The following is a 138,100-nucleotide window of genomic DNA, read 5'->3' as shown; positions in this document are numbered from 1 at the left end:
TACAACTGGTGACCAAAAAAGCACAGGAAGAGAAAAATTCATCAGTGCATTTACTGCACATCTTGGGTGCAAAAATGTCTTTTTTTTGGGGGGGGGGGGAGGGAATGGAATGAGGGAATCACGAAAGACCCCATGAGTTAGGTCTCCTGCCACGCTGTTTCGGGGACGCTCGGGGCAGCTGAGCGATGCTGTCTCCCAGCCAGCCACCTTCACGGACGGCACGATGCCGAGGCCGCGGCAGTAACCTGCCCTGGTGCCCCAGTGCCCGTCCAGCCCTTGGCAGCCTCTCTTCCCCAGCAGCCCCTTTCCCCCAGCACACACGGACGCTGCAGCGGGGCAGTGGTCCCTGAGAGTGGCTGGGAGCCAGGAGGGATGTAGAAAGGAGCTGGTAAAAATAGCACCCAGGTGCCCTCTGCCCCAGAAGCGATTTCTCATTGGGTAAACAGGAAATCTATTCTTAGGCCCATTCATGAGCCGCAGGCTGACGGCAGCTCCCTGCTCCGGGCTCGTTTTGTTCCTCACTGACACAAGGGTGACGTTGAGGCGGAAGGCTACCACGCAGAACCTTCCAGCCCTGTGGGCTTCCCCTTGCTCGCCTCTTCCCCCCCCCAGCAGCACGCTGTGCTCCCCAGCTTTTCCAGGAGTGCTGGGGTTTCCCCTTCACACGAGGTGGTGGTGGGAGGTGGGCAGTTTTGGGGTGTCTCCAGAAACCCCTGTGCCGGGTGGTACCCCGAGGGGCAACTGGTTTGGCAGAGCTCTGCCCCCGACATGGAGCTCCTCTCCCCTTCTTGATGGTATCTCTTAAGTTGGAGGAGATAAAGCCACCGCAGTTTGCCCTCTCCTGGGATGGGCCAAGCTGAGTAGGTGAAGGGAGGAGGAGGATGCTCACAGCCCGAGTAGTGACAGCTGTGGTTCCTCTTTGCTCCCCATCCCTTCCCTGAGTGTTGTCCTCGTTTGCAGTATCCAACTGCAACTCGCTTCCCTTCCTACTCTCCATGGATCCATTTAGTCCATGACACCCCTGGGCCCTGCCCGAGGCTGCTGTGCTTCTGGTAGGCTGGAGCTGCTGCAGGATCCAGGTGCAGGCAGCAATCCCTGCCTGCTGGGGACAGCCATCCCTGCCTGCTGCGGACAGCTGGCTCCCCCAGCTCCCTGCACGGGGCTCCCGCATCCCATGGCTCAGAAATGGCAACTTCTGCCCAGGCAACGTTTTTGGGGAGCTCAAGAGCATGCAGAGAGAGAAATGTGGGGCTTCAGCCTGCAGTGCTGGGCAAAATGACCAGGTGTGCTCGTTATGCTGCTGATGGAGAGGGGAATCCCCCCTCGAGTCTCCCCAGCATCGCTGTCCTGCACCAGCATGGCAGAACCACCGGCGTGAACTCAGCCTTGCCCCAGAGCATTTCCCTCTCAGGAAGCAGGTGACTGGGAGAGGTATGAGGGTGGAAGGTGCTGGTGGGCAGGACAAGGTGCAGAGAAAGTCTGGGACAGGCAGGACCACAGGCTGGCTCAGCAACGCAGGCTGGGGGTATCTGTGGTTGAGGGGTACCCCCACGCCATGAGATTGCAGCAATGTGAGGCCAGGAGCGGTGACAGGCTGGGAGAGGGACATCCTAAAGCCAGCACCAGGGCCCCCAAGCAGGGTGAGGGTGAGCCACAAGCCAGCTCTCTGCAGGGCATCAGACTGGGGCTGGTTACAGATAAGGCAATGTGGGGCCCGGATGACAATCCCATGGGGCACTCTGGAAAAGACACTCCCAAAAAAGACTCCTCAGACTGCACACGGGGGTTGCAGGTAGGATTTATCATAGCAGTCCCAAGTCCACAGATGCTTCATCCCTCCTGCACCATCCGCCAGGGCGAGGCAGGGAGGAAGGCCGAGGCATTGCTGCCCTCGGGCGGCAGCCGGCGGCACAGCACAGCGGGCTGGGGCCAGGCTGGCTGCAGGGGTGCAGGGCTCCCCCAAACCCCCTGGCTCTCCCTCCACCTCACCACTCGGGTACCTCCATGTCTCTGTCCAGTGCAGAGAGCACAGCGGGAGGGGAAGGGGGATCCAGCTTGTCCGTGTGGTGGCAAACATGCCCCTCCCTGCCCTTTTCATGACAAAAAACCCAAATGCAGAGAGGTCAAGAATCTGCCTGAAGCCAGCCGTGAGCAGGAGGTGGGCACGGCCTCATTCTGCTTCGTCACAGGAGTCCGCATCCTCACCCTCCTCCGGGTGCGTGATCCCCGCGGCAGAGCGTGCCATGGTCCTCATCCAGTGCTGCTTTAGCTCCTCGCTGTCGGCCATGAAGGTGTAGACCTGCCGGGACTGCACCAGCTGGAAGAGGTGGCGGGAGTCGCCCTGGGGCAGGTCCCTCACCTGGTAGCCCAGCAGTGGGATGGAGGTGTGGGCTCGGACGTCCTGCCAAGAGCGGAGACAGTGGTGGGAGGCAGGGGACGGGCACACTGGGCTGTCCCTTGCAGATGGAGCCAAGCCTGGCCTTACCTGGGGGGCTGCGTAGATGTACAGCACAAGGGGATCATCCTGGGGGATCACGAACCATCCCCGCGTGCCTCCCTTGCCATTCTTGTCCAGCAGCTGCAGGGAACTGCACAGCAAACTCTTGCCTGATACCTCTGCAGCTTCTTTCTGCCAAGAAAACCAACAAGCAAATCCCTAAATACCCCATGCAGGAAGCAGAAAGGTCATTTCCAGGGAAATTCCCTGCCCTCTCCACAATTCACCCCAAACTAGGGGCAGGCCAGGGGCGGTCCTGGCTGTGAGGGTCCTGCTCAGATTCTGTGGCAGAGGGAGCCCCGGATACCCTGTCCCAAGGCTCACAGAGTGCAAGGGAGGGGGTTTCACATGTCCACCTCACAATTAGCAGGTACCCCTTGACTGCTGTGGGAGCAACTCCCACTCCTCCTGCTGCCCGGAGGGCAGGCACAAAGGGGCAGAGCTCACCTCCAGGATGCCTTTGTGCTTCCCCTCCCGGTCCTCGGGCACCACGTGCCCTGTCAGGAAGACGTAACATTCCTGGCACACACGGTTCAGGCGATTCCCATCATACTGTAGCTCGGCCTTGTAGTCTGAGCAGCGAGCGCACACCACCTACAACCACCAGACAGGGACACCAGTGGGACTGGGGCAGGGCTGGGGGATCCCAGGGACAACTCCATATGGAGCTGAGGGGCAGGAGCAGCCCCACGCCGAGGGAAAGCGGTACGGGGGTAACAAGCATAAGGAGAAGTGCGCTCCTGCACCAGCAGCACCGGGGCAAGCAGGCCAGGAGGGAGGAGAGCGGGGACAGGGTGACCCACGTATCCACAAGCTCGACAGTGGTGTCTCCGGCGTGTGATGGCGTTGAAGGGCTCCTTGCAGCGCATGCACATGGTCACCAGGTTGTCCCGCACCCACTGTGGGGCTCGGCGGCCCAGCTCCTCTGTCTGGGGGTGGGAGACGGCATCGCTGGGGCTAGCTAGCCATGGTCCGGGTGGTCTCAGCCCCTCTGCTCTCACCCCATCCCCTCCTCAGCCCTTCTCCCTGTCCGTAGCCTCCCTGCCCAGCTCTGTTTAGCTAAGGAAATGGAGGCACAGCAAGGTGGGCTCTCCCTGAGCTTCTGTGCACGGGGGTTGCTGGAGGTAGGCAAGGCATGGGGAGGGCAGGAAGGTTACCTTCAATGCAGGGGTGCGGGTCTCCAGCCCATATAGTGCTGCCTTAAAGGTCTCACTCCTCTTCTCCTTCTTGTCAATGGCATCTTGGAAGGCCTAGAGGGGAAGGCAGGGCTGGAGGGGCAGTTGGGGAGGATGCCCCAACTTGGCATCCAGCTGGGATGAGTGAGATCTGCCACCTCTTCCAGCACTGAGTGGTACCTTGATCCAGGCGTCCATCTCCTCCCCAGACCTGGGTACAAAAAGGGAGATGGATAAGCCATTGTCCCTCTTCCCCGAGGGTCTGCAGGACCGTCATCCTTTCCCTTACCTGGCTTGCAGCTCCAGCGTCCGCTGCTTTCCTGAGACCAGGAAGGTGTGAGGGAACTGCGTGTCCTTCAGCTCCCGCACCTGAGAGAGACCGAAGAAAGGATGTGGAGCAGCTGAACCTGCCTTCAGCACATGGAGACCTTCCTCCATGAGCCAGGTTCTCGGGGAAGCACAAAGACAAGGTGCCTATCTCACCTTCATGCCGTCCACATCGATGCGGAGGTGGACCTGGAACTCAGCGCCCACCTGGATGACCTTGGGCACGCAGTAGAGCAGCATGTTGTTGAACTGGGCAGCAGGGAGGAGAAGGTTGGTTGGAGCCCAGCTCCTGCTGCTCAGAACTGGGGGCTTCCCTGGTATCTAGGGTCCTTCACCCCCTTGGGCTGAGCTGGTCCTTGAGAAGAATCCAGCCTAAAAAGCAACTGCTTCTGCCCCAGCCCTCTCCCACCCTGCAAAGGCAAAGCACTCTGGGAATGCGGCATCCCCCAAGGGCTGCTGTGCCCAGGGGACGAGCAGGTTCCCAGCCACGTCCTGCACTGGGGGGGCTCAAACCCCCCAGCTCTGAATTCATCCCCTCTGTGTACAGAGGACTCAGCAACACTCCAGCCGGGCTGTACCACCCCTCTCCCCATTCCTATCCTATCTGCTCCCTGCCAGGAACATCCCAGCTCCCACCAGGAACAGGTACTTCTCCGACGTGCTGCTGGTGCGGGTGGAGATTTTTTGGATCGGCCCCTCCTTGATCAGCTCGTTGGAGGGATCTATAATGTCATTTTCAAGGCCCAGCCGCTGATAGACCGCCCAGAGGTTCTGCAGCCGTTCCTGGGAGAAGCAGAGGGACCTGTTGCTGCGGGGAGCTCAGCAGCCACAACCTTGTCACCCCTGGGTCCCCTCCATCCCCACCTCTCATGCCAGTTACTGAGTACCAGGAGAGGCGGCACAGCTCTCACACCCCAGACTTATCCTTGAGAGCAGCTCTCATCCTTAAAACAGCCAATCACATCACGGCTGATGTGGCAGACATGACTTCCCCAGGCTCAGGGCAATGGGATCAGGCATCAAGAGCAGGGTCTAACCTCCTCTGCTGAACCCAGAGTGCTCCTGTTCCGCTCAGGGCAGGGCTGTGCTCCACTGGGTCACACAGCAACGAGGCTGTGAGGAAATCCGGCAAATCACTGTGCCGTGAGCCGCAAAGCACTGCCAGCTGGGTCAGGCACTCACCATCTCGGCTATAGCTGCGTTTGAGTGCTTGGCCACCATGAAAATCATCTCCAGGGCCTCTGCAACAAGAAGAGAAAGGGTGGAGATTAAACACTTGCTAGGGAGCTGTGGGAGAAAACCCCTGGGTCTCTCCCTCACAGGGGAGACGCACATGCGGTGGCTGCTGCCCTCCCCTGGACACAACCAGAATGGCCCTGAACGCTGTGCAAGCATCTGGGTCCGGCCAGACTGTGCAGTGTGGTGTGGCGGAGTCCTGGGGGACAGCCAGCCCGCTCGTTTATCACTCCATCCCAGCAGGGCTGGGAGCTGCTGTGATCCATAGGTCACTGCAGGTCTCCCTGGGGGACGCTCAGGAGAGATCATCCTTATCCCGAACCACCACCGACCTTCCCCGCTGACCTCCACAGACCCTGAAAGGGCAGATTAATCCCTGTCCCCGCTAGAGAAGGGTCAGACTGAGAGGCTTATCCAAGGGCACAGGGCAGCTGGTGAGAGAACCCAGGTATCCTAATGCCTGTGTACAACATCAGGAGCTCCCATTTCCCCTACAAATGCACCCCACCACTCCCCACAGCAGGGACAGCCAGCCGGAGCCCTTACTCTCTGCATCCTCCCGGTCTGGGGACTCAGGCGGTAGTTTTCGGATATAATCTTTGAGGAGGAGTTCGTAGCGCGGGATCCTCTGCACAGGTTCCAGCATGTGGTGCTGCAGCGTTAGGTTAGCACAGACCTTCCTCTTCTGGGGAGAGACACCATGCACAGAGAAACAGTGACCGAGGCAGCTCCCACCCTCCACTGCTTCTCGCTTGTGGAATTTTGGGGAGCATTGCCGTGGTCCCCCACCCTACCATGGCCTGTTACCTGGATGTCAGCAATGAGCTCCTGGAAGGGCGGGGATTTCTCTGACCAGACGGTGATGAGCTCCACGGCCTTGTCGAAGTTCTTTACGTATTCACCATACATCTTGAGGAATGGTGCAAGCTTCTGGATCACATCCCCGATCCGTGGGTTACAGCTCCTGTGGGAGGGAACCGCAGACCGGCAGTGTCCTCAGTCCAGTGGGGCTGACAGGCAGTGAGGGATAAAGCAAAGGGGCAGCTTGTGCACAGAGGTTTTTACCACTGTGACTTGCTACATCCCCATACAACTTCCCACTCTCCAGAATGGGAATGTCCTCAGCTTGCAGCCATCCTGGGCCATTCATGCCTGGTGACACCCCTAAACCACCTGAGATGTCACTCCCCTTTTCAGAAATACCCTGATGTGGGCTGGAGTGTTTTAAGGAAGTGCTTTCCAGCACAAAGACATCAGGAGCAAAACAGGCCGAGCTCTCCAGTCCTGGCGGGAGACCAAATTCATCACTGTGCCCCCATTCTGGCAGAGCAACCCAGGTGTCCTGCCCTCCCCTCCTGCAGCTCACCAATCCTCCATGCGCTTCTGCAGCTCTGGCAGGAAGAACTTGGCATGGAACTGGTAGATGGAGGAGATGTTGGAGAAGATCATTTTCACCACCTCCTCTGGGACTGTCTTCCCATTTTTGGCTTCCTTCATCAGCTCTGTATAGAATATCTGGAAGAAAGAAGGGGTGAATAAAAAGTGTCAGGAAGAGGCTTGAGGACCCCATTCGCTCCCTGAGATTGTTTTGCTTTGCTTGTGTGTGTGGCTTTTGCTTTACCTATTAAACTGCCTTTATCTCAACCCACAAGTTTTCTCACTTTTACTCTTCTGATTCTCTCCCGCATCCCACCAGGGGTAAATGAGCAAGCGGTTGTGTGGGACTTAGTTGCCAGCTAGGGTTAAACCACAACAGCGTGAAGCCGTGCCGTGGTCCTGCCTTGTTTGTCAGCGCAGGGTGGCTGAGCTGTGCTGGTGGGGGCCCCTCTGCTCCCCAACTCACCTGGTCGAGAAGGTGGAGGCGGTTGACATAAGCCTGCTCTGTTTCCAGCAGCTCCAGAGCTATTTTCTTTTCCTCTGGTTCCTGCATGGGGAGAAGGCGTCAGTCTTATGGGCTGCAATGCAAGCTGTCCTCACCAGCCTGAGGGGATTCAGATCTGTTCCCCAGCGTTCACAGCCCACAGCCCAGCATCAAACTGGACCTTGCTTCGTGTGAGGGCAAGGGAAGGACCTCAACAAAGCATGCGGTAAAAACAAGGGTGAAAACAAAGCTGGTTTGGGGCTGTCAGGAAGCCTGGCTCATGCCCCCATGGGTCACCCCTTTCTCTGTGCCTGTTCCTCCCAGAGCAATACAGGGCTAGCGATCCCGCAGAGTGGGGCGGGGTGGGTTAACCCCAATGGTCTGCAATTACACCAAGGCCTCTGAATGCAGTCCTGCAGAAATGTGTCTGCAGCTGGCAAAGGGCAGCGCAGCCCCAGCGACACCCTGGGACAGACCTGGTTAGGCCCACCTGCGCATCCGACCCCCACAACATAGTTATATCAGAGCGTGGATCTATCTGACTATGGGGAATTTGTGCCCAAAGCACCAGGGAAGGGGCCCCTTCTCTGTCACCCCATGCACCAGCCCTTGCAGGGCAGGGACTTGCAGAGACCTCAGCTCTGATCCAGTCCACACGACTCCCTGCCTGAGCATGGGCACCCACCTGAGCCTGAGCCGCCTCCAGAGCTTACCTTGCTGCCAGGCCGGAGGTCTGGGTCCTGCTGCCTCCTCCAGTTGTCTTCACTGATCTTGTGTCGGAAAGACTGGAGGCATTTGAAGCTGAGCCCCCGCCGACCCTGCTGCTCCTCCTCATTCTCTTGCTCTGCTTCATGCTTGGCAGCCATCTGCGAGAGGCGCTGGCTGGCAGGGGGTGCTGGAAGCTGCTGGGGTTGGTTGGTTGCAGGGATAGCCTGGCTGTGCAGAGCCTGCTGATCCCTCCAGGGAAATTTGCCAGCACTGCCATGGAGGAATCAGCACGATCAGCTCACTCGTTCCCCCAGCACAGCGCAGCCCACCCAGCTCCCAGGCCCAGGTTAAAGCCACCGTCCTTGAGCAAAGGCAGTAAGACACAGGAGCACCCCAGCGCTGACGCTGCTTTGCTACACTACAACCCTGCTGACACAACCTGACAACCCTGCTGACACAACCTGGGGGCTTAAAGTCCATACATCCTCCAGGATCCAGCCCCTCTCCTCCCAGTACCTCCCTGTCCTGCTCTAGAAAAGCACGACTCTGCTGTTTATGCCACCCCCAGCCATTGCTCGTCCACAGCCATTAATGCCTGAACCATAGCCCTGCCCTTTGTGGTGCCGGCACAGCTCTGGCTTTCTGCAAAGCCAAAGCAGGGAGCCAGCAGCCTTGGGCACGAAGCTTTAAAAGCCAAATAGCCAAGAGGAGGGTTTGTGTAAGTGGTTTTGCAGAGGTATAGTTGTGTGGTGGTTTTCTCTCTTCCCTTTTCTGGCAAACACAAGGAAAACAGGTCCAGAGCAGCCATGGGGGAGAAGCCACACAGGGCACAGGCCATGTTGTCTGTCATCAGAGAGCTGGTCCCTGTGGTAAATTGCTCTGAGCAGAAACTGCAAAGACATCCACCTATGGCCTGCAGACAGGAGTGGGATGAGGAAGAGGGGAAAACTAGGATGAAACTGGATATAAAACTGCAAAGTTGAGGATAGGAGATGACTTGAGTGGCAGACACTCATCTGAAGAGGATGATGGGTCCATCCCCACATGTCTGTGAGCTTGGGAGTGCATCCACAGCCATGCACACATCCCCTCCTGTCCGTGGGGGTTGGCATACCCCTGCATGTAACAGAGAGGCTTTATCTGTCCCTCCTGTTGATCTGTGAAAGTCCAAGCCCACTGCTGAGATCTGACAGGGAACTTCTCTCTTTCTATTTGTGCTGACTTGGGCTAAGCTGTTTTCTGTTCCAGAAAACTTATTTTTCCAGGTTCCCCAGCTTCCCCTGAAAGTTGTTAAGTTACTTTTATTTCCTCTAAATCAAACTCATGCTTCACCATAAACAACAAACACACTACAGCAGTGAAATGGAGGCAGACTAAATGCTGTAAATGGTTCCAATGCAACAACGTTACAGGTCAAACTTTGACTGTGGGACCATGGGGACAACCACACCGCTCTGGAGCCATCCAGAGGACAAAGCCCGGGGCAAAGCGTGCAGCAGAGATGCAGGCGAAGTTCCCGAAGCAGAAGGAAATCGTGCCTGCCCATCTTTAGGAAGTGCTGCGAAACTCATCTGCCCAACCACCCAGCCTCATTAAGGCTCACTGAGAGCAGCTCTCTGATACAAGGAATGGCAAGAGTTGTTATCCTGATTCAACAGATGGGGAAACTGAGGCACAGACCACCATGATGACTCGCCCCAAGCCTCAGAATTACTTCTACACCAGGGGCAAGGCAGATCCCCTCACTCCAACCCTGGCACACTCTGCCTGTGGGTCCCGCTCACGCTCCAAATGAAAGTGTTTTATATGGCTGCCCTGCTGCTCAAAAAGAACTTGTTCTCCCCCTTAACACAATGCTTTCTCTTCCCCTTGCCAGGAATCATACTGCTGCAAACAAGTGGATAGTCTGAGGCTGGTGCCTGAGGCTCAGATCCTCCCAGACACTCAAGCAGTGTCTCAAGTAAACTCAAGTTAATTCTCAGTGCAGACCCCTGCCTACATATTTGCAAACCAAACTCCTTTTTCCCCAGCAGCAGGGGAAAAAGCATTCACCAGCCAGGCTGACTACAAAGGTGCTGAGCACAGAGGGAACAGGCATACCACAACGTAACCCTCAGCCAGGCACAGAAACCTCCAGCAAAGTTAGTCCCATCCCACTGAGATTTTCAAACTTCTGCCCATGACCCGCAGCAGGAGGAAGGCACCAGGGCAGTTCCAAGTTCTAAAGAATAGCAAACCGCCTAGTAAGCTTCTCCACAGCCTCCAAACCACCTCCACAGCGCGTTTCTTCCTTCCAAGACCCACGTCCTGTTGAGCCCTAACACACTCACAGAGCCCAGGACTCTCTCTCCTTACCAGTGCTCTTCGAACACAGCCACCAGGTTCAACACGGTCCGACGATTATGGGCCTCTCCCTCCATGGCACCGGCTGGGTGCCTGTCCCGGGGGTAAGGGAGCTGCAGGGAGGATGCTGATGGCTGCAGTTCCTTTCTTCTCTCCCTGCCCTCTGCTTTGAGGTGCTCCTGGGACCCAGGATGTTGTTTGGAGAGAAGGATTTGCACAGGGTGAAGACCATCTGCTGTCCTTACAGTGGTGGGAGAGCTTGTCTCTGGGTTGGCCTCAAAAGGAAAGAGGAAGCGCGGCAGGTTGCAAATAGGAGAAACGCTGAAAAAAACACTGGGAATTTGTTCAGCTTGGGGGGACCTTGCTGTGTGCCCCACACCGGTGGCATAACTGAGCCTGCAGCAGCAGCGGGGATGGTGCAAGGACACAAGCTGGGCAAGAGGCCGGAGCTGCCGCAACGGGCCGAGTCCCACCATGCACTGGAGCCCCGGGCTGCCCCTCCTGGGCTGCACACGAGCCTGAACAGTGCCGGTGCTACGAGGGGCTGGAAGGGACCCGCTGTGGGTGAAGGATGGTGGGAGGGAGGGTGCGGGTGAGAGGCTGGCGGGCGCCGCAGGCCCCACGGAGAACCCCGTGCGTGTGTCCGACCCTCTGAGGAAAGCCCTCGGGAAAGCAGAGCACAAGGCACGGCCCCACCACACCACGTCTCCCCCTGTGCCCCGCAGCCCTGCTGCCTCCCTCCTTCTCTGTCAGAGCCCTCGGCCGACCGTCGCCTCCCGAGCCCTGCCCTGCCGCGGCCTGTCATGGCCGCCCCGTCCCCTCCCTCACACCGTGCCTCCGCCGCCCCTCCCGCCATGGTTCCGCCTGCGCCTTCCCCCAGCCCTTCACTCAATGGTTCCGCCCACCCCGCCCGGCGCGGTGACGCAGCGACGCATCGGCGGTCGGCGCATGCGCAGTGGCGGCGGCGGGGGCCATGGCGGCGGCGGCGCCGCTGCTGCCCCCGGTGGCACGGGCGCCCCCTGGCGGTGTGACGGGGCGGGCGGCGGCGGGTCCGGGGGCGGGTCCGGGTCCCGGGGGGGCCCGGGCCGAGGGCGCCGAGGGGCTGTTCGTGGTGCTGGGAGCGGGACTCGCCGCCGCCAGCCACCCGCTGCTCTACGTCAAGCTGCTCGTCCAGGTCCGGGGCCGCCGGGGGGGGACTGGAGGGGGGGGAGAGGGGGAGCACCGGGGGGGGACGGGAACCCTATGTGTAACGGGGGATCGGGAGCTCGGTGTGACGGGGGCGGAGGAGGTCCCTGTATAGTGCCCTATGGAGCCCCCCCCTTTATAACGGGACACCCCGTGCAATGGGGGGACCCCCCATGTAACGAGACCCCCGCATGTAACAGGGCTGAGGTCACCGTGTCTAACGGGGGCCCTACAGAACGGGGGGGATGAGGGCAGCTGTAAAACGGGGGAGTCCGTGTCACAGGAGGATGAGGATACCTCTGCCATGGGGACCCTCTGTGTAATGGGGAATAGGAAACTCTCTGTACTGGGGGGATGAGGACCCCGCTTTAGGGCGGGGGCATTGGGACCCCCCCTGTGCCAGGGCATGGGGACACCCTATAGAGTGGGGACCCCTCTGAAATGGGAGGGGCGAGGATACCCTCTGTGATGGGGACTCCTGTATAAGGAGGGATGGAAAACCCCTATAGAATGGGTATCCTGAGAACCCCTCTGTAAGAGGGACCCCATAAGGTGAGAGGGGTGAGGACCCCCTGCTCCCTAGGGATCCTCGTATGATGGGAAAGGGACTGCTCAAGTCATGGCACCCACGTGTATCAGAGGGTGACGGGGGGGACGTGGCCCTTCGGCAGCTCGCAGATGCCAGGATCGAGGCCACGCGGCCGGGGCCTTTGGGAACACCAGGGCAGGGACCTGCTCACGGGGTTTCTCTTGCAGGTTGGGCATGAGCCACTACCTCCAACCGTTGGAAGAAACGTGCTGGGAAGGAAAGTCCTGTACCTGCCTGGCTTCTTCACCTACGGTGAGGGAATGTCCCTCCCTGCCAGCACCAGGACCTGCCCAAAAACAGGGCTGGAACCTGCCAGGTCGACCGAGCTGCCCTCCAGCAGCACTCGCACATCCCCTTGGGATCATCCCATAGCTGCAACGAGACATAAAACAAGTTGCAAAACCGTCAGATTTACCTACCTGTTGTTGGGTCAAGGAGGGGGTGGCCCTGGCGCTGCATCCCTCTTCCCATGGCACGTTACTCTGGGTTTGCACCGTAGCGGAGGGGGTGGCAGGGGTTTAGGTGGTGTAGGTTTGTTGGTGGAGGGTTTTGCATGTGTTAGAGAGAGCAAAGTGCTTTTCTTTGCTACAGAACAGCCCTGCAGTAACTTGCCCCCCTACCCTGCTCATTTGTGTTGTAGATGGAATCCTAAAGGGACAGAAATACCAAGAAAAGGGAAGGTAATATGTTTAGAAGTAAAAAAAAAAAGTTGGGCTGATCCCAAAGTGGGACAGCAGTACCCGCGGGGTAGGGGGGACCCAGCACAGGAGCAGTACGTAAGCACTGCAAACCCATCCTGGAACGCCCAGGGCTGGAAACACTCATTGCAGAAGATGCATTTTCCAAACGGATTTACAGCACTGGGTGATGGAGATGGTGAGAGCCTTCCCGGCTTCCCTTGGGACAGCAGAGGATGGGGGGGCAGGAGCAGTCAGTACCCACAAGCACATGGTGGGTTATATTCCACCTTGTTATACCAGGGAGAAATTGGATCCGTGGGCTTTTCTGGTTATTTTGGCCGGAGACCTGAGGAAGTTTGCTGGGGAGAAGGTGGTGGGGCAGGAACTGAACCCGGGTTTGTGAGATCTGTATTTACCCTGAGTCTGACCCCCCGAGTGGAGGGAGGAGGTGGCACCGCACATGAGATTGTTTTGCTCACCTGAAAGGGCTACAAGGCAGTTTGGACTGAACCAGGGTAGGGAGGGACAACCAAAAGATGAAAAGTAGCCCAAAAGACTGGAGCTATCCTTCCAGATTAGACAGATGTGACACAGAATACTTAAGGATTCTTTGCATCCTCTGTGAAATTTATTTCGGACTGTTGTACTAAATCACTTATGGTGGGACCGCAGAGTGGCTGCTGTGCCGTGCTGAGCTCCAGCGCAGTTTCGGCTGAACGCCGGAGGTGTTTGAGATGCTCTCCACAAGTCGGCCCGTTCCTGACTGATGGCAGCCTGGTGTTTTCTTACCCAGCCAGACACATTGTGGAAGTGGATGGGAAAAGGGGCCTCTTCCGCGGCCTTACTCCTCGCCTCATCTCAAGCACTTTATCAACCATCACCAGGGGGAGCGTGAAGAAGGTAAAGGTCGGCTTCTGTCTCCATAAATCAGCTCGCTGGGTCGGCCGGTGCTACTGCAGCATCACCAGGGAGCCGGCATGTGCCTGCACCTAGCCACGACTGCACGTGGAGGAATAAAGTGCCCGTCCCTCTCCTAAGGGCTCTGAATAGTCCTTCAGGACAGGAGAACACTGCCTATATCCCTAAAACTTATTTTTTAATCAATTTTAATTTAAGTTGAACAACCACTTGCCTTTTATCTTTTGTAAGCCGTTTCGTGACCTCCTCTCTTCTCCTGTTTTACTTTCCATCCTTCCTTCTCCTATGTTTCTTCTTGCCCGTTTTTCTCCTCTTCCCATCTAGAGCACACCTGCTCATGGCTTCCTCCTGTCCCCAGACATGAGAGTTTGTGGATCAGCGTCTCCATCAGTTTTGACCGTATGTGTCTTCTCTCCCCGTTCAGGCCTTTCCACTGGAGGACATGGAGCATGTTTCTAACAAGGATGATGTGAAAACCTCCCTTAGGAAAGTGGTGGAAGAGGTGAGAAATGGATATTGCATGTTAATGAGTGATGGGGGAGATCGCATTGGGGATGTGCCTGGAGAGCAAAGGAAGCTTAAACTGTGGTTTGTGGATGAAATTACTTGGAGAGAAACTCTGGGTAGAAAGGCCGTGGCATTTAGTACCACTCTGTGGCCAGCTGTGAAATATTTTGTAGGAATAGAGGTTTACCACGAGCAACAGATTTCAAAAAAAGGGACTCAAAATGGGTTTCACGTCACTAAGGAAGAGGGGCCTGACCTGTGCAGGTGAAGCAGCACAGCATTTCATACAGGTGTGGTTTTTTTCTCCCCTTCAGACATCTCATGAGATGATGATGCAGTGTGTGTCCCGGGTTGTCTCACATCCGCTGCACGGTGAGTCCTGTCCCTCTGCCTGGCAGCCCTCTCCCACATGAGGAGCCCTGCCCTGGCTGGGGATCACCCCAAAACCCCATTTACTCGATGTACTTCTCTATGAGAAACGGCTTCGTACGAAAGCACAGAACAGATGGAGGTCTTGAGCATTTGCTTGGCAAGGCTGACACTCGGGTTCGCCTTCAGGGACTAACCCGGGCGAGCGGCGAGGTGCTCTCTTCCCATTCATCCAAGAGTTTGTCCTAGAGATCCCATTGGGGTTAGGGTCAGAAATCCTTCCCGTCACATACAGACTAGGGGAGAGCTCCGGTTTCTAATGAGTCTTGCAGTGATGAGGGTCTCCGAGAGGACCTGGAGGTGATGTGAGAGGAGGGAGGGGAGGGCAGAAGGGTCAGGTTGTGTTTTCCTTCACGTCCACTGCAACCCAAACTGGATTTGTTTCTTTGTCAGCCCTGTGTTTCTTTCCTCCTAGTGATCTCTATGCGCTGCATGGTCCAGTTCGTAGGCCGGGAAGTCAAATACAGGTGAGTGGCTGCAGTTCTGAAGGGTTTGGGCACACTGAAGCACGAGTCTGGGAGTCAGCAGTGCCAGATATTCCCAAGCAATGGGGGATACGGTAACCCAGGAGGTTTGGGAGACTGAAAAGTGAATCTGAGCCATGGTTAGAGGGTGGGTGGCTGCAGGGGAAGGCTGGGCTCTCTCCCCAGTGTGCCTCTCTTCCGCCTTGTGCCCGTGGAGATTTTGGTGGCTGCAACACACCTTGCTGATCATGCAGTCTTGTGCCTTTTTGCTTTAGGTGTTAATGGAACAGGAAGTCAGCAGGGAGGCAGAGTGGACAATACGAAGCATTGCCGCAGCCCTGCTAGTCTGCAAGATTTTTCCAAGCCTTTTTCAGTAATACCTGCCTCTCTACAGGGCAAAACTACATGTACAGCCACCTGAAAGCATGCTAGACATGATTGCAGCTAACCCACAACTGCCAGTGTGAGCTCGCAGAGGCAGGACAGGGTTCTTGGGCTGAGGATCAGCCTAATCGAAGCATATTATGTGCCGTGGTTGCAGTACAGGTATTCACTTGCACAAAGCCAAGCAGAGCTCTTCTAGCTTCAGCATTTAAACAGTTGTCCGCAAGCCGAATGTTGTCCCAGGCGTTATTGCAGACTGGCAGAGTGCAGACACAACCCTTGGGTTGAGGAGGAGGAGAACAGAGCTGCCTGCTGCATTGCTGGTGCAGTGGCTTGGGGGGGACATAATTCTGTGGCTGGTGGCTGCAGAGTGCACGTGACACAGACAGAGCAACCCCTGCACGCTTATAGCTCTTTTCCTTTCTCGGCAGCGGTGTCTTCAGCGCCATCGGCAGGATATTTAAGGAAGAAGGGATCCTGGGATTCTTTATGTACGTGAGTTGTTGTTTAAATATTTTCTCGGGTAGTCCGAAGGCACCGATGGCTCTCCTGGCCACTCTGCCAGCCTCAGAGTCGTGCTGAGCTCCCCCCATCCAAAACCTTGTCTGACCTGGGACTCTAACATCGCTTCCATGAGCGCAGATTAAATCTGTGCCTTTGACAGCACTCCAGTTTGACCATTAAGTTTGCCCCAGATCTTGTCTTCAATCAAAGCTTCAGACCCCAGAGAAAACCCTGTATTTTTTCTTACCTTTCTTTTTCCCCTTGACACTTCTTTGTCTTTCAGCGAAGGGCCATTTAAAGCATTTGTTTGTGCAACAGGCATGAAGATCAAGTGCAACAATGAAACCCCTTGTTGAAATAAAAGCCAGGGCCTGTATAAGAAGCGCATTCCTCTGAAGAGCACCCTGGGTGCTTGTAATGAGCAGGTGGTTTGTGCTGGCAGCAGGTTTGCCTGTACGGCAGGAGCGTGATGCTGCCTGGCTCAGCAGCAGCGCTGTCTGGACCAGAAGGAGCTGAAAGGTGCTTCCAGCCACTTACAAAGCGTGGCGAATTGATGGCATCACTGAAGTGGAAGTCTAGCAAACACCTTTCTGCATGAACCCTTAGTTAATGCTTCTTGCCTTTTTTTTTTTTTTTTCCACATCTCTATAAAAGCAGAACCACCTGCTGCCTCCACTCCCAGTGGGGAGATAACTCACTTTATTACATCAATAATTGTAAAGGCAGCTCTGAAATTTCAGGAGGGGTTTTCAGGCCTGATGCCTTTGGCTTTGCAATCACAAAATTTGGGCCTTCAGATGAAACACGAATGCATCAGGAAGAGGCAAGCAATCGCAGGGGGGCTCGCCCTATCCTTCCCCAAGGAGAGAAAGGGCCAGGGGTCTGCAGAGGCCCCATCAGTTGAGGGTCACTGCGTCTTCCTTTTGCAGCCCACAGCTTCTCTGCTGAGCTGCGCAGCCCCTATTCTCCTCCATTAAATACAGGTTCCTCTGGGATATTCCCTGTGCATGGGGCACGGCCAGAGCACACTGCCCAGCAGCCCTCCCTCTCATTCACCTCCTGAGGAAATAACCTGAAAGGAGCTGCCATGTTCCCTTCCTCCACATAAAATAAACACTGTTGGTAGCCTAATTAAACTTAATAGTTCACAGGAAAGGCTTTAACACGACCCAAAATGTCTCAGGAGGGCTCTGAAGTTATATGTGCTCTACAACCCCGTTAGGAAATCACGCTGCTGTGAGGGGAAACCAAACTGCATCCGTAGGACCAAACTGCTGCTTCTCTGCTCTCAGCCCTCCTAACGCAGCCCAAACACATCCGCCCCCTTCAAATCATTGTGGTGCACTTATTTCTCATGGCCTTGTAACAGTGCAGCAATAACAACGGCAACGCTTGCTCTGGATGTGTGCCTGGCTAGAGATAAAGATTTTTCAGGGGACAGACTTACCTTGCTTCCCTTTGTATTTACAGCAGCTTCCTGCCTGCCAGCAGCCCAGAAAGATGTTCCCTGGGCTCCGAAACTGCTGCACGTGGCCAGTTTGAAGATGGCTTGTCCCAGCTCCCCAGCGCTGGGGTTTCTCCTGCTGGGTCACGTCACCATACATCGTGCAGGCTTCCTCATCTGCCTGCTGCTGTTTCAGCTTTTAGTGACTTGTCATCTCCTAAAAATATTCCTAGTCCAGATCTTGGACATCTTGCCAGGCATGAGAGTTGTGGCACAAATGAATTTGGTTTTTTGAGCCCTTCTGCACCTCCCAGACCCCTGGTTTCCGGTCATCCCATAAACTCAGGCCCAGCATCTGTCATTACTTTGATGATGGAGGAGAGAGAGGGATGGGATCCTTATTGGAAATGGAACAAACAATTGGATTCTCTTATCAACAGATGGGTGAAGTTTTACTTATGTGGCTGCCCGGCCCAGGCCTTGATCAGCCCTCTGTTTCTGGACTTTATTAAGCCCCTGTTGTATCTGCAACAGCTCAGGAGTCTGATTCAGGCTCGACTTTGAGAAAGGATTTTTTACAAAGGGTGAACACTAAATGCAAAGCAGACCATCTCTTTGGGACCAGAGAGCTTTGATTTCTTTGTCCTGTCCATTGCTCTCATGTATCGCATCTTTTAAGCCAGCAGTTGTTCTATTGAAGACTTCTGCCGCGCCTACCCCCGAGACCTCGGCTGCATCTCCAGGGCTGCCGGGGCCTTGATGATACACAGCTTGTTTCCAAAAAGTATAACCCCTAACACCAAGGAAGTGAAGCAGGCTGGATCAGAACATGCAGTCCCAATTGCTGTTCTGCTGCTGCAGCAACCACAGCATGAAAGAAAATCAGTCCCCTGCTCCAAAGACAAGTGTTGTGTTTGGGAAGAAACCAATGACTGGGACTAGTGTGCTTGGAAGTGGCTCTTTTCAGCCCAGCGAAGGCTTGTGTTCAGAATCTGCTGGAGAAACAGGCAGGTTTAAAACGCCCCTGGATCCTTTTGCAGCAGAACAACTGCACAGCCAGAGCAGGAGACCCTGTGCTCGACGCCTGTGCTGGCGCGACTGATGCTGCAGGAGCTCTGACAAACTGGAGAAACCCTCTGAAACGCTTTGTTAATGTTTTAGTGCCATTAGCTGCAGAAGCTGGGGGTGCTCTGGCTCGCGTGAGCCATAAGCCAAAGCAGCACATCACCCCATGTCCTTGTGTTCTCAGGTGGCAGCAGAGATGGGGAAAACCAGGGACTGGAGTGCTGCCCCCAGTTAATCCCACTTTGCAGTAGAGCAGGTTTTGCAGGAACAACCCCCCTCATTTTAATTTTTAAAAGGAGAGAAATTCCACAAAGAGATGAACTTCTTATTCTGCATCCAGAAGAGCATCTGCAGAACAAGCTTAACGGAAACCACTTTATCTGTGTCTCACCTGGGTTTCAGAGCAGGAGCTGGGCCAAGAAGAGATTTGGACTAGAACAAGGGGACTTGGTTGAGTCATGCCCAAATGGTAGATCCCAGACTTCCTACTCCAGAGCACCTCCTGGCCAGAGCAGCTGGCAGCGCACATAGGACCTTGTTTGAAGGCCGGGAGATCTTCCCTGAAATCTCCCCTTCTCCCTTCAGTTCCTCCCAAAGTAAAGATGCATTTTGGGGGAGTGGGGTTCCTCTGCGCTGGGGGAGGGAGGGCAGGCTGGGCACCTCGGAAGGCAGCTCTGGGACCCTCCTGCACCTCACGCCCCTCTTTTTGCCATTGCAGCGGTTTAGTCCCTCACATCCTGGGGGATGTCATCTTCCTCTGGTGCTGCAACCTCTTGGCTCACTTCATCAACACCTACGCCGTGGATGATAATGTGAGTGGAAGTGCCCAATGGAGGGTTTAGGGAGCCCGTACCAAGTGCTTGCAGTTGCAAGGAGTTAATGGGGGGTTAATGGCTAATTTAATAGAGACAGTGGGCTTTGGATAAAGCCCTGTAAGAGTGCTAAAGGTGCAGTGTCTGCTCAGGGCTGTGTTTCAGCTCCAGTGTAGGGGATCAGGTTTGATAGCAAATGTCTTCCCTGATTCTCTGCTGGGATGCAGTGTGGTTACCATTGCTTTCGCCTTCTTCCCCTGCCCCACACCCATCGTCTCAAGATCCAAGTGATGTCCCATAATGACAGTGACAGCCTGGTGTCATCTGCCTCCTCCACAATCCCTTTGGTTTCTTTTTCCAGTTCAGCCAGGCATCGGTGATCCGGAGCTACACAAAATTCGTGATGGGGGTACGTAGGCAACTGCCGTGTCATTTCTCCTCTTCCTGCTGCTGCGAGGTGGGAGCTCGTGGTCTGGGGGCAAAGGCTGGTCTGTCCTTCATATCCAGACATGAGGATAACTTTGCTAACATGCAAAAGCTGGAAGCAGCTTTTTTGACATGATGAACATTAGAGAGGCTACCAGTTTTCTGTGCTTTCAGATCGCCGTGAGCATGCTGACGTACCCATTCCTTCTCGTGGGAGATCTCATGGCAGTGAACAACTGTGGGTATGTCCATCACACTGAGATCTAAGGCTTTTCCTTCCTTTCTTCCAGCCCCTTGTTGTCTGAATCCTCTGCTAACAATCACAAAGCTTTCATGCAGAACTGTAAACTATACAGCGCCTCGCAGAGTTGGCTTGTTTCCTGTCCCAGGTTGCTTATAATTTTAGATCAGAGGGCACAGACAAGAGCAGCTTAAAAGCTCAAGTGGAGAGAAATAGGGAGAGTCGTGGTGGTGTGAGCCGATCTGAACTAGACCAGAGGCAGAAGGGATCAAAGGGACCGTGCTGGCTCCGGGGAGCAGCACGAGGGAAAGCAAAGCTCTTAATGCAGCGACGGGTGCAGACAGGAGCAGGACCGAGCTCGCTTCCCCAAACCCACTGCTGCAAGAAGTCTTCTGCATTTGTGCTTGTGGGAAGGGGACTGGATCCAAGCCGCTGGTGTAGTGTTTTCTCGATATCTGCTCGCTCTTGAAGGTGTAGATACAGCGTACAGTCCTGGACTCTTAACGTATCCAGGTAACGCTCCTTGTTTGTACACTCCAGGGGTAATTAAATTATGTGATCTGTTGCATTGTAAATAACAAGCTGGTCATTTGGCCTTCAGCTTGGTGCAGACACTGTTTCTGTGTCCTCACTTACACTTACTGCTGCTCTTGTATTACCTGTCTGGATAATGTGACATCTGTACAGACCATCTCAGCTATTTCTTGTTGCCATGCAGGTTGCGTGCCGGCCTCCCTCCCTACGCTCCTGCATTTACATCCTGGATCCATTGCTGGAGGTACCTCAGTGCTCAGGTGAGGGAGCAGGGCACACACAGGGCTTTGGACTCCCCCTGCTCCTTCCTGAGGTCTCCAGTGCTGCCCAAAAAGTGCCTGACACATCTTTGGCATGGTCTGTAACCTGTTTCCATCCCTCCAGTTTTGGCACTGGTACCAGGCACAGCAGAACCTCTCTGCCTGTTACACACCCCGAGCTTGCAGCCCGCAAACTTTTAGCCAATGCATTGCACACAGCAAAGCGAGGTGGCTCTGCCCCTCTCCACCAGTCATCCCACAGGGCTGAAACCCCACTTTCTTCTCTGTAGCAACCTGGGGTGCTCAGGCCATGCAGCCCTGCAGTGGACACGAGTCATTCCCTGCTAAACCAGCTGCAATTCCCCAGCCAGGTCTCGGCACGGCTGCCCTGACCCTGGGCTCTCTCTCTCCTCCTCAGGGGCAGCTGTTCCGTGGCTCTAGCCTTCTCTTCCGCAGAGCGCCCATGCCAGCCGCCTCCTTCCCCATTGACTGATTCCTCAGCAGGGAGAGGTGATGAACTCGGACTCCTCAAGAAACCCTAAGTTTGTTTCAATATATATATTTTTTCTTTTTGATCCGAAGTCCGTGCTGTCAGAACATCTCCTCTCCAGCAAGGCCAGAAACAAGTTGGCTTCTGGAGATCTGCCTTCAGGCTCCATCTGGACTAAAGCTCCATCATCATGGCTGTTTTGACCAGGACATGTAGCAGAGAGCAGAAGGACATTGTCTTGTCTCTTTGGTCCAGGCTGTAGCTCTGGAGTCACTGGGGAAGTCCAGGAAACTGGAAAATGCCCAGGTACTAAACTAGCCAGCCCCGAGATGCAAGGACAAAAGACTGCTTCGTTCTGTCCAAGCTGAGAAGCAGCAAGAGATCCAAGGTCGCCTTGCTGGGAAGGCTACGGCAGCTGACCAGCCTCCTGCCCCATCTCTTCTGGAGAGGGGGCAAACATCTGTGTGGCAGGTAGCTCATTCTGGGCGAGAACAACCCTGCAACCCATGTTTAAGGTACCTGAACACTGGGGAGCACGCCACCTCCCACGGGTGTGAAAGGAAAATTATAGTATCAAACCAGAAAAAGGAAACAGTCCCACTACAAAGAACAGCACAGTCCCAGAGAGACGGGGATGGCTCGGCTCCAGGGCAGTGCTGGGACTCGGACACGGAGAGAGCCCTTGGGGAGGGATGCAAGCTGCATGCGGTAATTGCTTTGGGAAGGCCTTTTGCAGCAGGATATATAGGATATATCCAACAGAGCTGCTGGGTGTAAACTGGACAAGCAGCCTGTACATGTCTCTCAGGGCAGATGGGTCCTGGGTTGGACCAGCACGGCTGCACCACGTGAGTGTCTTCCCAGCCGGCAGGACCACGAGCCTCGCTGAGCTCCTGCCAAACCCCAGCATCGCCGCTTCGCTGACAGAGATGGAGCCACGCATCGCGGCGCTGGGCTGCTGCTGGGCACTGTCCTGCTACTGGCTACACACGGAAGGGTTTGCCTTGCAGCAGGGGCACTGGGATAAAGGAATAAACCTTGAGCTGGCCAAAAGGCGTGCGAGGTGTCAGGGCTCCTCATGGGTGGCAGCAGGGCAGGGTTTTATCCTCAGCTCCCCAAACAAGAAGTTTATTTTGCACCAGACTGTGCTGTCATGGCAGCCAGGCAGATTTTCCTCATTTTGGTTCCCCCACGAAGCAGTCTTTTGCACAGAGATGGTGCTGCACTCCCTGGGAAAAGGTTTTGGGGTCCTTGAGCAGGTTCCTGTGTGCTGCTACAGCAGCAGCTGGGGTCACATCCCATCCTGGCCCTCTGGGGACCCCAGCCTGCCATCTCAGAGGGGTTTTCCTCCATCAGATGGGTTTGATCCACACCTCCCCGCCGGGCCTGTGGGACAGCACCAGTACTTGCTGGGACCAGCAGTCCCCACCCAGCTCCCTTCGGTGTTGTGAAGTCAGTCCTGTCTGTCCTCCCTTCCTCCCGTACCATTTACGTTACGGTACCAGAAGTTAAATAATGCATGGCCCTGGTCCCTAACACCACAGATTAGTTCAAAGAAGATTTAACTATGCTCCAAAATACAGCTCTAAAACAACTGCTCTTGGGTGTTTCTTTTGTTAAAAAGTGTTAATTTCTTTTTTGCATAACGGGCTCTCTCACTCAGGGAAGGTTTCAGTTTAAGACAGGCATTTCCTTTGGTTACTCCTCCAAAGCCAGGGCTAAACCAGCTCTTGCAGCTCAGATTCCCTCTGATCTTCCTCAGCTCTGTAGAACATCAGCAGGTTTAGGCTGAGCAAACTGGGAGCACCTGGAGCAAGGGTAGAGGCAGCAGTGGGTTTGGCTGCTCGAAACAACATACACGAAAGGAGGTATTTGAGGTTAAAATTGACCTGAGCAGTTTTGGGAGGGATGATTGACACCCTTTGCTGCTGTCAGACCCACTCTGAGCCCATCGGGTGGGCTCAACTGCTCCATCCTCCCCTGCACAGCTTGCAGGGTCCTTACCCACCAGCCTTTTATCGCATTAGCTCATTTCTTGCCCACTCCAGCACTGGGCATCGCATCTCCCAGATCTCAGAACACCTGCTCAGGAACATAACGCCTTTACCCTCAAAATTAAGGCTGCCTTCTGCTGGTCACTTGCCTGTAAAACCTCCTACACCCTGTGCACACAGCCTGGCTGCAGCCACTGCAATGAGAAGTGCTATTTCCCTTCCTTTGAGGGATTTACCTAAATCTGCACCAGAGCAAGCATCCTGCCAGCAATTTTCTGCCCAGTTCACTGGGACCCACAAACTGCTGGAAGCACAACACTTGAATATAGTTTTTGGTCAATTTAAATGAAAACCAGGTTTCAAAGCTTTCAGTGCACTGCCTTAACCTTGAAGCAGGCACTGCCATTCATAGGATAATTAGTTATTTCCTTACCTCCTCCCATTTCTAAGCCTGGTTCTTCTTGTCTGGTGGTGGGGACAGCATCTGCACCAGGAGCAAGCAAGGAGAGAACCCAAACCTTGGCTGGGCACCCCCCTCCCTTAAATTGCTGCCCCGTTAGTGGGTGCTTGGCCCTGAAGCTGATGCTCATGTAACACAGGTGATGTGGATGGGGCCCAGCTCCCGCAGGAGAGGGGATCTGGGGTGAAACCTGTGGTCGGGAGAACAAATGAAGGGGTGTGGGAGGAGGTTTGCATCCGGTGCTGGGGCTGGAGCCAGGGATTTCTCCCACTTACAGCCCCAGCGCTCCCCTATCTGCCCGGGAAACAAACTTGGGTTTAAATATTGACTCTTTCCTGCACAAACCCGGGATGGGTGGAGATCACTGCCGGTCTGTGCCTGTGCGGTTTATCAGCTCTCAGTGGAAAACAGAGATTGCCGGGACTTTGGCCTCATCTGCTCCCAGCTGCCAGGGGGAGAAAGGAAGCAGCAGCCGCAACCGGGAGAGGGAAACTCAGGTCAAGGCTGCCCTGACTCTCTGCGGGGCCTGGACGCTTGGGTCTGGCAGGATTTGGGGAACGACGAGGTGCTGGTGAAGCCCTCGTGCCCAGGGAGAAGTGCAGCTGAGCTCGGACCAGTTGCACCGTCCTTCCCTTTCCCCCTGCAGAGCTGTCCTGTGAAAGACCCTTCAGTTAACACCAAACCCCCACCCAGCCGTGCTGCTCTCCCTGCTGTGGAGCTGGGAGGAAAGCAGCCGAGCAGACCTCTCTCAAAGGCTGCACGGTGCCCATCATCCCTGGTATCTGGTCAGCGGAAAGGCCAGGGGCTCCCAGTCCCCCCCCGCCAGTCCTCGTCAGCTCCGTCAGTGATGGAGGGGCCTCGTCCCACAGCCGTGCACGAGGAAGTGCCCCTGCGGCATGGCTGCCCTCGATAAGGCTGTTTGTGCTGTTCTCACGCAGCGCTGAGCTCCACGTAGGCAAATAATTATTTAAAAATATGTCTGTATATATAAAATAATAACCCTCGTGAAGGAGATCCTGCCGACGGGGAGGTGGGACCGGCTGGTGCTGGGAAATGTGCAGGGTAGGGACTTGGACTGGACCCAGGTGTGGCGGTGCAGTGACCCTGGACCTGTCCCCTGCCTTCACACAGCCCCATCCTTGCTGGGAGTGGGGTGGCCCCCCCCCGTGATGGCTTTCGCTCGGAGTGGGAGGTTGCGGAGGATTCGCCCCGCCTCGGACAAGGGAAATCCCAGCTGGAAACAAGGAGAAAAGGCCACAGGGCACAGCGGGAGAGCTCGGCGCGGTGGCCTGACCTGCCACGCTAGTGGTGGTGGCTCCATCCATCACTGGTGGCTTGTAAGCAGGGGAAGAGCTGATTTCCACGCTCCCGCTTGCCTGCTGCGGGCCCTTTGCTGGGGACAACTCCCTCCAGTCCCCCCAAACAGAGGTACTCTGTCCCCTCCGGGGCTGGTAGTGCTTTTTGGGGGAGCTGGCGATGTTTTATCCCACTCCGAGGAGACCCTGTGCCTTGGGGGGAATAGGTGATGGCACAGGCCGGCCGGGGTCAACCGAGACGCCTTTCCCAGGGCCACCGCGGCCCCTGCACGCCTCCCTCAGTGCTTGCATGGCACCGGGCCCCCCCATCCCAGGGGAGAAGCAGGAGGCCCGGGAAGCCGGGGAGGGGGGAAGACTCTCCCCAGCTTTTGATTTGGCTTCTCTCCCCCTTGCTGTGACCCAATGGCCAGGCCAGCGTGGTGAGAGGGTCATCATCGCTGCTGCAATGGCCATTGTCTGAGGCGCCATCCCTTGCTGAAAACGTGTTAATTCTCTCATCTTTAGGAATGGAGTTTCTCCCTTAAAAGCCGCCTGCGCTCTGCGGCCGGGCGGCGCGGCTCTTGTCAAGCTGCCAGAGGAGGCCGGAGCAGCGTCACATGCCGCAAAGTTTTACAAGGCAAGCGAGTCGTCTGGGGAGAGGGACGGGAGAGGGGACAGACGCACGCACGCACTCGGACACGCACGCGGAGAAACCTCCTCCAGGCTCCCTCCGGCTCTGATCCCAACGTTTATTTTTTTTTTCTCCTTTTTTTTTTTTTTTTTTTGGAAGAACAAAGACTTTGGGGTGGGTTGGCGCATTTGTTTTTCCGGGGTTGGTGTTGGGGACGGTGGGGGGGGGGAAGGAGGCTGGAGGCGGAGGGGGGAGCCAGCGGCTTGAATGCGAAAAGTCCCGAATTTCCCTCGCCGAGTTGCTGAGGCCATCTCTGCAAAACTTGGAGGAGGAAAGACGGGGGGGGAAAAAGGGGGGGGAAATAATCAAAAAATAAAATATGATGACGTCACTTGGAGCAGGGGTGCCTTCCCTGCTGCCTGTCAGATGCGCCTGAAAAGAACAGGGCAATAAAACAACAGCCGCCTCTGTCTCCCTCGTTAAACACGGCACTAATTGGATGTTAATTTCTCCTTGCTCTTCTTGCTGCTCGATTGTGAGGGCTCTGCCTGGCTCTCCCTCTCTCGCTTTCTTTCTTTCCTGTTGCAATGCTCTTGGCAGCTCCGAGGGACTCCGGACTCTTCGTTCCCCTCCCGCTCGTGGACTGGAATAATTCAGGAGCTGGGAGTATTAAAAAAGACGAGGCGCGGGGGCAAACAGTTCAGAAATGGGGCGGGCGCGATGGATTTCGAGAGCTACGCTAATCTCCCCGTTTCCCGTGCATTGTCCTGCCGACTTGGAGCTATTCTCTTCCCATTTGATTTCTCTTCCCCCCCCCTTTCCCTTCGCGTTGGGTTCGGGCTGCTGGGCAAAAGATATACGTTCCAAAAAAAAAAAAAAAGGCATTAAAAGAAAAAAAAGCAAAAAGGCAAAAAAAAAAAAAGAAAAAAGGCAAAAAAAAAAGGCCAAAAAAAAAAAGCACGGTTCAATGACGACAAACCCCCAAACCTCCTCCCAGCTCCCCCCGTCTCGCCGCGCCGCCTAACCCCTGCGTGGAAACAGGCGTTTTAGGGAGCCGGAGCAGGAAGTTGTTGTTCTCTGCCTTGCCCAGGTCATCCTTAAAGGGTATGTGTGCAAGAGCGGTGGGCACGAGGGGCGTGAGGGGCTTGGCGAGCGCCCAGCAGCGTTCGGCCGCTCCCCGCATTGCCCCCCAGGCCGACGAGGCTGGTGAAGGGTGGAGGGGTAGCGGGGGGCCAGGCGGTGTTTTGGGGGACGCGAGAGGGGCTCAAGGGACAGGATGGGTGGGGGAGCGGAGGGGAGGGAGCGGGAGGCGGAGGTGGGGGGAGAGAGCGAGAGCCGGGGAGTAAAGTCCTACCTGGGATCGGTGCCAACTTCCTGCAAAGGGTTACAGACCCGCGGCTTTGAGAGCCCACCAGAGGCGAGTGCGCTCTTGTCACGGTTCCAAGGCGAGATGAAGGCAGCGGGAACAGGTACAGCAGATGCCGAGTGGCCTCGTTTGCCCGCCGAGCGGGGCTTCGGCTCGATTTAAACCTTGCCGATGGGGAGGCTTCGGTGCTCCCGCCGGCAGGGGCCTCGCCATCCCCGCACGAGGCCAGCGGGGCCGGCGGGTGCCAAGGGTGGGGTGAGCAGGCCAGCGGCAGGGGGGGGTGGCGTGCATGGCAAGGGGGGGGCCTCTGCCACTCGTTCGCCTTCTCGTCGTTTGGATTAACATGCGGAAGATGCGCCTGTCACTTTGCTTACTGTCAGCGTCGGCTTGGGGATGGGTGACGGCTTTGTTCGGTGCAGCCGGAGGAGCCGTGCCAACTCGGACTTGGCAGGCGAAGCCGGGTGGGCAGGGAGAGGGGGACGAGGGAGCGGGAGCGGCTGCCGGGGCGGCTGTGGAGGGACGTGGCCGCAGGCCCGCGTCTGAGCGCGGCGGCTTTCTGGCGGTGTGCGCCTCCCTCTCCCTCCCTCTCTCCCGCGCTCGCCTGCGCCCAGGCTGGTGCAGACAAAATGAAAACGTGTTTTGTTTTGTTTTTTTGGCATCTCCCCAGCAGCTCTACCAACCCCGGCCACCCCCCCCCCCCAGTCCTTTCCCCAACCTGCCGCGATTCCCCTTTTACAATCGGCACAACCCAGGTGCTAGGGCAGCAAAAAAAAAATAACAGGCCAAAAATAAACCCATGGCACCCAAACCACCCCCAATCCGCCCCCCTCGGCGGCAACTGCTCCCGACCTTCCTCCATGGCGGGTGGGTTGTTGTTTGTATATATTTTTTTGGTCCTTTTTTTTTTTTTTCCTTCTCCCCCCATCGGATCCCTCTTGCATTGGGTGTGTGAGTTCCTATTCAAGGACCCGCCGCCTCCTGTTGTGCTAAAACCAGGAAGGAGGGAGCCCAGGGTTCATTTCTGCCTGGACGCTTGGGCGGCCGGCAAGAGAGCCAGCGATGGAGTGTGCGAGGAGGGATACGGGCAGGTGGGAAAAGGAGCCTGGGGGTGGGGGGGGGGTGGGAAAAACCCAGTCCACCTCCCCAGGCCTTTTGTTTAGCTTGTGTCGATGCAAAGGAAGGTCTTGGCTTTTTTTTTTTTTTCCTCCCCTTGTCCTTTTTTTCCCCCTGTGCTTGAGCCTGGCAGGGCGTTTTTGAGCCCAAAGGGGTAACTTTCCGGGGCGGGCGGTGTTGGAGGTTGATTTTTTGGGAGGTGGCGGGCTTGTCCCACGGGCGCAAGGCTCCGAGTGCAGGAATTCCTGCCAGCTCGCCTTTGTGCCAGCCTCTGTTGGCCTTGGGTGTCTCGTTCGGATGGAGCCTGGCATCCAGGCACCGCCCATTTCTTGGCGTTGAGCTGCGAGGAGAAGGAAAGGGGAGAGAGCGAGCGAGAGAAGGGAAAAAAAAAAGCTGTCTCACTCAAACTGGCCTTTCTCGGAAAAGGATCCTTCCCCGATGATTGTCCGGATAAGCGGAGCTAAATCCAGCCACCACTCAACAACAAAACCACTCTCTTCCACGGTGCGTCTCTCTTGCTGCCTTGGTACGAAATTGAACCTCACTCTTAATTTTGGGTGCTTTCTTTTTTTTTTTTTTTTGTTCGTGCGGTTGGGGTTTTTTTGCCTTTGATTTGAAATAATGTTTTGTTCCTCCAGTTGCTCAGTCGCTTTGTTGTTGCTGTAACCTGCCTTCTCCCCAAAACCCCTTCCCATTGAATCCTCTGGCCCTTGGTGCTAAAACATCTGACTTTAAAATCGGTCTCATGTAGAGAGAGATGTATAGCAGGTAGGCAGGTCCCTACATGCAGTGTTTGGAGCAGGACTGGAGGGTGATTTTTCTCCCTGCCCTCACCCCGCTGCCCAGGACGTCCCCGAGAGTCACCCGGGGCTGGGTGCACGTCGCACGTCGCATGGGTGCTTCTTTAGTTCCTCTCTGGGCACTGCCGAGGGGGGGAAAAAATATGTCGAATCATGTCGGATTTGCAATTCAACATGGCAGCCACAGCTAACGTGGTGGGAGCTCCTAGTGCCGAGCAGACCAGCGGGCACGCGTGCTCCTGGCCAGCTGTGCCAGCACAGGACGGGGGCACAGGAAGCGTGGAAGGAGAGAGAGGGAGGATGGGAGGGAGGGAGGACACCGGGGCGAGGTCAGAGGAGGAGGATAATTTTATTTCATTTTGGGGGGGGTGAATTACACCAGGAGTGATTCGGGAAGGAGGGAACTCAAGCGGTCTGGTTTTGTCAGCATTAACTGTTTAGAAGCTGGTTTGTTTTTCACGCTGGCATGGCGTGCCAAGGCGGGCGGCAGGGCCGGGGAGATGCCCAGGAGCGGGATGGGAGGCTCTGCTGGCCCCGGCGGGTGAAACTGGCCGAGGGAGTGCTTCGCTGGCGGCTGCTTTTCCTGGAGCCATGGCGGCCTTTAAGCTTTGGAGATGGACTGAGACGGGCGCTCCTGGGAGGAAGGTGCTTTCCGAAGGCATTGGGACAATTAACAGGGCTGCTCAGTGCCTCCTGCCTCGTGGAGGTTCATGCCTCTCCCCTCGCAGCCGGGCGAGATTTGGCACTGCTGTGCCGAAGTTCTCCAGGTCTGCCCGGCTGTAACTGAGCATGGGGGTTTGGCCCCAGCGCCGTGTGAATCTGCCCTCTTTCTGTCAAACTTAATTTAGGCCTGTTTGGGATCCAACAAAAGCAGCTTGTTTGCAGGGCAGGGTCCTCCTTCCCGCCACCATGCACTTCGCAGGCACTGAGAGCCATGAAGGCCGCCCCTCCTCCTTCACCAAATTTTTCCTCCTCCTTCCCCCCCCACCTGGCTTCCCCCCTCCTCCTCCCTTCTCCAGAAAAAAACTGTCTTTCAGTGAGTGACATGTGGCCCTACAGTAAAGCCTTTGAACTGACCCCCAAACACCCGAATGCTCTGGCCCCACTTTGGCTCCGTGACCCACCAGCCTGCACTGGCTGTCTCTGCCGTGCTCTGGGGACATCCCCAAAATTTTCACGCCTGTCCCTTGCCTCCCAGAGATGCTGTCCTGGGTGCTCCCTGCAGCGAGCTGTGTGGCCTCATGCACCCGGGTTTGGTGGCTGAGACACTGGAGTCCGGCTCTGAACCTTGCTGTTCAGCACAGCTGTAGGTAGGTTTTCACAATACACCGCAGCTGGTCTGGAACATGAAACTCCCACGTTGCAGGACCTGGGGGTCAGCAGTCGTTCATGGGGTCTGGCCCCCAAAATGTGTTGGGTTGCTCTCTTCATCGGAGTGTGTTTACACACAGCTTTAACGTCCAGACCCTTCATGCCAGTGAGAAGGCAGCACAAGTGTTCTGCTCATCAGTCCAGCTTTCTCCTTGCAGATTATTTATACAAACACGGGTTGGGGTGGAATCAGACCTTTCCCAATTTGTCCCCAAGCTGTATTACTTCCCTGGGAAAAGGTAGTAGAATGGATATAAAAAAACCTGCTGAAGCCAATGGCTCCAGTGGGCTCTGCAGCGGGCAGCCCAAGAGGAGAGAAAGTCTGAACTCAAGCAAGACACTTCTGACGTGTCCTAAATAAAACATCTGGCACCCCTGGAAGAGCCATCCAGCCAAGGGACGCAGCTGTTTTATTCCACGCAGCTCACAGAAAAACAGGGCTCATGGTTCCAGAACATGGCTCAGCAAAAAGGATGAATTCTTGAAATTGGGAGTTGGATCTTTCTGCTGTTTGTTGCCTTTGAATCAGGAGTTTGCTTTCAGGCTGCTGTGGTGTGAGCTCTGCTCCATCTCCAGGCAGGAGACCAGGAGCTTTTCTCCAAGGCTCGAGCCTCATTCAGCTGCTATAACCCCTCGGCAGTCAGCAGAGCCACTCTGGATTTGCACTGACATTCCTGAATGCAGGATCGGGCTTCCAGGTTTGTCGAGGGTGGCCCTGGGAAATTTCCTTTCCTTAAAAGGGCCAGGTTTGGCCAAGGCAGAGTTTGGATTGTGATTTCCTCTTTTCTTTTTCCTTTTTTTTTTTTTTTTAAACTTGGAGCAAAACTTGATTTACAGTTGCAGGGAGTGCTGTGTTCAGTGACTCCACAGGCCACCCCATGGGGACCAGCTTCCCCCATCCTGGACTATCCATGTAATCAGCTTCACCCCTCTGGTGACCACTTCTCGTGGGGAAAGAGGGGGTAACAGGCCTTTGTGGGCTCCATCCTCATCCTTTCCACTAATTGCCAGCTTGTTCCAGTGGACTTGGGGGCACAAGTTTAACAGGATCCTTGTAGAAACACATCCAAGGGAGATACTAGCAGCTTCATGCACCATGGGGAACACGCAGTATCCAGAGATGCCCAGATCTGATTCACCCTCCATACCTCCCCACAGCTGGTCCTCAGAAGAATCAATACCGTTTATTTTCCTTCCTGCAGTTTTTTTCTCTCTCTGCCACTTCTTTCATTCCCTAATTTCCCTCCACTTTTTTCTGTACTACTGGTTTGTTATTGTGGAGTTGCTTATGGCTACTGTTTATCTTTGATGTTACTTGGCTGCTGCAAAAGGTGAGGTCTGGGAGGACAAAGTGAGGCAGCCATTTTGTTATTGTAGGGTTGCTCATGGGCACTGAGCTGTGCTGTCTGGATTTGCATTTGGAAGGCCCATGAGATACGCAGGGCTAACGCAGGCTGAGTTTGGCATGCTGAGCTTGTTCATGAGATAGTCCTGACCACAGAAAATGCAAGAGAAGAAGTAGCCCAGCACAGGGCACATGCTGTATAAAGTGAGGTCTGTGGGGGCTAAGAGGTAGGTATTATATTACTGTGATGATGACAACCAAAAATCACCCTGTACATAACACCCTGTGGTTTTGGGAGGTCCATAGCCAGGCTGTGGGGGGGCAGTTTTGCAAGCACCTCTCCAGCTCATTCACAACAGCGGTGTTCTGTCCTATGGCTGCTGCCAGCGCATCAGCATCACCGTCCTGCTGGGCTCAGGGACCAAAGAGCAGCCCAAGGGAGATGGCCATGCATCCCAGGGCAGCCCCGGCCCACGCAGGAGGTTTCTCCTCATCTGCAAGACCATGACAAGCGTTGTCCTTCCTCCTCCTCCTCCCAGCTTGAGGGCTCTGTGGGCAGCCATGGTCATCTTTGACTTGGTTGACAGTTCAGTCAGGATCTTCAGGGTCGGGTTTGAACTCATAGGATGGCCCATGCTGATGTTTTAGTGCCAGGCGTGGGGATTCAGCTGCGCAGGGAGGTTCTGGGAGTAACACCAAGAATTTAGGGACATGGACAAGCAGCAGGATGGGACCAGGCTGATTTGCTTGCACCAAGTTTGACAAGAGAAGCCTGAGGGCTAGGAATGGAGACACCCTGGCAGAGGAGACAGAGTCCCAAAAAACTCAACTCAGAGCAATGGCTTGGGTTACAACATTTTTCAAGCAGACTGCACCAAAAGTCAGGGTGGGTGCCAATACCAACGTGATCAACAGCTTGAATTTCTGTGCGTCTGCTCCCAGGGTTCCTGGCTGCGGGAGAAGGATTGGGCTGAGAGTCTGGGACTGAGCAGCCCCACAGGGAGGACACCTGGGATCATCCCTCCAGCCGTGCTGCCTTAGGAGCACATCACCGCAGCTGAAGAGAGATGGGATGGATACAGAGGAACATGTATAAAGGGGTCTAGGAGGGTCTTGCTCCTTTCTCCAAGCTAGCACTGCACAAAAGCTAAGCAGGCAATGAAACCTGACCACTCAGCATGTTTCAGTCACCCAGGAATAAGAATACAGATAAGGTCTCCAGCATCACCTCCCAGTTCAGTCTGGCCAGTTGTCCTACAGCCTGCTGGGGAAATGCCTCTGGTTTTAAATCTGCAGAAACGCCTTCACTCCCTGGCTCCATCAGCTGCGTGCTCTTCAACACACACCGGACTCCACCCCAGAAGTGGCTGCACCTCAGCAGAGATGTGGAGACATGTGACACATCAAACCCCAATGCAGTCTTTGATGCACAATTTGCTCTTGTTAATCCTGAAATCTTCCTGGCTGTTCAGAGAGGCAGTGACAAAAGAAGAGTCCGGCAAGGAGCTCCCAAAGTGGGGAAACTTGAGCCGGCGGAGCCTGGCTGTGTTGGAGCTGACAGCCAGGATAGGCCCCTGACCTGGGGCTGGATCCAGCCGTGCCTCAGCACTGTGGGAGTTCCCATCTGGATCTCAGCTTTGCAGTCTGGGCCCTCCCTGCCCAGGGGATTAGCCGAGATGTGGTTCCCAGCGCGGGGGAAGGGGCTAATGAACAGAGACAGGATAACGAAGCAGGTAAGGGTTTCCTGTCCTTTAGGGCTCAGGAGGAAATCCTGCAGCTGGTGAATCTGGATACAATTAGTGTCCATTTCTCCCTGTGTAATCAACCCATCTGTTCATCCTTGAGCATCAACAGCACACGCCCCATTGCAGGCAGACGCCTCCCGGGCACTGTTTTTATCCATGTCTGCCATGGCCACTCCAGGCAGGCTGAGAACAAGGCTCGCTCTGAGCCGTGGATGCCGTGACGGCGTCTGCTCCCTCTCCCTGCGGGGCTCAGCAGCGTGGGTCAGGCCAGAGGGAGCCCTGGGAGAGCTGCAGCCAACAAACCGGCTATGATGGCTGCAAACAGCAGGACCAAGCCCAGGAAAAGCTTCTTTGGAGGGAGGGTGGGCGTCATCTTCTCCAAAGGGCTTTGAACAAAAGTTCAAAGTGATCTTTGTAACATGCTGATAAGCTCAGCTTTCCAGACATTGCCTGCTCATCTGAGCTCAACTTTACTGCAAGCAGGTAAAGGTGGATTATGTTCGGCTGCCAGGCTTGTAAAGTCTTGTTCATCACGTGGGACGTACAGGCTATACAGTCCCTGTGTGGTCACAGAAGGGACTGGGATTTCAGTCCTGCTCTGTAAGAACGCTAGTTAAAGTTGATCCTGGTGCAGGATCCTGAGGATTCGTTCCACCTTCTTTTCCTTGGCAATCTTGCCCAACTACACAAAAGGCATGTGGCAGCCCTGCGTTGGCTTGCAAATGCCAGGCCAACGCGTGGGCTTGGGCTGAAATGAAGTCAAAGGAGGAGCTGGTGTGTGGATCAATGCTTTTTCGTAATGCGGCTCAAGCTTGCATGGTCCTTTAGGGTCTTCTGAAAGGTCAAGCTTGGTACCAGAGGCAGGACACAAAAAAAAAATAAAAAATCTAAGTGTCACAATTCCCAGTCCTGTTGTTCTGTAAACTCAAACTGTGTGAATTTGCACTTAAATTAGCTCTTACTTGTGTCACGTTTGGTCGTTGGAGTGTTTTGAGGGATCCATTGTACTAAGTGCTGTCCGCATATGGAAAATAAAGACGGTCCCTACCCGGAGCAGCTTACATGCTCAGCCCAGATCTCTCCTGTGTGTAGTTTTAAAGTGATCCAGGCACCTGAGCTTCTGCCATTCGCACAGAGTGCCAAAACGTCACTACCGGCCAGAAACAATTTGAGGTATGCATCACAGATTAAACACTTCATTTGCTTTCAGGGTGTACTTGTTGCTTAACTTCTAAATGCAACCTGTCTTCAGCCCCTACTATATTGCTCTGGACTGCTCTTTGGGTCCTAAATCTTCTGATTTTTGTTTGTTTTGGAATGCAGTGATTTACCACTAAGGAATAAATGAAAAGCAAAAGAAAACAGCAGTACTTGTTTGCATAGGCCCTATATTGTTCTCTGTTCTGCTGCTACTGAAACAGAGGCGATAAATCCTACTCCCTGGACAGACAGAGGTTTTTGGGTGGTGGCCGTGTGCAAACGAGGCCAGGGAAGATAAACAAGCAGAAAAATATTGTTTTTAGAAAATGACAGTTGAGGATGGCCAATCCACTGATGGGCCAAAGCCAACACAACACCATCAATTAGCAAAGGCATATTGATATTATTTCTCCAAGGCATTTTTGCATCAACAAAGAGGGAAGAGAGATGGATCTGTGTTATGGTATCTGTGGTGAAACTTGGCTGCAATTAGGAATCTATATAGTTTCTGTGTTGGAAAAGGGGAGTTTTGTAGATAACTCTGCCTGTAGCAAATATGTCCACAGCTCCAGGAGGGCTCAGCCAAAAGGGTGATGAAAATCTGTCGGTGTCATCGTCAGAACTGCCCGAGGTGGGAACATTTGCTAATCTTGCTTATTTTTTTTTTGGGGGGGGCTGCTTTCAGCAGCAGTTCATTTCTGAAAATGCAGCTCTGAAAACTCAGCCTTTGAGACTCTAATACAATACCCGTCTCAGACTAGACTAGAAAGAGGGATGCATTTTTCAGACTGTAGGTTCTTGCCTGCCTAATTATGATTTTCAGCTTCTTAAGATTAGGCCTTTGCATTGTATAAACGTGACACAGAAGAAATAGCTGTGCCACTGCCTTGCGTTTTTTTTTTCCAGCTGGGGAGGAACCCAGCTAAACCTGCAGTTTCAGAGCTTGCAGAACTGATGTGGAAGGAGAATTTAGTTTCACATTTGGAAATCAAACTCAGCCTCAGTTCCCTGAGCAATCAAAACTGTCACAATTTCTCTTTCATCCAGCCCACACAGGATGGCCTGGGGAGAGCCTCAGTCTTAAAGGGTAACTTTTGGCAGCCTGATGAAGAGCAGGGTGTAGATGGATTGCTGTATTTATGCCTAAGTCAAACCACCTCCATCAGCTCCAGTGGTTACTTCTTTGTTGGAACCTTTCAGAACTAGGTTACAGCCTCCACTATGGGCTTTGACTTTACTGTTCAGTTGCCTCCATGGGCACATAATGTGCTTGAAGCTGCATGAAATGGCCTTTGGATGAGCTCAGGACTGGCCAAAGTCTAAAATGGTTTGGCTTGTGAGATTCATTGCAGCTGCAGCTCCCAGTCCAGTTTGGGATGGGTCCCAGCGATGTGGAAAGTGAAGCCACCTCTCACTTTAGCAAGCAGAATGCTCTCTGTCAACTTCCATCTTCTGGAAGAAATAGGAGAAACTGCCTTGAGTGTGTGCAGTACTCCTGAGCAAGGTGGGACATGGGTCACAAACAGACTGCTGGGTGTGTACCAAGAAGACTAGCAATGTTGTCAAAAACCCTAGCTTGGATTTCTCCATTTCCTTGGTCTACAGTGCCAGAGCTGTGTTTGTGAGAAGAAGAAAGTCAGCTGCATCTTCATCCATGGTGGGAGAAGGAGGCAGGGAAGAGCGTGGATGGACTCCGGCCATTTGTGCTTCGGATGTGCTGTGGCAATAGTACGAATAATGCAGATAAGTTCAACTCTTTTGCTTCTGGCTGAGGGCAAGGTGTCCCAGCCAATAAGAACTGGGAGCCCACCCTTGTTAAAGCCAGTATTAGACTTAGACCTTCATGAGATCTACTGCCTTAAGCGATTCCACTGCTCAAAGTGCATTCAGTTAATTAGTACATTCACTAATTAACCTTCTCAGCATCCCAGGTAGGGAGTATCTATCTCCCAAAGGAGGAAACAGAGGCAAAGTGACTGACTAAAACTGGATGCAGGAACTCAGCAATGCAGCTGCGTTAAGTTTCTGTCTTTCTTTCCCAAATGATTTTGTTGTTGCTGCTGCAGCCTTATGTCCATAGTTCTCCTGAGACAAAAATGGAGGAATCCAAAAGACCCAGGAGAGCGCTCAGGTCTGGTGGGGAAAGGTGCCACTGGACAAACCTGGACAAGAAAAGAATCCACCCAAATAAATCCAGAGAAGGCAGTTTGGTTCACCCACATGCTCGCAGCAACTAAAGGAAAACGCTAATGCCATTTCTCTCCATTCACAGGGAAAGTATTTCTTATCAGCAAGTGAATAAAATCCCTTTGCTTCTTACTCACATTTTCGTCCACTCTAAATTTTATGAACGAGAAGCAAAATAGCCAGTGCAGGGAGGAGGAAAGCATGAGAGAAAAGACTGATGGGGCTGTGTTTGTATGGGCTCACTGGGACGCAAATAGACCAGAAGGATAAGACCTGAAGAGACTCCAGCAAACAGCCAGAGGGGAAGCTTTGATGCTGGGGAAGTCCGCAGACTCAAACACATGATGATGAGCAGCTGATTCCAACAGCTATACAACGTGGTAGGAAAAAACAGAGCTAAAGCACAAGGGTAGAGTTCTTCGGCTTGCAAGATCCATGACAGCATCGCAGACCCTTTCTCACGAGCCCTGATCACAAATAGAAATGGGAGTCTTGTGCTCCCCACCCAGCTCTGACCTGAAGTCAGACAGCGCTCTTTGCTCTACCTCCCATCAATCCTTGGCAGCAAGTATATGTTGCTTGTTCTTACACACACACACCCCCCTCCATTCAGTGATTATTTCCCTGAGGAAGAGGGTCTCCTGGGGCTTGAGTATGGGCCCACATGCCTTACCAATCCTTTTCTTCTGGTTCCAACCAGCTTTTCACCTGGCAGTAAGCCTTTAATAACACTGGAAGCTTGAACAGCAACGTCAAGACCGTGCCTTGAATGAGAGCTCTGGTGAGGCCACAGCAGCAGCATCTGAAAGCAGAAAGCACTGACAGCAAATGGCCTGTCCTGCAGAAGGGACTCCTTTCGTGACCACCTCCTAATCTACCACCAGTTTACTAAACCCACAGCAATCCAGATTGGAAGCTACAAAAATATCCTCCTGCTCAGCGACTCCTCCCTTGTCCTTTGTGAAGCTCCAGCATTTTAATCGTATTCACGCCTCCCTATCCTAACAGAAACCATCTCAGCTCTCTCAGTAACCCAAGTCCACAAAACCTGTGCATTTGTGATCTCCTTCCCTTGCTTACGCAGTCAGACGTGTAATGTCTCCCAAGTGCACACGCCCTCTTCTTTCCTCTTAAGATCTTATTCCTATCTTCCACCCCATGCACAGCCCCCCTTTTTCCCCCCTCCCCCCCCTCCTTTGACTGAGATACATTGAATAAGCAACCAGTGCTGAGGGGCTATATGCAATTCCATAGAATCATAGAATGGTTTGGGTTGGAAGGGACCTTAAAGTTCATCTAGTTTCAACCTCCCTGCCATGGGCAGGGACACCCTCCACTAGCCCAGGTTGCCCAAAGCCCCATCCAACCTGGCCTTGAACACTTCCAGGGATGAGGCCTGTGCCTCACCACCCTCACAGGGAAGAATTTCTTCCTAACATCTAATCTAAGTCTCACCTTGTTTAGTTTAAACCCATTCCCCTTGTCCTGTCACTCCCTGGCCTTGTAACCAGTCCCTCTCCAGCTTTCCTGGAGCCCCTTTAGGGACTGGAAGGGGCTCTAAGGTCTCCCCAGAGCCTTCTCTTCTCCAGGCTGAACAACCCCAACTCTCTCAGCCTGTCTCCATAGCAGAGGTGCTCCAGCCCTTGGATCATCTTTGTGGCCTCCTCTGGACTTGCTCCAACATCTCCACGTCCTTCTTGTCCTGGGCACCCCAGAGCTGGGTGTGGCACTGCAGGGGGGGGTCTCACCAGAGCAGAGTAGAGGGGCAGAATCCCCTCCCTTGACCTGCTGGTCATACTGGTTTTGATGTGGCCCAGGACACGGTTGGCTTTCTGGGTTGCTAGTGCACATTGCCAGCTCATGTTGAGTTTTTCATCAATCAACATCCCTAAGTCCTTCTCCTCAGGGCTGCTCTCAATATGTGGGCTATTAATATCTTGAGCAATCCCAGCCCTATGCATATCCCTAATCCCCTATTGCTCCATCTCAGACCCACCAGGAAGGTGCTGCCTAACTGATCTAGGGGCCCTATTCTTGGGAAAGGCAAAATACCCCATCTTGTAAATGTATCTTGTCCAGCCCTGTTCATAATAAGCTTTCACTTAGAATAAGGATGAAAATAGAGTTCTTCACTTTGTCAGGGTTTTTCTAGAAGAGAGTATTGGTGTCAGAGCCACTGTAATAATTTCTCATTCCTAGCTTCAAACTGACCTGCTGCACGAAGGCATTTCTCAATCTATTGCTGTAGGCATGTAGAGCCCTTTGGTCTTTATTCTACCACCTGTCTTGATGTTTTTCCTAGAAAAGCATTACACAAGAAACGCGATATACTTTCAGCGCAGAGGCTAGGGTTTTCAAGTGAGCCTTGCCTTCCCAAATCCTATTAAAATAAACAGGACACAGACCTCTCAAATACCTTCAAAATTCCTAAACTACAAGGTTAAGATAAAGTGCACAAACCTACCTCTGAGGTCATACTGCTCCCCACCAAGCCCATATGAGGTTAGGGCAGGCAGGCACTTCATAGAGTTTGTTACAGGTGATGCTTATTTTCAGGGACATTTTAATAAGACTAATCAATCTCAGCAAATTACTAAGCAATAAATCCATGACAACTTTCACCTGGAAATCTTAGGGTACTTTGCAGAAAGTTGGTGAGGAATAGATGGTGAGGAATCGTCGTTATTGGAAAAAAAAATCTTAATATTTTAGGTTTCTTCACTGGATAATTCAAGATGTTGGCATTATGTTTCTGCTCTGAACTACTTTGCAGAGAAATTGCTCTCCCCACTGACTAGATAAAGCTTAGCAGGTCCAGTCTCCAGTGCTTAAATTTATCCTGCATGAATATGCCACAAAATGCCTTGTCCAATTAACAACCTTCCTTATAGGGTTTTCCTACAGGATCTGTAACAGCTTCAAAACTGTGCTAGGTTTTGGCATTCCCAGTTCCCTGTATCCTTAGGGGATAGGGCTTGTAACTGGGAACTCTTACTTGTCCTAAATCCTGGGAATAATGCTGATTTTCACCGCTTGTGTCACCTATGGAAGCAGAAAGCCCAGGGGGGTGTTTGATTTCTGTGCTCCTAAGGGTTTTCCCATGCTGGGTACTCGAATGAGATGCTTGCTCTGTTCTAACAACCTCTTGTCTGGTTTTGGTCAGGACTTGAAGGGACTTCACCTCTGTGGTGGAGGGTGGCCTTCATCTATGCAGCTTGTTGGCTTCTTCAAGTAAGGCTGCTAACTAGGAGCTCAGCTCTGTGTTCAGGGGAGAAGAGGGTCGAAGGAGTTTCACTCCACGTTTCTCCAGTCCATCAAGCTCTATGTGTTTCTGTCCTGAACGGGCAGTTGTGGTGTTGGTCCATGGAAGGGCAGAAAGACTGGTAAAAGTTACAGAGCTGGCCAGGCGCTTTGCAGGCACGAGGCACTGCTGGAGGGAGCCAGCCGGCTGCTTGTGAGCTCCGCTGCCTGCAGTGTGGCTCAGCACTGTCCTCCGCTGCTCGCACAGCCTTTCATTCCTCCTGGCATGCTTGGAGGGACGGGGACAGACCTGCACCCTGGGTTATGGGCAGGTAGCAGGCAGCTGCCTGCATTCTCCCGGATGTGCTTGAGAGCAGGGGGGTGCTGTTGCAGGCCAGCCCAGACCCTGCACAGGCCTCGGCCATGTGGCTCTGTTTCTGAAGCAGGCTTATTCCAACAGGAACAAGTGAGGAAACCTCGGCTTGCTCCTCCCCAGGTCTCCTCGCTGCAGGTGCCATTAGGATCTGGGTTGTAGAGGCCACACTGCTGCCGAGTTGCCGGCCGCAAGACCTTCTTGCCTGCTCGGGGTTCCTCTCCCCCTCCCTGCGGGTGTTATTTACGCCGTTTCCTGCCCGGGGAAGTTCAGGAGTTTGACGTTACTGGGTTGGTTTCCGCTCTCCTGCCTGGCTCCCGCCGGGAGCTCTTGCAGAGCCTGAGCCCTGCGGTGCTGGCAGTGGCCAGGCAGGAGCCCGTGCCAGCGGGCAGGACGGAGGTGCCAGCCAGGCCCAGGGAAGGAACTGTAACCCCTGTCAGGCCAGACAACTTGAGCTCAAGTGGCCTGGGAGAGCTGGAAAAGCCGACCCCACGTCCATCTTTCCGCATCGGTCCTGCTGTGGGGCTAGACGGGGCTGCTCGGCCCCAGTGGGAGGAAGGGAGGACATGCCCGGGCATCGCTGCAAAGCTTTTGGGCTCCTGCCGAATCGACGCCCTCCCTTCTCCCTCCCTTCTCCCCCCCATCCTTCCAGCGTGCTCCCGCCTGGCCTGCGTCTCCCCTCCCTTCCCTTCTCCCTCCCATCCCGCAGCAAACAAAATGGCTGCTGCATGGCCATTTTGTTTTCCGTCTGGAAGGGGGAAAGCCAGGACGCTGGGACTTGGCTCTTTTTTGGAGGCTGCGGCCATGTTCGAGCCCAACTCTCCCGTCTCTACGTGGCACCGGCTGAAGCAGAGAGAGAGAGAGAGAGAGGAGAAAAAAAAAAAAAAAAAAAGGACCTTTTGGAACGAGACCAAAGTCAGAGGCAGAGAGTGGGTAGTTTTGGCGTATGTTGAGCACTGAAAATGCCTGGAATTGCCAAACTGAGCTTTTGTATTAGCAGCGTAAGGCTACTCGGTGCATGCAGAGTCGCGGGGCTGCACGGTATAGCCGGACAGAAAGGTTTGTTCGCTATATTCAATAAAACAGCCCTCCTTTCTTCTTTATTTATAAAGTACCAGAGAGCACTGTTGTCTAATTTGTTTTTGGACGGGTGGATGGTTTTACACATCAGCTTGGTATGATTAGAGCCGGTCATTGCCGGACGGTAGCATTTTAACCTGTTGTGTGTCCTCTTGTTTTTGGTGGCTATAAGATCTGACCTTTCCACTGATCTAGCAGTGCCTGGATTTAGCTGATGTGATCTGGAGGATTTATTTTTGGGGATTTTTGTTTTGTTTATTGCCTTCTTGCCTTGAAAGTTTTCATCTCCGGACTACAAAAATCTTAATTTAAATATTAAAAGAAATAGCTGTTCTTGGCTTTTTAAGCCCTTGCTTTTCTTACAAGGACAGAGCTGTACTGCGATAACAAGCTGTTTACTGCACCGGCATGTGTATCCTGCACACATTAAGGTGTGATACACAACAGAGACGCCATCAACAGTAACACGCCTTGAAAGTTTAAGGGAACTTGGTGGCGTTACCATATGATTTTGCGCAGAAGCATGGCAAAAATACCACAACATGCACCAAATAAAAGTGAATTTTTTTTTTTTTTTTTAAAGCAATTCTGCATTTCCTTCAGTAGCCTGGATGTCTTGGAGTTAGTAGTCACGTCTCTTCGTACACGGACGATCGGAGGAACAGATCTCTGTCCAGTGGCTTGCGGGGGGGGGGGGGGCGGAATCAGGCTTTGATAAGGCATCGGTGTTGGGGTGATCATCCTACCTTTCCTTGAGGGGCTACCTGGACATCTGGAGAGAAGCAGACAATTTCAGAGAGGAGCTGGGAAGGAGAGCAGAAAGAGGTGAAATCGCTTTTCTTGCACAGAAAGGTATTTGCCTCCATATCTGCTTGGTTTGTTTACAAATGGACGATGTAGAGAATTACACGGGTGACAGTGGTCCCGGAGCCAGGGCTGCATGCGTGGGCACTGGGCGGGTGGTTTGCATTGCAAATTAAATGTTTTGGTCCAAATCTATGGCAGAGTTGGACGTTACCTGCGCACCTTTCGTGAGCAGCTTTTGAACCGAACATCAAAAATAGTGTTAATGGAAGAGTTTTATAGAGTACTACAGGAAAGGATCTTCTTTCTTTAGATTTTTGAGTTAGCCTATAGAATTGAGTATGGAGTAGGTAAAAATAAACAAAAAAGATATTTTTTCCTCTTATAGCTCTTGATTTTTAATATTTTGGAGAAATTACTCTATGAAATATCAATAGTGCCTGTTTTATGACAAAAATTCTGGGATTTTTTTTTTCCTTCAGCAGAGTGTAAATGATATGCTAATTTACAAGGAAAATACACGAACATTTAGAGAAACCGTTACCGTTGTGGCCATCTTTAATAACGGATTTATGAAGGGTTAATAAAAGATAAGTTGTGTAACAAGCAGGTTCCAGATGCATGTATTACAGATAACAATACCAGATTAATTAATCATGATCCAGATGTTTCTAAACATCTGATAGACCTTGAAACAACCCCTAACAGAAGAGTAGCTATTTATTAAGATACCTGCTAATTGTTTAATAATAAACAAATGCCACGACAACATTGATATGAAATACTACCTATGTCATTACAAGAGCATGGAGGAAAAGCATTGCTGAGACATGGGGGCTGATGCAGGAATGAACTTTAAATATTTTTACTTCCATTTCCCTTTCCATATTCACAGCACCTTTGATTAACTCTTTCAAAGCATGATATTTTAATATCGACTCCAGGATCGGGTGTCTGGGAAGATGGTTGGCCTTGCTTTTCTTAGAGGTTTGCCTGGCCTGTGAGAAGTTAAAAGCAACTCATCCTTGTGGCTACTTTAAGAAATGTAAATTTTTTATTGCTTTCCAGTGACACAGGGTGCATTCAATATTTTTTTGGGGGGGCTGCCTGCTGCTTTTTCTGTGAGCGGGTTCCTCACTGCTGGTCGGTAGTCGCGCAGCTCTGAACGGTGCTGTGTGTGGATGCATGTCCCAGCAATGTTGGGGATCTATTGAAACCCTTCCCCACCTCTTTCTGTTTTCACTTATTTGGGGTTTGTTTGGTTTTTGGTCTGTTTGCTTTTTATTTTTCCACTCCAGCAATGCGGTGAGGCAAGGGCATGAAGTCACTACCGGCTTCCCTACACGCAAAGCTAAGGAAACAAAATGGCTGACAGTCAGCCATTTTGTGCCAAGGCAGCCAGCTGGCTGCACGCAGGCTTCACATTGGTCGGGGCTGGTTTTGCCCCAGTCCAGCCCATGCTCCAGGAGGCTGAAAAACCTCTCAGAGACGCGGGGCCCTGATTTCCCGCTGAGAAACCCTGCCCATCCCCAGCACATTTTGGCACCGACGCATGGGACTGTGGCTATACAAAGGCTGAAAGCAGTGTCTGCTTTTAAAGGAGCGACTTTGTTGTTTTATGGTTTCCTTCTCCCCCCCTCCTCCATTTCATTCAGTGCTCCTTAATAAACCAGATCAGCTCCTCAAAGCTTCAGAGCCTTTCTAGCTACTTTCCAAGGCGAGCTCCGTGCCTTCCCCTTTTAAAGACAGAGAGTTGGCCATGCTTGGGCATCTTCGGTCTGCAGATGCTTCGAAATTTGTGGGGGCACCAGCTTGGGTTGTCTGCCAGGGCTCTGATCGGCTGGTTGGCCATCACAAGCGGCCCTGAGCCCTGCTAACTGAAGAACACCTTTCCCTCCCCAAAAAAATGAGTCTGAAAGCTGGGCTGGAAATGCCTTTTTTTTTTTTTCTGGCCAGCCTGAAGGATCTTGCTGTGAAGAAAGATATTAATCCTTTACCTGCTAATTTCTCTCACCCCTCCAAGCACCTCCAGACAGCAGGACTGTGCTGGGCACAGGGACCTTTCTGCAGTCTCTCACAGAGACTGACTGAGCTTTTTCACAAAAAAAAATCAAATTTGGCTAGTTTTGAAGGAGTCATATTAAGCTGGGAAGGGAAAATTGCTGTGCCACTACCTTCAGGTCTGCACAGAAAATGGTGTTTTTCAAAGAGGTCCAGTTCTTAGCAGTCAGGTATCCAAAAATCTTCAAAAGCTGGGCTTAAATAACTTAGAAGGCAGTGAGAGGCTTTGGGGCATCGGCTTCTGACTCCTACAGACCCTGTTGGGTATTTTATCCAGAATTTGCATTGCTACATCACATTCAGGCACTTGTAAATCTAATGCTTCAGCAGCAAAAGCAGGGCAGAGCTGGAACACAGCTCACTTTGGCAACTGCTGGGGAATTTTTGCTGAGAATCTCGGTAGATACAGAGTTTGCACAAATCTTATGGCTGCATGGATATATGACTAATTCATAATGCCTCTTTGTAAAACCCCAGTGGGGTTTTACCATTGAGCTATTATCCAGTATGTGTGTGATCTTCTCTCTCCCAGGATCTATGATTCTCCTGCAGATATTAAACCAGAACATCACTTTTTCCCCACTGAAAGACAGTTGGGACAGGTAGATATCAACCTGTCCTAACCTCATTAGGCTGGCCTAGGCAAACCATTGCCCAGGCAGTGGGACCAAGCACTGGAGCAGGACTTCCCAAGGTTGGTTCCAGTGTCAGCTTTACCATGGACTTGCTGTGTGATCTTTGGCAAATTTGCTCCCCTCTCTGCTTCTTTTTCTTTCCCCATCTTTTGTCTTGATGGTTTAGACCATCCAGGCTTGCTGTTGTTGCAATTTGTATAACACCTAGCACAAATAAATGTGACAGTGACACTAAGAGTCATAGCAAGCCTTACTGGGTATAGTATTTCTAAATCCTCCTGTTTGACTCCTTTCTTCACAGATCCTGGCAAGATCAGGAATGCAGAGTCAGCAGCTGGGTATTCCCAAAACCTATACTCATTAAGACAATTATTATAATTAAATCTCCTGTTTTCAGGATTACTTGTAGAAGTCAGAAGGGATTTTATTTTTCTTCTCTCCATGTATAATTAGATCTATGTGAACTAGGAGTTATTTAATGTAATTTCCCACCCACAGTTTCAGATTGGCCCATACAGTGGTATCAAGAGTGACCTTTTAAATGCCTGCCCTATACATCTGGCTTATATGCTTAAAATAATATAAGCCACCAGATTGAGAATCAGGAAAAAAAATATTCCTCTGGGTCAGTTGCCAAGAGTCTCTTTGGAGAAGATGAGTATCCTCTGCTATGTGCATCAGTTGATGTGATCATCTGGGCCACCCACCCAGATGATCCAAAAATCTTCAAAAGCTGGGCTTAAATAACTTAGAAGGCAGTGAGAGGCTTTGTGGTATAGGCTTCTGACTCCACAGACCATGTTGGCTATTTTATCCAGAATTTTGCATCATCCTCTACCATTGCAGCAACCACTGGCTTTCTTGCCACCGTGATCCCTTCTGGTTGATGCATGGGGAAGCTGAAACACTTGAGTCTAAACTAATACTTCTGTCCTTGAGGAGCCCTGTGACAGACTGGATGGACCTTTGAGCCTGATTGTAACCTCACTGAAGCTCTGGCTGGTGTTGCGTGTGCTAAGGAGGGATGTGCAACCTCTGTGCATCACTTTCTGTGCCAACAAAACAGGAATAATAATATTTCCCATCAGAAGGCTGTTTGGGACACAAGCTACTTGGCACTGTGGATGGGCTGGGTACTTAAATGCTATAGGAATCAGTCCTGCACATTGATTTTTTGACATTGTTTATAGCCTGTCACAGTAGGAGAGGCCTGGCCAGATGGCCTGGCACAGCAGGACATCCCTTGTGAAGGCAGAGTTTGTCAAAGGGAATTAAGAGAATTATCTGGACTGTGTTGAAGGCCAGTGAGAAGGACTTCTGGACAGCTCTGCAAAGGAACAGGGCCACGTTCCAAACCTTGCTGCAAAGATATCCTGGTACCTCAGGCCATCCTAAACTCTCACCTCAAGGATCCCAGCTACAATAGTTCACCAAACCTTTGGGAATCTCACTTATTTCAGCTGTTGCCTGTTAACTGTGGAAGCACAAAGCATTAGGCAGCCTTGGTCCCTTTGGGGACTTCTGCCTCTCCCACCACAACACCCAGCAGACATCTAGGGAGGCTGGGGACATCTCCTGCTGGGCTCCCACAGGATATCCTCCTTTGGGTCTCTGCTGTGCTGCGCTTCACGTGCTTCTGGGGGCTCCCTTTTCCTTACGGCTTGCTTTAGTCTTCAAGGGGAATTCTTTCTCATTGCGAAAGAACCTCACACATTTCTTCTAAACTACCAACTTAATACCTTGCATCTGTATTTGGGTGTACAGAGAATGAAAAAAGTCTCAGAAGGTGAGCCAAGGGCTTGGGGGGAAGCCAGTCTGTCTCAGATCCATGCTAATACTGCCTGGCTGTGCTCTAGCCTTAAATGGACACCAAGCCTGCATGTTGCACTCATTTGTTTAGGAAATGAGATCTGCCTTGATGTACTCGATACCATTACATTTGCAGCCTAAAAGCTTCCTTGTACTCAGTCATTTCTAATCTGCTCAATTCCCTGGAGCGCATAGCAGCTAAATTGATGGATTCTCTTATCTGGTCTGGCAGGTTTGTTCTAGATACGCTGTGTGTTCAAGAGGTGAGGTCAGCCTGGCTGTATGTTACTTGGCATTATTGCAGTTTCAGGAGAGCTGCGCTATCTGCATGTATGGCCCTGGGTTCAAGGGGGGTGGCTGCTGCTTCCGTAAGCCCTTGGGTGCATAACGTTTGCAGCCAGTGTGAATGCCAAGGATAAAGTATAGTCCAAGTGTACTGAAGGAGGTTTAAAGAAGGAAAGGGAGCTCCAGGATAAGGATGGGTATGAGACTCCTTTTCCCTAATGTCACAAAGTCTGATGAATTTTCATCCATTTCTCTCCACAGGAGCCGCAGGGCGGCCAATGCCTGGATAAGGATCATCCCATCGCCTTAGACTGACGTGGTCCCAAGCTGTCCTTGAGGCTGAGGTAGTAGATTGAATAGTTGTGGAGCCCGATCCTCCCTTTGAGCTAACTATACAATCTACTGTCTTTCCTAAGGAGACAGTCAGGTCTTCAGTTCTTATCATCTACTTCTACACCAAGCACAGAGGCAGGTGGTGGAAGTAACGCAAAGCCAGTGATACAGCTGTGAATTAGGCGAGACCTCTGTACTGCTCTGTGGAGGTGAGGTAGTAGGTTGTATAGTTTGGTGGGAGGGATTTTATCCCATTTCAGGTGATAACTATACAGTCTATTGCCTTCCTTAAAGAGCAGCAAAACCGCTGGAGGACTGGCTCAGCCGCAGAGCTCCTTCCTGTGGCATGACTTCTTTCTGTCGAGGATCCCAAAACACAGCATGGCATTGTTGAACAACTCAGTGGGTCTTCTCTTATAGCGTCCAGGATTGCATTCTTCCAAGGATTGCTCTGTGCTTCAGTCGTATGAGCACGGAGCCACCTACATACAGAAAATATATCTCAGTTTAACGGGTGCTACAGAAACAATGAAATTAATTAATGCATCAGCTCCTGGTGCTCAGTTCTATTCTTTTTTTTTGCAGGAGATAGGCTCAAGTTGTAAAGGGTTTCTGCTGTTCTTTTCTGGTCTGTGCTCAAGTCTGGAGGGGAGTGGATACTTTGGTACAAAGAGGATAGATCTGAGCTTGCAATTGAAGTTTGTTGCTCCTGATTCTGAAGTTTGGGTTAAAAACTAGATCCAAGAGCAAGCTTAGCCTGTGGACTGAAAGTCCTGGGAGCTGATCAAATTTGGCTGGTTGGCCCCTGCTCAGGAAGTGCATTCCATCTTGGACAAGTTCCCAGCTCTCCACAGCATAGAGTTAGAGGGTGGTTCTTTTGGATTTGATAATCCATATCAACCGAAGTCACTTATATGCAAACCCTGGTGAGGAGATTAGGGCTCCTGTGTATTTATATAGAATAAGCCAACAATTCAGCCTAACACCCTGTCTTAGAGGGAAGACAGGTAAGGAAGAGATGTGAGCCAAAGGGAGCAAGTCCTAATCCTTCCGGGTTCTCCCAGGCAGGCAGCACTCTCATCTGACAACAGACACAGGAGAAGACAGCATGCTTCAGAGCTCTGGCACCTGACGAGGGACGGCAAATTGTTATTTCTTCTCTTTCTTAGGAGCAGAGGGGTCTATCCCTCTGCCATATTCCAAAGTAGGATCAAGACCATGAGTGGAGCTGTAACAGGATCAGGGTTGCATCAGTTCTTTAAGGCTGATGGACATCTCAGGCCATTATCAATGCCATCTCACTGTCAAGGAAACGCATGAGATCCGAGACACGGGGGAGTGAGGGCAAGCAGAGGACACCTTCTCAGATGAAGTGGGAGGAAAAGAGCTGCAAAAAGAAATTGGAACCCTCAAATTTCACCCTGAGTAAAGGGACAGTGAGACCCAGACCTGGCTGCCTGGGCCACAAGACTCCCCAAAATGAAGCAGTTTTTTTAAGGCTCCTCTGCTTCTTGGGATGGGGCATAGCTACAGTGAGGCTGGGCAACAGCTGGTGGGCGGGGATGCCACAGTGTCTAGTGGCGAAGGAATGCAGTCCCTCTCTCCATAAATTTGGCTCTTCAGCAGTCTTGGCGACTTGCTGTGCAAAACTACAGCTTGGTCCTCTTAGATGCATTATTATCCTCTAGCTGCTTGCTGAGGGGCAGAGCTCCTACCTGCAAATGGCTTGGAAGGTACCAAAATAACACCACAGGCATGGGAACAGAGCGGTGTATCCTCTTCGTATTTAAGAGGTATTCCCTAGAAAAGAACTAATCCTGCATGTCCCAACTGAATTCGGTTCAGTCCCCCTCCATTGCATTGATGTTAATGCAGAGAATCTCAGGCAGCAAAACTGTGTGAGCTGGAAGCCATGAATAAAATATTATTGGAGATATTCTCTTGTGAAAATAAACTTGTTTTGACGTTTTTAAAACAGTGTCTTTTTACTGTCTTGAAGTGAGCTTGGCTGGTGAATTGGGACCTCTAGAAGGGTGGCTGGCGTTCCTGTGTGTCACTGACCAAATTCTCCGTGTGACCAAAATCCTGAGCACAAAAGCAAAGCCACAGCCAGGACACGGTGAGGATGTGGGGCAGGTTGGGTTGGCCGAGCAGCTGAGACCACCCATTTGGATTGTCAATGGGTGCTTTCCTGGGCCAACCTAGAGCCCCTCTGCCCAGGAGGAGGGTTAACAGGCGGTCCAAGCTGATAGCCATGGATATTTGGGACACCCAGCTAACTCACTGGCCAGGATCCCACAGCACGCAATGCCATCACTGGCCACAATGGCAAGGAGCGGCAGGCAACTTCTTTTAGCACAAAGCAGCCAGGAAACAAGATCAAAAAAGATGGGTCCCCACCGGCACCCCTGGGACTGCAGGACAAGAGCGCTTTCAGCCCAAATACTCAAAGGGAATATGGGACAGCTGGCCAGACCTACCAGCACCACAGCCCCACTTACAAACCCCCCGGGATGGTGTACACGCCCCAACCCTTCCAACTCACCGTGTTCTGGGGAGCTTCAGAAGCCACAGACAAGCAACCTCCTCTCACTCAACTTTCAGCAGGCACATCCATCTCTCTGCTGGGAAACAGGCCCGGGGTGGGGGAGAACCAAGCAGGTAGGGCTGATGTAGTAGCCAGGCCTTATAAACACCACAAATCCCCTGATTTTAACCCAGCTGACCACAGGTGATGGTTAAATACCTTCTCCTCTTTCTCCCACCACATGTGGTCATGGGGTTGCGAGGATCCAGCAGCATCTTTGTCAGGGTCTTGGCTCCTTTTCTCCCCAGGAGTCACCCACTGGGTCACGCTGGTGTCAGAGCATCCTTCATGGCAACCCCAGAAATGGAGTGGAAGTGCTGCAAAAGTCTCCCTCGAATGTTTTGTGTCCTCCCCTGCGTGTGTTTCCCGTTCAGGCCAGGGTCCGTGCTCCATTGCTGTTTACCCTGCCACTGCCACGTGGTCACCTTCCCTCCTTCCCTAACCCTCCCTAATTTAAAATTAAACCAAACCGCCCCAAATGCCCGTGCTGGCAGGGCTTGGCCCCACTGTCCTGGGGTGCAGGGGGAAGAGGAATCTGTGATGAGGAACCCTATAAATAAGTTCTTGCACAACTGCATGACTCCAGAAGTCAAAAACCTTAAGGAAAACAAAACTCAACACTTTTTGCAAGGATCACTAGCCCCACAATCATGATAAAATATTTAAATCCTAGAATTATTTTGATGGGCTTCTGCTAATGCTGTTTATCAGCAGCACTGGTGCTCCCAGCTCCATAATGGCTCCCAGCAGGGTGGGGGATCCAGCATTGCAAAAAAATCGGGTGTTGACCAAATGTCCTGATTTTGCTGGGACAAGAAATGCTTTTCTGCTCATTTTATTGTTTATAGGGAATTAACACTACGTTCTCCGTCACCCAGATGGAAAAACAGTCACGGTCTTGAAATGCTCTCCCAGCTCCATCCCTACCTGAGCCCTCACCCCTTACACAGGCGAACAGCAGCCGCTCCGACTGTATTTCCATCACCTATCCCTAACCCAAGCCTGGATTTTTTTATTTTCCCCGAAAGCAGCTTGGCAGCAGGAGCTCAGCCTGCAACGAGAGCGTGCAGCAACCATAGCACCTGGCCAGGAGGTTATTTTTAATCTGATTCTTAACTACATCTGATGCTTGTGATTAAATAAAGCACTAAAATCTCTGTAGGGTTCTGCGTAGCGAGTTCAGAGTTGCCCAGTTCTCTGCAGTGTCTCTCCCACTGCCATCTGCCGGTCACCGTTTTTAGCAGGGATAGCCGTGACCATGACCTAAAAAAACCCCACAGGCAGCTGGTTTCCTGTAAAAGAGCTGGAGCTGCTGGGCTTCTGCAACAGGATTTCAGGGAGAAGGGAAACGGGGAGTCGCAGGGCAGCCTCGCCAGGCAAAGCAGGAGTGGAAGGATGGGGAAAAGCAAAAAGCAAAGGTCTGATCTGAGGATCGCTCCCGTGCTGCAAGTTTATGCCTTGCAAAGCCCTTTCCCCATGTGCTGCTCATGGCTGGGTGATGTTCTGCAGTGAAAATGCTGCAGAAACATGGGATCTGGGGACGCATGCTTGCATTTCACTTCTTTCTTAGCTGCAAAGATGAAAAACTGTGTGTTTGGGGGTGGGAAGGGGTTGGCTACTGGGCCTCTTGAAACAGGGAACCAGAAGCGCTCCAGCCCCAGTTTTAATCTCTTTTTTTTTTTGCTCCGAGCACTCTTCCTCTTACTTTCATTGCCCAAAAATTCCTGGCGGGGACACATTTTTGCTTTGCACTCAGCTGGGCGCTCAGGGAATATTCCCTACGTCATCCTCAATCTCCTCCTGCTGCTGCTTTTACACAGGCTTAAGAGCATTAAGTTCCAACCTTGCAGAAACCCGCACCCGGATGCTTTTGGAAAGCAAAGAAACCCTTTAGCACCCCCAGGAGCCACGTTGTCTTTTAGCAATTCCACCTAAGCACACAATCAAGAGTGTTTTATGGATATAACAAGCAGGGCCCCAGCCTCCAGATCCCCCAGTGAGACACTGCATGGCCGACAACAGACTTTCACAACAGGGTTTATTCAGTGCATGCTCTGGGGATGCACAGGACACAGCATCATGGGGAAGGACGCAAATATTGGCCTTTAGGTCATTCTCCACATCATCTGTCTAAGAAACCAAAGGATGCAACAGCCAGAGAAGGGACTGTATCTCCTAGTCCCTTCCACTGGTCTGCAAAGCTTGTCACGTATTTAATGCACCTTACTGGGAATCCTCAGGCGAAGGGAGCAGAGACACGGGGGAATACAACACACAGTGTCCCAGACAACGAAAGTGGTCCTCCAACAAGTCCTGGAACCACCAGTAACCTCATTCACTTGGCTCTCTTGAGCTTAAATTGCACCAGCACATGTGATGATTTGTTTCTCCTGGACCAGGTTCCATCACACACAAAATCTATGTCAACTGGGATCTGTAGCTAAATTCAAATACACTTAAGTTATGCAAAGGAAGCCATGCAGAAGAAAGCTGTATGAAGGAGCCGGTAGCTCCTCTTTAGCGCTGAAGGTTTTTCTTCTGCGCATGCACACAGGTGCAGGCACATGCGTAACATAAAGTCATGGCAATGGACTAACTGTGGAACGGGTACATATGGTAGAGAGCAGAAGAGAGAAAGGAAGCAAGAGTTGCAGAGGTGCGAGGCGGAAAAAGGAGTACATCAGGGTAGTACTGGCCATAGCTATACCAGAACCAGGAAGGAAATAGAAATTCTGTCCTGGGGGAAGGGGGGTGGAGGGGAAGCCACCTGTGTTTGGACAGGAAGGGAAGAGATGAAACTTCTCCAAAACTGAGACAAATGCATCAGGAGGGGAAAAGAGCGTTTTTGTTGGAAACTCATCCTGACCAACACCAAACCCAGCCACCACATCTCATCTACAGACAAACACCAAAACCAACCACCATGTCTCATTGCCACTTGGGTTTCCAAATCATTCTGCTTTCCCTGGGGACATGGTGCAGCAGGGCCTGCCAGCCACACAGGCAGGTGGGATAGCTCATCACTTCCAGTTTGGAAACGGACCAGAAGCCCAGGCTGGCTGGGAAGAAAGGAGAAGTGTCCAAGATCACCAGCCTTATGTCAGACACTGTCCTGCCCTTGGGTCTCCTCAGGAAGGGGACCAAGTTCCCATGGGACTGCCAGCTGCCCTTGGCTCGTCAGGGCTGGAGCAGATAAGAAGAGAATGTGTCAACCTGAATTGTCCATGGTGTCTCCCAAGCCTACCAGGGTTGTGGAACAACCAATGCTGAAGAAAGCCTTGGTGACTGGTGCAGGGACAGCTGAGAAAGACCATTCAAAGAAGAAGGCCCACCAGGATGACACTGGGTAGGAAGAAGAGTGAAAGCCCCAAGCAGGTACTGGGGGCTCCAGCCGTGGGCTGATCCATGCTTGTCTGGTCTGAGTTTGTCTCCAGTTCTTCAGTGTCCAGGGCACCTGCTGGCAGAAGAGAAGAAAACTTGGAGTTAGAAGGGAAGATCTGGACAAAAGAGAAACTCCCAGTCATGCAGGTCCATCAGTGACGTGCACCGAGACACCACAAGGTGCGAGGCAGCAGTGCACCAATCCAGTGAGGGCATGACACAGCTGGTGGGTTAGTGGGGAGCAGGCTGTAAACAAAACCATGCTTCATGAACGAGACATCCAACCAGCCCCGTTCAGTGTTAGAGGAAAGAGTGAGGAAAAGGGTTGGTGCCACATACGAGAGAAGGATCTAAAGGACCAGTCCAATACTGGTTCCTCCCAAGCGCGCTCCATGCTGCTTGGGGATCACTGAACATCTGCGTGTCCATGCCAGGACAGACTCCACAATTACCTTACCTGAGAGGGAGGTCTGGAAAGCAGGGCTCTGCCCTTTTTTTTCTTTGGAAGCTGATGTTAAGCGCAAGAAGGTGGGCTCTTCAGGGCTGAAGACCACTGACTTTGAGGGGGTTATGAGCTCAGCTTTATTGAAACCTAACTTGACCTCTGGAACAATTTGCCTGGGCGATGGAGGTGGACTGGAAAAGGCTGATTTCTCTTTCCCATCCTCTTTGACACCTTTATTTGTTTCTAGAATTGATTTGGGGCTGAAGGCTGTGCCCATGCTTTCTAATAAGGCTGGATCCTCTGTAGTTAAGGGGCTAATAGGGTCTCCAGTGTCTACCTCTACTTCTGGAGATACGTTATAATCCAGGTCTAACGTGGGCTCAAAGGAAAGAGTTAGCCCAGTTGCCTCAGTATGATTGGCTCTTTCTGTTTCAGTGGGTTCTGGCTTTGTGGTTGTGGCAGTTTTTGGTTGTATCTTTGCTGTTGTGGTAGGTGCTGGTGCTGTAGTGGTGAGTTTTGGCTTTGCTGATGTTGTAGTGGCAGGTGTTGGCTTGGCTGTAGTGGTGGTGGATGTTGGTGTGATGGGTGTTGGCTTAGCCACAGCTGTGGTAGGTTTTGGTGTGGTGGGTGCTGGCTTGGCTGTTGTGATGGTTATGGTGGGTTTTGGCTTGGCTGTAATAGTGGTTGTGGTGGGTTTTGGTGTTGTAGGTGTTGGCTTGGCTGTAATAGTGGTTGTGGTGGGTTTTGGTGTGGTGGGTGTTGGCTTGGCTGTAATAGTGGTTGTGGTGGGTTTTGGTGTGGTAGGTGTTGGCTTGGCTGTAATAGTGGTTGTGGTGGGTTTTGGTGTTGTGGGTGTTGGCTTGGCTGTAATAGTGGTTGTGGTGGGTTTTGGTGTGGTAGGTGTTGGCTTGGCTGTAATAGTGGTTGTGGTGGGTTTTGGTGTTGTAGGTGTTGGCTTGGCTGTAATAGTGGTTGTGGTGGGTTTTGGTGTGGTGGGTGCTGGCTTGGCTGTAATAGTGGTTGTGGTGGGTTTTGGCTTGGCTGTAATAGTGATTGTGGTGGGTTTTGGTGTGGTAGGTGTTGGCTTGGCTGTAATAGTGGTTGTGGTGGGTGTTGGTGTGGTGGGTGTTGGCTTGGCTGTAATAGTGGTTGTGGTGGGTTTTGGCATGGTGGTTGTTAGCATAGTGGGCTTTGGCTTGGCTGTAGTGGTGGTGGGTACTGGCATGGTGGATTTTGGCTTGGCCATGACTGTGGTGGCTGTTGGTGTTGTGGGTTTTGGCTTGGCTGGGGTTGTTGTTGGGAGTGTGGTGGCAGGTTTTGGCTTGGCTGTCGTTGTGATAGGTGCCAGTATTGTGGGTTTTGGCTTGGCTGTGGTTGGGAGTATGGTTGTGGGTGATGGCTTGGCTGTGGTTGTGAGCGTGGTTGTGGGTGGTGGCTTGGCTGTGGTTGGGAGTGTGGTTGTGGGTGATGGCTTGAGTGTGGTTGGGAGCGTGGTTGTGAGTTTTGGCTTGGCTGCTGTTGTGGTTGGGAGCATGGTTGTGGGTGGTGGCTTGGCTGTAGTTGTGGTTGGGAGCGTGGTAGTGGGTGGTGGCTTGGCTGCAGTTGTGGTTGGGAGCGTGGTAGTGGGTGGTGGCTTGGCTGTGGTGGGTATTGGTGTTGTGGGTTCTGGTTTGGCTGTGGTTGTGGGTTTTGGCGTGGCTGTGGTTGTGGGTGATGGGCTTGCCTTTGTTGTCACAGAGGCTGGAGTGGTCTCTTCTACAGTGGGTTCTGGTAAGAGACGAAAAGTGCCATGGGTTAGGGCTGGCGTCAGCTGACCTCAACAGATCCCCTGCACTAAGCAGGGCCAGCAGAGATCAGCCATGGGGAAAGGCAGCAGCTGACCCCTTTCAGGTCCCTCTGGGCCATCCCCCACTCTGGGCTTCCCAGCCTGGAGACATCTCAGCTGCCTCAGACAACCTTCTGCCCCTCAAGGGACATCCTCATGGGGCAACAACTGCTGGCTGAGGAGGTACGGGGTCTTTGTCTGATCCTCCTCATCTTGAGGCATCTGACCTATCTTAGGGGCTGCCATTGCACCTGATGTCTCATGGTCCAGCCCATCCAGGGCTTCCTGATAGCTCCAGGAGGGTTCAGAGCTTGGACCCCAACCCAGGGGTCTGAGTCCCAGTAGCCTGTCAAGGGACACATGCTGCTTCACTTCACTTACCACACAAGGAGTTGACACAGGCTCTGCCCTCGGGACACTGTGAGCATGAGGGTCCTTCCTTGTACGGCTTTCGGCCTTTCATATTACCCCTGGAAGCAGAAGACACCAAGAAAGAGAAGGTGTGAGGAGAAGGGGAAACACCCATTCCAAAGAGGAGATCTGATTCAACTGGAATATCCCAGCCAAGGCAAAACTCAGGATTTATTGAAAAACCAGGTCTTGGTCTCCTGCCACAGACTATCAGTGCCATTTACCCAACAGCCTGATCCCCTGGCTGTTAAAACCTAGTGAGACAGCACCACAGACCAGATCCTTCACCACCCCTTAGAAAAGAGCAGTTGATGGGCATTTGGACAGGTGATTTTGTCTCCCTTCTGCTCAAGACCCCCAAGAAGGTCTGCAGCAACCGGCCATTCTTGTTGGTCTCATCCTCCAAGCAAGTGGTCCCCAAGGCTAGGCCCAGGGCGTTGCGAATGAGTACCCACCTCTCCTCCCATGTCCAACCCTTCTTGCTGGTGCAAACAGGCTTCTCCACCTCAGGCAACCGCTGCTGCCGGCGGCGAAGAACAAGGCACAGAGCAGGGAGCTGCCGCTTGTACCCTCAGCTACTGCAGCATCAGCCTTGGGCAGCTCTTGGGCAGGGGGGGAGCTCCCCCCTCAGGTCTGCACCAGGAGCTGAACCAGACCTCAGCAGTCGCAATCATGGGCAGGGATCGCCAGGCACCCCTTCCTTCCTTTGTGACCAACCCAAGATAACAAAGGCCTTTCTTGGACTCACTTTGCTTTTATTTCTGAACAAGGCCAAATCCTGCTCTGCTATAGAGACTGAAGGAAGGACATTTCCAGCACAGTCAAGATGCACCAAGCCATGCAAGGTACGGGACTTACGGTGGGTAATAGTTGCAAACAAGCAGGTACATGCCCTCTGTTTCGATTCCGTCAATCTTCTCACAAAACTTTGCCCCGCAGCCGATCCGATGCGTGCTTGCCCAGACCACCTAAGGCAAAGACCGGGGCGAAGGTGAAGTGAGTGGGTGAAGGCAGATGCCCTGCTGGCAACTCATCCCCTGGCCTTGAAGGCTGCTCCGTCACCAAACCAATGTCCCCCTAATCTCAGCGTGTGCCCCAGATCCCACATCTCCACATTGCTTTGGCATTCAGGATCCTGCCCCCTGCCCCTGTCTGGACCAAGTGCCACAGCTGTCCTACCATATAGCAGAGCATCATCATCTCTGCTTTGTTCTTGGAACCCTCCAGACATCCATCCTCGTATTTACCACTACCATCTCTGCTCCTCCTTGCTCCCACCCAAGCTGTGAAGAAACACTCAGACCTCCTATCTCTGCCTAAGACAAGCTGGCACCCAGCTCTGCTGAGTAGCTGAAAAAGGGCTGCAGAGCTTGTTTAAAAAAAAAGGTCTTCTCCAAAAGGCTGGTCATGGCTGGCACCATGTCCAGGCTCCCCTGTAGCATTGTGATTCCTACCTGGTTCCCCATCCCTTTGCAAAATCTGGGAGGAGCTGGGACTCTGGTACATCTCCTTTCCCGACAACCCCATCCTTCCACCCCAGCAGCCTGGTACCTGGGTGTAGTGACCACACATCTGTCCAGGGACACACGTGGAGGTCGTCAGGTTATAGTACTTCTCCTCCCCGTTCCAGTCTTCCACAGCAAATTCCAGGTCCAGGGTTGGGGCCATAGCAAAGAGGTTTTCCCCCCGTCGTCCCCTCTCCTTGTTGTGGTCCCAGATGCACTTCTCTGCATAGGCTTGAGCAAAGGCCTCCAGCTCCGTGTCCCAGCTCTGGAAGGAGCTCGGTGTCAGCATACAGAGGGGGACACTGGGCTCTCCAACATACACAAGGACATGTACCAAGGACCACTGGGCTCTCTGGCCGCAATTTCCCCATTCATGAGTAAAATTCAAATCCCTACCCAACATAGTCCTCAGTCCCAGCACAAACCAAACCTTAGCCTATAGGTCAAACAGGGGAAGGTCAGTGTGTCAGCACAACTCTCACAACCTTGCTGGAGCATCTCTATCATCATCATGGAGCATCCTCAACTCAGCACAGTTGAGAAACCATGAAGTTGGATGGAAGAAGGGAGGAAACTCACCTCGGGTCACACAGGAGGGACCCTGGGGACATCCCTCTTTGACCAGGGTGGGGATGGGAGGGAAGCAGAACACATCTCCCCTGGCAGCTGCACAGAGCCCGGGAGCACACGCTCCTGGGAAACATCATCTGTTTGCCCGGATCTGAGACACGGCCAGCCGGCTGCCTGCCAAGAGCCCCCTCAGAGCGGCAGCGGCCCTGCCGCCAGCTGAGCCCACCGGCCCACGGTCCCCCACCGGCCACATCGATATGCAGCAGGAGGAGGAGAGGCTTTCTCGCAGGGAGGCATATGATGAACCCTACGCCACAGCTGTTTGGATCGTCCTTGCACCATTTGATGGAGACAGCAGCTTTGCTTCTCCAGCGGGCTGGAAGGCAGCCCAGCAAACGTCGGGTCCTAAGGGGAGACCTTCCTGGCCGCAGCCAGATCCAGGGCTGGATCCAAAGGGGGATGGAACACGGCCCCGATGCAGGGCATGCCACCCACCAGGGTGTTGAGGGGATGTGGATGGGCCCCTGAGCAGCAGCATTGAGGGACCAGGGGGAAGGAAACACCGAAATATGTGGATGGGGGCACAGAAAGTTGGTTGACCTCCCACCGTGGCCCCAAGCCAGGCTGAGAGCAATGGCTGGAAACTCAGTTTGGGGAGCGCACGCCCCTCTCCCTCTGGCACAGAGCTGGGCTCCATAAACAGGAGACTCATTAAAAATGAAGAGCAGCTTTAGGCTGTGCATCCCCCCATCACCTAACCATTTCCACAGCAACCAGATCCGTGTCCCAAACAGAAGCGCAGGGTGACCTCAGCCGGGCATGGTGCCACGGCAGCAGGTGAACTCGGAGGCGAAGACAGCCCGAGCAAATGTCCTGGGAGGGAGGCAAGGACAGCGCTTTCATGGAAAACCTCGACCAAGAAATTGTCAGGGCTGCTGTAAGCGAAACATTTGTTGTGCTTCAAAAAAAAAAGCCTTTGGCTCTGGACTGCAAATCAGTCCGGTATGTTTAAGCAGAAACAAAGCAACGCTGTGGATGGGAGCATCTCAAAGCACTCTATCTGCAATCAAAGTGTCAGTTGGGAGCAGCAGTCACTGGTTCAGAATTGCCGCTGACTTAAGGACTCTGAAAGATTGTTTCCCTCAGACTTTGGCTCCAAAGCCCTTATTCTCTGAGTTTTCTGTGCCTTGCTTTGATGGGTGCCTGCAGGATCATGGTGCTTAGGGTTCTGGCTCTGTCGCCTTTGAGTCTGAAGTCACTGGCCAGACCTTCTATACCTGAACATAGCTTTTTTGCTTCATTTGCTTGGTAAGCCCCCATTTACCAGCCCTTAAAGGTTTAATTCAGCCTGGGCAACTGTTGGGCCAGGCAGAGAGGTCTCCTCCAAGCACACTGTGACCTAAAGAGCAAAGCACTCCAACTATCTGTGATAAAAAGTTGTCCTCCTCCTCCACATGTATTGCAAACAGTGAGAAAAATCACGTGTGGTGCAAGATAAAACACGATAGACAAATTTTAATGAAATCAAGGGTCCAAATAAGACAAAAAGCAGCACCGGTTCAAGAGCTTGTTTTTGCTGCCACTGCAGCCACACGTGCTGGTGGGCACCTGACTCAGTTTCCCCAAGAAAAATGGGGGATCCCTCACCTCCAAGATGGCCACACTTGGTGGGGATTAGGAGCATGATGGAATGCCCAAATAACTGGTGGTCACATTTGAAGGTGACATTCCTTCCTATAGGTAAAACCCCATTCACCTGTGAAGGCAAATAAACTGCACTAGGCAATACCCCCCACAGCAGGATCCCCCCTCCAGCCCAGGGCACTTGCTCATGGCCAACGTCCCCCTGCCTTTCCTCCCCATCCCACGGAGCTCCAGCGGGCACACATGTGAGTGAGAGCTGCATCACTCTCTCGCAGAGCATCAGGGGACTCATCACACTTAGGAACTTCCACAAATAAAGACTTTGCTATAGGTGAAAGCAAACTCATCTCTTTAGAGGCAATTCAGGGAACCCCTCCGTTGATAGCTGGTTGTAACGCCACAGAAGAATTTCTCTGCCTCCCCTAAAGAAAACCCTGATCCCTCCTAGCATTAAGATCAAGGCTTGCACTGCACAAACACCCTCTGACATTCATTCCCCTGCAATAAAAGCCACTTACCATCTTCAGCATATCCATAGCAGGAGGAGAGACCTGGGAGCGGTATTTGTTATGCCCATCCAAGATTATCTTCTTTTCTTCATCACTCAGGGACCAGCTCAGCTCCAGTGCTGTGAGCAACAGGAAAACAGGAGGAAGACCTGAACTCAGCATCGTGCAGCTAACTTCTGCTCTTAGCAGCCCACGGCTCTGGCAGTCAGATTTAAAGCACCTCCCAAAAGCAAGGAACACCCAACAGCTTGAAAATTGGGGAGGAAATGTATTTCTTTATTAGAGCGGAGTTTTGGAGCCACGCGGTACACACCCATCTCACATATCGGCCTTGATGGAGAAGCAGCAGTACGGCTGGTGCCAATGAGCGCGCAGGGTCCGCTCCCCGAGACAGACCCTGTGACTGATTCATAATCCCTGGATTGACATTTTCATCCAAGCCTCTGCTGCTTCAAACCTCAGACATCCCCTTAGCCCTCAGCTCCGGGTCCTCTCTTCTACCTCCTGTCCCTTTCCTCCTAAACCATAATAATAACAACAAGCCCTAAGGAACTGGCAAAGCCCTGGTTTACACCAGGGTCCTCCCCTGTCCCTGGAATGCAGCTGCGTTTAGAAACAAAGGCAACAAGATGCAACTGCTGAGAACAGCGTGCAGCGTACCAACTCCCCACCGGGAGCCAGAGCCCACCTCATCCAGCCCCATGTCTGTGCACCGGCCGTGTTGGGGGGGAAGCAGTAGGCAGCTGGGGAGCGGCCCCCCCCGGGGGGGGGGGTGTAATTCCCCTTCCCTGTGTCATCAGGAGAAGGGTGAGCAGGAGATGAAGAACAGGATGTCGAGCTGAAATTGCCACCAAAAGGGGAGTTGAGGGTCTATAGCTGCCTTCAGGGCTATTGACTCTGCAGGGAGCAGCTGTGCTCCCTCCCCAGGCAGACACCTGGAGGCCTCACCATCAGGTGTCCCGAATCACCCGGCCACAGAGACAGTCTGGCAGAGCCCCTCCAGCCCGCCTGCAGCCTCTTCCTCCCCATCTGCGATTGTGCAACCGCCCCAGCTCTGCTCCAGGAGCTGCCTTTGGGGATCACGGGCTGTTAGAAAGGATCAGCGGGTGGGCAGCTCTGGCTAGCAGAGCCAAGTTAATCACATGCTGTCAGCTCTGCCTCCCCCTCTCCCCTCCCCAGGCAATGCTTTGCCATTTTTCCTTTTGCTTTGGACCACCCCGATCACCTCTCTTGCCACAGTAGGTCTCCTACTGCCTCCCAAACCTTGTACTTCTGCATATTACCTTCTTCATTAGGCCCAGGGTGTACCATCCTCTCAACAGTCTAACATCTCAAGAGGGTGTCTTCAACTCATCCGGTCAAACCAGAGGTTCCCACTTATTGCTAAGGTGAACTGCAGGCCTGGAGTCTCAGTCCAGGCAAACCTTGCCTCCATCATGAGATGCCTCAAAAGCTCTGCTGCTGCATCCCTGGAAAAACAACTAGAAAGGATCAACACTACCTCCAACTCCTGTCAGCCAGCTTGCCGCGGCCTGGCTTATGAGGAGCAAGGCAGTGCTGAGAAGACCCCAACACACATACTGGTCTCTGCAAACACGGTGTGGAGATGAAGGGCTAAGCTCCACACAGCCCCGGGCACTACTACATCCTGACAGCCTCACAAGAGGTAGAGCAGCAGCAAGCATTAAGGAAAATGGGACACACAGTGCTTGTGAAGAAGAGAAAACAGTCCTGGACGAGTCACAACCAGGGCACATGGCTCATAGGGAAACACGAGTAACAGCCGACGCATTCGGCAAGGTCAGGCACGGCTGCTGGCAAAGGGGGTGCAGAGTTTCCCAACTCCCCAACAGCTCTTTCTGGAGATCACCAGTGCAGGGTCCAAGCCCCACCCTGGAGCTGACAAGCTCGTGTCCAGCCAACATTAGGTAAGCGCATGAGGAATGCGACTTTCCTTCTGCTTGCTCAAGGAACAGCCCGTCTGCTGCAGCATCAGGGAGCCGGCAGCCTCAGCACAGGGACCGGAGCCACACGCCGACACCTGATGGGGTGTGAAGCCTTTGGCTCCAGGAAGGCACAACTCCGTGCTGCAGAAGTGACAAAGCCTGGTTTTTCTACTGACTCATGGCTTGAGGATCTTCAGCCATGGCTTCTCTGGTGCCTAACGAGGCTAACGCATTGTCTGGGTAGCAGCAGGATCTTTCTCTCCTCTACTCGCCTGTTTTTATCAGCTCTGGAAGGAGTTTATCGTCTTCTACCCCTCAAGGTCTGGCTGAAAGAAGCTGAATGGTGAAGGAAGGATGGAGATTGTTATTGGGAAGAAAGGAGGAACAGGCAGAGCTGTTGCATCAACTTTGTTTAGGGAACCAGGCTGAATCTGACAAAACATTTTCCAAAGTGTGTTGACTTTGCACTTAAAATGACACCTTCCACTGAGAAAGAGTGCGATAAAAAGGCTTAAATAACCCCTCAATGGCTGATGCGCAACATGAAAAGAAAATAAATCAGGAAAGGTGAAAAGGTGCATTAACACTTGTATTTAATTGCAAAACGTAAAAACTTTTTTATTCTTCTTACATACAAATCTCATTTATTTACACACTTTACAGGCTTTTTCCAAGTATTTACAAAGTTTGCAATATATTAAATTATGACCATCCATAAAATTCTGCATTAAGTGCATATTTACATTCTTTTTTTAATCCACCACTGAATTTATAGTGTTCAGCATTGAAACAGTCTTTATGCATATATAGCTTTACCTCCCAGCACCCCTGAGCCTTTACAACATGCCTCCCCTCCCCACGGACAAAGAGATAATGCTAAAAATAAATCACCTGTCATTTGTCTGAATCTCCAAAGCAAAGGGGAAGTCCAGCACTCCCTTGTTTAACTCAGCAGGACAGTAAATCTATCCTTTACAAGGAGGAGGTTCCTGAAGAGGAGAATATATAGTTCTACATAGAAAATTTACAAAGCAGAGAAAGTTTGGTTTGCAGGAAGGAAAAGCTCTTTGCACACCCACCGAAACGGCGCTCAGTTCTCTTGGGGAGCACAGGGCTAAACGGGGACCGCTGAGCCTGGGCAGATCCTGCAAACCTCACTTCCCCGGAGCAGCGTTCCTGATGTGGACACAGGGGTTTAAAGGCAGGAAGATCACCTTCCCAAGATGCTGGCGTTCATGTCTCTAATAACGAGATGCTCTCCTGCTCGTTGCCTCCTCTTGCTCCGGGTGTTCCCACGCTGCGTGCGGGACCTGCTGCTAGGAAGCCAGAGAGCCCAGCCACGAGAGAAGGGAGGTGCTTTGATCCAGCCCAGTAAAACCAGCTTCTCTGCCAGACCGTTACAGCAAGAGTACTAGCCGGAGAAGCTAAAGGCCCAAAGACTCCCTGGGAAATCTGACCCTAGAAAGCTTGCCAGGGTGTTGCAAAGGGAGTTTGAGGCTAGGATCTGTAGAGCCGCCTCAGGGGAATTTGTGTGCGCAATGCCAGTGGGGAGGGGAGGAAAAAACCCCACAAACCAACCTCAAACAAAAAAGAAGAAAGGAAAAAAACCCCCAATCAATAGAAACTGGCAGCTTGGCTCCCATAGGGGATGCTGATTTCCCAGTACTGAAGTAATTAATAATATTCCTTTCTCCTCTTTTCAGTTACCCTGAGTTCAGGGCTGACCGAGAACAATGGTCAATGACCCCTGCTTTTGGAAACCAGCTTTAAACCACAACCCTCCTGTCCTCTGGGACATCAAGTGAGCAGAAGTCCATCTCTCAGCTCACAGGCAAAGAGGTCTGAAGCACACATGTAGATTTTAAAACCCGGGACACATGCATTGACCCCTCTGAGCCAGGCAGGGTGGGGAGTGGGGGATTGTCCAGACCAGCACATGCGCTTGGATACGCACAAGTGCCAAAGTGAAGGCAGAGGTGAGGGAGACCCCGATGGGACACACGCCCTCTGCGACTCAGCCAATGCCGGCTGTTGCCACAATGCCTCAATAGGGGAGGAAATAGCCACATCCCCCTAGTTCAGCCTCAGCAGATCTCTAGGAGCCACCAGGCTCTCCAGGGGTGTCACAGCCAAAAGATGACCAAGGCTCACTTGCAACCATTCAGCCAGGGGTTCCTTTTGGCCATCCTAGTTTTGCCACTTCGGCCTCACCTCTGAGTTTTCCATCCCAGCTCCTTGCCAGTGTTGTGATGCGGCAGGCATTAGCACTACTCCTCTGGCAGCTGAAGACAGGAGCTGCTCTAGAAGCCGTGCTACAGACCGGGGCTCTGCACTCAACAGCGGCTAGGGCCAAAAATCGGCTCTTTATCAGCAGAATTGCCCTCCTGTTTTAGTTTAGCAGCTAATTCCTTACAGCTTTTGGAAAAGGAAGAGAAAATATACTAGAAGTTTAAAAACAAATGATGTAAACTCCAATGGGAGCAAGGTTGGGACATATGCAATGTATCGCCTAGACACAGATCTGGAAACCTATGCAGAGACCATAAAGTGCACTTGGAAAGCTGATCTGCAAACAGTCCAGATTCACCATCTTCTGTCCAACCAGCTGCAACTCTTTGAGGAGGGGAGAAGCATATGAGAGTACTTCTGCTACATAGGCACAAACCTGCCCTAGAGCCCCCCATTCCCCCCAGTATAAACAGCAACTGTAAATACATCCATTTTCTCTGCTTCTTCCCACAGGAGCCAGACGGCCACAATGGCTTAAGCGCGACTCTCAAAACACAGGCATTTCACAGACTCTTGAGAATTGTCTCCATAGCTCTTTTACAAGTTACATTCAAGGACACTTAGAAGGAACAGCATCACCAAGCCACCTGCAATCTCAGCAATCATGGGCCCAGCAGGTTCTCTCCCCGTGCATCTCTAACCAAATGCTTTACAGAAATGGATCAGGTACAAAACCAGTAAGAGGTGAAGTAACCTTGTCAGCCTTTGAATTTGACTTGAGAAGCTGTCAAAGTGTAAATAGCAACAGTCACTAACGAGGCCCTAATTCTGCCATCACCAAACTCCTGAATTTCCATGAGCTAAGACCCAGGCTTTAAGAGGAGGGAGAGGGGTGATATGTGTGTGTCTTGGCATGTACAAGATTGCATGCAGCGTCACAAGTGTAAAACACACCCCAAGCACTAACGATACTAACAGAAGTCTTATTAATCCAACTCCCTTTAATATTTTGCTACAAATTAAGATAGTCCTTTTCTGTCCCGAGAGTCAGGCTCTCCCCCTTTGGTTCTACTAGATCTGGTGCATGTCGGTCCAGCATCAAAGGCCATGTACACAGACTGGCATGGGTGCTGGGGTTGGTCTTACTCGTTTACAGGAGAAAAACAAGGGTTATGCATAGAAATGTTCGTAGCGTCAAGGCCTCAGACTAAATTCTTTGGAGCAGGAACTGTTCTCTGCCTTATCCTTGTACAGGAGGCCAGACGTGGTCATCCCACTTGGCAGCTTTTGTCAGACCCCAATAAGATTAGTACGATGTTTGCTCCCATTCTCCTGGTCTCGCTCAAAAATAAAGGCTGGATAGGCATTTTTCCAATCTGTCCTTTTACGCGTACCTAAAATATTTACAGAGGAAAAGGTTCTCGCTCTTGAGAACAGAGTTAACTTGCTTTCAAACAAAACCCCTCCCAATTCCATATTAACAAGTGTGAGAGTATGTCCTGAACCACAGCCCTGGCCTATGAGTTCAGCCTAACACATCTGTAAATGATCTTCAACGGCAGGATCAGACCCAAAGGATCAGACTTGGAAGGGATCGCAGCATCCGCAGCCTGCAAACACTGAAACCGAGCCTCTCTCAGGGCATTGGATAAAGCAGTGCTCAAGCAACAGGAAGCATGTGAAGGCAGCTTGGAAAGGACTCAGGAAAAACCAATGTTCATTTTGAAGACAGGGTTCCTGGTCTGGAAAGAGTCAATGCAAAAAAAAAAAAAGTGGCAGAGATGCTTTCAGGTGCTTCCATAGGTACCCTGGGCCACGAACGCAGGCAGCACCTCTCAAAACGAGGAGTACGTGAAAATGGTCATGCAGCCCCGGTGTGTCAGAGCCACAATCAGAAGATGAAAGTTGTACAGAGCTGCTCTGCACCCAGCCCCATCTCCATCCAGAACTACTGCACTCTCGGCACCATCACCTCTACAACTTGCATCGGTATTTTTGTAGGAAAAGAGGTGGAGGGAAAAAACCAAAAGCAGAGTTACTATTTGACTCAACCTGCTGAGAGAGAACCGCAAAAGAGTGATCACAAGACAAAGAAGAGGCCTGAACTTATTCTTTAGGTACAAGAATAATGCAGTGGGCGAGGGTCTCTGCCCCAGGCTGCCAGTCTCATCCCAGCCCTGGAGCATGGAGCTGAGATTGGCTTTGCAGGGCACACTACTGAGGCACACAGCTATCTGTGAGGGAAAGATGGGGTGGAGCTGGGACACATCACCAATTCATTCCCTTTATAGAGCCGGTCTGACAAGACAGGCTCAAAGCCTCCTCCTCAGGAGGAATGTACACAGAACATCACACACCCCCTCCACTCCCAAACCCCCCAGGAAGTTTCAGAATTTGCAAAGGACACAAGGTGAATCTCACCCTGAGGAATCCCTCTGTTTCTCCCGGAAAAAATCCTCTGCTGCAAACCCAGGGCTTACCTGAGGGGAAAGGGAAGGTCATAAATAGCTTGAGCTTCTCCCAAAATACATCTGAGGAAAGGCAAAGAATTACCTCAAGGGTCAGGAAAACAGTCATTTTTAAACACTGTAAACATGCAGGGTGGCAAAGCTGCCCACCCCAGTTGCCCCAGCTCTATCGCTTTCAAGACGTTGCCTTGGCTTCAAAGCTGAAAGTCTTCTTGTCCTGGAAACAGCTCTGTTTTCCCACCCCACTGTCCTTAGCTAGCAGCTCCATCACAAACAACCGCCGGCTCTGTCCCTTTGGCCATGAAGCTCATCGTCCAGTAATCTGCGCTGGCATAACCTTTGGAAGATGCAATGAAGAGGCCATATTAGATGAATCCATGCTTAGTGACTGCTCACATTTCCCGTGAAGCGATGGGGGTATGCAGAAGCTCTTTGGAAAGACACTGCCCTCAATAACACACTGGGTTTGTAATACCCGGCAGAGCACTGTGTCTTGTGTAGTCCTTGCTACCCAGTTTTAACACTGAGCATCTCATGGTATCCTGTTGTTTGTGTTCCAGGCCACAAACTCCCAATCCAGAACAATCACTCCTCTGCACTGCCCCAGGCACACACCAGTTTGGAGATGGTAATGGCACACACCACCTTCTCAGGGGTCAGACAGAAAAGCAGACTCCTGACTCCAAGGGACCTCCCAGACCCTGCATGCTACAGCACTGGTACTCACCCAAATCTCCAGCTTCCAGCTCCACCTTGAACATCTCACAGTGTCCTCTGCACTTATCCAGAGGTACAACAGTCAGGGTGAGCTGTCCACTTCCAACAGCAAAGAGGCTGTGCAAACTGTAGCTCTAGGATGAGAGGACAGTATTTCAAAAGCTTGCTAGCTTTTCTTGGGGCTGTCTGATCAAACAAGGCGCAAGTCACTGCCCTGCAGCAAGGTGAGACAGCGCAAGATACTAGTAGATCATAACTGAGTTCAGCTGCATGCAAGGGTCCTCCTCCCTCTTCTGTCCAAGGCAATGTAGGCCCTCCGCACCCACAAGGCCCGCAAGAAAACAAAGGAGGAAATCAGGCTAGAAGCCTGAAGCGTCACTATCTCCAGTGAAACATCTCCACGGCACGTATCTCAGAACGGGAGACTGACTGCCAGGAACAGCTCCTAAACTGCAACTCTTAAATGAGTTCTGCCCAGCCGTGCACGAAGACACTATCCCCTCACCCAGCTACAGAGCAAGGCCAGGACATAAACGTGAGCTGGGACACCGCACAGGCATCTCTAGCTGCAGAGGGATACAGGCGCAGTGTACCACCTGCACAAAACCAGACACAACTTCTGGGCGCTACGGCAACTTCGAGATGCCACATTACACAGGGATGGACAGAACTGATACAGCACTAAACGATTCTGTCAGGATTGTATCAGCTAAAAGCATCCTGCAAACCTCCAGAAGGCTTGGAGCTTCTGGAGGACAACTAGAACAGGTTGCCCAAAGAGGTTGTGGAGGCCCCATCCCTGGAAGTGTTTAAAGCCAGGTTGGATGGGGCTTTGGGCAACCTGAGCTAGTGAGGGTGTCCCTGCCCATGGCACATGGTTGGAACTAGATGATCTTTAAGGTCCCTTCCAACCCAACCCATTCTATGAACTCACAGACAGGGAGGTAATATCACTGGGATTAATTTCTCACCTTATTCCCCAAATCTGGATGGCGGATGAGGAAGCAGCTCTCCAAGGACACTGTCTTGGGGAAGGACAGCAAAGAGGAAGTAGGGAAAAATTCCTGTAGAATCCGAGTTTTATTCACAGATTTGTTCCTAAACAAAATGACCCATATTAAAGAAATATCACACAATGATAATGCTTGTATTTAAAAGGCTACTTCCAGATCAAAACTCTTCACAAATACTCATGCTTGATAAACCACCTGCTGATAGACTAGCCCCAGGAGCAAAATTCGACCTCTCAGCTTCTAAACCTGTGCTGCCTCATATCTTCCTCTTAGTACCTGCAGCTGAACCATGTAAACATGGAATAACCAGATCATCATCGATGCCTAAACTTTATTTCCCTCCCCTCTTCCCTTAAAAGGATCTGAGTCATTGATCTGATCCATTAATTGTAAAAGATGGAGAGAGGTGGCATTGTACACAACCATAACTGAAACCACAAGGCCAGGGAACGTAACTGGAAAAGGCAGGGTGGGGCTCGTTATTTTTACATCTCTGTCTAGTGGTTTGATATGATTAATACTTCTAATCATCCGTCTACCAGTGCTGTGGTTGAGAATTGTGGCAAGAAGATCCCATCTAAGCATTAGCCAAGGCAGAGACTCCACCAAGCCCTTCTCCAAGTCTGCTTGGACACTGCTCCTTTGCTTGTACAAATGCGTCAGGGAGCCTGCTCCACACCAGGTGGCACCTTCCCACCTTACTTCTTGCTCTTCTCCACGTGAAAAGGCACAGCTAACATACTGGGTAGCTCTGCAACCTTAAGAGAGCTCCGAATTGTTCAAATGTCTTGTAGTCACACTAAAGGCTTTAGCACAGTGAGCAGAGGGTAGGCTGTTTCTTCTGCATGAGACCAGCCAAACTGCAAGATCCCTTATCTTTCTGTTACTTCCCAGCAAAGTCACAGCACCTCTTCTCAGTCAGCACTAATGGTGCAGGATTTCCATTGAGCAGCAGTGATTAGAAATGTAAACCAGCTGTCTCAGGTGATCAGACCACAGTCCAGATGATTAACATACAGCCTGAAGAACAGGACAGAGCAGTCACTGGGATATTTTTGTCTTGTAAGGGCAGCAATATGTGAAGCCCCAGCCACAACACTCCATTTTTAGGGCAGAATTCTTCTCCTTTGATTAAATTAGTGCCAGCAGGCAGACAGAAGACTCTAGCCCACTCCTGTTCCCCTTCCCTCCAGTTTAAGTGCAACTTGCAAGCTCCTGGTAGTTCACATAGGCAAAAGCCTGGGCAGCCCTGCAGAAAGACATATACATCTATCACATGTTCTGTCTTTGACTCACCAGGGCAAGAAAAACGGGCAGCTCCACAGTTCAGCTGAATTTTCTTCTATTATAACCTCTGCCAGTTCTGGATCCTGGGACTGAAAATGCTTCAGTTCTTCATAGGAGAGATGCTGCCCTGTCTTAACCGACACAAAACAAAAGATAAAAGCTGTGCACCTGGGGTTGTTCTCCTCTCCTATCTCCATCCTGCCACAGAACATTTAAGAATGACAGTCAACTATATTGTTAAGTTTCCAACCACAATGATAATTAGTCAGAGGAACAACTTGCTAAGGATGCAGTGAGCTCCTCGCCCCCCAACATCTTTAAACTGGGGCTAAATGTGGTCTTAGATATATGTTCTACCTCAATCAGCACTTTGAGGTTGAAAATACCAGGCAGGGGTCTTTGGCTGGTGCTATTCAAGAGTTTGGACTAATCATCCAGCCTTACAAATCCATGCATTACCTTGATTAGAAAAGGCTGAGACCTTGGGAGCTTTTCTGATAGTTCTCTGAAGTCTGTCACTATCTGAAGGCTGTTCACAGCAGAACAGACTGTGCAGTTTGCGGGAAGCGTAGAAGTGTTCTGTCTGCAACCTGCTGCCCACCAGTCCTGGCATTCTTGGGAGGAAACAAGAGGAATATGTTTAATAAGACCAAAAATGAAATGGAAAGGAGACAGACTTGATGATAAACTCACTATCCCTAACATGAAACACTGAGATTTCTTATAGCTTCCAATGGCTGTAAGTTATTAAAAAAAAAAAAAAACAACCAAGCTTCACCAGGGCAGGGCACTCAGAACGTTTCCAGCACAAGCTGAAGATTTTGGAGATATGGCTCAGGGTTGTGAGAAATGGGAGAGCTTTATGGAAATTCCACTTCTCTGTATATACAAGGCAGACAGACTAACTCACCCTTTCATTATTAATAGAAGGACGGAAACCACCATATATAGTGCAATTAAATTGAAACAAGTCCACAAGCAAAAGAGCAACCCTGACACATTATCAAGGAGACACCCAGAAGACAAAAAAAAAAAAAAAAGAAATAGCCAGGTCAAAGAGAGTAACTTTAACATGGTTACCACTGGTGCCATGAACCCTGATAAGACATTCCTGAAGTCACTGCCCTCCCCTTTACCTCTGCATCAACTAGGAAAGACTTTGTCCGAGGCAAAGTTTGCCTGGTCTCTGATGTGCAGAAGCAGCTGGGGAATGTGGGATTTCACAAAGATGTGCTGCTGCTGTTTTCATTCATCCCATGCATTGATTGAAGATGAAATGGGGAGAAAAGTCTCAGCATGAGGAACCCCTGGACCACAGCTATATCTGTTTCAAATCCTAGAAATCATTGTTTCACCATAATCGGCTGAACTGGCCTACAATGAACACTGCAAACGTTTACATCTTTCAAAATTCAAATTTTATGGGAAACCATTAATTGATGCTTATATCCCACCTTCCTCGTCCAACTTAACAGCCCTCCCAGCACAAAAAAGTAAGTAAACATTATCAGAAGAGACCTGTTGCAGCACTGAATGAACAGAGTAAGAGCCGATAATGCTGAACACATCACGTATTTCTGTGCTAAAGGATCTGCAGGAGCAGCTGCCACACTAAAAGGACGCGGCTCTTAATTTCGCAGCAGCGACAGTAAACCCACTCGAACGCCTGATCTGTCAGGGTGGGTTAAGAAAAACCCAAGGCTCAGGACACACCTCATGCAAAACGTCCAGAGATCTGTCCTCACGACAGGCCCACCCGTCCCGTCTGGTGCCAGCACATGTCAAAACAGCTTGAGTCTGCTGGACATTGCTGCAGGCCACCCACTCAGGATGGGAAAGGGGAAAAGGAAGAGACAGTGAAACCTGTCTGAAAAACAAAGCTGGGAAACAAGGACGCATGGCAGCTTTTCAGGAGGAAAAAGAAAAACCCACAGGCAGCCTGCCTGTTACTGCCATCGTGGTTTCCAGCCACACTCATGCTCCTGTACACAGGTCATAATTGATGACCAGGACTTAATAGGAAAGCTCTTGTTTTATTTTCCCCTCTGACATCTGCAACAGACAACAAGGAATGTTATAGAGGATTTTGGTTCATTGGGACATAACAACAAGAAGCAGATTGGAATTAATTTTGCTTTTTTTCCCCCCTCTCTAAATATCTCCAGTCAACTCCCCAATGCTACATTTCCCACCCTACTGCTGGGATATGAACTGGAAGGGACCAGGACAGAATTCCTAGCCTTTCTGGAAGACATGTCTACACTGCTTTCAGGGAAAAGGGTAAAAAGGCAAAACAAAGTGTAAAATCCTTATTGCAAGAAGTCTCACTCCCATGAGAAACTGCTCCAACGTACTTTCCCTCCCTGCTCACAAGAGAAAAAAGAAAATCTTTGTTCCACTGCCTGTAGAAAGCTTCAATTTTACAACAACAAAAAAACTCAACTCACAAAAAACAGCTGGTCAGTGACAGGAAACAAAAGGCTGAAAGATCTCACCAGAGGAAGGGCAGTTGCCATGAAGAGAACGACAAAACTTAGCTCATGGTCTCTCATCATACAGGGAATAGCAATACTATAATTTCTTTCTGGGCAAAACTTAGAAACCTTATCCCACAGCATTAAGCACAGTTGTCCCAAAATTTTCTCTCTGGGCTCAGGGCAGCACCCCACATAACAGGATGCTAATCAGCTTGACAGTATAGAGCTTGATTCCTCTTTTGAGTTAGGCTGGGATATTTGCATTCTCAATTGCTTGATTCAGGAGGTTATTTCTTTTCCCGATGAATAACCCAAGCAGAGCACGGTTGAGACGCATTTCAAATGCCACAAGTGGGGTTGTGGGATTTTTTTTTTTTTGTAATTAATCTTTTAGATTTATTGTTGAGGGTGTTAGTCTGTGCACCAGCATGCGTGTGACTGGCATGACAAGTACGGGCAGCGAGAAGCGCCTGCCCTTCGCAGGGAGGGAGGGAGAAGAGACTGTACGCAGAGGAGAGGGCATGCAACTGCACACTGGGGACCGAAGCAGGATTTTTACCAAGGATGCTTATTCTTTCTTTTTCGATTACCCTCCCTGCATTCCTTTTACATTATCACCCTGCCCAGACACCCTGGGGGATTATTTTGGTTTAAGTCAAGCACACTGTCTGTGCTCACGCACAGTCTGCTTGCAGACTGAAAAGAAAGATGCACTCTTCATCCCAGTGCAGCCATCACGTGCAACCGTCACACGATGGTCCCATCCACTTGCATTCAAATGTTAAAGGGCTGGGCGTGTGCAATTATCCCTGTGGAGTTTGAGTGCAGGAAAGCAGCTGTAGTATTGACACGTACAACTATCCATTACGCGACAGAAGCGCACGCCAGTCCCAACTAACCTTCATGCTTGCGCTTTCTCACCCATCTTTGAGGGCCAGCCTTTCGTTTGTTAAGCAGAACTGCAGCTCCCCATCGGTCATACCCACCTAATACTTGCTTTTTTTGCTTTATTAGCTCTCCAGAACAAGAGCTGTCTTCTCCTCTGTGTCAGGATAGCTCCTAACAGAGCCAGGGCTGGGGACTTCCAGCTGCTAACAGCAAAGAGGACGAGATAGCAACTCTTTCCTTAAAATGCATCTATGATTAATGCTAGAAGGAGTTTATGACTGTACTTTCCACTATGCAGAAAAATAATTTTCAATTTACAATCAATTTAAAATGAGTACCCCGCCCTTCTTGGCCATTTTCACAGAGAATCTCCCAAGTTTTTTGGCTGTCCCCAGAACTAGAGAGGGGTGTGTGCGCACAACCCCAGAGATGCTGGGTGTGGACAATCAGATTGGAAGCTGAGAGGTTACTGAGAAGACCTGGCACTGCTTCTATCCGTTCCAGTGAAGCAATAAAACTTAAGGCAACTTGCCCACATCAATCTGAGAGCAGGACCTCAGCAACAGCCCTGGTCTCTTTAGGCACCATACAGAGGGCGAAATACCAGTCTGCCACCACAGCAGATTCAAAGGGAAGCCCTGTAGCAGGGGGACCTTTTGCTCCAAGACACACACAGAGCCAAGGGCTGCTCCTGACCCTAAATACATGTTGAAAACGTAAAACCTCCTGCACGTAGAACTGCAGGTGCTGAGGCAGCTTGCTGGCTCCCCACCAAGCTGGTTTGCTCCCCGGCACTCAGGATATAAAGATGAAGAAGTTTCCAGCAGGCAAGTGACAGCTACATCTGCACAGGAAAGAAAGTCTGGTCCAGAGGAAGGGAGACTCCCCAGGACTTCACAGTTCCCCCAGGTTCTTCTGTCCTTACCTTTTTGCTACCATCACCCATAACTAGAAGCAAGGTCCCCAGAGAGCTGTCTAATGCACTGAGCAGCTCCACAATCTGCAAAGGTTGGTTCCAAATCCCCAATTCCTCTTTCTGAGGCTGAAGCTATTCCCCAGTCTCACCACATACCTCACTAGGGACCAGCAACTGGTGCTAGGAGTAGTCAAGCAACTTCAGCAAGCCTAGGATGAACTCAGGGCTCTCAAGAAAGACCAGGCCGTGGGCTGAATATTCACAAGATATTTCTCTGTCCTTTCTTGTAGGTCCATTGTACAAGCCTGGCTGTTCCATTAACACCCACAACACTTTTGGACTGTCCCTCACAGGATTCACCATATCATCAAGAACTACAAAAATACTTGTAATCAGGATAGGGGAATAGGTAAACCTCAGGGGTCTCAAAAAGCAGAGCAGCTCTACATTGGCCAGTTCAAATGTAAGCTCAGGATGGGGGTGAACTCAGCCGGGCCTGATCCAGTGACTCATTTACGGCATTGCACTGACAGCCACAACCCTGTTCCTACGTCCTAGATCCAACGAGAACATGCTGATCTCTGCTTCTACAATCCCCCCACAGCTGCACATTTCTAAAAGTTGGGGAATTTTTCAAGGTGGATCTGAAGAGACCCTTCAAATAAAGGGATTAAGAACTCAGCCTACCCTCTGCTGCCTGCAACCATACCTTCCCCTTGGCCAAAGGGCCCCTTTACAGATGTGCATCTGACTGCCCATAGAATACCCACCTCCTCCATTAATTGTCATAGCAAAAGCCCAACTACCAGCTGATTCCTATGGCTGACACAGGGCAGAGCTTGTCAAGAGACATTCAGTCCCACCTGTAAGATTCCCAGTGATGAAGGGCCACCGAGATTCTCAGTGCTCTGACATCCAATTACTATCGCCACACAAGGGCTGCAGCTCTCTCTCCAGTTGGAAGTATCTAGCTTCCAGATGCTGGAATTTACAGTGCTGTTTTCCATTATTTTAAGGACAGGGATTTGCAAGGTCTAGCCATTAACCTTAAAGTGAAGTTGCAGCTCATAACCTACTATTATTGCTTTGACAGCCAAAGAATAAACAGGCCAGGTTGTTCTTGCTCCTAAGATACGACTAGTCACTTGCCACATTAGGACCACTGCAGACTTACAGATACTATACTCCTCAAATAGTTTGTGACAGCTATGTCACTGCAGCAGGATATACTCTATGCTTATCACCACATCCCCTTTCCCAGACTTTCTATAAAGATAAATCGGCATTTTAAAAACTCAAAGCAATTTGGACATCAATTCATGATCAAACTCTATGACGTGGGTAAATCTCATCATTCTTACATTACAGATATAGAAATTAAGAGCTCTGTAATTACTGTGTGACACAGTTCAGAGGAGACACTGACAGCACTTGGACCAAAAGCAATGTTTCCCAAGCTCCACCTTGCTGAAATTTATCACTAGGCTAAAAATTAATTTGATCATTTAAAATGTCACATCAAAGTCAGGCTAAACTGATGAGTTCTTGAGTAAGTCAGACAGGAATCATAAGGAGTACTTATTAATTACAGTGTGGAAGTCCTGATTAAGGAATGCATCACAGTGGGGTTTTAAATATATACAACAGTGTCCCTGTTCAGCACAAGATCCTCACCTCTTCCTCATACTGAACTTTTTTGTAGCTCTGAGTATACTGAATGTATTTATGCCAGGAGAAGAAAGTACCTCCCAGTTTGGTTCATAGCATTTTTAGGAACAGCTAGCAGCAAAATAACAGCTACAAACAAACTATCAAGAAACCCTTATTTTTGTTCTGGGTAAAAAGTCGACAGCTTGAAGAACTGCTCATTCATTTCACTAATGGGTAACGGCTGGTGAAACAACCGAAGCATGATTAGTCAATCTCTACCAAAGCACAAAAATGATTTTGATCCAACGAGACATTGTGAAATCAAGTCTGCTCAGCCTAGCCGAAGAGGAACTCACAGTCCACTGGGGCAAAAGAGCATTATTTCCAGGAGAAATCTGCACCTACCAATCTAGAAAACTGAAGGCAGGGACCAAGCTGTCAGGAAAACCTCCAAAATCCACTGCAGCCTGCACCTCTGGTTATGCACTCTAAAAGACAGCTTGTGCTGCTCTGGCAGCATCTGCACGAGCAATCCAGCTTGGAGGAACAGCATGCTTTTGAAGCAAATCCCTCCCAGGTGCTGCCACTTGCCCGACGGTGGCTTGAGCCTGTAAAAGGTTCGACACGTCTGTGTCACTAGTGCAAACAAGGCTCTGCTAGGCCGCTAAATGCCTCTACAACAGGCTGTGCATAGCACAATCACTCTTTCCAGGGAGGCAAATCCAAAGTGAGAATTCACTTGCTCTGCAAATCAGGAAACAAAAAATTCTGGAGGCATCAAAATACAGAAGCAAAAGGAAGAGTTTTTCATGTTCTGGATTACCACAATGAGTTAGGAGTTAGTTTACTGTCAGCAAATCCAAATAAACAGTCCACTGGCTGAACGGAGGCCAAAGTAAAGCAGTATATGAAAACAGCTTGGCACCACCCTGCACTGTGGAGTCAGCCTTTCCCCCCCCCACCCTTTGAATGGGCCAACACACGTCTGTTGGTCACTCTCAGGTTAGAATATAAAAGGGTTGTTTACGCACACACACAAAAAAGATCAGATAAACTGTCAGCTGTATGGGGATGGAAGGGAGCCCTGCACAGTGCTGCAACCCACATCAGGCTCACACACACCTCAAAATCCTTCAGCCCCCAGAGAAGGTGTATGAGAATATGCATAAACACAAAAGCAAACCAGCTTGACTTTGCTCAGGGAAAAAAAAATAAGTAAGATCCCTTGTGAGCAAGAGAAGACCACGCTGAAGGCAGCACGAAGTTAGAAACCAGACCCTGCTTTACCTCCCAAGCAGCCTTGTTGCACAACCTTTTCATTCAGAGCAGGACCATGTTCCTTGGGCTCATGTATCACTGAGCCCAGCAGGTCAGATGCAGCAAGGGCTGCAAAACCCACGGGGAAAGGCTAGCTGAATACCTGGGTGCTTAGCCCACATTAAGCTTGGGAAGCATAAAGTCCACCCTTGTGTAAGAAAGGTGAGCTGGATGCTCCCCTTTTCTGCAGAGCTGTGCCAAGGATAAACACACTTCAGGGCTACAGTAAGAGGGGATGAGATGACTGTGAGAAGCAGAGAGAAACGTGGCTGCAGCTGGCCCATCGCAGGCTGCCCGCAAAGGGTTAAGATCAGAAAGAAGCCAGGGCCTGGCCAGGCACCAAGGCAAGCCTCCAGCTAAATTGAAGGTGGCCAGCCCAGAGGCAGAGGCTGCTGTCCTCTCCCAGTAACCCAGCCCGCTGTGACCCATCCCCACAAATAGCTCTTGGAGGCACCCAGCAGGCCCCTGGATGTGACAGGGACAGGCCATTTTCAAGGTGTTGCTTAAAGGCAGCTCCTCCAGCAGGGTTCCTCTCTCTAAAGGATTATTTAACACAGTCTTCTCTGAGCTGGGGGTAACTTAAACAGGATCCCTTTTCCAACACTGAGCTACATGTGGTCTTCCGTCTGATTTTAAAGGTGCTGAGCAGCTACTGATCCACTTGATTTTGAACTGCGTAGGATATACGCGGTCAGAACCAGATCTCATTATTAGAGGCAAAGTTGGATCTTCCTTGAGGTCATTACAATCCCCTGTTATCAGCACAATGTGCAAATTGTCACGTTGTTGGACGAGAGCCTGTTTGCCACTGACCGACCCGCTCTGCTGAGCTTTTGAGCTGCAAGGACTGAACTTACCACGGGCAGACACACAAGTTAATATAAGAGCAACTTAACGCTCTGTTCATCACATTGTTGCTCTGTGTGGCTGGCAGGGAACAGTTATCAAGGAGCTGACATCAAAATTTACATTTAGATATTAACAAAGCTATAAGGATGTCACACAGTTGTGAAGGGAGAACCACTGAAGAACAGAGTGACCACCATTGTGGGTTTAAAACTTAGAAAATCCCTTTTCATTTAGCTCCAATTACTACAGACTTTGAGAGTTCATTATATTACTTCCTAATGCTTGCAGGGGAGAGAGGGAAGTACTCGTACCCCTACTGTGCCCAGAGAACTGAAACACAGAGGGAATGGCTTATCCATCCCAGCCTATGTCAGAGAAGAGATGAGTTAACCCACATGCCCACCCAAAATCCACTGTGTTCCTTATAGCAAGTAGAGCCCAGAGGTCTGCAAACCCACCGCCTCCCTGGGGTGTACGTGAAACATTGATCTACCCAGCCAGCAGCCGCACGCTGTGGCAATGAGAGTCGTTTCCCCCAGCCCGGAGCAGGCAGCATGACCCCGCATTGGGATTTTCACAAGCTCTGCGTAAACATGAGCTCAGGAAAAGCAAATGCGAACCACATTTCCGCAGAACTTTTCCCCAACTGAAGGGACCTTGGTTCCTAGCCCTCGGAAAACAGCTGAAAAAGAGGCGTGGATGCCAAACCCAAGGGTCTAAGAGTCAGCTTTGAAGAAACAAAGGGTGGGAACATTAGCTTTAATATGGAAATTGATCCGGGGGAGAAAGCAGGCAAGCAACAGAGCAGAGACAGGCAAAAAGGAAATTTACTTTGGACCTAATCCTACAAACTTAACGCAAGAGACCCCTCTGTGGACATGCTCCTCACCTCGGCCACTCAAAGGTCCACCCACAGCCACCAACAGACAGGCAGCCCTTTGTCATCCACAGCACGGCTTGTGGGGTGGAAGGGATGTGGATGAAGGTAGGTCACCCTGTGCTAGAGGGAGAAGGGAGCAGTTTCCTCCCAAAGCCTCACCACCACTCCAACCTGGGGCTCTAGCTCTCAGGGGAAACCCAGCATCTGAGCTCCCCTTGTTCTGCCACACAAACCTGGCTGGTCAGCCCACATCTACCAGGGGACTGTGCTCCAACCTGCAATCCCGGAGACAGGAAAGCTGCCCCAAGCCCACGACTCCCTGAGCAGGCTCAGGAGGGACAGCACGGCCGCAGACCGCAGCCCCACGCAGGCACGCTGCCCCTGCCTGCCCAGACGCTTCAGGCCTGGAGGAAGCGAAACGGACAACCCACGCGCCCACGCACGTCACAGCCGGGCTTTGTCCGCACCACACTGGGCCGCGTGGCTGGGGGAAGTCTGCCAGCACTGCTGGTGGGCCAAGGCAGCCTCCAAACTGCTAACAGGTGGCTTCCAACAACACCAGCCTGAGCTGGATTTGAACTGGTGCCTGAGCACAGAAAGCTCCAAGTTTCATCCTCAGCCCCCTCAAAATTTTCATCTATCAGGATCTACATAGAGGGGGAAAAAAAAAAAAAAAAAAAAGAGGAGTCTATACATCGAGTCCCTTCATTAGCGGTTTTCTCTGCTGCTCAGGCTCTTTACACAGTGCCTTCTCCTTTTCAAGCGTGCACCAGAGAACGTGAGACCTGCTTGCAAGACCTCCTGGCCTTATACTCACATCAACAAACAGGACGGCAAGATGTAGCTGTACCCCTTCCCTTCAGCAGGCCACAAGACCAAAATTAAGGGCAAAACATTACATCATGCACAAGGCAGGGCTGAAAGAGAGCTCGGGAGACCACTCAGCCCCACGCCATGAAACTCCCTCTTCCAGATCCCTGCCAGATGGCTTTACCATGGTCCATTCAGCAGCAAGCCATGAAGTTGACACCAGTGTCACTAGGACAGCCCCGATGGCCGCGGCTGCCCGTCGGGAAGCCAGGACACAAGGGATTCCCGCAGGAACTCAGCCAACGTTTAGGCTAGGTGCTGCACTCTCCCATTCAGATAGCTGGGGTCTAGTCTGGTTCCTTTTGCTGAGGCAGTATCCAAGTTAGCCTGGCCATCCCTAGCGAATCTGTTAATTGGGACATGTAGTTTCCACCACAACCTAATACTGTTGGAAAGAGGGGGAACTGCCTCAATCCCCTCTGGACCTCCCCTTCTTTCCCCAGAGCTGGCTTGCTGCCCACCCTATTGCTCATCACTTCAGAAGATTTCCAGGACTCATGGAGGCATGGGGGATTTTATATGCATTTAAACAACCACCTCACATCCTCCTCCTCCATCCATCCTTCCCTTTTCCCCTGCTCTTTTGGATGTTTCCCCAATCTCCTCCCCATTCAGCTGGTTTTCCCATCAGTATCCCAGACTTGCTCCTGCTCTTATTTATCTTCACAGCAAGATGCTCATGCTTTCAGGCCCTAGTCCTATAAACCTTCTGCTGTGCCAAGGAACCTCCCTGGGCTCTCCCCATCCAAAGGCGCCCTGCAGCATCTGAAGGAAGAACCTGTCAACTTTCTGAACAAAATTTCACTGAACAAATACAAGCATTGAAGTTCCTGTTGGTTTCCTTCTCCATACAGAAGCAGGGGGTTGTTCACTGGTGTCCACGCTGAAAGGCAGGCTACTAATGCCAAGTGGTTATCAGAGCCATCTCCTCGCCTTTGTTTTTTCCTCCCTGCGAGAGATCCCAGTGTTTAAGGAAGGAGACAACAATGGGGGATACCCCGTCCCACCCATACCAACCTGAATCAACAGAAATCCCACGTGTCAGCGGAAGACAGGGAGACACACAGAGAAAATGCAGAATGGCGCTGGCATTTCAGGGAGTCCTTTTTAGCTATGGCAGGAAGGTCAGAGCCAGGACAGACAACTCCAACACAATGAGCTGCTGAAGCTAAATATAAACCCGTTGAGGGCATGGATACAGGAGTTTGTTTTTACAGTGAGCCGACAGATGATCAACATTGTGCCACATCCCTGCTCAAAATAATTCACAGCTTTATCATTACTGACAGTCTTTGTTTTTTATCAAAGAGGCAGAGCCCATGCTTACACCCATTTGCCAGTCTAAGTCAGTGGAAACGATTAACTGGGAATGAGAAATACTCAAACTTTTCCATTTCTATTATGCCAGTCTAGGAAAAACCATTACATTCCTCTCCCGGGATGGGGTCACCTCATTAGGGAGCCACTTATCTAGCTTCCTCACTCACACACACACACACACACATTACCCTTAATGTTACATTAACTGCTATAAACATGGTAGCTCTTAAGTACACAGTCCTTTCCCAATACGCCACTTGTCAAAAACTACTTTTCCTTAAACCTGGGTCACATGTTGAGGTTTCTACACTTTGCTCACAGATATCAAGATTTGGTTGACAAACTGTTTTTGCCTGCTTACTCAGAAAAAATAAAAAAGGTGATGTTTACCCAGCATAGTTATCTCAGTATGATTCTCAGAACTGCAGAGATTTTGAGAGGAAGGGGAACTCTTGTGGAAGAAAAAACCTGAGGTGTTAAAAGCAAGGAAAAGAGAACGTGCAAGAACAAAATTATGTAATTACAGATAAAATATGCTTCAGCCCCAATGAATGGAAGGGAAAGTGCCCTAGCTAAAATTCAGGATGCTGTTTTTAAGTACAGTGGTAGGAAAAGAGACAACCATGGTGCCATGCCAATAACACATTTGTTATTTGGTGCCCAGGGAGACACTCAAATGATTCACATGGCTGGTATTTAACTTGCTATTTCTTGCTAGGCTTATGTTACAGCAGAGAAATAATTTCCTTACTCTCGAGCATGTACTTCTTGGCAATAGGCAGAGAGAGCAGCCGGATGTGACTGATGAGGGAGCCCCAGGCATGGGCTCGAGAGAGCGGAGCTTCAGGCGGCAGCGGGCTGTATGGCTGGAACACGAAGTAAACAGTCAGCAAGACCAACCCCAGCGTGAGCAGGCCCTGCGAGAGAAAACAGGCACATAATTAATTATACTGCAGTGAGCTGACGCATCTTCAGACCAGGACACACCTTCTGGCTGGTATCAAAGGGCTGTGGCTGTGCGCTCTAAGATGAACACTCAAATTTTTGCTGTGGCTCCTTATTCAACTGCAATGCTATTTATTATACAGAGTTGTAACTCAGTTTTACTGTTAGGGCTGTCCAAGGATGAAATTTAGCAGCCTTCAAACCCAAGCCACACAACTCTGTTCATGTATTTTAGCACTGCAAATAATCCAGCACCAGAGCAGCGAGGGTTATCTACAGATAGTTCCGATTCCTCCCACCTAATCAAATAAAAGCTTGCACTTCTGCCATACCTCTTACCCAAGGTTTTCAAGGCTTTTTGCAAACATCCATCAAGCCTTGAAACACTTTGGCAGAGTTGGCACCAGCTCCCTCCTCCATACCAGAATCCCAAATAAGCCTTAAAGAGATGACATGACGCATTTCTTCCCCTGCCCAAAGTCAAAGTGAATCAACAGCAAAAACAAGAACAGAAGCTGAAAGTTCAAATTTCTAGTTTCCTGTTCTCCTGCCACATTTTACAGCTTTTTATAGGACATGAGGAAGACAGCTTGATTTTTTTTCTAAATAGAAGCCATTGTGATGATTTTATAAAGATGACACTAAAATACAACTGAATATTACGCCAGTGGGAAGTTTTTCATCCTTGTAGCAAACACCTCGAACCTACCTAACAATAGCATCCTTTGCAAAACTTTTTACAGTGCCTTTTAGTTAAGGGTCTCAAAATATTTTTCTAGCATCAAGCGTCATGGCAACAGGTTTATTTTATAGATTAGAAGGAGAATAAAGACAGGTAGACGCTCGTGACAGGGTCAGAAACAGAACCTGGATCTCTTCATTATTCAACTCTGAACTTTAAGGACCTCCTTCCTTCCTCACTTTTCCACTGAGGGTGCTGACACTGGGAATCTTTGCCTGAAGAATCAGTCCAAGTCTCATTCTTTAATAATTTAAGGAGAGAAAGGTGTTGACATGTTAAACTTTCAACACACATGAGCAATTTCAAATCTCAGTCAGCTGTCTTCTGTTTTGAAACCAGCTCATGGGACAAAGGAAGGAAGCTATGCTTCACAGCTTTTTAAATAAAGAAACTCAGAAAAATTCATCAAGAAAATACAATGGGAAATAAAAGGCTCAGGTGCAAAAGGAGAACCCTGACCCTCAAACGGTCCGTGCATGCACAAGACACCTTACCTTGTAGAGAACCACTAAGATAGGGTACCGGGGAGGTCCCCTTTGGGGTTCATTTCTTTCCAAGAGCTGCTTGATGAATTTCTCAATGGCTTTTTCAGACATCCCACACTGGTGGCCAGTCTGCCTCACTAGATCAATCGTCTCCGATAGCTTGTCATAAATGCTGAGCTCATTGGCCGAAAGCTCCATGGCCTCCAATGAAAAATCCCTGCGGAGAGATTCAGTACGTTAACAGAAAACACACTCCCCCCCGTACAGCTCAACACCAGCATATGCAGAGAGATCACAGGAACATCACAACGTCTAGGCGAGAAGGAAGGCTTCTCCGGAGCAAACCTGTTTGCAGCCAAAGGCAAAACATTTAGCTGCAGTCCTAATAGTCTCTGCTGATTCAGTATCTCCCCAGGGACTAAAAGGAGCCGTGAAATCTCCTGACAAGAGAAGAACCGGCCGAGATTCACAGCTTATGTAAATGAACAAAGCTTCCCAGAAATCAATGAAACTCCACTTATTCATGCAGTCCAAATGAATCCATCCCATAAAGCAATTGCTTACCAAGTACAAGAGCCAGCAATACAAAGCTGATCATCACACACAGTAGCCAAGCTAAGCTCTCCTGCACTATAATTTTAGTCACTTATTTTAACGTGGATTTGTTTTTGTTAAATCCCCTGTCAGCAATAAGAACATGACAGAGAAATAAGCAATATGTGTGGGGCAAAGTTCAACAGTTTACAATTTGTTTAAATTTTCGCAACCTAATGTCCAGGCCAACTGATTATTGAGTAACAGTAATGTGATAGCAGCATGCTCTGCAGGCAACAAAAGCTCCTACGTTCCTCTGAAAGTTTGCCTGCAGGTCACTGGTATGCAGAAATGCCACAGAACTAAATACCGCAGCAAAAATTGCATTGTGAACTTGAGACAGAGACAAAATGGCATTTGACAGCAAATTATTTCCCACCGTGAAATTTCAACAGGGAAGCTTGTAAGAACACACCTATGAGCGACCAACATTAAGATGCCCAAAAAAAAGAGAAATGCATTCCTCTACCACTCCCCCTGCCTGCCACAAAGGCAGAGCCTTGCGATACCGAGAGCAGCAGATGGGCTGAAGAAAAGATGCAAAGAAATTGCTGGACAAGCTAATAGCTGCCAACGTGAGCATCCCATTGTTAAAGAGACATTTAGCCTCAGAAAAACACTGCTGGGGAAAAGAGAGCACGTGTGAGGTCTTGCTTTGCTTGTTTCTGAGCTGGAAAAACTCTAACCTGGATCAAACTGGGACAAGTGAAACTCTTTCCGGAGAGAGACAGTTTAGTGATGCATTGCCCTGAAAGCGCAGACTGAGGACCATCATAAAAACACAAGAAGCACAATCAATACACCCAGCAGAAAATGGAAATCAGGCCTCTGTCCCCCTTTCGCTCCAAGTACCGCCTGACACCAGGAACCAGCTGGTGAATCCTCTGTGCTGCTTCACCCAGTTCACAACCTCACTCTGCAAAGTCTGTCGCTGTACTGCAAGAATTGTACAACTATTTACACAGGTCTGCTCTGCACACACCTCACAGCACAGCCTGCATTTTAAAAGCACAGATCTGTTTTGCTCACTTAAGAACAAACTGACAAGTACTGTGTAACTCATTCTGGCTGCTCCCACAGGACAAATCAGCCATAAATGTATGTATATATGTATGCATATATCAAGAAATAATATTCTCTTGTTAGGCAACCAAACTTGAAATCCGATTTGCTTTTAAAGAACTGGCAGACAGCTCTCCCCCTAAACTACAGGCTTCTACAAGAAGTCAGAACTCAAAAAATGGCATTTTTAATATCTTTTTTTCTGAAACTACACCTAGCATTGCAGAAAAAAAACCCCCACTCTTCAACAGGACTACCAGCTTCAGCAATTGCTTCTCTACCCCCAGGACTGACTCCCCATTCTGCTCCTGCACATTCATTTATGTGGTCACATGGTGAATCAGATCAGGAAAATTATCTGGCTGAAAAATAACCCCTATTTGTTTGGTCAGCAGCTGCCTAAGCTTCCAAGTGGAGCAGTTAATGTCAGATGTTATATTAACATTAGTGTCAAATATCTAGCCACAGCCTTAGAAACACCACAAGAGTAAAATGCCAAATTAAAACCTAACCCCCAGCATGCAACGAGAACATGCTGCACTACATTGCCAGGTTAATTAGCTCCTGGCCCTGTTCTACTGCCATTCCTTGCATTCCATACAAATATTTGTCCCAGATCTTACCACCTGAGCAGCCTCATGGGCTGGCAAAGCTGCCCCAAAGCATGTTTGATCAATAATGTCTCATTATGAATCATAAGCCCTCCAAGGCTGGGACATCTTCTCATCTGTAAACCACCTGGCATGCACTTGGCTTTATAAAAACAATACATTGCTTTACTAACTCTTTCATTTATGTAATACCCCAATTCATATAACAAGCAAGAGCCAGCACATCTGCAGGATATTAAATGCCTTTTTTTCCCCCCCAGCTTTCCTGATTATTCTAGTTGCCTTGATGCTGCAACTGATGCGCCAAATGGTCTGAAAGGTTATCTAGCTTCCTCTGGCTCCCGTGTGCCAAAGCTTTCACCTGTGAAGCTCTCCCACGCTGAATTCCAGCGGATTCAGCCAGCTTCCCCTGCTTGCAGGATTTGCCTGGAACCACTTAAAAAAATCCCTACAGAAATGCTCTCAAACACGGTGATTTCCTCCTTTCCAAACAGCAGAAGCATCCAACTATGATAAAATAACGAGATACATCCCAGTTCTCTCCCTTCTGCATTTGTATTCAACACCTTTGTAGACAATCCCTGCAAGTCACAGACATTAAAAACCCAACGCAGCTCCCTGACAAACTCAAGAGTAACTAACCCACTTCCTCGGCTAGGAAATAAGGCATTACGCTCCCACATTGTTTTGAGAACAGAAGTAGTCTTAAAAACCTAGTAACAATCCCTTATTTCCCTTCCTATCACCACAATACAACCAACAAAATAATAAGAACAGACTACCATACCCACTTTGCTGTCACACGCACATACTGAACGAGTCCTATCCTTTGGCCACAGCAACCCCTCAGACACAGGCCTTTTAAACCCAGGCGTTACTGCTATTTTTTTTTTTTTTTTTAAATGAACTTCACCACCTCGGGAGGAATAAACAGCTCTCTCTGCAAACATAAATAGCGATGGTTCTCGGCCTGAAGGGTTTCCACCCAGTCCTACCCGCAAACCCGATGCACGGCGGGTGTTTGGGGCCAGGCTGCAGAACGCTCAATGTTTAGAGAGAAACGCTGGCGGAGGAGTCTTTAAAAGGGAAAAGCTTGCTTGTCTTGCTGGTGAACCTGAAACAGCGATATAAATAAAAATACAGTCTCGTCTGCTTTAACACGGTTTATCTGCCTCCCTCGGCCCTGCTCGGGGGGTGGGGGGTCGGGTCTCAGCCCTGGGCTAAAAATCCTCCGGAGAGCGGCCTGCACCCCACCACCGGCCCACGGCATCGCCCTTATTTACATCTGAGGCAGAGGAGCTCCTACCAGGACTAATTTTTTTTATATATAAATCAATAAATTGAAGCAGAAAACAGCCCCCACCCCCACAGCTGGGCGCCTGGCGAGGGCCTCGCTCAGGCCCGGGCAGCCCCGCCAGGCCCGGGGAGCCCCGCCAGGCCCGTGCCCGCCGTGAGGGGCCGAGGCCCGGCCCGCCCCGGTGCTCCGGGTCCCCTCCGACCCCCGCCCCGTTCCCCCCTCAACCGCCCCCGGCCTCACCCCGGCACCGCCCGGCGGCTGCCCCGCTCCGCCGCCCGGCTCCGGGCTCCTCCCGCCCGCGATGGAGGCGGGACGCGGGGGGCCGAGGGGCCGGGCCGGGCCCTCCCGTCGCTTCCTGCTTCCGCCATGGCCCGGCCCAGCCACGGCTCGGGCGTCCCTGCACCCGGGACACTTCCCGGTGGCCCTAAGCCCTCCCCCCCGGTGGCCCTAAGACCCCCCAACACCCACCGGAGCCGCGAGTTCCCCTGAGACTCCCAGCACCCATTTGAGCCCAGAACACAGAGACACCCCCCCTAGTCCATGAATACCCCCCAGCACCCTCAGACCCCACTCCAGCAACGCTAAGACTACCACTCCCCCCCGACACCCACCTGAGCCCGTGCACACTTTGGGACACCCCCAGCACCTTCCTGACTTCCCCATTACCCACAGACACCCCCCCCAACAACTTCCTGAGCCCCCAGCACCCTCAGACCCCCACCAGCACCATAAGACCTCCCATCCAGCACCCACCTCAACCCCCAGCACCCTCAGACATCCCCCCCGCACCTGCCTGAGCCCACAGCACCCGAGACCCCCCCAGCACCTTAAGACCTCCCATCCAGCACCCACCTCAACCCCCAGCACCCTCAGACATCCCCCCTGCACCTGCCTGAGCCCACAGCACCCCTGAGACCCCCCCAGCACCTCTTAGAATCCACAGCAGCCCCAAATCCTTTGATAGCCAGATCCCACAGCATCCATGAGACGCTTCTCCACCCCCAAGCACCCCCTAAGTCCCCATCACAGCCCCAGCATTCCCCCACAGCACCCACCCATCACCCCCTCCAGCAGCCCCCCCAGACCCCATAGCCGCTGAGCTGCATTCATGCTCCCCACCAAGACCCATCCAGTGAACCCCACTTACCCCCAGCCCCATGGGGACACATGCCAGTTCCCGCAGCTCGAGTGACAAGCAGTGACCATGCATGGGGTGTTAACTCCCTAAAAAGGGTGAGAAAGCCCTAAAAAGCATGGGGAAAGCTTCCTGGAGTAAAGGGCTAGGAGATGAAGCAAGCAAAGGTCCCCAGAGCTGCTCCCGGCATGAAAAGCTCTGAGGAAAGCAGGAGCAAGGGGTTCCAGGCACAGGCTTCGGTCCTTAATTGCAATTAAATGCCTTCTCAGAGTCAGCTGTTGGTTGTAGCTGTGGTGGTGTTTTGGTGTCTCTCTGGTCCCTTTTCAGCCTTGTTTAAGTTCTCAGCCTCAACAACTTCCTGGAGCAATGAATTCTGCAGTTTAATTAAACATTGTGAGAAAAAGTACTTCCTCTTCTCAGGTTTGAATTTCCTGCCCTGTCAATCCCAGCACACGAAGCGGGGTGGTCTCTGCGTCCCGATTTTACTGTCTTTTGAGGGGAATAGGGTGAAATTCTGGAGGATGCTGCTGGGCAAGACCCGAGACCCAGTGGCTGGGGCACGGAAAGCTCTGGCCGATGATTTGTTCCCACTTGTCAGGAGCTCGTCCGGGTTCTCTGCTTTCAAGGTGGATGCATCAAAGCAAGACGGTGGTAAATGCCTGCTGACTTTGGGCTGGTATCTGAGATCTTCTGCAATCTTGGCTTGGCTGGGGCAACTCCTCTAATTCTCATGGAACGCCTTGAGGAATTACAAACAGCTCGAAGGGAAACAACTTGATTAAAAAAAAAAAAATTCCTGTGGTCCAAACAAATATGCATTTCCCTGTTGCTATTAATATCTCGGACCTTGATCTTCCTCCAAATACTCCTGCATGCGTTTAACAGCTTGCAAATGAGCCATCCCTTTGATTCTGGAGTGGGAACGTTTGCTGGAATCATGAATTATTAAAGGTGAAAGATGCTTTCAAATGCAACACGCTCATTTCCAACACGTTTTATTGCCTTCCTGGCGTTTCTCTCAACCTGACAATGAAAAATTCATTTCTAAGTTTGGAGGGGAGGTGTGGAATGGAGTAACGCTTGTTTTATCAACACCTTTGGGCACAAACTCAATCCTTTTTTTCTTCGGCATGATTTCGAGTGGAATAAGACAGACGTTTCTTTCTGTCTGCTCTTCTGGGAAGCCTTTTCTTGTGCAGATCTCTCTTCTGGGCCCTGTTCAAGCTCCCTGGTCTTTGCAGCAGCAATATTGCGGTCTGAAGGTATTGCTGCATTTGCTGCCATCTAATGGGAGAATTTAGCCTCGGCGACCTCAACTCTATTTTGCAAGCAAATCAAAAATGTTTTCCTGCACAATCTTGCTGCCACTTGGCAAAGCAGTATCTTCTGCACGTAATCCCAGCAAATTTAGGCAAAGGAAAAAGCTGATCTGATGGATGGCTTTGGCATACATGCATGTGGGAATCATTGCAGACCCAGTAAAAAAAGAACCTTTTTGGGTTGATCAGGCTGAAATGGTGCTTCTCTAATCACAGACCAGACTCGAAAAATGTGCTTGAGTTTATATTGTTTTAAGATAAAACAGCAAAGCAGAAATAGTGAAGATGGGCCCAAACAAAACGAAACAAAAAAGCCATTGTTCCCACCTGAATACCAAATTCAATACAAATACAAATTCATTGTTCCACCCTGAATACCAAATCCAGGCGCAGCTCTGAACTGAGCCGCATAAACTCTTCCTGAGGAGCTGTGGTCCTCAGGCTGCTCCCACTGCTCCATCAGTAAAAAATATTTTATAATGAAATGCAGGAAAGAGGGAATCGACATGGCATGGGAGTATAAATATATTGCATTAAGAAAAGTCAGTCTTTTAATGATAGAGCCAAGGGCGGATGGCTTGGGGCAGGGGGCAGACACTTAGGGGATGGGAGCTTTAGTGGTACAGAGGGGTTGGAGCACGGAGATGGGGCGTGCAGAGGCGATAGCTCTAAAAGACTCAGAAAGTCCTGCATCGCCGCAAAGTTGTGCCCTACCTGGTGCAGCTCACAACCCTGATTTTTCTGAGCAGGAGCTTGGCCCATCGCCAGTCTCTGTGCATCTCCATCTGCAAATCAACATCATTTCCACGGAGCGCTTTTGGGTATCACACAGAGCTGGCCCCGTTTAAAGGGGTAATTCTGTGAGCAGCAGAACCAAGAAAGTCTGCTCTCACCTGGCTCTGCACATTGCAGGTCTCTCCTGTGGAGATTTGTCATTGATAAAGACTAAACTTAAACTGCAATTTTTCCATCACTGGGGATGTTAGTCTCAGTTACTCAGCCCTTTATTCATATAGAAGTCGCAATGCCTCATAGCTTTGCAATTGCTACCCGTCAGGGACCGCTAAAAACAGAAAGCTGAGCTATAACAGTCGGAAACACGCAGACTGATATACTTTTTTTTTTTTTAATATATAGTGTTATTAGAAAACAAACTCTTGTTGTCACTATATTTTTGTAAAGCAGAAACCGGCTACTAGTATATATGCTTTGCAATAATATACATATAAATAATAATGGCAACAAAAAGCAAACCCATCTGAGCAGAATTATTTCCCCCCAAATCTGCATGTAAGCACAGTCTTTAATTACAGCTGTCGAACTGCTGGGGGTGAGGCAACACATGTAATACATAAAAATACTAAAATATAACACTTGTATTTTTTTTTAATTTAGTCTATATGTCTTTATCTGCAAAAATATAGTTCCCTGCATCAAGCTGTAAAAAGAAAAAAAAAAAAACAAACATTCTTGAACTTGTGACATGTGCTTGTTTAGATTTTTCATGCTGAATTTTAAAACTGAGTCGGTACTTCGTACAGAAGCCGTCTCAGCTGCAGGAGGACAGGGTGCAGCAGTTTGCTTTTCCCTGCCCATCCTGAGATCTGCCTCAACAGTGCAAAAATCTGCTCTGGGAGCAATGCAATGAAAAGAGCTCTTGCAAGCATTTATCTGATCGTGTATCCCACCACCCCAGTGCTCTTTCTGTTCTCCTGGATGTGCGCTTGGGGCTTTTGAATTTATTTTGAGTGGTTTTTAGCAGTTTTCTGCTGAGACCTGTTACTGCTCACTGGCACGATAAACCAGGAAAGAGAAAAACTAGCTTTAGCTTGCCTAACTGAAGAAACTTAAAAAGTGCACTTAGGATATACTGTGTGTTTCATTGTTCGAGATCAAATCTGATCAGACTGTAAAGCCAAAGCAAAAGTCACCGCCGCACAGCAGCACTGACGGCCCCAAACCCCCTCGTTTTATCCACTGGCCTTTGGGTGACTCCTGGTATTCCTTTCTTTTATCCTGAGACTGAATTTTGCTCCCTGCTGCTTCCAGTATCATTCCAGCATCTCGGATCCAGCTGGGTTCCTTTCCTGCCTCTTTCCTTAGCCTGTTTTTTGTTTCCAAAAGAAAGTGGTAAAGTTTCCCAACAAATATTTCGGAGGGTTTGTGTGCTCTGGGATAATCGAAGGAGATGAGCGGGGAAGGGGCCAGGTGACAGCCGGCTCCTCCTCCGCGGCTTTTGCTCTCGGCGTCGGAGGGAGATTGGGCAAGACAGGCACACGGGGAGCAGAGGTGGTGGCTGAGGGCTATTTTAATCCTTTTCTGGCTGTTGCTGCAGTTTAAAATCCCCAGGGCTGGGGCGCAGGGGGGTATGTGTGTATCTGTCCATCATCAGCAGCAGCCCTTTTTCTTCTGGAGTGGCTTTGGTACCTCTGCCGCCTTATTTTTTAATTCATCTTCACGAACTTTGAGCAACCTGGGAGAAAAGGAAGCAGATAAGCCAGGTATTTCCCCTGTACTCTGCATTGCTATGCTATTTGTCCTGACAAGCATCAGCAAAGGAGACTCAGCACGGCCAAAAGGAGTTAGGAACCTTCCAGCTCTGGGCGATCCGAGAACTGGGGGGGGGGGTCTACTAAAAAAAGCCAACCTAAATCAAATCCCAGACAGAATTTATTTCAGTCAACCCAGGGAAAAATCAGCAGCATCCTGAGAAAGGTTTTATTCATCTCCTTGCAATGCTGACTACTCAGGAGACATTTACCACGCTTCTCTCCAGTTCATCCCAGCCGTGCACGCACTGCTCTGAGTTTTCCCTGACATTTGGGTACGTGGAGTCTCACGTGCCAGTCACACGCCAGCGTCTGGACTTAAAAAAGCAGGAGGGAGCCTCACCTGATTAAGCTGACCATGGCCTCAGAGACGTTGTGGCCCGAGGCAGCGCTACATTCGTAAAACATGAGCTGGTGCTCCTGGAAGACACAGAGCCCGAATAGAAATGTAATATTCTTGCATTGGAATAGCTTAATATAGGAGTAAATAGCCCTGGGACAGTCACGGTCAAGGAGAAACAGGAGAGACTCAAGGAAACAAATAACTCAGTAACTTATTTACTGGAATATGAGGGTGAAATCCAGCTTTTCTCGTAGCTACGACACCAACTTTTAATACTGAGGAAAAGGCTGACACTGCAGACAGAACGAGATGTGATGCCTTCTGGTCAGCGGAGCAAAAACAGAGATGTAACAGGGTGTTCCCAGGTCTTTCATGCCTGCCAGTGTCTGGTTTGGGGGAAAAAAAAGCATCTAACCCCTTGTTCTGCTGCCTCCATTTGTAAAACCGGTCAATGATACTTCACGTGATTTTTATTAGCCATCTACATTTGAAGAGATTAATCATACTTTAAGCATTTCACTATCTTTAAAACAGGATATGGCTTGGTGGTTTTATTATTTCTGTGATGATGGGGAGATACAGGACACTTCACAGCAGAGATAAGCAGAGCTGAAAACAGTTGAATTCATAGACCCAGCTCTAGAAACTGTTTTACTGGGGTGGGGTCGAGTCAAAACTAAAACGGCAAGGGGAAAGCAAGGCAGGGAGGGGTGTAAGATGGGTTCAGAGATCACTTTGCCGACCACCGATGCACAAAAGATAAATTAAGGGCTTTCACCATTCCCCAGGTCCTCAGGCTGGTGGCATCCATCCTTTGCTGTCCCTGCCTAACTTGGGTGGACAGCAGGCTTTAGCGGGGCCACGCACCTACCTTGGCCAAGCGTTCCCCCTCCTCCGTAGGGACTCGTCTCTCTGCAGCGCAGTCGGTTTTGTTCCCGAGAAGCAGAATAGCGACTCCATCTTCTGCTCCTTCCTGGGCAATGAAAGAGGGGAGGGTCAGGAGAGCATCTGAATCTCCCCTGAATCGCAGCTGGCCGTACTGTCTAGACACATGGAGCACTGTGAAGCATGCCCGTGGATTTGGGCAGATAACAAAACCTGAAATTCTTAACCGAGTTTAACAGCATTTAAGAAAGGGATTTTTTTTTTTCCCCCTTAAATCATCTGTCCTGGTCTGTTAACAGGGCAGAGCACGGGACAAGTTACCCTTGTAGTGAATTCACTTTGCGTTCGACTTCACAAACCCTCCAGAAGATGCTCTGGCTGAGATTTACAGGCACTGAGCAAGGCACATCCTATTTTGTTCCAGTGTTTTTAAACACTGACTTTGTACTGGAAACCTCTGACAAGAAGTTTTTAATAAGACACGAGTTACCTCTTGTTTCCCAGGACTCAATGTGGGCTATTCTTGAGTTAAAAGTGTTATCAAAATCACTTTCAACATTTTCCATTCCTCTGCACTGTTTTTTAATTTTTAAAAAAGTTAATAATTATCATAACAATGCTGTCAATAAACTACCCCAGGAAACACTGCAAAAATGTGAAAATTGTCAATATCTAAATTTCAATCCTCCAAGAAAAATTATTTTCTAACCAAAGCAAAGTAAATGCCAAGCCAAAGGCCTTGATCACCCCCAGATGTCCATCCCTAACCGGTGGCAGAAGTCAGGTGGGAAATGCCAATCTCGGAGTCGCCACCAGTTCCAAGACCTTGGGGACAGAACGAGGTTTTCCTACTTCACCCACCTGGATGCAGCTCAGCCAGTACCGCACGTCTGAGAAGGAGTACTCCGACGTGATATCGTACATCAGCACGACCCCATCTGCCTTCCGGAAGAACTGCTTGGTGATGCTGTGGTACCTGTGTACATTTTAAATGGTCCTCGATGAGGTCTAAGGATTCACCTAGGAGTGATCTGAAATCCCAGTGGGAAAGCTGGAAATGCATGTCTACAAAAAAACCCCAGATTTTGCTCCTATCCTGATCACAGAGGCCATACAAACATCCTGAGTGCTTATTTTTATCTTAATTACTTCCTTTATTATTCTTTATCAGATCACACACTGTACAGAGTCCCTTCTTAAACAATCCCTCCTTCGCTTAGCAAAGCCAAGAACATTCATTTCCTCTGAACTACCAGAAAAAAACCCAACAAACCACAGGTTGCTCCCCTTCAGCAAACAGCGCAGCACCTTACCTTTCTTGACCGGCTGAGTCCCACAGGCGGAGAGCAAAGCGCTTGTTGTCCACGACGATGTTTTTGACCTGATAATCCAGTCCTAGGAGACACAAAAAGGAATATTTTGATACTGTAGAGTTCATCTCTGTGACAGAGGATGGATGGAGAAGGCACATGGTGCAGGTGTGGTCTGAGGCTGCAGGTCAAGCAGGCTGGTCCTAAGTGAACCTCCAGCTTTTAGACCTTTGATGGCTGGATTTTGGGAAGGTCTCTAATCTCATGATGAGTAAAACCAGGCTGGTTAAGAGAGGAGAATATAGCTGAAAGGCAAAGCAGAGAAAAGCATTAGGGCCATTAGTATTGGTGCCCTAGAGAGGGCAGAGAGGACCAGTGCTACCTGTTCAGGAGCATTCAGGCGTGTGAAGTTGGTGGTCCTATTAAGTCCTTGGGGACAGGTCATATAGCATGCGTGGCATGAGCTATGACATGTATGTAATGGCCACCAGCAGCTTGTGGGGTGGAGGAAAGGGAATTGTGAAAGTCACCCAAGCAAGTGCGGAACTGTGCGAGAGAGGAGCTGGGGGAGACCTACCTACTGTGGCGTTGAGGTGTGGGTTGAAGGTGTCGGCGTGCAGCCGGTACAGGAATGATGTTTTGCCCACGTGGGAGTCCCCGACAAACAGCACGTTGTAGAGGTGGTCTGGGTCCAGGGAGGCTTCAGGAGAACCCCTTGGGGCAGCTCCTGCCCCATCTGCAGTCACAGCCCCTGGCTGTCCTGAGCTGGGCTTGCCTTCCTGGCTTGTTTTACGCCCAACCTCTTGCTTCTTCTCCTGTTGACCAACATTGAGGTCTTTGCTCTGTTCTCCCAAGATCCGCCTTTGAGGCTGCATGCTGCTGATGGCTGCATCCCCCAGTGAGCTGTCTCTGAGGACCATCCCTGACTGATCGTTGCCAGCATCTTCCTCCTGTTGGACCCTTGTGTGAAGGGTTGATGCTGGCGGCACCTCTTGCTTTGGAGGCTCAGCAGGTCCGGCAGCTACACGCTCCGTTTCCATAACATGCGGTGGCTTCTCCTCTGGCTGCTGGGAAGCAGTGTGAAGCCTCACCTTAACTGCCTGTGCTGAGACCTGCTCCTGAAGCTCACTTTGGGCTGCCTGTCCCGAATCGCCTAGCCGCCACACATCTGGAACGAGAACATCCTCCTGCATCATCGTTTCCAGCTTTAGCGTGTTGATTTGTAATGTCACCTTGGAGACCAGGGGGGCCAGGACAGACACGCCATCATCATGGCCCTGCTTTATCCCTAGACTCCGAATGTCAACTAAAAGCTTCGCCCCTGCCTCCAGCCTCTCTCCCTGCACCCATTCCAGACCCTGAACTCCATCCAAAGGCCCATCCTCTGCATCAGCCCTCTCTCCCTGCAGTATTTCCAGTGTCTGGGTATCCTCCAGGATCTGCCCACCTGGACCAGTGAATGCTCCCAGCATCGCTTCCAGACTGGGACCCTCAGCGGCACGCTGAGGATATAAAGCAGCCTCAGCTGGAGGGGACACGTGGGCACCAGCAGCCCCCTCCCACATGTCTGTGGTGTGAGCCTCCAAACCAGGAGTCTGGCTCTGCTCCCCTTCCTGCATCCCAGCTGCACCCAGGGGTGCCAAATCTGCCTCTGTGCTCCCGCCTGGGGTGAATTGAAGCTCCTCTGCCTCTGCAAGCAGCTGCACGTTGGCATCAGTGCTCTGGTCCTCCAGCGTGCCCAGGGTTACGGCCTCCTCCCATAGTTGCACGCCTGCACCAGCCCCCTCTCCCTGCCCGACTCCTGCCCCGTGCAGATCCGTCACGGGCTCGTGGGGCAGCTCACGCTCACCCAGCCCTGGTGCCCCATCCTCAGCCTCCTCCCCCAGCTGCATGGCTGCACGGTCCCCTCCTCCCTGGGGGGTTTCTGGGCCGGGAACCCAACGCGTCTGCGCATCTGCCTGAAGGTCCTCTGCCTCCACCAGTTGCAGTGCCTGAGCCTTAACTGGGAACAGCCCACCCAGGTCTGGGCTCCCCACAGGCGTTTCTGCTGGGGAAGTACCCTCACCGTGCACTGCAGCAGCACCCGTCTCCTCCCCCAGCCCCAACTCTGGTTTATCATCCTCCTCCAGTGCTTGCACACCTGGAGCCATGCTCCCTCCCTGCTCTGTCCCCGGAGAGCTGGCCTCGCTCGGGGGCTGCCAAGCTGCCTCCGTGCTCCCTCCTGGGGTCAATTTGAGCTTCTCCGTCTCTACAAGCAATTGCATACTCGCATCAGTACTCTGGTCCTCCAGCGTGCCCAGGCTTTCAGCCTTCTCACGGGGCTGCACCCCTTCAGGAGCCCCCTCTCCCTGCCTGATGATCACTCCGTGGGGGTGAAGCACGGGGTCGTGGGGCAGCTCACGCTCACCCAGCCCTTGTGCCCCATCCTCAGCCTCCTCCCCAAGACATACGGCTGCATGGTCCCCTCCTCCCTGGGGGGGTTCTGGGCTGGCACCCCCATGCAGCTGCGTGTCTGCCTGAAGGTCCTCTGCCTCCACCAGTTCCACTAACTCTGGTTTATCAGCCTCATCCAGGGGTTGCACATCTGGAGCCACATTCCCTCCCTGCTCTGTGTCCAGGGAGCCGGCCTCGCTCGGGAGCTGCCGAGCTGCCTCCGTGCTCCCTCCTGGGGTCAATTTGAGCTTCTCCGCCTCTGCAATCAGCTGCACATTTGCATCAGTGCTCTGGTCCTTCACTGTATCCAGGATTACAGCCTCCTCCCATGGCTGCACACCCTCACCAGCCCCCTCTCCCTGCCTGGTGGCCACTCCCTGGGGGTGAAACGCAGGCTCCTGTGTTGGTCCCCCATCCTCAGCCTCTTCCCCAAGACATACGGCTGCACGGTCCCCTCCTCCCTGGGGGGTTTCTGGGCTGGCACCCCCATGCAGCTGCGTGTCTGCCTGAAGGTCCTCTGCCTCCACCAGTTCCACTAACTCTGGTTTATCAGCCTCATCCAGGGGTTGCACATCTGGAGCCACACACCCTCCCTGCTCTGTGTCCAGGTAACCAGCTTCTCTGGGGGGCTCCAGAGCTGCCTCTGTGCTCCTGCCTGGGGTGAATTGAAGCTCCTCTGCCTCTGCAAGCAGCTGCACGTTGGCATCAGCGCTCTGGTCCTCCAGCGTGCCCAGGGTTACGGCCTCCTCCCATAGTTGCACGCCTGCACCAGCCCCCTCTCCCTGCCCGACTCCTGCCCCGTGCAGATCCGTCACGGGCTCGTGGGGCAGCTCACGCTCACCCAGCCCTGGTGCCCCATCCTCAGCCTCCTCCCCCAGCTGCATGGCTGCACGGTCCCCTCCTCCCTGGGGGGTTTCTGGGCCGGGAACCCAACGCGTCTGCGCATCTGCCTGAAGGTCCTCTGCCTCCACCAGTTGCAGTGCCTGAGCCTTAACTGGGAACAGCCCACCCAGGTCTGGGCTCCCCACAGGCGTTTCTGCTGGGGAAGTACCCTCACCGTGCACTGCAGCAGCACCCGTCTCCTCCCCCAGCCCCAACTCTGGTTTATCATCCTCCTCCAGTGCTTGCACACCTGGAGCCATGCTCCCTCCCTGCTCTGTCCCCGGAGAGCTGGCCTCGCTCGGGGGCTGCCAAGCTGCCTCCGTGCTCCCTCCTGGGGTCAATTTGAGCTTCTCCGTCTCTACAAGCAATTGCATACTCGCATCAGTACTCTGGTCCTCCAGCGTGCCCAGGCTTTCAGCCTTCTCACGGGGCTGCACCCCTTCAGGAGCCCCCTCTCCCTGCCTGATGATCACTCCGTGGGGGTGAAGCACGGGGTCGTGGGGCAGCTCACGCTCACCCAGCCCTTGTGCCCCATCCTCAGCCTCCTCCCCAAGACATACGGCTGCATGGTCCCCTCCTCCCTGGGGGGGTTCTGGGCTGGCACCCCCATGCAGCTGCGTGTCTGCCCAGGAGTCCTCTGCCTCCACCATGTCCAGGGCCCGAGACTTCACCAGGAACAGCCCACCCTCGTTGATGCCCTCTCCCTGCACCAGTTCCAGCTCCCCCTCTTCCTCTGCATGCTGTACATCTCCATTCACCTCCGCTCCTGGCCTCTGTGCCCCAAACGTCATCACAGGCAGAGCAGCGGGGTCCCCCCTGCCAGCACTGAATTCATCGGCCTCAGCTCCAGGCTGCTTCTCTGCACCAGCCCCCTCTCCCTGCCCGACTCCTGCCCCGGGCAGATCCGTCACGGGCTCGTGGGGCAGCTCACGCTCACCCAGCCCTTGTGCCCCATCCTCAGCCTCCTCCCCAAGACATACGGCTGCACGGTCCCCTCCTCCCTGGGGGGTTTCTGGGCTGGCACCCCCATGCAGCTGCGTGTCTGCCTGAAGGTCCTCTGCCTCCACCAGTTCCACTAACTCTGGTTTATCAGCCTCATCCAGGGGTTGCACATCTGGAGCCACGCACCCTCCCTGCTCTGTGTCCAGGTAACCAGCTTCTCTGGGGGGCTCCAGAGCTGCCTCTGTGCTCCCGCCTGGGGTGAATTGAAGCTCCTCTGCCTCTGCAAGCAGCTGCACGTTGGCATCAGCGCTCTGGTCCTCCAGCGTGCCCAGGGTTACGGCCTCCTCCCATAGTTGCACGCCTGCACCAGCCCCCTCTCCCTGCCCGACTCCTGCCCCGTGCAGATCCGTCACGGGCTCGTGGGGCAGCTCACGCTCACCCAGCCCTGGTGCCCCATCCTCAGCCTCCTCCCCCAGCTGCATGGCTGCACGGTCCCCTCCTCCCTGGGGGGTTTCTGGGCCGGGAACCCAACGCGTCTGCGCATCTGCCTGAAGGTCCTCTGCCTCCACCAGTTGCAGTGCCTGAGCCTTAACTGGGAACAGCCCACCCAGGTCTGGGCTCCCCACAGGCGTTTCTGCTGGGGAAGTACCCTCACCGTGCACTGCAGCAGCACCCGTCTCCTCCCCCAGCCCCAACTCTGGTTTATCATCCTCCTCCAGTGCTTGCACACCTGGAGCCATGCTCCCTCCCTGCTCTGTCCCCGGAGAGCTGGCCTCGCTCGGGGGCTGCCAAGCTGCCTCCGTGCTCCCTCCTGGGGTCAATTTGAGCTTCTCCGTCTCTACAAGCAATTGCATACTCGCATCAGTACTCTGGTCCTCCAGCGTGCCCAGGCTTTCAGCCTTCTCACGGGGCTGCACCCCTTCAGGAGCCCCCTCTCCCTGCCTGATGATCACTCCGTGGGGGTGAAGCACGGGGTCGTGGGGCAGCTCACGCTCACCCAGCCCTTGTGCCCCATCCTCAGCCTCCTCCCCAAGACATACGGCTGCATGGTCCCCTCCTCCCTGGGGGGGTTCTGGGCTGGCACCCCCATGCAGCTGCGTGTCTGCCCAGGAGTCCTCTGCCTCCACCAGTTCCACTAACTCTGGTTTATCAGCCTCATCCAGGGGTTGCACATCTGGAGCCACACACCCTCCCTGCTCTGTGTCCAGGTAACCAGCTTCTCTGGGGGGCTCCAGAGCTGCCTCTGTGCTCCCGCCTGGGGTGAATTGAAGCTCCTCTGCCTCTGCAAGCAGCTGCACGTTGGCATCAGCGCTCTGGTCCTCCAGCGTGCCCAGGGTTACGGCCTCCTCCCATAGTTGCACGCCTGCACCAGCCCCCTCTCCCTGCCCGACTCCTGCCCCGTGCAGATCCGTCACGGGCTCGTGGGGCAGCTCACGCTCACCCAGCCCTGGTGCCCCATCCTCAGCCTCCTCCCCCAGCTGCATGGCTGCACGGTCCCCTCCTCCCTGGGGGGTTTCTGGGCCGGGAACCCAACGCGTCTGCGCATCTGCCTGAAGGTCCTCTGCCTCCACCAGTTGCAGTGCCTGAGCCTTAACTGGGAACAGCCCACCCAGGTCTGGGCTCCCCACAGGCGTTTCTGCTGGGGAAGTACCCTCACCGTGCACTGCAGCAGCACCCGTCTCCTCCCCCAGCCCCAACTCTGGTTTATCATCCTCCTCCAGTGCTTGCACACCTGGAGCCATGCTCCCTCCCTGCTCTGTCCCCGGAGAGCTGGCCTCGCTCGGGGGCTGCCAAGCTGCTTCCACCTCTGCAAGCAGCTGCACATTGGCATCACTGCTCTGGGCCTCCAGCGGTTGCACATCTGGTCCCACTCTGCCTTCCTGCACGTCAGCGAGTGGCACAGCCAGTGGCAGTGGCACCTCTCCAGCCGTGCTCCCTCCCCACACTGCGTCTCCCCTCAGAGACTCACCCCGCGGCTGCAGCTCTGCTTCCCTGGGCTGCGTTACCTCCACCTCCCCTTCCTCGGCCCCAGCTCCTCCGCTGCTTCCACGCTGGGCTGGGGCTGGCAGCACGTTGGCATCCAAGGTCTCTCCCCAGGGCTGCACCTCCGCACTGACGTGCTCTTCCTCCAGCATCCCCGGGTCAGAAGCCACTGTCACCTTGGGGAGGACACCGTCCCCCTGGGCTGCTCCCACTCTCACCTCACCCCAGGATGGCAGCTCTGGCTCCAGGTGCTCTCCAGGCTTTATTTCAAGTTTCTCGGAGAGCCTCAATGGCAGGTCAGCCTCTTCCCCCAGCCCTGTGCCCAGGTGCTGTGCACACTCCTCCGGAGCCGCAGCCAGGCCAAGCTCATCTGCGGCAAGCTGCCATCCCACTGCCAGACCTGCCTCCCCAGCCTCGGGTGGTTCAAAGCCTGCCTCCGGATTTTCTCCCTGGTTTAATGCCGCTTCCTTAGCTTCTCCCAGGAGCTGTGCCTTTTCCCAACCTATTTTTTCCTGCATCCATCCTTCTCCCTCCATCTCCACGAGTGCCTGCTCTCCTGCCTCCATGCTCTCTCCCAGCGCTCCTTGCGGATGCTCAGCTGCCTTTAGCATCAGTTCCTTCACACCAGTGCCCTTTCCTTGCAGGAATAACATCCTCCGTGCCTCCTCCAGACTCTCTCCCTGCTCTGCCCCCGGCTCCTCAGCCCTGCGGTGCCTGGCTCCCACGGACGCACCAGCCTGTGTTGCATCTGGAGCGTGAAGTTCAGCTGCGGCTGGTCCCTCTTTCAGGTCTCCTTCGAACAGCTCATGACCGATGTGGCTGGACAGGGTCTCTCGCATGACCCCAGGGGTTGTGCCATGGGCTGCAGCTGCCTCTGGCCCCATTTGGGGCTCAGCATCATCCCGGGGGTGACGGGCAGTTTCTGCCAGCACAGGAGGTGCACCCAGTGCCTGTGGCTTCAGCTGTTTGCTCAGAGCTGCTATTGCATCATTCATCTCTCTTAGCAAAGAGCTTTGGTCAGAAAAGCGTTCCTCTTTCAGAAATTCTGGGAAGGGGTCCTCTTCCGTGGAGCTCGGTCCTTGCTGGGGTCCCAAAAGGCTTATTTCTGGTGGGGGCATTTCCCAAACCCTGGAAAGGGCAGAGAAGTGGGGGGATGAGCCCAGTCCCATCCCCATTTCAGGCTCCAGCTCCCTCCCATCCATCTGGGCTGGTACCAGGAGAGTCTCTCCTCCACCACCTCACCCCATCCTTTTCCAAGCCCGACTGTATTTACCCTCCGGATGTACTGGAAGCTCACACAGGCAGCAGCTGGGGACAGAGGAGAAGGGGATGCACACCCAGGGAGACAGACCCGGGGCCGCATCCTGCCCACAAGCAAGCATGCCTCTGCCCAGGCTCCGTATTTACATGATTGGAGATGAAAAGACAACTCGGCCAAGTACGGCGAGTGTCTGAGCCAAGGGAGCGATGCAGGGGGGCAAGCTGGGGTAAGAGATCTGATCTCCAGGATGAGAGGTGGGTGGGTGGGAAGGAGCATTAAAAGGAATAAATAATCGTGTTTTGCCTGGGGAGGGTGGAGGACGGGTGCTCAGTACCAGCTCGCAGATGTCAAGGGCACAAGCTGAAGCAGCAGCTGTTGCCCAGGACCCCTTACACTTGGTGGATGCTCTTGGCTTTGGGCTCGGTGCTCTGGGACCCCAGCCTGATCCGCATCTTGGAGCGGTACTTCTCACTCTTCTCTGGATTTGTCTGCAGCAAACAGGGTGAGAAGAGGAGAGAGAAAAGCACTTGGCAAGGGAGCGTATCTACATGAAAGGGTGCTGAGCTTTCCGGCAGGTATCCAGACATACCCACTCGAAATCTTGGGGGTATCAGAACTAACATACTGCTACCCTTGCCCTTCCCAAGCATCTGTAGGGCACCGTGCTGACCCAGTTTGAGAAAAGTTTTAGGGGAGGCACTGCCTCTGCTGCAGAAGTGCCCTGTGCTCTTGGGCTCCCCAGCAATCCCAAACCAAACAGCCCAAGGCCCTGGAGCACAGAGACCCTGTCCCATCCCCATGCACCCAGCTGAAGTACCTGTGGGGACATTGGCGTCTTGCTGGGCAGCTCTGCCACCACTCTGTACCTGCAAACACAGAGGTCAAAATGACAATTGCACCCTCTTCACCATCCCTACCCCAGGGTTGCCCCCAGTTGCATAGGCAGTGGTGGGCAAAACCCACAACCCTTGCATCAGTCCTCACTAGGTCCTTCTGAGTGAAGAACATCCCTATCTCTGCCAGCACTGCCCTTGAGGGACACGTTCAGTGCATGATGCTGATAGTTCTGGCTTTTTTTCTGATGCTTTTCACACCAAACCATGATTAATCTGCACTGTGGAGACCACTGAAGCATCACAATGGCTGAGACCCACCAACTCATTTCCCATCCACTGCAGCCCCCAGGAGGAAGCCACATATGTGCAGAGGGATATGATGGTCACTCAGCTACTCACCCAGACTCCTCCACATGCTCCCAAGCCACCATGGCCCTCGCTGTCCGTAGGCGCCCATGGGTCTGCTGGAGCTGCTGATGGAGGTGCTGCAGGCGGTCCTCCAGCACCCGGTTGCTCTCCTCCAGCTGCTGGTTTTCAGTGCTGGTGGCTTGCTGTGTGCTGCGCAGGCTGCGGCACCGTGCCTCCAGCTGTGGGACAGCAACCAGGACACTCACACCCCGCCAGGACCCCCGTGCAAAAAAAAAAAAAAAAAAAAAAAGATGGATAATCTTCTCCTCTGGACCTGGGGCCGAATGGTGTCCCCCCACTCTCCCTGAGGGTGGTGGGTGGGAAACTCAGCTTGGATCCTCTGGGGATGGAGGGGAACATTGGGATGGGGGTGGGAAAGATGGTGGTGGAGGTCCTATGTGACAATCTGCATCAAGGGCTGGTGGGGACAGACCGGGATCAGCTGTACAACACTGTGTTGCTGCCATGGGCACAGCCCAGAGACCTGTACATGCGATGGGGGGCTGGGGCCAGCTCACCTCCATCTGCGCCATGACTAAGCGCTGCACCTCCCTTTCGCTGGCATCCAGCGCTCGCTGCAACTCCATGTCGTGCTGGTGGCTCCGGGCCATGCTCTGGGATGACAACCAGGATGTTAGCACCCACTCACCCACCTGGGAGCTGCCGCAGGCGTTTGGGGGTCCTGGGTCCCCTCCCAGGATGGGTTGCAAGGGGAGAGGAGCAGCTGGTGACCCACCTCCTGCTGCAGTCGCTGCTGCTCCTGCTGAATCTGCTGCTCCAGGGCCTCGCAGAGCTGCTGCACCTCCTTGTTGTGCTCAGCCACACGCCTGCCAGGGATAGCAAGGCCAGGGGGGTGGTCAGACCCTGCTGCAATGGGTGCAGCTCCTTGGGACCCCACATTGCCCACAGGATCTGCAGGCTGCAGCCAGGTCTGCCTGGAGAGGGCCACCCGGTGAGGATGTGTCCAACTGTCTGAGTCCAGCACTTTTGCTGTCACTTCTGTCATCCCGAGCACGACTGTAGAGGGAGCCTGACCCCAAATGTCAGCTCTGAGTGAAACCTCTGCTCCAGCCACTGATGGAGATGCTGAAAACACCCAGGTTTCTCCCTCCTTGGGTGCGTCTCCACAACTGGGGTGAGTAGGGGGCTCCATCCCTGTCCCCATCCTTCCTGTCCCGTCCCTCTCCACCACTCTGGGGTGACTCACTTGTTCAGGGTCATCTCCAAAGCCTCCTTCTTGCTCTTGGCCTCTTGGATGCGGCGCCTCATCTTGGCCAGAAAGTCCTCCAGGTTGCCCAGGAGCTGAGGTTCGTCCTGCCGGAGCTTCACCCAGAGCTGCCAGATCTCCTGTCTGCAGGGAGAGGGTTTTTTGTGGTGAGCATCCCCCCAAAACCCCCCAAAGACAGGCTGGCTATGGGGTCCTGGGTCATTTAGCTCATACCATTTGGGACATGTGGTCCTGGGGGACAGATTAGCATTGGGGTGACCGCAATCCTGTCCCCTGCCCCTGTGCTTGGGCCAAAGGCACCTCCAAGCCATTTCTGGACTCGCTGTGTGCATGGGGATCTCCTGCCCCAAGCCTCTTCCCCTGTACCCCATCCTGCAGGACACCCATGGGTGCTAAACAGGGTGGCTTACTCTTCAGAGATGTCGTCCGTGCCCAGCTGGTCCATAAAGGCAGCAAAGTGTCTCCGCTCCTCGCTGTCCACCCCCTCCAACACTGGGCTGGGGAGGACCAAGCGGACTCTCCGGGACGTTGTTTTCAACTGGCGGTGATCCCTGGCAGCTTTTTGGGAGCTCAGGAACTGCCCTGCTGACAGACACCCCAAACCCTCAGTGCCTGGCCAGGGCAATGGCAAAGCCCAAACCCCAACACTTCCCACCCCATGGCTTTGACGAATCACTTTGGCACAATAGGACCCTTCACCAGGCAAGGCATGGTGAGAGCCAGGCACGGGGACAGTTTCTGGGCCATCATGTGCCACCAAGCAAGGGGAACGTTTCAGGTCCCCCCAGGATAGCACGGGGGTTGCATCCAGGACCACCCTGGGCTGCTCGGAGGCAGCGTGCCGGCACTTACAGAGCCCGGCAATGAACTCCTCGGTGCTTAACCGCCCAGTGCCAGCGGCATCCAGCCCATCAAAGACAAGCTCCAGCTCCTCCATGCTGCACGGGAAATTCTCCTCCTGCAATCTCTAAGAACAAAGCAAATGAGGGGAAAAACCTACCCATCATCCAGTCTCCAGCCACCCTGGTGGCATTTGACCCGAGAAGACATCCCCATCCCTTACCTGCACGTCTGAGCGGGTGATAAACCCCGCCTGGTCTTTGTCCCGCTCCCTGAAGAAGTCCTGCACCCTCTCCATTATTTCAGATGCCCACGGCGGCTCCTCGCCGGAGCTGGGGGCTGCAGCCGGTGCCTTGCCGGAGCCCTCACGCAGCTGCTTGCGCCGGCTGGAGCCCATGCGCCGGCCCTTGGCGGCTGCCCGGCGCTCGGCCATGGCTCCTGGCTCGGTCCTGTCGAGGGGGAAACTGGCGGGGTGCTGAGCCTCAGCTGGCTCTCTCCTTGCCAGAGACCTTTGATCCGGGGCGGTGGGAGATGGTGGAGCAGGACCGAGCTGGAAATTCATTTTGGCTGGTGTAAAAGGCCAGTGGGTTTGGCAACAGGAAGAGAAGTGCTTATCTCCGATTGCACAGTGCAAACGGAGCCTCGACCCGCAGCGAGCAACACCAGCTGCAAGCCCAGCACCCACCGGCCAAGCGGCTTCTCCTGCAACCGGCCAAGCGCCCATCCCGAATGTCCCCATGCTCTGCCCTGGCTAGGGGGGATGCGCAGGGCACCGGCACTGCTGGGGCTTGAGGGCCACCTGGGAAGCGGCACAGCTGGGAGGTGACACCAGGAAAGGACCGGCCGAGGCGATGCTGGAGGTCTGGGCAAAACGTGGTGGTTCCACCTGCTTTCTCGGAGCTCATCAGCAGCTTTTAAAATTCCTCCCCCAGCTTTCACAGCCATGAGTCACCTCCGGGAAGAGCTGCGCAAGACCTCGGGGAGGTTTCTCATCACGCCTGCGCGCTCGCCCCAGCTTGTGGGGTCTGAGCTTGGGACACCCCCCCCACTCCCCTCTCCCCATGCTGGGTGGGTGACAGCGTCACCGACAGCCACTGCGCCGTCTCTGTGGAGGTTTATTCTCTGCATGGCAAGCCAAAAAAAAAACGAATGAAGGAAACCACGGCCATGGAGAGCAGCTGATGCAGAGCCCGCTGCAGCCCGGCTTTCCGCTCCATGCCCAGGGAGCCCCCCCCGGCTGCTCCAGCCCTCCTCCCCTTTCCTTTTGCAATGTGAAACGGTGTTTCTGCTAAATCTTGGGGTGCACCAGAAACATGGGAAGAAGCCTCAAAAACATCCCCTTCCCCTTAAAGCGCACAACCTGCAAGCACTATCCGGTAGCAACACGTGGAGGGTCTTGAGGAGTCACCGGAGCCCCCCGGGACACCCAGCAAGCCAGGGACAGAAGCCGAGTGCCTTTGCGGTGGTCCCAGCCTCTGAGAGCAGGAGCTTGGGGGGGGGGGCAGCTGCGGTTGCTTAAGGCATTGAGAAGCCCCCAGTTACCTGTCCCAGCCCCAGGGGGTGAGCTGAGCCCACCGCACGACGGAGGCACAGGAGAAGGAGGGGGGCTGGGCTGGGAACCAGACCCCCCCCCAGCATCACTGACTCCCAGCGACCCACCTTCTCTCTGAAACACCCCACGCTGCTCCCAGCCGCCAGGAAAGGGCCCCCAGCCGCAGTCTCCCCCTCCCCCCAGCTCACCAACAGCAAGAACCCCCCCTTATTTTCCTTGCTTTTCTATTTTTTAAGGTGATGCATGAGCTACCGCCAGAGCAGCAACACTTACCTTTCCCACGTCCCAAGAGGGCCCCTCAGTTTCGGGGCGCTCCCCAGGCCAGGAAGGATGCTGGTCCTGTGCCGGGGGCGGTGCTGCTGCCCACTGACCTGCCCCGAGCACGAGCTCTCATTCTCTCACTTACTCAAGGCAGCTTTCCATTTTTGGGTTACACTCAACTGCCGGTGCTCACACGTTTCCTGTTTGCCGCCTTGCAAGCGGGGTGCAGGAAGGGCCCGTCCAGAGGGTCACAGCCCCCCAAACCACCTCCGTAAAGGCACCGTCGGGAGCCGCAGCAGAAGTCCCCGTGCTTTCCTCGTTTGCAATGATCCAGCCAAGGCTGGAAGGTGTTTGGGGCAGGGGAAAAGCATCAGAGGAACAGCAAATGTCATTTTAAGAGTTCAGATAACCCAAACTACAAGACCGCGTCTAACCCACAGGTTACAACATCCTACCGAAGACAGGACAAACTGAAAACCCCCCTGCAGAGGCTCCTGGGCCCCAGGAGTTGGGGATCTCCCCCACCGTGCCGCTCACACTGATATTTTTTTCAAAGCTCCTGCCTGAATTATTAACTCCGCTTTAAAGCCAGCACCACAGCCGCCGGCTGCCTGCGCTCTGCACCCGCTCTGCTTTGCGAGAGGGCAGGGGAAGCAGACGGGTCACGTGCATTTTTTTGCTCTACTTCAACTGCAAAATGGGAAAAGACCCCACGCTTAAAAAAAAAAACTAACAAGGGGAAACACAAACCCTTATGTTCAGGTTACAATTAGAATTAACAGCCACCAGCTCACAGCACGGTGCTGAGGCTTGGGGCAGGAGCTGTGGGGTGGAGGCTGGTCCCTGCCCGGCTCTCCCCATCCCAGCTGGTTAAATCACTTGCCGGGAACCGGCTGCGCAGGTGCCCTGCCCCATCACACCCTCCGAGACACGGCCCAGCCCTGCTCGGGTGCTGGTTAACCTAACGAAGCAACAGCCAGCTCAAGTGCAACCACTCAGCTTGGGCATTTGGGGGCCGATTCAGGGCTCAGCTCTCTCTGCTCTGCTCTCCGAGTGAAGCTGGTGCCCGTTACCCCAGATCGAAGCGACCCTGTGGCCAGGCTGGGGTGCTCAGGCTGCAAAAGTCACCTCTGAGCTCACGTTTGTCGCCGCGTCCCGCAGCCCCCAGGGCTGTTTGCCGCTGCACAGAGAAGGCTGAATTTTGGCTTTGCTTTCCCTGAGGATGCTTTCGGAAGGAAACCCCTAAATACGCCTGGGAGAGCTCACTGATTCATCCCCTCTGCCCAGCATGACTCAGCACCAGCCACGGGAGGGTGCGATCCAGCCCCACAGCAGCAATGGCCCTTTCCAGCCCCAAGGAGATGCCGGGCAGGTCTTGGCGACAGGGGGTTGAACGTAGTGGGGAAAGGAGGGGAAACGCCTGACCCTCCTCCCAACCCTGCTCACCTGTGGTGGGACTTTGAACCCCGGCATCCTCACTCCATGCTGCGGCCAGGCTAGGATGGGAGAGCAGCAAACTGCAACCTGGACTGAACGTGCAAGGTTTCCATCCGTTCCTCAGCTGCTGGAAGCTCATCGCCATTTTGTGTCCCCAAAGCTGGGGGGACCAAGCTCCCTCTCGCACAGCAGAGCCAGACCCTGGCTGTGCTCAGAGCCCTGCAAACGGGGACAAGGGGGTATTTACTGATTTATCTCTCGCCACCGCTCCTGACAAGCGGGAGGTGACGGCGGAGGGGAGCAGCTGGCAGCAGCCAAGGGGGCTGGAAGGACTGACATAAGTTAGGAAAGGTTAAAAGGGCTGAATCTGTCAGGCTCGACTCAGCAGCAGCTAAAAGGCTGCGTGACTCTGCTCTGCAACAGCATTTCGGGGGACATCGGTGTGCGTGGGCGTCACCCAACGCTCTGGGGACAGGCCACAGGGACATGCTTTAAGGATCCTTGGTTGATAGCATCAAAATTTTATTTTCACCTCTGCAAATCAGGTCATTCATGACATTAACTGTAACAAGCTCATGGTCCACAGGTGAGTCTTGCTCAGCCCTCAGAGGCCCCATCTCTGCTCCCAGGGGATCTCAGCCCAGCATCCAGCAGCTCCAGTCTCAGTCCCACCCGGGACTTGTCACTGCATGTTTTCAGCAGCAGTGCCACCACTTTCTCTTACATGTCCCTGTCTCACAACATGGGTCACCCTCATTGGCCCAGGCACCCAGGACCCCATTAAAGATGGAGTGGGGATGTGACCAGGTTGCCCATGGCTAATGGCCACTTGCCCCACAAGATAGAGCGCTGGGGGTTAGGAGCAGAGCACCGGGGTCATGGTGGGGAAGGGATAACGACATGGGCAGCAGAGGAGCCTACAGTCACCTGGGGTCCCTGCAGTGAGACCCTGCACAGGTGGCAGTGGCTTCTGCTGGGGACATGGTGGCAGCACCAATCCTGCACCCAGGTCCACAGCACAGAGCTGTCCCAAAGGAGTCGAGCTGAACACATGGGCTGCAGGGAGGTTTAGCCCCCACCTCACACCCCTGCTTTGGTGTTTCATGCTGCAGAGGAGTCACCCAGGGCTGCACCAGCCCCTTCCCACAGCTGGGTTTGTGCTGCAGCCCCCCCTGCTCCCAGCCAACCCCCAGCTCAGGGCTGCACCCCCAGAGCGACCCCCAAACCCCCAGCAAGGACCCAGACCAGAGCACCCTCCTCCCACAGCCAGACCCTGCTCCCAGCACGGTTATTACCAGTAGCCCTGAGACACCAAGTCCCTTACCACAAGTGTTTATTCCGAGCTAACATTTATAGACAAACAGGTATTTCCCCTTCCCCCCCCATAGATTTAATAGCATTGTTTATAAATAAACATTTAATGCTGGGAGTTTGCCAGCTTCACCGACAGCAAAGTGCATCGTGGTGCAAGGAGGGAGGTCAACCCCGTCCCTTTTCTGCCTGGGACCATCTTGCACCAGTTTCCAGAGTCCAAATCCAGCAGAGCAGGAGATGAACCCCATGAAAGTGCTAAGACCTGACAGTGTCAAGTCCTTCAAGAGCATCCTTCAGCGCTGGGACCAAGCAGCCTTCACTCCAGGACATCCCTCAATCCCAGAGGCAACCAAAGCTGCTCACTCTGCAGAGCCAGGTGAGGGTTCTCTCTCCCCCAGCCCCAAAGGAGAAAAAGTCCAGGAAAAAAAAAAGCAAGCACTACAATTTCCTCTTTCGGTGTCATGCTTGCTGGTGAGCAGGACTCCATCCCCAGAGCAGCCCACCACAGCCAGAGCAGGCAGCTCCCCAGCCCGTGTCAGTGTTGAAGGAGGCAGGAACCTGGGAGCAAACGGCACCACACAACAAACCAACAACAAGGTAAGAAAGTGGGGGGTGGGTCAGCAGAGTCCAGGGGACCCCAAAGCCTCCCCGGTAACATTGGTCCCACAACAAGCTCAGCACTGGGGACCTCCAGCGGGTTTGTCACCATCTGCAGCCTGTCTGACAGGTGACAGCACTGGTGAGTCACCCAGAAGAAGGGCTGTCAGGGAACAGCATTTCCTCTCTCAAGCAGCGGTGGGAAGGAGCAGCCCCTGCGTCACCCCGCTTCCATGCATGGATGAGGGTTGGCCACCGCTGGGTTCATCCTGCTGGGAAGAGGGCCAGCAACCAGGGTGTCCTCAGGACCAGGCTGTCCCAGGGCTCTGCAATCTGTACCGGTGACCCTTTCTTGAGGATATCTGGTGCCACCAGGTGGCTGGGACACAAGCATCCTCCATGGCTGACCATCAGGCAGGGGAAGGACCACAGCTGGACAGCAGGATGGTGCAGGGATGATGCTTGGCCCCACCAACACAGGGCAGAGGACACACTTTCTTCTCTGCAGGCAGGGCAATGCTTTAGTCCCACCAGGTCCATTTCAGTCCTCCTCCATGGGACTACAAGCCTCAACACAGGCTACTCCTATACATTGCACACAGGGAAGGTCCCTCAGGACCCCAGAGCTACTCATAAATAGGGAACTACAGACTCTACATTGCTTCATACAGACAGCTTACACAGTACAGAGTGGGGGAAAAGAGCCACGGACACCCCCAGGGCACGTCAGCATCAGCAGCTGTCCCCGATGGCAGAGGAGCCGAGTACCACCAGGTCACGGCTTGGGCTTGTCAGGGACAATCTTCCGCTTGGAGCTGTAGAAATCTGAAAGGCAGAAAGAGAGGGTTGGAAAGTGCCTCCAGCCCATCAGGAGCAGTAGGACAGGAAGAGGGAGGTGTCCCCAGAGAAGGACCCCAAAACCCAGCCCAGGTGGACTCTGTTTTAGAGTCATCCACCCAAAGCTGTGTATTCCTGGAGAGAAGAGCCTGTAGGTCTCCATCTCTTCTATTTGGTCTCACCTGTGCTTCTACCCCAGCCCTTGATCTTAGAGGACAGGCTCAGGCCATGGGAACTGAGGGTGATGAACTATTTTGGGGCACATTCAGCTATAATGTGGTCCCATCCCCATGCCTGGGTGCAAGAGCCTTGCCTGGATCCTAAGTCCCCTCCATCTGTCCCTACTGGGAAAGCTATGACACCAGCAATGCCACCAAGCATGCATGAAGTGACACCAAGCCTCCAGCACTCACCTTTGATGGTGGTCTGCCCACGTTTCAAGCTCTGTGGGGAACCAGCCCTGTAAACCTCCAAGCTCTGCTGAGACCCCTCGGGGCAAATCCTGCCAAGACAGTCCTTGGGAGAGACCTTGCGGACCAAGGAGCTCCTGCTCTCACTGCTGGTGACCTTGACCAGGTTGTGAACCTCCTGGGGCAGCTGCTCAGCCAGAAAGACCCTCTCCCACTTGAATTGTCCTTCCAAGGGAGTCTCCGTCTCAAAGTTGAAGTTCCAGCGCTGCTGAGCTTCTTCCAGGTGTTGCTTCAACAGTTTCTCAGAGTCATTCTGGAGCTGGTGATGGTCCACAGGGCCAAAGAGGTTCCTGCACACCTTGCTGCTGCATGGCACCTGCCTGGCCCTGCTCTGAGACAGGGGCATTGTGATGGCTGGGAGGAAAGCAGAGCAAGTTACTGGTGTGTTGGACAAGCCACAAGCAAGCCCAAGGGCCAGCACAGTTGCTACTAGAGCAACGCGCACAGTAGCCAAGGTGGGACAAGGTGCGTTGGGCTCTGCAATGAGGCAGCCCAGAGGGGACCTCCATCTGCCAGTACTCATCTTGGACATTTGGGATTTTAGTGGTGTCTTGGGCAGGGACTTGAGCATGACTGAGGTCAAACACAGCCTGGTGTGATGCAGAAGGATGGGGAAGGTGCAAATGTTGATGTTCCCCACTCCTCCTCCAGCAGGTAAAGCCCTGCCGGGGCAGAGCATCTGGCACCTTGATGCTGCCACCGGCTCCATCCACAACCCCACCGCGTTCCTGCTTCCACAGGCACAAGGCAAGTTGGCACATGGGCAAGTGAAGCAACAGGATGTTTTTCTGGCCAGTTTCTTCATCTCAAAAACCCAGGTCCGGTGGCAAAGAAGCCTTTTAAGCAACTGCAAGAACATGCCACAAGCTCGACCACTTTGTTAACCACCCTCCTTATCTGCAAGAAGCTGTTGGGTAACCAGAGACAAGACCCTGTTTGTTTGTTTTTTTTCAAATCGGTGCCAAAAGCCTTGACCTTCACAGTAAGTGGCAAAGCCTTTCCTTCCAAGCGGTCCTCCCCCTTACACATGTGTGAGGCTAATGAATCCCCGTGCCACCCGCGGCTATGAGGAACCTCGTTATCAGAGCAAAGCAAACAACGCTCTGGGATTTGACGGCTTTCGGAACTAAGGCTTGACCCCACTTGGATAGCCATGCTCGTTAAATCTGCTTTAAAAAAAGATTCATAGAAATAAAATCCCTGCATGCAAGCCAGCCTGGTCATTGCCCACCCAATCTGGGACCACAACAGACCCCCAGGCTTGCACCCCCCACCCCAGGGATGGGGTGTTCAGCCTCCCGCAGGGAGAATTCCTGCAGAAATTCAGCACCCTCAGCCCCTCCGGATCGTCTGTGCCACATTACCAGGCACGGTGCCGGCACGGCCCGCCAGCGGGTGGCTGGAGAACCTCCGGTCCCCGGGGCCACCCCGACTCTCTGCCCCTGCCCCGCTCCCAGCCCAGACTGAGCATCCCCGAGTAAAAATAGAAATCCAGCTTCCTATCTCCTGGCAGTCAGAGCGCACAAACAGGGTGACCTCATTGCAAGGCAAGTCTCAGCATGTCCAGGCAAGCCCTGGCAGGTAGCAGGCAGGGGCCATGTTTCAACACCCTGACCGGACACCCTCCAGCCCTCCCCACCTGTGTCAAGCACCCATCTCCCCATCCCCAGGCCACCGCCGTGGCCCAGGTGCCACCCTGGAGCCCCGCACCCCAAAATAACAGCTTCGCCCTGACTCATGATTGCAGATTGCCAGAGCCACCAAACGGGGCCAGGGAAGGACAAGGGCCAGGTCACCGTCCCCTCCCGTGGGGCTGGCGTTGCTTTGAGCAGCCTCTCCAAAGCTTCAAGGCTTCCTGCAACACAGCTGGAGAACCCCAAGACCAGGGCAAAGAGGCGATGCAGGTGCACGGTTGCATTAAAACCTCACCCAGCTTGGAGATGAAGGCACTCCCAGGGACACACACCCCCCCACCAGCCCCACAGGCACCTGCAACACCCGGGACCAGTTACACCAGTTGGTGAAAGGCTTTTGGGGAGCAGGAGGGGCTGGGAACACCCACACCCGGGCGCGGCTGGAGCCAGCAGCCGCTGTGACCCCACACCAGGTGCCTCCCTGGGGGAAGGTGCAGAGAACACCCCGCTCATGACACCGATGAACCCGTGGGGCTCTTCAGCCGCCGGGGTTAATCCGGAGCCCTGGGGGGGGGGAGCGCAGGGTGGTGTCCGGCTCCCAACCGCCGAGCGGCCGCCCCCGCCAAGCCCCGCGGGACGGCGGACACGCAGGGATGCTCCGCGGCGGGGCTGCCCGGCCGCGCCGCGCCCCGCACCGCGCCCCGCCGCCGCCGCCGGGGGGCGAGCGCAGCCCAGACCGGGGCTCCGGGGCTCCGCGCCCGCCCGGGGGGCTCCCCCAGCGCCCACCCCCCGGGGCCAGCCGCCCCCAGCCCCGCCACCGGGAGCGGCGCCGCTCCCTCCCCCGCGCTGGGGACGCGACCACCGGGGCGAAGCCGCCGCCCGCTCCTGGTGCGGCGCTTCCCCCCCCACTCCCGCTCCCCCCCCGCCCCCGGGCAGGGAAGGGAAGGGCCGGACCCCCCGGCCGCCCCCGCGGGGCCACCCCAGCGCTGCCGCACTCACCGTCGCGTCGCGTCTCCCGGCGGCCGGTGCCCGTCGCGTCTCGCCGCGTTTTATACCGGGGCGGGGCGGGGCCTCTCCGCGTCGCCCGGGATTTCCCTCCCGCCCCGCCCCGGGCTCGGCCCGGCCCCCCGGGGCAGCTGCCTCCGTCCTGTGTCCCCCGACCCATCACGGTCCCCGGTCCCGGGGGTGCGCGCGGTCCCCGCGGGGACGGGGTGTGCCGGGACCTCGGTCACCGGGTGCGGGGTCCTCCATCCTAGGGGAGCGCAGGGAACCCCCCCAGGGGCCCCCCATCAGGGGGTGCAGGGAGCCCGTTCCTAGGGGGTGCAGGGAGCCCACTGTTAGGGTATACAAGTCCCCCCCATCAGGGGGTACAGGGACCCCCTTCCTAGGGGATGCAGGGACCCCCCCATCAGGGGTACAGGGGTGCCCCCTCCCCATGGGGACATGCAGGGACCTTAGGCAGCGGTGCTTCGGCTGCCTGGATTGGGGGGGGGGGGTGCTCCACATCCCACCCAAGCTTTCCTGCCCACCGGATCACAACTGCAGAGGATTCCAGAGGGAAAGGGGGATAATGGATTAAGGAAGGGGGAACTCTCTCTTCCTCTCGGGGGTGCCCACCTCAGAGCCCCAGGATGATGCTCCGCTGGTCCCCAGCCCTGTCCTGGGCAGCACAGGCCACCCCAGCCTCTCCTGCCAGATTTTCTCCTCCAGGCCTGGCTCTGCTCCGCCAGCTGAACCCCCCCGGCACCCACTGTGGCCAGAGAAAAGCGTTTGGGGAAGGATCTGCTGGTCTGAGTCCTGCACCGGGCAGGATGATGAGGAGGAACAAGTCTGTGCATGTCCTGCAGGAACCTGCGGGGAGGATTCGGAGGGATCTGTGGCTTATCTGGAAAACCCACCCAAGTCCACAGGCTGGAAAGGTCTGAACCCAGAGCAGCTCCTGCCAGGGTTGAACTGCAAGGCTGGAGCACCTGGGAAGTGGGTCTGACCCTGCCCCATGGCGTGAGAGCTGATGCCCTCGGGGTCAGCTTGCCCCAGTGCACAGGGGGCCGATTTCTGCAGCACCCTCTCAGCACGGCATAAGCTGCCCCGGCACCGTGGGCATCGTGACTTGGGCAGCAAGGTTGCAAACACAACGTACTCCTGTGGGGTACCAGAACGTGACAGCACACTTCCAAGTGACAAAGACCAAGTTAAAGAGGTCCCTTGGGAGTGCCAGGCATCCTCGAAGGCCCCTGGAGCCTGGGGGTGTTGGGGGGGCTGAGCAGGACCCCTGGTGTGCAAAACACCCGTGCATTTCTCGGCTGGACCAGCAGCTTCCCACCGGCCTGAGCAGCTGGAGAATATGTTTGGGCATGCTTGGCTGGAGGCTGCCACGGGCTGCAGGAGTGTTTGCCACCACTGGGCCCCCCTCTGTGGTGCTGGGCCAGGCCAAGGTGCTTGCATTTGGGTCGGCGGTGGCTGCTCGTCCCCTTGGCTGCCCCTGGACAGGCACGGTGGGATGCGGAGGAAAGGTAAGAGGAGGATGGGGAAAGCGTGAAAGCGTCCTAAATTAATGCTACACGCTGCAGAAAATCCATCCTGGCAAAGCTGGGGATGCTCCTGAACTCAGACTGCCTTTCCGTTCGTAATACGCAGGGAGAGGAGGGGGCGAGCCGGAACAGCCTTTCCTCTCAGGGAAGCTGTCACCGATGTTTCCACGTGGGAATGATTTTTGCTCCTGGTTGCAAAGAGCAGCTTTTAGAGCCGCACTGCAGAGGGTTGGATGCATCGCTGTGCGGTAGCAGATCCTTTCCTCGCCGACCGTCAGCTCTGCTCCAGCTGCAGTTTGTTGGTTCACTCCCTCCGGATGCGAGGAGGACGCGATTGGCACTGAAGGGAAGCCCAGCACCATCCCAGCCGCAGCGCCGTGGGCATCCTCCCCCCCGGTCAGCGCAGCCTCCAGCTGCGAACCGGGACTCCCAGATGAGGCAGCATTTACCAAGAGGATGCTCACTGCTTATTTTTTTTTTTCTTCCATAAAAGTCCCTCGAATATGCAATGGGACCGTCAAAACCGGCAGCTTTTTAAATTAGCGCCTGAAGTGGCAGAGGAAGGAGTGGCCTCGCTTGTGCAACCTGCAGCGAGCTCCAGCAACCGCTGATGCAAGAGTGAGGGAATAAAAAAGCAAAGTGACACGACATAACCGGCCAGCCCTAGTTACACGGGGGATGCCCTCCAGGGCAAAACCAGCCAGAAAATAAATTGGATGTGGATTTTCCTTAAGAAAGTAACTCTACAATTATTTTTTGGTGGGGCGGGGGGTTGGTCCCTGTGCCCCGGGATGGGGGCGGGGGGGTGGCAGGTTTCTGGGTGTTGCAGATTCGGCTGTCACTCCCCGTCCTTGTGCCCCCACACCGGGAACCGGGGAGCTCTGGCTGCATGGCACCGGCATCGGAGGAGACCTCAGCAAAGTGGGTTACTGGAAATGGGAAGTGGGGAGAGAAACAGCGTCAGGGCCTGGGTCAGAGAGTCCATGGTCAAGTCTGCAGTGGCATCGTCAGAAAAAAGGGGAAAAAAAAAAGCGTGATTAATACAGAAGGCAGTACAGGAACTTTAAAAAAAAAAAATCCCAAAGGTGACTCATGAAGTTCAGCCCCAACAACACGTAGTAGGAGGTCGGAAGCACGGGGCTGGGGACTGGGATTGGCCTGTTTCCTTCTCACCATTTACAGCCACCCTGTCAGGGCTGTCACCTCTCCCGTCCCTCCCCAAGGGGTGTCCCAGACCCCCACCCGGGAGGGGTGTGACTGTGGCAGAATCCGGCCTTGTAATTTGCTTGAAAAACCCATCCTAATGCCTGGAAGCAAAAGGAACGTATTAAATGACCGCGTATTTCATAGCCTTCAAAGTAACCTTCTTCCCAGCACCAGGGACACCTAAATCCCGAGCGGCAGGGACCCTCGGGAGTGTTTCCTTCCCGGTGGATCTCCCCAGGTGGGTCCCGCAGACACCGAGGGGAGAGGAAGCCACTGCAGACACGGATGCAAACACATTATTCATGGTGGGCAGAGTCGGCGCGTGACTCAGCCTGTCCTCAGAGCCGGCACGGCCGGGGTTTCGTCAGGGGAACGTGTCCAGGCACATCGCCTCTGACACCAAGTTTCATCCTCTCCAGGGACACGGGGAGCAGCACCTCCAAAAATCAAGGGGATGTGGGTGGGAGCTTCAACTCAGAGTGGAGGAATGGTTTGAGTTGGGTGAAGAAATCAGGGTTTGGATGGCCCAGCCTTGGGTGAGGAGGAGGAGAATGGGGAAACACAGCTTTGGGGAGCCACGTAAGGTAATCCTGACCCCAAAGCGAAGAACCAAGCGTTGTGCCAAGGAAGGACCTTGGCGCGTTTGATGGGAATCACATGCTGAGGTCCAACCCATGCCCATAATGATTGTCTTAAATGCAGTCAAATGCCCACATGTAAGGATTTTATAAAGGTTGAATACAAAATGTCATTCATATATATAAGTACATGGTTGACCTGGAAACTTTTTCCCAGACAGAAGCATGCCAGCGCCCACCGCAGAAATGAAGAGATCCTTGTGGTTCCTCACCCAGCAGCAAGGATGGTTTGGAGGTTTGGTGGTCAAAGGTCTAAGTGAAGTGGGGTTTTTTTTTTGGGGGGGGGTGATAATGTAATAATAATCCTGTTAGATCAACCAATGTAGGGGGAAGAAACAGAAAAGACAGATGAGCATCCTTCAGGGATGGAGTCAGCAATGACAGATCAGGGCACACTGTTATTTTCCAAGGGGGGATAAACATAAGCTCTGCAAAAACCTGAATTTCTGCCCAGGGAAATAACCTGAGAATGGGGGAACTAACACAGGACGTCCACCCCAGCATGGAGAGTGGGGACGAGCACACGGCATTTGGGGTTCAGTCCTGCAAAATGCACCATCCTGCACCCCGAAGGTCAGCCCCGGGGCTGTCCCCCACCTCCCACGGGGCACAGGGGTGACTCTTTCCCTCCTCCAACAGCCGTTACTCGCAAGAACACCCCAGGCAGGTGTGAAATCACTCGGCTCGGGAAAGCAGATCGACAGGCACTCACTATAGGTGTAAGTGGCTCTGCTGGGGACAAAGCCCCGAAAGAAAGCTCCACATATTCAGGCAGTAAAAACCCTCTTCAGCAGGATTCAAATCTCCAAGATTTTTTTTTATTATTATCTCTACTAACAAGCTTTTTTCTTTTAAGTGGGAAACGTGAAGGCTCTTAATGAAACACTCACGCTCCAGCAAAAGTCTAAATGAACCCAGTGTTCGGCTGAATGGCGTTTATATCCCAGCGAAGACTGTTTTCCCATCAGCTCTTTGAAGTGCCCAATTAAGTGATTTTATACTAATAGGATTTTCCCAGGAAAGAAAGACAAGAATGACAAAACGCTGAATGCTTGATTAACTCTGCCCCTAAAAGAACTCAGATCGTGTTAATTGACTGTTTCCCTGCCATATACAGCCCTTGTTTGCTCCATTTATGAAGGCATTTTGATGAGACACCGGACCCAGCAGAGTGGAAATAGAGTCCCACCAAGCACAAATGGGGGATGAGACAGTCCCTAAAACAAGGCCTTTGCTTACTGGAAATATTCCTGGATGCGGGAGCCAGGCTATGAATCGGTTGCTTCATTCGGCCCCTCACTCATTTTCATCCAAGATTGTTTTTAGCCCCATTCATAGTCATTAATGTAATTGCTTCACTGACTTTCCATGAGCAGCTTGGAAGCTTTGTGGGTTGGTTTTTTTTTGCTGGCAGCAAAGGACTTCATTGTTCAGAGCCTGGCGAGGACGGCAGGGAGTACCTGGCTTCGAACCTCGGGCTCGTTTGCCTGTTTATTTACTTGCTGCTGCACCTCATTGAGTACGACCCCAGAGCAAGGCGGGACTGTGCAGATGACCGGCACTCATGGAGGGGACACGGATGCCCCGCTGGGAATCGGGATGACCGGCTCCAGCCTTTTTGCAAAGCTCCTTGTAGGGAATAAGGTCCATCCAAAATGTTCACAGGGTTGGTTTTGTTTTTTTTTTTGCAGCCAGCTCTTCCCTGCAGGCACCTTGGCGAGGGCAGGGGAAGCTTCCCGTCAGGGTGGCAATGGGCAGGGGGAGGACAGGGACTTCTCCAGGCTCACCAGGACCTTCCACAGCAGGATTCACCGCGTGGGTGGGAATAAGCAAGTGGAGCATGGGGCAGAATTGCTCCCATCCATGTGGTGTACGGGGTCTCCAGCCCTCGGCAGCTCCTGCTGCAGTCAGGCCCATGGGAAGCTGTCGAGCGATGTAACTTCTTCCCAATGGATGACACGTGTGGCACAGTGCTGCTGATGAGGGATTCGCTGCTCCCCAAGCCATGGCGTTGCTTGAAATCCACCGAGAGCACGATCTGGCCCTTTATAGCCAAGCGTGAGAAGGAGGTGACTATGGAGCTGTCGACTAATGCTTGCTCACCATGTGTGCTTTAAAAATAATCCCTGATTCGGTGGAGCACTCTCTGCCCAGAGCAGTCAGACAAAAGGATGGGGCATCTGCAAGGCAAGTCTCTGCTCCCGCTTGCAGAGGCAGCGACACCAAACTCCAAACGTCTTTGGGAGATGGGTGCCGGCCTGCTCGCCCACCCCAGTGCCCGCCAGCGCTGCCAGGTGGTGGCTCACCCTGTGTCAGCATCCCCCCCGCCGGCGTTTTGGGAATCCTGTCACCTTGGGTGAGGGCAGGCACGGGGTCGTGATTCACTTCACCCTTGTGCTGGGGGTGAGGAGCAGGGCTGGGCGTGGGGCAGAGGAGGAGGAAGGGGCAGAGGCAGGGGCAGACCAGCCCCAGGGCACCATGAGTAAAGGGATGCCTGAAATGGCATCTGTGGGAGGACTGTGCACCATGGGCAGATGGACGGACGGACGGCTGCCTTGCACAGTGACTTGCGCTGGTGCACGGTGCTGTGCAGAGCAGAGGTAATGGGAGGGAACAGCTGTGTGTGTACAACTTCCCATAAAGCCATCAGTGATGATATGACAGCCGCCACCTAGGCACCAGGGTAAGGGTCGATTGCACTTCCCACATGTTGATCATACACAGCAGGATTTCCTGGAGCTGGGGCGAAGGAGCAGCTTTCACCCCAGATTGAACCTCCGCTGGCCTTGACATCAAGCGCTGGCACAGAGCTGTGCCAGACCTGGCGATGGGAACGGACATGGTCCGCAAACCGTGGTGGAACTCTGCTCGGTTCCACCAAACAGGGATCTGAGTCAGGGAGTTCCAGGTGCCAAAACCTTTTTCTTTTGGTTTCAGCCATTCTCAATGGTTTCTCTGCCACGCCTGTGAGAATCCACATTGCAGGAAATTTGCTGAATCTCAGAGCTACTGTCAGTAGTGCAACAGAGGCTGGAAACAGGTTAAAAACATCCCGTACGTCACCTGCCAGCAGCAATGCTGCACCAGCGCCCTTCCTACCTCCTGCAACAAACTTGGGCTTTGCAGAATCGAAAGACTTATAGATGACCACTGTAATATGCCACAAAGAGAGCAGGAGGTAGACAAAGAGGGAGAGGGAGGTCGTGAAACATGAAAATATTTATAGGTCAAAAAATACCCCACTGGTCCCTATCAAACTGACCCCGTGCAGGGAAACTCCTGACTCCAAATCTGGTGAACATTCAGACATGAGTTTCTGAGTGGGATGTGTCAACCAAGCAGCTAGAAGAACTACTGTTGGCAGGAGCAGCAGCATACCACACCTGAAACCTATCTCTTGAGCTGGGGCAACCTCCTCCCAAAAAGGTTCTACTAGTAACGCATGAAAAGCCGATCAATCCACCGTTTGCTCGCACCAGGAAACATGGCACCCAGTCCAGCCAGCGGGCGTTCTGCAGTGACCGACGGTGTTTTAATGTGACAGCAAATAATGTCGGTATTAGTCAGAAACGAGCGACTGCAAACATTTTATAGCAAACACTAATGGCAAGCCCTCCGTCGGCAGCGGTGGGGGAAAGGCCGGGCGGCGCAGAGGGGCTTCCTCGCAGAGACGCCGCTGAATGTTGCTGAATATTCATGGGCAAAGCAGCCTCTGCACACGTCAGAGATAATGCTCCTCTCTCACAGCTGGCAGTGGTGATCTTCCAGCCGGCTCTGAAGTGACACCCAGGGTGACACGGTGCCTCACCCTGATACCGCTGCTCCACCCTGATACCGCAGCTCCCGACGGAGGGCTGCGGCTTGCCAAGGGCCTTCCACACCACGGCACACGGCGTTGCCGGGCTGCTCAGCCAGTGGTGTTGGGCAGCGACACGGCATCTGCACGTGCCGTGGGTGCATCGTGACCTGTCGCGTGGTGTTCAGCAAAGAGCCCGAGGACAGGACAGTCTGACTTCAACTGTAGCAGGATGAATCCTGGGGTACCACAGGGAGGTTGTGGAGTAATGCCACGGAAATCGGTGGCAGAATCCAGCTGGGAAGGACGGACGTTTCCCTTTTCCAATTGAGATTACTCCCACAGAAAATCTGACAGCTAAAATCACTTGCAGGACCGAGCAGAAACACCATGCGGATCAACGCGAAGATTCGTCCAACTAAAAGTTATGTCAGCTAATAAATTATTAAATGATAGATGAATGAATCATTTGAGAACATAGCGTTCCTATTGCATAGTCTATTTTATATTTGTCTGGATCTTGTGTTTATTTTAGCCCACAACAGTATTTGTTTGAAGGGCACTAACAGAATGTAACTAATGGTAGTGTCTCAGTGAAACTTCAGAAATGAAACACCAAACTGGACAGCAACAGCATTTCTAGGAAGCCATAACGTTTCTTGTGTGGGATGGCAGGCTGGGATGCTGCTTCTGCTTCAGCAACTGCTTTACTGAGTGACGTTAATAGTTGTCGAGTGAAAAATGTCTTTATTTTACCCATTTTTAGCAGGTTGAGGGGTAAAATTGGAGCTAGCTTCATTTCAGCAGGAGGAAGAGTGAGACCTGCCTCGTCTCAGGAGCTGTGCTATCGCCTGGCAGTGCAGGATCTAAGGTCAAACCGGAGCTGCTGGAATTGCACTTCGGCCCTTTGGCCTTCTGTTTGCAAAAGGGGTTGATGCTCCAGTTTTTTCTTTTTTTTTTTCCTAGCTAAGCAACGCTGCGCTACATCAGCACTGGAGTAGGGTGATTCACGATGGTGACTGTAGCTCAGGTTTTGGGACAATATTTCTGGGGTATGATTTGAACGTGGGTATGGGGACAAGGATTAAAAGCAGCAGAAGTGGGAGAAAGTTTGTCAAATATTCAGATGTTTCATGGATCTTTATGTCGGGAGAGATTGTGAGAGGTGATGTTAACAGCAAAGGAAAAAAGCTGCAGAACTGCTCGGGCACTCGCCGCTTCCAGTGGTGAATTCTGCCAACAGGTCCCTGCAGAAGCGGAGACGTTCAGAGATAAGCGGTGTGACCTGCCCTTCAGGCGGGGCCGCTGCAGGCAGACCCCAGGGCACTGCGCAGCTCCTCTCACCTCTCCTCTGGCTCCAAGAAGGAACGAGGCCGAGAGCATGAAACATGCAAGTGATTTGTTACCAGGAATGTATCTGAGTTCTTGGTGTGAGTGGAGTACAGGATAGCACAGCTCTGGCAACACGCTCATTTTGGAGGTGAACTGCAGCAGCTCCCAAAAATACCCAAAACATGGGTTTGGTAACCAAAACTGCTGTCGGCATTCACTAAGGTTGCAGTTGCTCACCCAAGCACAAACCCGGTTAGCTGAACCTATCTGAACAAATCCTGTAAAGAAAGAACGTCTTTAACCTCTCCATTTTCTGTTTTAAATGCAAGGCACATTCTTAAAATGATCTTCTCTGCCAAAAACAGAGCAGCATGTACATAAAAAGAAAAAAAAAAATCCCTTTCTTTGCAAAACCATTTGCACACAATACTCTCCCTAGGGAGAGTGTGAGAAAAGAACAAACCGCACATAAACAGAGGGTAGTTACGTCGTTGAACGCACTTAGATACTGCGCTGATGAGCGTCTGAGGAACTCAGATAGCGTTAACCTCAGGATGCTTCTGCTGGGCAAAAGCAGGGGCAGCTAAACCTCTGCCCAAATTAGAAATGCAGCTTAACACATTAGTGTGAGGATCACAGAATCCGGCCCTGAAGCAATTTAGGAAGTAGCAGACAGCAGACTCCCTCGTCACCCGGAGCAGGGCTGGCTCCGAGGATGAGCTACAAGCCGAGGAACCGCTGGATAGCATCCGTCTGTCCTGCCCTGGCCAGGACAAGTCGCTTAGTGGCTCTACCTGGTCTAAGAATGTTTGGGGAGAGGCGAGGGATGGCACTGGCTTTCGGTCAACACAAATGTTTCCTTGTCAATTTAATTTCTTCAGAGCAGACTTTTTAAACGCAGGCCACAATGCTCTCTCCCTGTCCATCACACTCCCTGGCTGGTCGCCCTCTTGCAGACCCAAACTGGAAGCCTTAAAGCTGAGAATGCGTTGCTGCATTAAAAATAACACTTGCTAAGTATACCCTGAGAGAAGGGCTGCACACAGCCAGTGGTTATATGTTTCCCGTCTTCCTCTAGAAGTTCCTCACTTTGTTCCCCATCAAAACCCTGCTTGGTTATACAAAAGCAGCAGCCTGCCCTGAAACAGTTCTGATCCAAGGGCCAACTTCTTCATCTGGCTGAGGAGTGTAACATGATGTCAGAAACCCAAAACTGCTAAATATCCCCAGTTCTGCAGACTCCCACAACCTGTTCCCCACAGCATGCCCCATCTCAGATTTCTTTCCCCTCGGTAGTTCAAGCTACTGAGGGCTACTTGTCCCTCCGAAACCACAGAAGGAAGTGAGGTGCAGGCAAGCAAGCTGGCACCCAGGCAACGAGAGCTGCAACGCTTCCACATCAAACCGGCTAGAAGCACGTATTAAAAAAGGGAACAGAGCTGCACGTGGCACATATCATCTCAACTCTTGGCTGCTTTTCATCTAATACAAACATCCCCCAAGGAGTTGGTCAGTCAACATTTCACAACCAAACCCGATGCAGAGTCAGCAGGATGGGGCTGACGAGGACACCCCGACCTCTGCTGGGGAGCTGTGACAGTGCACAGTGGCAGCCACCACACCACCAGCCTGGGAGCCCAGTCACACCCAAAGCTTCCAAATTCCTTGCCAGACCCAACAGGCCACAAGAACAGACGGTGCGTTTTGGACCTCTTGAGCTCACAGCGCTCCCACGTGCCTTTTGCACCACCCGCAGCTTTCCTGCCTTCCAGTGAACACGAGGTTGGCTTCGCTCACACCACAGAGCACTGCTGGGCCAGGGGCAGTTCACTGCCAGCCAAGACAATCACAGCATCCCTTGGGTTGGAAAAGGCCTTTAAGCTCACCCAGTCCACCCATAAATAGTACTAAGTAGTTAAAAGATAAATCAAGACAGTGTACACCTCAGCAGCCAAGACAGCAACACCGCTGCCCCAGCTGCCGACAGCTATGAGCCATCCATTGCCCACACTCCAGCCCCCTTCTGGGAAGTGGAAGGGATCTTAAAAATCATTCTAGTTCCCCAGGTGGATACCACAAGGAAATTAAACTACAAGACCATTCAGTATGATGGATTTAATCTAAACACACATGATTGAAACTGATGTAGCTCATCTCCTCTTGGATACAGAAAAAAAAAAAGGTTTGATGCAGTTTGGAAGCTCACATTGCACGCAAGCCATGCCATAGCTTTATACCCAAGGGAAACCTTTGTGCAAAGCTTCACTTTACAGACCAACGGTTTCAGGACTGACAAATACCTTACATGTTGTTACCAACCCACATCCAGGATGCAAAAAACATTGTGAATCTTTGAATCTCCAGCATTATGGAGCTCACCAAGCTAGCATCCTCACCCAGGCTGCATCTGTACCACCAGTATGGGATGCCAGCAGCAAATGGCAGCCCTGCCCCTTACTAGGAGGCAGGGAGCAGTCATGAGTAGTGACCTGCAACTTAGAGCAGCGTTTGCACAGTTCATAGGTGTGTTACACAGGGAGACATGGTGAGTGTCATCTTAGCCTGTACTGTGGAGCACGCTTAATTTAACTGAGTTGCACAAGAACCAAGTGCATGTTCTGCAAAGCGAATGTATAGAGCAGGTACTCAAGTTAAATACTTAAACAACAAGTTGTAACCAAAACTTTAATCCCAAGGATCTCACAAAAGACATTTTACAAGTGACATGAAAATTCTTGTACAGTAAAGAAATGCTTAATTCATAACTGTTACAATGTACCATTACACACAACACATCCACTCCAGTTGTCAGTTCGGCTGTGTATTTGGTCTGTTCAGAGGTTCTGGAATAGATGGGCAATCCAACGATCACCTATGTAAGAAGTACTCTAATCACATGAAGTACAAAATTAACTGACCCTACGGCTAAAAATTTATATTTCACATAATATAAAGTAGCTCAGTTCCAGGTCCTGGAAGTCAGAACTAGAGCTCTGGATAAAACTGCAGCTCAGTCATTCCCTTCACATGCCACTGGCTCGACGTTCCTGACCGTTCCCGAGAACTGTACTATGAAGCATCTATGTCTTGTTCTGCACAGATGAACGCCGTCCATGGCCATGCTTCTGCAATGAACACATCTTCATTGCACGCTTCCTTCCAAAAGCTTAATCCCAGCAAAACATTCCCCAGCATGTCAACACCAGAAACATTCTTCTATCTATGCAAGACAAACTGATTACCATTCAACACCAACAAAAACTTATGTATAATGGTACATTGTAAAGTGATTAGTATTACAAACCATATGATCTGCTCAGAACCATATACAGATTCACATCTTTACATTTGCCACCTGTTACAAGATACAAGGAACAAAGCAAGTTCAACAGCTAAAACATTTTAAAAATGCACCAAGCTTTATGAAGTCTGAAAACAAAACAATGTTCTGTACATACTCCTCCCATCCTCAGATCTAATGACTTCCTGTACACAGCTCCTTCTCACAGTCCTATTTCCTCTCATTTGACCTGGAGCGACTAAAGAAGAAAAGATGAGTTAGATTCCAGCTGCCAAGAGCAGCAGATTTTGCTTCAAACCCCCCAGCCCAACTCAGTAGATGACATTTAAACACTTAAAACTGTTTAATAAAACTGGGTATTCAATTCTTTAAGGTAAAGAACACTGTTAAGACACAAGAGATGATTCTCCACCACAACCCACTTCAGTATTACCAAGACATTGAAACAATCATTTTTCACAGATTTACTCAAAACATGTAACCACTCTAAGACTCTTCCTACCTGCGAGACCTGGAAAAGGAACGAGAAGGCTTATGATTCCTCTCCCGTGAGAGTGATCTCTCTCTTCTTCTGTCTCTGGAGAGGGACCTGTTAGAGATTACAATGCAAGATGATTACAGTGTCAAAGCAAAGCTAAACTAATTGGGTTAACAAGGCTATCCAGAGAGCTTCCCTTCAGGAAGTTAAGGTTTTTAACTATTCGACCAGGGGAAACCTGTTAAAGATTATGGCATTAGCCATTCCTTCAGGTACAAATAATCAGCTTGAACCATACAACACAGCTTGTGTTGTAAACAGGCATCTATTCCTTTGCAGCACTTTAAATCTGTTCGGAACCAGATCACAGGTCACTGTGCCTCAGCGAACATGGCGCGTGCACCTATCCTTACACATCTTGTACGGTAATGCAGCATCCTATGCTACAAGAACATAAAAATCAAGTATGAACTGTGGAAGCTTGAAAAATCTTAACACAAAACTGCGTCACACCCATGTCACAACCACCTAACACTCTGCAGTATGAGACAGCAGAACATGCTCGCTGTGTTTCTGATAACCTGTGCTTGTGGCTCAGGAAGAGAGCAGCACATTAACACACAAACTGTGAAAAAACCAGCAGGAGCCTGGGACAGCTGCAGAACAGAAACTAATTACTTCCATTCTTAATATCCTTCAACTGATAACCCTGGAATCCCAGACAGCTGTGTAAATATATGAACTCCACACAAGCAACGTGGCAGGACCAAATTCAATTCTCCCTCTTACCAAATTACAACACCTGCCCTGGAGCCTGTTACTGCATACAGCCGAAATGTTAGTCTGCTTTGCTTTGTTTCTTTTTAAGCCTCCTGGACAAAGCTGTCCAGGCTGTAATTAAGTGGTGCATACCTGCTGCGGCTACGAGAAAAGCTTCTCCTTCGCGGTGATCTAGAACCAGAAAAAGAAAAGTGAGGCTTTTTATCAATTCTTTCAGCATTAATGGGGTGAGGCAATTCCCAACTTGTCAAACTCACTGTTGGGCCCAGGGAACGTGCCAAGAATAACTGGCATCCATCATCCAGTAAAAGGCATGGAAAGATTAGGCAGTAAAACAAAGCTCAGTGTGAACAGCACGTTTCCAACCACGAATTCACTTTAACTAAGAATGCTTCATAGCAGAGTTGTCCAATGCAACACTTTCCATTTCAACTTAATACACTGCCCAGAACACCACACCAAAGTCCCACAAGTGGTTCCAAAAAAAAGGAAAAAAAACCAGCACAGACCAAATGTTTTGGAACCCATGCAAGCCAAAAAGGTCCATGACAAGACACAAGAGATACCAAGTGGAAAAAAAAGTGAAAATGCGCTCAGTGTCAATATTGATAATGCCATTAAGTGCTACATTAGAACTGCATATTTGTGATTGTCATTTTTAATGCCATAGTGTGTTTAGACTATTTTCTTTAAAAAAAAATAAAAAAAATAAAAATAACCTTAGCTCGGCCCAGTTCATCCCAAAAAGTAGTTTTAAGTTTTGAAAACTGTTAGTAAAACCATTTAAAGGTGATAGGATTTTTCTGGCAAGGAAAAGCTAAGTTTGTTAGAGCTTTATTAAAAATTTAGTTTGGCATCTCACATGCAAATATACTGGTTTTTACGTTATTCACAGTGTAAGAGCTTCCATATCACCCTTAAAAGTTTTCTCAAGCAACATATGTACGTTACCACTCAATTATGCACAGCCAGCCTTTGATTGAGAAAAGTAATTACTTATAAGCCGCTTACTCCTTATTTTAACCAGCAGTAAACTGTATAAGCAGGAAAAACTTACTAGTTTTTGGTTTCAACAAGCTAGAAATGGTGAGGTGAGGCTGCCGGACTGACTGCCAAGAAGAATTTGCTGAAAAGGTTTTGCCAGATGTTGCGTTGTATTTAGTTGGTTGGCGAAGGGGGTGTTGTGGATTTTTCCTGCTTTTTTGTTAGCCGAAGGCTGCTGCTGTAGTTGTTGTGAAGACATTTGGTAAATAAACAGCTGAGCTGATTGGCCGGGAATGTGTGGGCGGTCGAGGTGGCTGCTGCCGATTTGGTTAAGGTTGGAGAGAAGGCTGAGAGAAAACAGCATGCTCGGGAACCAAAGGGCGGTGCAACCTGACGACTGGCCATGCCTGGGTCATGTGAAACGACACCAGCCAAGCTGAATGGGGCGCGCTGGTCACATGACGCTGAAAGGGCTAGTTGACTGGCTAATGCAGACTCAGAGGGTGGTGAGAAGAGACATGATGGTGACTCTGTAACGGGTTCATTTTTATTAATAGATGGACCAAAAAGCATAAAAAAAATGAAAAACAAGCCATCAGTACAACCATCTATTAGCTAACAAATACTCCTAATGTGTTATTTTTCAACAGCAAAAGGGTAAGCTTGAAACCCTGACTTGTGAGGACTTCACTCACCTGCAACAGGTAAATTCAGTCCTGCAAAAACCACGCTGCAGACTTAAACTGCCAGACAAGCTAGTCTGGGTCCAAGAACCTGTCACTTACCAAAAATCCTGCTATATTTTAGAACTGTGTTTGCAAACCTCAAGTGACAGGATTGTCACATGATGTTTTAATTCCAAACTAACACTAAAGTGTAAAGATTCTAGATGTTTAAAGCAACTGTTACTTGATCTATTACTAAACAGCTGCCTACTTGGAAAATATTTAAATTGCGCAAACAAAGCGGAGAAACACATCTGTATGGAAATGCTAAGCTGCTGTATGTCATGTTTTGCCATTATGGAATAAAGGAAAGGAACAGCCTAAGTTGAAGTATGGGGAAGAAAGGGAAGTGTGACTAGAAGATGAGCAGATTTTAGGAGGAACAAGGATAAGTCCAGGATAGAGGGCGCTGACTACCAACTGGCACAGTGACCTAAGGACAAAAGCCAACATTGAACACAACTTAAGTTCACCTCGATTTTGTGGGGGTTTGGGGTTTTTTGGGGTCTTTTTTAGCATTTGCCATCTCCAAATTGTGATCAGATAGATGAATGTTATCCATCAACATGCTTTTAAAAAGCCTGCTTCTAGGATGCTAAGTGGTAACAGTGCCAACAGCTCTGCGAGTGTACTTTGACCTAGGGTACCTGCGCCGAGGAGGAGGACTTCTTCTGCGATAGTCATCTCGAGGACGCCTGCCCCAGGATGGAGGTGGACCGCGGTTCCGACTCCGTTTCTCACCATTGGAGAGCTCCACTCTGACACGACACCCACAGAGGGTTCTGGGAAAGAGATTGACACCGGTTAGCATTTCCGGGGACAAGCCTGCACGCAGAAGAAAACCTACGGAATCAAGAGAGGGAAAAGGAACAGACAACAAGGGGGAAAACATTCTGTTTGTACACATTAGTCAAGTACACGGTATTCAGAGTCTAAAAAAGTAGACTCCAGCATGACAGACAAAAGGTTTGGCCACTTCTGAAAGCTTGCCATGCTATTAAAGCGGGAAGAAAAGGAACCAAGGAGACTCTTCCTGATCAGTTTTGCCTCTTTACAGTAACACCATCCTGAATTTAACTAACACGCACCAAGAGGTCCAACTCCAAAATGTAAAATTAAATGCCCAATGCTATTCCTGTACTATTAAGGAAGACTACCCTTATACCACCATACAAATAAATATGGCGTAACAAACGCGTCAAGTCCTTCATTTTGCCAGTTGAAGCTTCCCAATTTAAACTGCACCATTACCCACAATTTTTCTTATTTTCACCAGGCAAGCCAAACACACAAGAAGCATGTTTTACCTTCCATCTAGTTCTCTTACTGCATCAGCTGCATCTCGTGGATCTTCAAATTCCACAAAGGCAAAACCAGGAGGATTTCTCGCCACCCATACACTGCGCAGTGGTCCATAGTAGCCAAAAGCTCGCTCTAATTCAGTTTTGTTGCCATTGTTTCCAAGGTTACCCACATAAACCTTGCAGTCCAGCGGACAAGAGTCACGATGCATTGCTAGGACAAGGAAAAAAAAAAAAGTAATTCTGTTGGTTGCTTTTCCCAAAAACTCCAACAGCACTATGATCTGACATGACAGAAACATTAACCTGTGTGAAAGGAGCAGGGGAGGGGAAGGCGGAAGCAGTGTTGAAAATCATCACAAAAGCTAGCTGCTATATCATAACTGTGATTAAAATTCACTACTTCAGGGAATTTCGTTTATTTTTACAGCCCCCAACTTTGAAGGGGGATGTTTCTCTGCAGCCCCTCTCCCCTGCTCATGGCTTACGGCGGGGGCCGGGCCTGCGGGGTGAGTGCGGGGCGGGAGAAGGACTCCATTGTTCTCGGAGAGGGATCTGGAGGAAGCTGCACATGCTGGGGGGAGAAGCAGCGCCATCTCCGGCAGAGGCCACGGCGTGAGCGCTCCAGGAATCCCTCCCGAGCGCCTCCTCAGCGCTGCGTGTGCGGCGTGAGGAACCAGCGCTCCCTCGGAGCGGGCGGGAAAGGCGCCACACCACCCCCGCGGCACCTCCCGCCTACCCGCACCTCGCCTCACTGGCCACAGCCGCGGAGAAAAGGCGGCGAGCTGGCTCTTCCAAGACAATCCGTGTCCTACCCGCCTTCTCCCCACCCGGCTTTCCTCAGCGTTGCGGCAGCCACCGCCCGCGGCCCAGCTTTACAAAATGGCGGCTGCTCTTTGTTTGCTGCCACCGGGCCCCGCACGCTTCCATCCGCCCTGCCAGGGACCGAGACCGCGGGTGCCGCCTCCCCCCCCGCCCTCCGAGGTGAAGATCCTCACCGATGCTAAGAGGGAGGGCGCGCGAAGGGAGCCCGCGCTAAATTCGTAGCCGACTCGACCCTCAACGAAACTCCCGCTCCGCTTTTCCTCACTGGACAAAATGGCGGCGGGCGCCTACACCGCCCGCCTTTATATACGGGCAGTCCGCTCTCGCGTGACGCCACCCGGCAGCAAATCAGAGGGTGCCGTTGCGCTGATTGACAGCTGGCTTCATCCCGCCGCCTCCGCGCGGCCCCAAACGGCGGCGGGCGGGCTTCTCCTCAGCGGCAACGGCGGGAGCGTGGAGGCCGCTCCTGAAGGCGAGACTTTCCCCCTCTCTCGCCCAAAATTTCACTTTAGAGACCGATTATCGAGGGAAGACTTCAGGTCCCTGAAATCAGGAAACAGCAACACGCCCAGGGAGGCTGTTTTGCTGGCTAAAAGGAAAAAAAAAGGTTTTCTTTTCTTCTTGTGTCTCTCCGACCCAGTGGGATATATTCAGGCCATGTTTTTTGGCATCTTCCCCTCATCACTAGGGTTTTACACATATGAAAGTTTCGATTCATTAAGAGCAGTTTCTCCCCATGGGCAGCGGCTTTAAATAAATGTGCTGAGCAAACCGGTGCTTTTTACCTGTGCCAGCCCCAAAAGGGGTGCCTGGCCTGAAACCTCCCTCAGCGGCCCTCGCGCAGCCCCACTCACATTGGGGCTGCGGGCTCGCCTGGATCCCGAAAGGGGCTGAATTAGTCTTACCATCCCTCTCGCTCGAAATCAGCATCCAGCCTCCAAACTGAAAACGTCCAGCCCCTGCTCCCAGATGAAAGTAGGCTTCTGCCTACTGAGGCACAAAAGAGGAAAGTGATTTTTTTTTTCCCAGCACTCAGTAGAAAATGAGAGAATTTGAACTGAGGAATTTTAGTTACAGAGGGCATAGGCAGTGGTGTTGATGTGCTTTACTAAACACTCATTCATTTAGCTAGGACATAATCACATGAGTTAAAAAAATAACTTGCTCCAGAGGGGTTGCCTTAGATAACAAACCAGTCGGTTTGGGTTGTCAGATAATATGAGAAATCCATCCAGGGCTGTTCCTGGAGTAACTTCCCTAAAGCTGTTATCTGTAGGCTGTGTTTAAGGTAGACTTTACCTTTTTGATTTGGGCCAGAGAAGACAAATTTATCTGGTACAGTATAATTAATAATACCTGGAGTAATAATATATGTGATAAGGTATTTTGAGTGCAAATTAATGCACTGTGTTTTCCAAGCAGGAACTGTGCAGAGGATGGGGCGTCCTCAGTCTACTAGAATTGTACCAGCATGTAAAAAACCCTCCTGGAATTAAAGACAACCAGCTGGTACAATTCATTAGAGTTTTCCAAAATCTTCTGCAGCATCCCGCGTTATTTTTAAGAGCCTCTTCTCTGTAAAATCCTCCCAAGGGTCAAAATTGGCCAAGGGACAGAAAAAACAAGGATTTTGAAGTAACTGATGCTCTAAAGTATCTTTATAATGTGTGCAGATATCTGACATTACCTGCTTTTAATTAAAGAAATCTAATGCACTGTAATCTAAAGTAGCTGATGGATAATTTCCTGAGTCAACACAAAGGAAATAATTTGAAGGTTACTTGAGGCTGTTCAGCCATTTCACTGTATGACTTCTTTGAGATGGTGATTTCCCATGCTCGCCTCCCTTCTCAGATGGCATTTGCAACATTAACTAGACCTTGCCTTATATCACATAATGTACATTTGAAACATGATTTAAGTTTTGCAATAATTAAAAAAAAAAAAAAAAGAAACAACACCAAACATTAGTTAGCAACTTGGACAACCTTGTCATCTTAAACAGATCTTTTAACTTTGTACCAAAGTTACACATGACATTGAAAATACCGTAAAAACCATGTTATCCAGTTTGCTTTTGGCAGTATAAAGAAACTAAATGTGGCCCGTAACCATGACAAAAGGCAGAGGTCAGAACAGAGGCAACTGTATTCAGCCAAACCTCAACCTGTTTCCACAGTGGGTTTTAGCATGCCCCAACACAGCACTTCATTCATTCAAATGTCAGCATTTTGATTGTCCTCTGAAAGATGATACCCTGAAACAGCTCTGAGCAGCACTATATATGTGTACATATAGACATATATGAAAGCTGCATTATGTCCATTATTTTCTTTGTTATTCCAAGTTTATAAGATAGTGTTTGAAAAATCGTGCTACGTTGCAACTCTCTTGCTTTTGCAGGAAGAAAATGCCATTTGCGTCCAATATGTAGGAGATGTACAGAACTTTTACATTCATCGGATCTTCCATAAAAGGAAGAAGAGAACATTGACCTTACAAACAAGACCAGATCTACTTTAATCAGGTAGGCCAAGACTAGATTGAAAAGGCACCTAACGTCTGTGCAATTCCAGTGGAGCACGGTTATCTATTTTATACCACAGCCAGACTAGAATCCATGACCAGACTGACAAGAAGTAAGGTGTTATATTCAAGGCACTATCATTGTTTCTGAGATTTAAATCTCACAAAAGAAAATTAACATATTCTAGCCATTATGGTTTGGGAGAAACCTCAGCCATGTGAGCCAAATTTAAGGGATACTTCAGGAGACAGACAATATTTACTGAAGAATACTTCTATCAGCAACAGGGTCTCTTAGGGTTGCTCCTTAAGTGAAACTAGACATTAGCAAAAATACTTATTTACTGGCATGATTCTATCTACAGAAAGGTCTTTTGCTAGGAAATGTCATTACATGAACGCAACAGTCTGAAGGGACAGGCCTTTACTTCAGTCATACCTCACTGCACAGTCATACCTCAGCTAGCTGCTCGTGAAGTTCTTGTGGATTCAACCCATTTTCACATCCTGTCAATAGACTAATCTTGATGAAGGCTATTTTCTAAAGAAACAGTGACCTACACTTGCCTGATCTTTAGATGTATTACAACCAGCTTGCGTAAGCTTATTCCCACCACAACTGCTCTTCTGTTTACAGGGTACAAGTCCCTGTTCCTTATTTCCTTTAAAAGGTACACATTTTCACACTCTGAAAGCATTTAGCAGTGCCTCAGACCTCAAGTAAAGGCTGAGTGAAACAACAGACTATAACTTATACATGATAGACCTAAACTGAGAGACACTCAGCACCCAGCCAGGGGCACAGCATGTCCCCGAGACTCAGCACTTGGGGATTAGTTAGCAAGAAGTCTGTTTACTTGAACGATGTCATTTGGAGACATTAAGTTCGTCAGCCTTCATCCCCATCTTTCCAGGTGTGAGTCCTCTGCCACTGCTGGGGTCCCGGGCTGGGTGTCCATGACAGCCCCAGCCCCCGGACCTCTGCATGGCGGCAGACTGATGCACTGCTCTCCCTCAGGGCCTCGCCATTCGAAATAAGAAATCCAGACCAGCTCTTGGCTCTTGGCTCGTTTGAGATCCTTTAAGAAACACCTCGGTCCCACAGATGTTAACGACTGGGCACTCCCTCTAGTCTGGGGATGAGACAGCCGATTCCCGGGTGACCTCGGGGCTCCGCTGCTGCTCGGGCAGGGTTCTGGTGCCCCGGGGTCAGCCCCTTCCTGCCCGCCTCCTCCCCAGCCCAGCCAAACCGAGCGGTGGGCACCAGATGGCGGCGTTCTCCGCTCGCCCAGCGAGCTCCAGCCCCCCCCCCCCGCCCCGGCACTGCGAGACACCCCTCCTTTTCTTTCGTTTCTGCTCAGTCGAGGTTCTGGGCCGAATTCTCCAGGCATAACTGCAACACCGTCGAAACAGGGATAAGCTCAGAGAGCCCAGTGGGTGTTACAGAAGCAGCACAAGGGACTGGAAGTTTTGTCTTAGCTTCACCTGAATCTGTTTTGCACACGGAAAACTTTCCATCTGGAGATTACTTTGGGCAGGAAAGAGTCAGCCCCAGGCTTGGCTCCAGGGCAGGTTTTGCATGACAAAACACCCTTGCTACTGTGTTTAGATAGAGCTGTAAGTCTCAGGCACTTCTGTAAACCTGGCTTGAAATCAGAAAATGGGAAATTCAAACAGTGAGTCTGACTCGCTGTTCAACTCCAATTTTAATCCCCTGGAAGATGGGAGTTCTCTCTGGGATGATGCAGGATTTAAAACTGCCCACACAGCCTAGACGCTGGCACTGGAGCCAACCCCCTCAAACGTGATTACTTATGCCTCTCCACAAGACTGTCCCCCCCAGCAATACGAAGGTGATACAGAAGAGCTATAAGCACCCAAAGGAAAGGAAACCTCGAGCCTGCTCTCTCAAGGAGCTTAATTTAATCCTTTAAACGGTTACCGAGGCGATGCTGCTGCTGCCTCCTTCCTCCCGGGGCAGAGGGCTGGTGATGGCCCCCGCAGGGCTAGCGATGGGATGTGGTGGTGCAAAAGTCTTCGTGGCCTCCGGGTTTGCTGTGAGGTGTCATTTCCTCTGACTTCTCAATTAGGGAGGCCAGGAAGGGAGAGCAGCCATTCATTAGCAGCTGCTTCACCAGCAGCTCAGGGGAACTATATTCACCATCCAAGTGTGGTCAAACAGTTTCCTCTCAACAGGGCGGTGTCTGTCTTTCCACACACCACACCGAACAGCTTGTATGAATTTTAGTCTGTTAGGCTAAGAACAGTTAGGGGAAAAAAATATCCAAAAAGCCAAAGTAGTTTCTTGTATTAGAGAACCACGAAGCCTTCTGAAGCCCACGCTCCTGTTACTGGTGAATAACAGAACAGCACGTGGAAAAAATTTGTCAGATCTGTCTCTCCATCTTCGTACAGATAGAGGATCCCTTTGATGCTGTACAGTCTTTGTTTAATTAAGCTTTAAAATCCCAGGCAAGAAGATCCCCCTTGCCCTAACAAGGCTATTTGCACATTTGCTTTGCTTTCTATTCCCTCCCTCCAGTCCTTCTCCCCCCTCAGCTGGGCCTCCAGGCTTTCTCTTTCCTTCTGCTTTCATGCTCTGTAGTAAGCCATATTCCCTTCCTCCCCCACCTGGCTCCCTGGGGAAAGGGCTGGAAAGCAAAACAAAAGAATCACTCACTGGGAAACCATAATTTGCACAGCCCTCCTCGCTCAAACGCTCCCACTGAAAAAGGGGATTGAACAGCAAAGGCACCTTCTAACGTGAAGTCAGGCCTTCAGACCAGAAAAAGCTGGAGGGTGGGAGTGAAGGCTTTGAAGCCAAGGCTAAAACCTTTGATGGCTCCAAGTGTGCTTTGAGGGAGGCCCCGAGGTAACCAAAATCCCATCAGCTGGGTTTGCTGGTTACTTCCCTGGAAAAAATGGGCTCTTAGTCGGCTCTACACTGCCCAGTGCTCTTGCAGAGATTAATCTATACCAGCTAAAAATACCACCTGGTAGTGCTGTTTGTACAATTAGCAACCTTCTCACAGAAATGTTAACTGCTACACGTGTGGCTGTGGTATAAGCTGTGCAATCAACACATATTTCCTTTAGAAATATTGCAAACCATGGAAATCAATCCCTGCGAGCACCTCTTCCCTACTGTGCTGCTAGTGCCAATAACTCTTTGTGCTGGATGCTTCTCAAAGACGTATCGTAACTTCAGCGCAGTCTGTCCTCACATACACCTCAGGGAGATGTTACGAAGTCACGACCAAGGTTATTTTGACTTCTAAGTCCTTGGGTGGAAATATCCCATGGAAGAGCGTAGCCATGGCAATGCAGTGCGGCCATTACAGAATGCTTCAAGTGCCCATTTACCGATGCCCTGTCAATGTGTCTGGCCCACCTGCAGTCACTTGGATTAATGCTGTATTAGTTCTTCTGTTGGGAGATGACGGTAACTGCATTCAATAAAAACCCATCATATAATGGAGACTTGAGAAGTTCAAGGATGAATTAGACCAGATGTTTTGGACATGACTTTGGCCAATGCTTATTAGTCCTTGAAGATGTAACTAAGAAACCTTGGTTTCACAGGCAGGTAATTCAGTGTAACTGCAGTGTAACTGCTACCCTGGAAACTAAGATGCAAAGCAAGCCCCTGTTTTACCAACATTTAACAAATGTCATCTTTAATTGGTGATACACTTTGTTCTCTTTAATGAGTGACACTCTCCTTAACAATTGGGACTCACATAATGAAATCAGGAATGCTTATTTGATTGCTCTGGAATAGCGGGGCTCAAAATAACCTGTCGTGAGGAATATAATAAAAAGCACTTTGGTGTCCATAGAAGCTGCGAGAACAGATGAGGTTGTGCAAGCACTGCTAATAGGGCCTGTCTCATCTGGACAATGTGTTTGCATTCACCTGAGACCGGGTTTAACGGGAACGTATGGCTGTGCCTATGTGAAAGGAATCGATAGCTTCTGATAATGCTAAGCCAATGATCTTTTCAATCTTTCCAGGGAATTTTTCCTCATAAATGACAAATACATTCATTTTCTTTCACTTTGAGAAATAGGAACTGGTCCTCTTAAACAGACCAATGTGTCAGCGTAACGGTCCAGCCACATTCTGAGTATCCAAATTCTACTGAAATTACCTGGTTAGAGATCATAAAGCGAGTATCAAACCTCACATTGCATCACCTCATAGGGTTTCAAAGCATATCAGAATTTGGCGTTTTGCCTGAGCTACTACTCACATTTTTATTGTTTAGTCAGTTAGAGACGTCTTCTCCGTATCTCCCCAGTTTCCAAGATTTAAACCAAACATGTTTACTGTACAATCAATGGATTTAAATGAAATTTGTACTGAACATTAAAATCCAGTGGGATCTTACTTACCAGCTCCTCAGATTTTCTGTAACTGTCCCATTTTGCCAGTTGTCCAATAACTGGCGTTACAGAGTTCATCAGTATTGCTGATTTAGATTCCTCCTACACAACATTAGTGTCCTATACGTGAGTCCCTCGAGACAGCAGAGGAGGGAGATCTCTTTTGCATCCCAGAGACATTTTTCCCCC

The 138,100-nt window shown here is 51.9% G+C and overlaps 7 protein-coding genes across 15 annotated transcripts; 1 reads left to right on the top strand and 6 right to left on the bottom strand.

Annotated features, from left to right (window-relative positions):
- Nucleotides 1–1,788: 1,788 nt before the first annotated feature.
- FGD2 (FYVE, RhoGEF and PH domain containing 2) lies at nucleotides 1,789–10,996 on the bottom strand. 4 transcript variants are annotated; one of them, XM_054804148.1, is made up of 17 exons: nucleotides 10,978–10,996; nucleotides 10,160–10,422; nucleotides 7,810–8,074; nucleotides 7,079–7,159; nucleotides 6,602–6,750; nucleotides 6,043–6,199; nucleotides 5,782–5,920; nucleotides 5,182–5,240; nucleotides 4,636–4,782; nucleotides 4,156–4,248; nucleotides 3,962–4,041; nucleotides 3,853–3,883; nucleotides 3,655–3,747; nucleotides 3,301–3,426; nucleotides 2,945–3,091; nucleotides 2,486–2,629; nucleotides 1,789–2,401 (listed from the first exon to the last, which is right to left on the bottom strand). In XM_054804148.1, exons 2-17 carry the CDS (start codon nucleotides 10,222–10,224, stop codon nucleotides 2,171–2,173), a joined length of 2,007 nt encoding a protein of 668 aa, XP_054660123.1. In that variant the 5' UTR covers nucleotides 10,225–10,422; nucleotides 10,978–10,996; the 3' UTR covers nucleotides 1,789–2,170. The 4 variants fall into 4 exon arrangements, with proteins under 4 accessions (XP_054660123.1, XP_054660120.1, XP_054660121.1 ...); XM_054804145.1 differs by lacking the exon at nucleotides 10,978–10,996 and having other exon boundaries at nucleotides 10,160–10,924; XM_054804146.1 differs by lacking the exons at nucleotides 4,636–4,782; nucleotides 10,978–10,996 and having other exon boundaries at nucleotides 10,160–10,924.
- Nucleotides 10,997–11,096: 100 nt separating this feature from the next.
- On the top strand, nucleotides 11,097–22,673 carry MTCH1 (mitochondrial carrier 1). The gene is made up of 12 exons (XM_054804059.1): nucleotides 11,097–11,321; nucleotides 12,089–12,173; nucleotides 13,395–13,501; nucleotides 13,944–14,021; nucleotides 14,341–14,398; nucleotides 14,871–14,922; nucleotides 15,735–15,794; nucleotides 19,035–19,128; nucleotides 19,490–19,537; nucleotides 19,729–19,796; nucleotides 20,514–20,589; nucleotides 21,008–22,673. The coding sequence occupies exons 1-12, from the start codon at nucleotides 11,121–11,123 to the stop codon at nucleotides 21,080–21,082; spliced, it is 1,002 nt and encodes a 333-aa protein (XP_054660034.1). The 5' UTR covers nucleotides 11,097–11,120; the 3' UTR covers nucleotides 21,083–22,673.
- Nucleotides 22,674–54,071: 31,398 nt separating this feature from the next.
- On the bottom strand, nucleotides 54,072–61,518 carry PI16 (peptidase inhibitor 16). Its single transcript, XM_054803464.1, is given in 8 exon segments — nucleotides 54,072–54,850; nucleotides 54,853–55,386; nucleotides 55,826–55,914; nucleotides 56,714–56,823; nucleotides 57,407–57,625; nucleotides 60,093–60,202; nucleotides 61,367–61,406; nucleotides 61,513–61,518. Coding segments are annotated over 8 exon segments (1,746 nt in total). The 3' UTR covers nucleotides 54,072–54,212.
- Nucleotides 61,519–62,605: 1,087 nt separating this feature from the next.
- Nucleotides 62,606–88,424, bottom strand: C25H6orf89 (chromosome 25 C6orf89 homolog). 6 transcript variants are annotated; one of them, XM_054803738.1, is made up of 9 exons: nucleotides 86,887–86,956; nucleotides 86,345–86,463; nucleotides 83,092–83,299; nucleotides 81,662–81,827; nucleotides 70,203–70,357; nucleotides 69,753–69,874; nucleotides 68,415–68,541; nucleotides 67,454–67,577; nucleotides 62,606–67,063 (listed from the first exon to the last, which is right to left on the bottom strand). In XM_054803738.1, the coding sequence occupies exons 3-9, from the start codon at nucleotides 83,278–83,280 to the stop codon at nucleotides 66,978–66,980; spliced, it is 969 nt and encodes a 322-aa protein (XP_054659713.1). In that variant the 5' UTR covers nucleotides 83,281–83,299; nucleotides 86,345–86,463; nucleotides 86,887–86,956; the 3' UTR covers nucleotides 62,606–66,977. The 6 variants fall into 6 exon arrangements, with proteins under 6 accessions (XP_054659713.1, XP_054659710.1, XP_054659711.1 ...); XM_054803735.1 differs by lacking the exons at nucleotides 86,345–86,463; nucleotides 86,887–86,956 and adding an exon at nucleotides 87,794–88,417; XM_054803736.1 differs by lacking the exon at nucleotides 86,345–86,463 and having other exon boundaries at nucleotides 86,887–86,965.
- Nucleotides 88,425–89,403: 979 nt separating this feature from the next.
- RAB44 (RAB44, member RAS oncogene family) lies at nucleotides 89,404–106,929 on the bottom strand. The gene is made up of 17 exons (XM_054804103.1): nucleotides 106,826–106,929; nucleotides 105,224–105,550; nucleotides 105,013–105,127; nucleotides 104,571–104,742; nucleotides 104,140–104,283; nucleotides 103,669–103,759; nucleotides 103,451–103,546; nucleotides 102,924–103,111; nucleotides 102,506–102,554; nucleotides 102,082–102,176; nucleotides 100,414–101,555; nucleotides 94,765–95,355; nucleotides 94,191–94,272; nucleotides 93,739–93,853; nucleotides 92,864–92,965; nucleotides 91,993–92,069; nucleotides 89,404–91,573 (listed from the first exon to the last, which is right to left on the bottom strand). Exons 2-17 carry the CDS (start codon nucleotides 105,431–105,433, stop codon nucleotides 91,489–91,491), a joined length of 3,354 nt encoding a protein of 1,117 aa, XP_054660078.1. The 5' UTR covers nucleotides 105,434–105,550; nucleotides 106,826–106,929; the 3' UTR covers nucleotides 89,404–91,488.
- A 2,637-nt stretch (nucleotides 106,930–109,566) lies between these two features.
- On the bottom strand, nucleotides 109,567–114,216 carry CDKN1A (cyclin dependent kinase inhibitor 1A). Its single transcript, XM_054804150.1, has 3 exons — nucleotides 114,102–114,216; nucleotides 111,412–111,822; nucleotides 109,567–110,986 (listed from the first exon to the last, which is right to left on the bottom strand). Exons 2-3 carry the CDS (start codon nucleotides 111,812–111,814, stop codon nucleotides 110,937–110,939), a joined length of 453 nt encoding a protein of 150 aa, XP_054660125.1. The 5' UTR covers nucleotides 111,815–111,822; nucleotides 114,102–114,216; the 3' UTR covers nucleotides 109,567–110,936.
- An 11,060-nt stretch (nucleotides 114,217–125,276) lies between these two features.
- Nucleotides 125,277–131,290, bottom strand: SRSF3 (serine and arginine rich splicing factor 3). The gene is made up of 6 exons (XM_054804057.1): nucleotides 131,173–131,290; nucleotides 130,181–130,388; nucleotides 129,521–129,655; nucleotides 127,297–127,335; nucleotides 126,409–126,495; nucleotides 125,277–126,144 (listed from the first exon to the last, which is right to left on the bottom strand). Exons 2-6 carry the CDS (start codon nucleotides 130,384–130,386, stop codon nucleotides 126,117–126,119), a joined length of 495 nt encoding a protein of 164 aa, XP_054660032.1. The 5' UTR covers nucleotides 130,387–130,388; nucleotides 131,173–131,290; the 3' UTR covers nucleotides 125,277–126,116.
- Between the last annotated feature and the right edge of the window lie 6,810 nt (nucleotides 131,291–138,100).

This window comes from Grus americana, chromosome 25 (assembly GCF_028858705.1).
Source record: "Grus americana isolate bGruAme1 chromosome 25, bGruAme1.mat, whole genome shotgun sequence".
Lineage (NCBI taxonomy): Eukaryota > Metazoa > Chordata > Aves > Gruiformes > Gruidae > Grus > Grus americana.
This window is presented reverse-complemented; position numbering and strand designations above follow the sequence as displayed.

Bases quoted from the DNA above. Each gene is read 5' to 3' on its own strand.
- CDKN1A (XM_054804150.1), bottom strand. From the start codon at position 111,814: ATGCCCCTGTCTCAGAGCAGGGCCAGGCAGGTGCCATGCAGCAGCAAG. The intron at 110,987-111,411 runs GTGAGTGCTGGA...TCTGCCTTTCAG, and splicing joins TGGGCAGACCACCATCAAAG to ATTTCTACAGCTCCAAGCGG.
- C25H6orf89 (XM_054803735.1), bottom strand. From the start codon at position 87,852: ATGGTCACTGCTTGTCACTCGAGCTGCGGGAACTGGCATGTGTCCCCA. The intron at 70,358-81,661 runs GTAAGGAAATTA...TTTCCTCCCAAG, and splicing joins CAAGAAGTACATGCTCGAGA to AATGCCAGGACTGGTGGGCA. The intron at 67,064-67,453 runs GTGAGTACCAGT...CATCTTCCAAAG, and splicing joins GCTGGAAGCTGGAGATTTGG to GTTATGCCAGCGCAGATTAC.
- RAB44 (XM_054804103.1), bottom strand. From the start codon at position 105,433: ATGGCCGAGCGCCGGGCAGCCGCCAAGGGCCGGCGCATGGGCTCCAGC. The intron at 101,556-102,081 runs GTAAGGGGTCCT...TGCCCTTTCCAG, and splicing joins GCCAAGAGCATCCACCAAGT to GGTTTGGGAAATGCCCCCAC. The intron at 91,574-91,992 runs GTGAGGCTCCCT...CTTTTCTCCCAG, and splicing joins GCCATGGTCAGCTTAATCAG to GTTGCTCAAAGTTCGTGAAG.
- MTCH1 (XM_054804059.1), top strand. From the start codon at position 11,121: ATGGCGGCGGCGGCGCCGCTGCTGCCCCCGGTGGCACGGGCGCCCCCT. The intron at 13,502-13,943 runs GTAAAGGTCGGC...CTCCCCGTTCAG, and splicing joins CCAGGGGGAGCGTGAAGAAG to GCCTTTCCACTGGAGGACAT. The intron at 15,795-19,034 runs GTACGTGAGTTG...TTGCCATTGCAG, and splicing joins GGGATCCTGGGATTCTTTAT to CGGTTTAGTCCCTCACATCC.
- FGD2 (XM_054804145.1), bottom strand. From the start codon at position 10,623: ATGGTGGGACTCGGCCCGTTGCGGCAGCTCCGGCCTCTTGCCCAGCTT. The intron at 6,200-6,601 runs GTGAGCTGCAGG...TCCCTCCCACAG, and splicing joins CAGAAGCGCATGGAGGATTG to GAGCTGTAACCCACGGATCG. The intron at 2,402-2,485 runs GTAAGGCCAGGC...CGCTCTTGGCAG, and splicing joins ACATCTACGCAGCCCCCCAG to GACGTCCGAGCCCACACCTC.
- SRSF3 (XM_054804057.1), bottom strand. From the start codon at position 130,386: ATGCATCGTGACTCTTGTCCGCTGGACTGCAAGGTTTATGTGGGTAAC. The intron at 127,336-129,520 runs GTACCCTAGGTC...TTCTGGTTCTAG, and splicing joins AGTCCTCCTCCTCGGCGCAG to ATCACCGCGAAGGAGAAGCT. The intron at 126,145-126,408 runs GTAGGAAGAGTC...TTTCTTCTTTAG, and splicing joins TCCTTTTCCAGGTCTCGCAG to TCGCTCCAGGTCAAATGAGA.